The 122,348-nt window shown below is 41.5% G+C and overlaps 2 protein-coding genes across 4 annotated transcripts; both read left to right on the top strand.

Annotated features, from left to right (window-relative positions):
• The first annotated feature begins 13,929 nt into the window (after positions 1-13,929).
• On the top strand, positions 13,930-92,880 carry LOC101738553 (fibrillin-1). Of its 3 annotated transcripts, XM_062674589.1 has the most exons (54): positions 13,930-14,139; positions 45,111-45,271; positions 49,898-49,980; positions 53,230-53,346; positions 54,025-54,129; positions 55,778-55,885; positions 56,983-57,161; positions 57,706-57,867; positions 59,175-59,262; positions 60,009-60,164; positions 60,623-60,872; positions 61,290-61,427; positions 61,956-62,072; positions 62,930-62,953; positions 63,080-63,146; positions 63,452-63,662; positions 64,447-64,551; positions 65,031-65,290; positions 65,518-65,707; positions 66,333-66,440; positions 66,512-66,681; positions 67,097-67,229; positions 69,091-69,252; positions 69,784-70,118; positions 70,376-70,526; positions 71,287-71,439; positions 72,324-72,504; positions 72,882-73,074; positions 73,217-73,390; positions 73,467-73,633; positions 73,713-73,852; positions 74,143-74,259; positions 74,789-74,935; positions 75,382-75,498; positions 75,820-75,923; positions 76,117-76,378; positions 76,675-76,999; positions 77,257-77,490; positions 78,128-78,297; positions 78,587-78,788; positions 79,087-79,206; positions 79,712-79,869; positions 81,309-81,409; positions 81,794-82,033; positions 82,896-83,115; positions 84,258-84,431; positions 84,914-85,049; positions 85,583-85,843; positions 86,533-86,825; positions 87,529-87,738; positions 88,445-88,599; positions 89,602-89,838; positions 90,617-90,707; positions 91,466-92,880. In XM_062674589.1, the coding sequence occupies exons 1-54, from the start codon at positions 14,137-14,139 to the stop codon at positions 91,816-91,818; spliced, it is 9,018 nt and encodes a 3,005-aa protein (XP_062530573.1). In that variant the 5' UTR covers positions 13,930-14,136; the 3' UTR covers positions 91,819-92,880. The 3 variants fall into 3 exon arrangements, with proteins under 3 accessions (XP_062530573.1, XP_037874370.1, XP_037874369.1); XM_038018442.2 differs by having other exon boundaries at positions 62,930-63,146; positions 65,518-65,632; XM_038018441.2 differs by having other exon boundaries at positions 62,930-63,146.
• A 1,441-nt stretch (positions 92,881-94,321) lies between these two features.
• On the top strand, positions 94,322-95,526 carry LOC732956 (mitochondrial inorganic phosphate carrier). Its single transcript, NM_001046954.1, is given in 1 exon segment — positions 94,322-95,526. A coding segment is annotated over 1 exon segment (951 nt). The 5' UTR covers positions 94,322-94,480; the 3' UTR covers positions 95,432-95,526.
• Positions 95,527-122,348: the final 26,822 nt, after the last annotated feature.

Genomic DNA, 122,348 nt, shown 5'->3' with positions numbered 1-122,348 from the left:
TAGTAGATTTTGCCTTAATTCCGTTTATATTAAATATAAAACTTGTCGACACTCGTCTGGACATCCAAATATGCCGCAGTGTCGTATGCTTATAAGGTTCTCTCATTAAAAACACGCAAAGTAAAAGCCTGTAAACATTAGTTCCTCATATCTAAATGATTACGATCGTCTCAAAGAATTCTTATTTTGTGAGCAAATGAGATTAATTCCGGCACTCGGTGATAAGATTGCGAAATTCTAAATATGTTACTATGTAAACTGGATGCTTGGTAATGCGCATTTCTTCTTTATGGAGCAACGTTAGTAGGTCGGTAGTATAAATACCTCTTCGAAATATCGGTTCATGGATTTGAGGGCGCGTACCCGGTACACATCGTTCACTCGTATGCAATACGTTTAACGTAACCATTACAAATTCATTAACATGTCAATAACAATGTCAATATAATTTTAATAGGCTGGCAATCATACGCTGCGCGCAGCAATGCGTTTATTTGGGTCAGTCAATAAAAAGTAATTTTACTGAATGCTGAGTTTGTACTTGTATATTTAACGCCAATTTAACTTTTTTTTTATTTTTTTTTTATTGCTTAGATGTGTGGACGAGTTCACAGCCCACCTGGTGTTAAGTGGTTACTGGAGCCCATAGACATCTACAACGTAAATGCGCCACACACCTTGAGATATAGTTCTAAGGTCTCAGTACAGTCACAACGGCCGCCCCACCCCTCAAACCGAAACGCACTACCGCTTCACGGCAGAAACAGGCGGGGCGGTGGTCCTACCCGTGCGGACTCACAAGAGGTCCTACCACCAGTAATTACGCAAATTATAATTTTGCGGGTTTGATTTTTATTGCACGGTGTTATTCCTTCACCGTGGAAGTCAATCGTGAACATTTGTTGAGTACGTATTTCATTAGAAAAATTGGTACCCGCCAGCGAGATTCGAACACCGGTGCATCGCTCGATACGAATGCACCGGACGTCTTATCCTTTAGGCCACGACGACTTCTAAAACTTAACTGGCTCAATAGCTGGTTTTACTAATGATTTGAGTCTCTTATTTATTGCATAGACGGAAATATCACCGAGCCGGCGGCCGGTCTAACGTTAAGTAGTATAGACTTCACAATGTAAATGCCGCCACATTATTTTTTCCTACCTATGCTGATATCCTTGAGAGGCTATTTCAGCTTCGCCCTAACGTGTAGGTGAACTCACAGGGCTCAAACCGGAGGTGTTGCTAACAGTGGCCCTAGCAAGAGCCGTGCTTCGCAGAATCTACCACCGAATCGAAAACGCGACCCACTGAGAAGATCCGGCGAGAAACTCAGTGGGCTGTGTCTATGGGTTAATTCGCTCCTCGTCGGGCCCTTCATCGCAAGCGCCGGGTTCGACGAGGACGGTGACCGGTGCTTGTGGTACTTAAAAGCACCGTTAATGGATCGGGAGGATCCGTAATGACGTGTTTTGGGCGACGTCGACTATTTACCATTCGGTCTACAGGATCGGGTACGTAATTCCCAGCGGCCACGACAAGAGGGTTTTCATGTCGGGCAGGCGCTACATACTTTGAAACATGACTTCAGTTTTTCAATGTAGAGTAGGGGTGTTAAACCGATGGTTTACTAAACTAACTTTCATACTAGGTACGTATACGCATGATCACTTCACAGCAAAAATACGCAGGCTAACAGAACCTAGTACCAGTAATTACTCATATTGTACATATTTATTGCGGCCCGATTGTTATTATAATAAGTTATTCTTTTATGATTGTAAAAATTGGCACGAGCATGCGGGGGATTCGAACATCGACCGTTTTATCCTTTAGGCCACGACGACTTCGCGTTCTGGTCCGTGACGACGTAGGTACATTGTGTTAGTCGTGAAATAAATCCGTTTCAAACCGAAACGTGTGTAAACAAATTCATTTGCACAGCGTCGTGCTTAATTATTAATAATAACTATTAACTTTTACGCATTTACATATGCTTCGGTTGACGGCCTCGATTTTATTCATTGCGTAGATGTTTGAACGTTCTCAAGACTCACCTAGTGTTCAGTGGTTACCGAAGCTCATAGAACTCACAACGCGAATGCTAACGAAGTCTCAATTATAATGTACAGTGCTATCCCTCCCTCCAATTGTTATGCATGACATTCGCAGCAGAAATAGGCAGGATTGTGGTGCTTGCGCATACGAGCCCACAATAGAGCCATCACCAATGTATACGCATGCTTCGGAGTACCTACGAAGTCTTACCCCACTGAGTTTCTCGCCGTATCTTCTCAGTGGGTCGCGCTTTCGATCCGGTGGTAGAATTCTGGTAGTAGAAGAAAGTAGTTAGTTGGTAGAAGAAGGTAGAATTCTGATGGTTGAATTCCGCGAAGCACAGCTCTCGCTAGGGCTAGTGTTAGAAAATTCTCTCAGATTGAGCCTCACCTACCCTTCGGGGCGTAGCTGGAATCGCCTCTTAAGCTACCAGCGAATTGGTAGGAAAAAAGGAAGTCTTAATTACAATCATTGACAGCGAAGTAGCAGCCACATTGAGTTCCTCATCGCTTTACACCAATAAGTAATTACATCATTCCCCTGATTCAGTGTTTTATAGCTTTTGTTTGTTTTTGTTTTAGAAGCGATCGACGTGTGGTAGACGCAGATGTATGAGGCATATGGTCGGCGTTGATTGTGGGATAACACAGAATTAGTAGGGGCAATAACTGGAATACATTGAACTATTTCCGTATTATTGTCGATTTAACAAAGTAAATGAGACTTAAATCTTACGTGTCAAGATGCCCAACGGTATCACTTTTGTAGCCTTTAACATCAGTGTACTTACTTAACGTCCTCGATGCGTAAAAGTGAACTCAAATTTGTATGGAGTTGGAACGTTTGCGTACGTTTGCCGCTAGGGGCGCTGTACCAATTGCATACAAATTTGAGTGAACTTTTTCGCGATCGAGAACTTTAAAAAACTCGCACTAAGCACACAGGACGTCAGACTAGCGAGTAAAAAACAAATTTAACTGTTCACTAATCGCCATTATACATAGATGTGAACACGAGTACTCTATTTAATACTTTTGATCAGAATCTCAATAGATATTTTTTCTTGTTTTGCAGGCGACGTATAACTGTAAAATTTGTGATCATTATTATTGTTTAGATGCCGAGAAATTAATACTACCACGTTCAATATGTTAACCATAGTTCATTATTACAGTTGTCTTAATAAGTCCTAATATTAATGTATTATTTTCCTAATCAATTAGGTACGTATATGCAGCTGGTGTCCAAAATAAGCAAGATAATCTTAGTTTGAGGTCGGTTAATGTGGAATGATTGTTTACTAACTATAAATGTCGATCGAGATTACATACTAATTATTAATGTCGATCGGCTTTAGAATCATTTTCAATATTGAGGTAATTGTTGATCCTGAAATTCCAAGATAAACTTCTTTTCAATTTTAACAAATCAGTAAAAGATCCAAAGCGTTTCTATTAATTAATCATCTGTGTAGTACTTCTTGCTGTGTGTATCACATGCGTTTCATTCGACTTCAATAAACGATCTGATTTTAACGCTACATGTGATTATAAAAACAACATCCATTATTGGTTAAGTTTTGTAAAAAGTTGCTTAGATACTTAATAAAAGTGTTTGAGGTGGCTAAGAGACCGCATGGACATTTACCACCTACCTCCATATTTCTGTTGAGACCTTTTTGTGGCTGTCCAAAGAGTGTGTATTGATTATCATTTTTAAATATTTTGTAATTAGACAAATCTGTCCACTTAGGGTAAAAAAACACACGGAAAATGGAAGAGTTTTGTTTAATTTCTGTGATGGGTGGACGAGTTCACAGCCCACCTGGTGTTAAATGGTTACTGGAGCCCATAGACATCTACAGCGTAAATGCGCCACCCACCTTGAGATATAAGTTTTAAAATCTCAGTATAGTTACAACGGCTGCCCAACCCTTCAAACCGAAACGCATTACAGCTTCACGGCAGAAATAGGCAGAGTGGTGGTACTTACCCGCGCGGATTCATAAGAGGTCCTACCACCAGTTTTATTTTAATGTGCGACTTTATATCTTCGTGTTTTTTGATAACCTTCTTTTTTTGCTACCTAAGCTGATAGCCTTTAGAGGCTATATCAGCGTAGCCTCCAAACGCATACGAGTTAACGACTCAGCTGATGGTGAGTGGTCCCTTACATTCATAGACATTAGGAATGAAAGGGGAATTGACAAATTGCTGGCTGTCGCTCATATTCTTTTCAAATCTCGTCTAAAATCAATATTGGTTAACCATACAAGTTACTCCTACGTTAAAGTTGTTATGTTGTTAGACTAAAGAAGAATGGAATCGTTTTCATATAGTTCCGGTTTTGGAATGAGCTCCCCTCCACGGTGTTCCCCGAGCGCTATGACATGTCCTTCTTCAAACGAGGCTTGTGGAGAGTATTCAAAGGTAGGCAGCGGCTTGGCTCTGCCTCTGCCATTGCTGACGTCCATGAGCCACGGTAACCACTTACCATCAGGTGGGCCGTACGCTCGTCTGCATACGAGGTAATAAAAAAAAATATTATAAATTTTTTAAACTATGGTAATCGTATCCTATGAATGTCTACAATAACTCAAGCTAAATATCACATCGAAAATGTCCATCAGTGACTTTTTTGTGTATCCGAGAACTTACGTAATATGTACGTACCTAAATTGGATTGTAATAAAAAATATTTACTCTCCTCGGTACGGCAGAACTCATACAGATCCCGACGCTTTTCAGTTTCGTCAAGGTTTCTTGTAATATACCTATATATCCTTGATAGTTTCCGAAAATATTCCAAATGAATAGAAGTCTAATGTATTATTTTACGTTTGAGCGTATGTTCGTAAGTAAACAATGAAAATCTGAATGAAGTTTCAGTGGATGCGTTCAGTTGGTCACTGACATGAAATAGTAATGAGTGCGTTCACCTTCGTGCTGTGTTTTGTCGTAACCGTTTACGATCTAACAACGGATTCAGATTGAATTTTATGAATATTGAATTATATTCTGTTCTGGAAATCGGTAGAATTGTAAAATTCTGCTTTTTGATTGCCAAATCAATCAATACTTTTTTTTATTGCTTATATGGGTGGACGAGCTCACAGCCCACCTGGTGTTAAGTGATTACTGGAGCCCATAGACATTTACAACGTAAACGCGCCACCCACCTTGAGATATAAGTTGTAAGGTCTCAGTATAGTTACAACGGCTGCCCCACCCTTCAAGCCGAAACGCATTACTGTTTCACGGCAGAAATAGGCGCTGTGGTGGTACCTACCTACCCGTGCGGACTCACGTGAGGTCCTACCACCGGTAATCCTTACTCGGTTTCTTCATTGCTGAAGGTAGTATGGTATACCACACCAAAAAATTTGCTGTCTGGTCCTTGGTGATATGACATCGAAACGTAAATACTGTCCCTTACAACTGCCCACATGAGATATGAGGTCGAATCTCAATTAACTGGAGCTTAGTTGTCTTGGAAACCAAAATGAATACGTGGTATTATTTGCGCATTTAAAATTACAAAAAATAATAAGGTTTATTGCCTTTCATACCTAAACCATTCGAATGTTTACGGGTAAATAAAAAATAAAGAAATAGCAAACATATTCAAATATAACGTACCATCCGGCTTTGGAATGAGCTCCCCTCCACGGTGTCTTCGGAGCGCTATGATATGTCCTTCTTCAAACGAGGCTTGCGGAGAGTACTTAATAGTTGGCAGCGGCTTGGCTATGCCCCTGGCATTGCTGACGTCGATGAGCGACTTACCATCAGGTGAGCCGTATGCTCGTCTGCCTACAAAGGCAATAAAAAAAAGCAAAAGGTACATCCTCTCTCAGCTCTCATTGTTCAGCTGATGCTGCCTGAGGTGGTCGCATCGTGCAACGCTGTCTTCAATCAACCCCCGTTCCTCTTTTAGTGTGGTTCCCGATTTCTATTTCTGAAGAAGTCACGGTTTTGGTTTCTAGGGTGTGGTAGCTGTTGTCTAATAAATACAATTTAGACTTTGACCTCACGTATCAGGGACGGATCGTTTCTTAGCACCAGGCAGACTTGGAGTTCTAGTCATCAACTCACACATCTGCAACAAAAAATATGACTGAAGTTTTAGCTATTTGAGTTAGTCAAACCGCCTAGATTTCGTCTTTAGTGTGTTATAATTAGGTTCAAACAAATCGAAAGTAATTACTGCACTCCATTTTTCAAAGTTTCTTAGCCAAGAATAACGACAGGATACTCGTACCAGATACTGCATCAGCCTTGACATGTAGCACCGATGCATCATTCCGTGTTTGTTGTTCCACTTAGGTAAACTTGGGTGACCCAAAATCGTGTTTACGAAAAATCCTACGTAATGACGTGCCAATTTTTATTGCCTCTATTTTGCACATGCACATGAACAATGTACTAGCGACGAAAAGTTTTTGTTTTTATACAACTTAGCAGTAATGAGTTTCGGTTTGAAAGGTAGGGCAGCCGTTGTAACTATACTGAGACCTTAGAACTTCTATCTCAAGGTGTGTGGCGCATTTACGTTGTAGATGTCTATGGGTTCCAGTAACCACTTAACACCAGGTGGGCTGTGAGCTGGTCCACATATCAAGGCAATTAAAAAAAGTGTGTGTGTCCGCTCCGACGCACGACTGGAGTTTACTGGATATAAAAAATTAAACGAAACAATACGAGAAATAGTTCTATATTACGACAACACGATACACTACAGATTATTAACAAATTAACGAGACACAAAACAAACGACTAACAAATATATGAAAATACAATAATGAGAGAAACGCGCGATCAGTACGAGGCTTTGTGGCGGACTGCCGGCGCAGCAGCCCGGCGCGCATTTCGTGTGACATGCGCAATCAGGCGCATAACGCATTTCGTGTGACATGCTAGTACGATTTTGGTCCCCATAATTTTCATACCCCGGGCCTATATATGTAAATCGATTCTAAAGGAGTAAACTCCAAAAAAAAAAAGTCTGTCACGTGACGTGCTTTCTAAGCAGATATAGATGTGCGTGCATATATGGTGGTAAACATGTGGGCTGTTCCGACTACGTGCTGAAGGCCGTGTAATTGCAGCTTACAAGCGCTTAATTGTCAATTTGATTTTGATTAATAATGATTTTGAAAAGACCGTGACTAAAGCTAGTAGTTTGTAAAAAAATGCGAGGCAGGTATTTGTAGTTTAGAGGATTTTTATGAAATTCTGTAGAGTAAAGTTGGTACTAGTTGAGGAATGAAGCTTACGGCTCACGAGGATAACTGGAACGGATAATTGGATTGAGGAACTGAAGCACGTAGAAGTTGCAATATGATTAATTTCTTTTTTCTTCTTCTTTTTTTATTGTCCTTGCAGGCAGACTGCAGAGAGGTCTGTGGTCAAATTCAGAATAGATTGATTTTGTTGGTCTTCAATATTATTTATCTATAGTGTGTCTTGGCGAAATTGGTTATTAAAGAGGTCTATGATAGTCTTTGACAATAGACCCTTAATAATGTTCAAATTTACAATTTCAATTAATTATAGTCGAATTTCGACTATGTACCGGGCGACACTAGTATGCATAAATGTGCAATGAAAACGTCTTATAGACGAGCAGATTGTTACCTAACCTCTACTGTATTTGGGCAGACATTACCGAAAAAGAACTCAGCCCCCGCCATCCTTAGCGGGCGATGTCGCACTGGTGTGACTGGACACAAAAACGACCGTTTGATAGTTTATTCAAATTGGTTCTGTAGGTTTAATGGGCCTTTGTAATTTATATGAGAACTTTCAATTTTTGTTTTAAAACGGGTGGTCGGCTTTCTGTTGATCTGTTGTTCAGCGGTTACCGGATACCATAGACAAAATATGAATCCATAGACATTAAAATATGAATTCCGCCGTCGCTTACCTCAGAATTTAGGTGCAATTTTTTATCAACTTTTAAATTAATTTGCCGAACGTAAAAACTAAACTGTAATAAAAATGACTTATGATGTGGTCTACAAACAGTGTTAATGACATGCTTTCTATATGTATTGAACTAATTTAGTGAATTACAAAAAGAAACTCTAGCAGAATATAATCAATTAAGGATATAACCAGACCATTGAAGATATAGCCCGTCAGACAGGCAACCGGGTGTAGATTCAGGCCAACGGATTCGGAATTTGCAGCATGATAAAAGAATATGCTGCGCCGAACCTACATTATGTGGGATAAGGGTAAGAAAGAGAAGAAGAAATATGCGAATTTATTTATTCTACTATACTTTTTAAATGCGTGAACAGATTTGGGTGAATGACATATCGCTAAAATCCTGATTCTGATCGTCCTGAGCGACACTGAATCTTTTGATTGGATCTTCATATTATATTTTTTTAATCACGTTTTTTTAAGTTCCTGTTTGAGGTTTCTACTTAAAAATCCTTCTGTGAAGGAAAAGGAGGCCTTACTTAATTTTAGTTAGGCGTTTAAAAGTTCTTTTTAAATAGAAACGATACGAAACCCATTAATCTTGTCTCGAAGTAATAATAGTGTTACACAGAGCTCATAAACATGAATTATGTGTCAAATAAAATGTATTTGTAAGAATGATGTAAGCAAAATACTTGCTTTGTACTTGCACGCCGATGTATGGAAACGAGGTTTGTAAGGTCGGTAATTTAAATTAAATTTAATTTTAAATTAATTTTATTTATTTGTTTTCTGGATTGAAGCCTTAAAGTAGCTATAGTACCGAGACACCTGAGCTACTGGATCCACGGCTCGATTGATCATGCCGAAGTCTCAGCAGCCTTGAAGTCGTCGTGGCCTAAAAAATAAGACGTCCGGTGCATTCGTGTTGAGGGATGCACCGGTGTTTGAATCCCGCAGGCGGGTACCAATTTTTCTAATGAAATACGTACTCAACAAATGTTCACAATTGACTTCTACGGTGAAGGAATAACATCGTGTAATAAAAACAAACCCGTAAAAATTATAATTTGCATAATTACTGGTGGTAGGACCGCTTGTGAGTCCGCACGGGTATGTACCACCACCCCGCCTATTTCTGTCGTGAAGCAGCAATGCGTTTCGGCTTTAACTGGGGCAGTCGTTGTAACTATAATAACTATTCTGAGGTCTTAGAACTTACATCTCAAGCTGGGTGGCGCAATATACGTAAGTATCTATGGGTTGTAAGACCGTCCGAAAACCGACGTCTGACCGATCGAAAAGGTTTAAAAAACCCGAATGTTTTACGAAAAACAATATCTGTACTGTTATATATTTCTATTAAAATTAGCTGCCCATTTTCTGAGATTTCGCGCTTAATCTGATACAATGATAATCCAATTCCAATAGTTTAATTAAGTTGCATAAAAGCGTACTGCGTATGGGCATAGCGTGAACCAAACCATATTTGAGACACAGGAAAATATTTAATATGTATATTTTGAATAATGTTCTTGTCCACTGAGATAAATTATTGTTTTATTCGTAGCTTATTTTGTATGCGGACTTGCCCACTAAGGGAAGTTGCAGTTGGAAGACAAACACGAATGGACTGTGGTTAATCAATGTGATTCAGCTGTTCTGAAAATCTTAAGTCCGTTATGTGACTTGTCCTCAGCTCTTGCTCACAGCAGAGAGAACGTCAGTAGTGTCGTTGGGTTTTTGCTAACCGATGCGCTTCAAGAGTCAGACAACAATTTCGACTTTGATGTCATATCTCCAGTTGGACTGCGATCATGAACCACTGGGCTGTGAGCTTTTCTACATGTTCACAGTAAAGTATAAAAGCATAAGGTATATAGTAACTAGGTATTATAATTCTCGGTTAGTTGTACCCGATTAGTTCGGTTCAATGCGCACCGACATAGAATCATCAATTAGTAAAACGACCTAATTTATTTAAAGCAACGTATTTATATGTCTTCCTTTGAATAAGAACCGACACAGTAATGGAATCATTGGAACTTGTCCCCGATTATTTATTTAAAGGTAATGGCGACAACAGCTGGTTGTTGTTTTAAAATATCATGTCATTAACATTGATTTTGTTTTTGAATACTTTTAGAATCTCACAGACCATAGATTTGATATAGATGGTTTTTAGTATGGTGGTCATTTTGTTTTATTCATTTTTCATTGCAATTTAATAAACAAGAAAAAACGGATCTAAAGCCGACAAGCAAATTATATCTGCAATTCTTTCACACCGCCGACAATAATATGGACAGAGGCAACGTCTAGAAAAGGTGAGATTCAAAACTTTTAGTATTTCTCTTATTGGTAGAGTGGCAAGTACCACAGTAGATTTCTGCCATAAAGCAATGGCTGAGAGATGTGACATGACGATAAATTTCGAAGTCTCTTAGTTTTGTAATACCACTGTACTGCCCTTAAGATCGGAAGCCAAATGCTTTGGCAGAGACATCTATTTACGTGGACGATCAAGATACCATACATTCATTTCTTTTGTACTAAAAAACTTTGAATTTTTTAAGTTTAGTTTTAGTTTGCCTACATAGGCATACTGTGTCCTACCTGATGTAAAATAGTAATCGCCGTCATGAATTTCAGCAAGGTCAGGTATACAAATACGCCCTGCGTCTCGTAAGCACTCACTATGCTTCGTTTAAAACAAGTCGGCACGTTGCTGTGGTCAAACAACTCTCAGATTTTCCTGCCTAGGTTAAGACTCTGGATCTGTAAGAGAGACAGCAAGTTGTTTTCCAAAATGACATTTTACTATTTAGTACATTAAACATGATGTTTCCTAACCCTGTTATCTAGAAATTTACAAATAAATTTCTTTCTCGTCTTTGTTCTAATATTTCTTATCGGCTTAGAGAAGGCTCTTAGAAAATATGAAAGATGCCGAATTTGCTTCTAAGAAATTGTTGACTTGATAAATGGTTATTTTATTTCTGGTAATTGTAAATACTTCGTAGCGGGCATGCGTGGCTTTCGGTGATAACGTGTTGCTGTTGGAAGACATGTTGTGAGTCTACAAGGGGTGTGTGTATCTGTATTCCATGTTGTTATAACCACGAGGCTAACAAGCATTTCGGGCACTTATAATTATCGTTATTGCGTCGAGTAGGTACGTGACAGTTGCAACAGTCTTCTGTACATCCGAGCAATATCGAGGAACTGCTAATTAATAGACTTTGTAGCAGGCACTTGGAAAACAGGAAGTGATAAATAGTGTAATAGTTATGTGTTAGGTTACGGTTTATTTACTGAAATAAATAATAATAAAAACAGCCGTTTTTTCATTGAAACATGGATTTTATTACTAGATACGATTCGAAGGTGATATATAAGTTCTCACTTTATTCTGAGCGTTTAGCGAATCCCACAGACATCGTCTAACCGTACTCGTCTAGACCATTTTACTAATGCAGTGTGGAAATTAAATATAAACTTACGGAGCCATCAATATTTTAAAAGTCGACTAGTAGTGGGATTTTAATATTATTTGACAATCATTCTACCGCTAATTCTACCGCTAATTCTACCGCTAATTCTACCTATTCTAATTATCTTTTGAATGGATTCTGAATACTGTTTCAGTTTTTCCAGAGAAAGTTTTTTGTCATGTTTTTCTACATTCAAAATTACCTCTTTTTACGAGAAGAAAAACTTTGTCACCCCATGTATCTTAATAAGGATTTAGCCTTATGTAGCATCTTATTTTCTTTTGTCTATTTATATTATTAACTTTTATGAAGCATAACATTTCGTCTTTAAAAGAGAATTTGAAGAGTAAGTTCATTAACAACGATGCGAATATGCGATTTGAAATCGATTAGAAATTACAGGCGACGATGCGTTGCTTGCTTGTCTGTCAAAGTGCAGCAAAGCCTGTAGCTGGAATAGCAAATAGGTAAAGGAAAAAAGACATTTGAAGTCGCCGTGGCCTAAAAGGATAAGACGTCCGGTGCATTCGTGTTGAGCGATGCGCCGGTGATCGAATCTCAGGCGGGTACAAATTTTTATAACGAAATACGTACTCAACAAATGTTCACGATTGACTTCCACGGTGAAGGAATAACATCGTGTAATAAAAATCAAACCCGCAAAATTATAGTTTGCGTAATTACTAGTGGTAGGTACTCTTGAGCGTCCGCGCGGGTAGGTACCACCATCCTGCCTATTTCTGCCGTGAAGCTGTAATGCGTTTCGGTTTGAAGGGTGGGGTAGCCGTTGTAACTATACTTGAACCTTTGAACTTATATCTCAAGATGGGTGGCGCATTTACGTAGTAGATGTCTATGGGCTCCAGTAACCACTTAACACCAGGTGGGCTGTGAGCTCGCCCACCCATCTAAACAAATAAAAAAAAGGACATTCCGATAATAACTAACTACACTTAAATGTTGTAGCAATGCCTTGATTAGGTCTCCTTTTGATTACCCGACAGTGTTTTGTTGTAAGATAGAGCTATGTAACTACGTACTAATAGGATTTTGCAAATCTGGTGCTATGCGTGGCGGCTTAATACTCAAAATACTTCAATACGTATAATCCCTTATATGACCTTTATAAGATTACACTTAGAGCGGATTTTATTAAGGGTAAAGGTTAAATGTTTTGACTTTGGATTTTTCAAGATTTTTTATTGCTTTTGTAGACGAGACGTTTTGCAGACGAGCATTCAGCCCACCTGATGGTAAGTGATTACCGTCGTTCATGGAGCAATGCCAGGGGCACAGCCGTGTCGCTGCCTACCATTAGTCGCTGTCTATACTACTATAGGTTGTTGTAGTCCTAGGGTACCCCGCTGGTACATAGGGCCCTCACAAGTTGTCTCCACTTCACCCTGTCTTGTACTTGATCCTTAACACGTTAAACGCCACATGAAAAATCGAGTATTATCATTCTGGCCACGGTGCTCACCGGTGAGTCTTATCTTACTGAACCTTTCGGGCCATTAGGGCCACCCGTGAGGGTTTCAACGTAAATGCTTCCTACAAGCCACAGATGGCAGGTATCAAACAAAACGCGTATGAAAGTAAGCCGCGTGGTCCTTTAGCCGAACGCCTTGGTTTTCAAATCCAAAATAAACTTGTAATTTTAATCAAGATTAATAAACCTTATAAAAACTGGACGGTAAAATTCGCTAATTTTAATCTTCCGTGCAAATTATCGCATTTTATAAATTTTATAATGAAAAACTCAAGTTGATAAAAATTACTGATTCTCTGATTTCGTTTGGTCCGAATGGTATAGAACGCTAAGTCGACCGGTGGGCCGTATGGCGTTCAACGTGCTAATTTAGCTCCAAGTCATGTACTATAGGTAGACAGTCTTGAAGTCGTCGTGGCCTAAAGGATAAGGCGTCCGGTATATTCGTATCGAGCGATGCACCGGTCTTCGAATCCCGCAGGCGGTTACCAATTTTTCTAATGAAATACGTACTAAATGTCCACGTTTGACTACCACGGTGAAGGAATAACATCGTGTAATAAAAATCAAACCCGCAAAATTATAATTTGCGTAACTACTGGTGGTAGGTACTCTTGTGAGTCCGCACGGGTAGGTATCACCACTCTGCCTATTTCTGCCGCGAACCAGTAATGCGTTTCTGTTTGGAGGGTGGGGTAGCCGTTGTAACTATACTGAGACCTTAAAACTTATGTCTCAAGGTGGGTGGTGGCATTTACACTGTAGATGTCTACAGGCTCCAGTAATCACTTAACACAAGGTGGGCTGTGAGCTCGTTCACCCATCTAAGCAATAAAAAAAAAGACAATTGCTACTGACAGATCAAAACGTCAATTACATAACATAATACGTGTAAACGTTGTACATAAACAAACAAAGGTTTTTAGGTAAATAAATGTAACGGAAGCAGCATAGTTCTAAGCGGTCGGGCATACGTGCGCGTGCGTCGGTCCGTGTTGAGCCGCGCGGCTGATAAAGCTCGCAATTTTAGTTGTCAGTTGAGAGCGTGCCGTCGAGAGCATCGCTCGCTTTACCGACCTTACCGTCGCCGTACCGAGCGCGGCTATCGTCCATCCGGTCACCCACGGGACCATCAGACACGATACCCGGCAGCGAATCCTGTGGCATGGTAATTTGTGATCAATAATTCAAAAAAAAAAAAGACGGATTTTTTTTTTCGTTTTTTTTTTTTATCTTGGGTCAGAACGGACACTGCAGCTTTGCCGTCATTTCTCTCTTGAATCATCTAGTTCGGTATCGTATTGCGTAATTTATTATATTATATTTTTTTGTATTTTTTAGGTATCGTTTGGTATTTTGTTAAAATTTTCATCTGCTTAATAATTTTTTTGTGTTTCCATATTGTACGTGGTACATAGTCATTATTTAAAAAGTTGCCCAAATTCTAACACTGAAGTGCTCTGAAGAAGTTAATGTGATTACCTAGGTTTCTACGGTACCACTACCGTACACTGGAATATGGTTAACAAGTAATGCTTGCGTTTATTAACTACTAATATAGAATACTGTATTTTTTTTTACTTTGTAATCAACTCCCTTCTACGGTATTTCATGAGCGCTACGACACGTCTAGCTTGAAGAGATCAAGCTAAGATTACCGTAGATGTTGACGCGGTCATGGCATTGCCAACGCCCAGAGACAATGGTAATTACATTCCACCAGAAAGGCTATATTTCTGGTATGCAAGCAAACTGATGAGAGGAAAAAAATACAGGTCAAAAATTTTGAATCACAAAAACTGGACCTTGTAAAGTTTTTGCTAAAAATTAGTCCTTTTTCTAATTTTCCATCCAATTCTGTGATAGATTTAATATCTGTGATGGCACACCCGGTACATCCTGAGTTAAATAGGGCCAGGGTTAGCATTGGTCAGCGATGAATCCCTTATCAGTGTAGGAATTGACCCGAAGGCTAGCCGATTTGCGCAATCTCGTGTCGCACGTCCGTTGCTAAATTCATTTGTGTGGGAAACATATGATATTCCATTTAATTGTGATTTTTACGATTTATAAAACGGACATATACGTGTTGTTACAGGGGTGCGTCAATATTTATACGATGGACGTAATTAGATGGTATCTGTTTATCGTCTCCTTAAATTAGAAAATAGTTATAGCTTAGGAATCACTTCCGAGTCAACTATTCCTTCAAAATATTGCTGAAGTTTACTCTGTTGCTTCATTAAGTATAAGAAGGTTGATTGTTTTATAATCACGAACTTACGACTTTATTTGCGAAGCAATTAACGGTCGTCGAACAACACTGTAGGCCATCAATAAATCTTAAATTATTGCATTCTCGTAAGTCTGCGTCGTTACCTTCGACATTGGCCCCACGTCCGCTATTGTGTTCGTAGCTTTACTATAGCTTTTATGAATAACAGCCTGTCGTTGGCTGTCGCAGCGAGCTCTATTATTGTCACCTGGCAATAAAACGTTCGATGCATTGTCTAATTGCGGTGCCCATGGTGGGTTTTTAATGCCGCAATACTTTATAACCCCTTACTGAATATGTCTTGCGGTTTTATGTTTATTTTGTCGGTTCAATAAGATTTTGGGGGTGATTCATAACTGAATTAATTTATAATGATTTAAAAAAAATAAACATTACCAAATTTAAATATAAGGGATTTGAATGTGTGGTCGTCCAATGACCGAAATTAATCAATAATTAGATTAAAACACTTCAATTAGGTTCATTTTTTTCTTATAAAAGTGGTAAAAATCGGTTCCAAGTACCGCTTGACAAATAGAGGAGAAAAGGTACTAGATTATCTTGTTTTTAAATTCGCATTATAGCTATATTGACTAAGAGACCAGAAGCAGACCGTTTCATTCTTCTTTGTGTTATTATTCAAGATCAGTTTTTCAACATCTCGTGTAACTTCTGCCAACTCGGGTCAAACCGAACATATATATATAATATAGACGGTTGTTTGTATAGATATTTAATATAGACTTGCACGAACTCAATTGGGTAATTTAACTCTTCTGTGATTTATCCAAATACAATCTTATTGAATTTTGTGATTACACAAATATTCATCAAAGCGTCCAAAAACCGGGGTGAGGTTTTTAAAAGACCTAGAAGTTTCATGTCATCATTCGATATATTATAAATAGGTAATTCGTAATCAACTGCCATTCGTTATAGTTGCATTTTGATGAAAATTCTTTAACAATACTGTCACGTATATGAACAAAAGCATTTTCGTTGAGGATTGTCGACACAGCTGCGTCTCGGTCTGCCTGAATCGTTCTCTGACACAGTTTGAACATGTGTCTTTCCGCGTGTAGGTCATCCGAGTGTTTTTTTTCTTGTTTTTGCAGGACGTTTCAATGACGCCGCTGGTTTTCGCGAGGTTTGAAAGTCGATTTTATATTTCTGTATTTATCTTATCATGAACACGAAGGTTTATATTTATGAATTCCGATATTGATTGGCTATTAACTTACGTAGTAAAACGCTATCTTGCGCGTCTGACACTAAAAGGTCGTGGTTAGAAAACTCCTGTTTTCATTATTTCTGCAAATCAAGTCTATCTTAAGGCGAAGGTGAACGTGATAGTCAAACTGCTGGGAATATATTTTTAGTTTTTATTTGTAGATAGGTGACACTAACAGCGTGATGTTAAGTGGTGATAGGAGCTCGTAGGAACGTGACCTCCACCACCCAAGAGACAAGGGGTGCTGGATTGCTTCGAAATAGACACAAATAATCATTAGACAGAATATCGTGCTTAATATTCGTAATATTTGTATTTTTATTACACGATATTATTTCTCCTCATTTGAGTCGTCTATTATCAAAGGTGGCAATCTGTGCATTTGGACAAAAAAATGTTATTGATATGTCAATACAGATTGATTTGAATATAATCGTCTCCTTCAAAGAATACGGTTCAAAACCTGCATTAAATAAAGGTTAATACTTAACCTGTTATTTATCTAAGATATCGTTCAGAAGAGTTTTTTGACTGCCAATGGAATACAAAGTCAATAATTCGTTTTTCTGATTTACCAATAATTGTCCAAAAGTCACATTGCCGGCTTTGATAATAGTCGACTCATCATTCCGATAGAGGCACCCGTCACGTGCGGACGTGCTCATCGTCCACTCGATCGCCCGGTCTTTGTTCGCCCGGCTTTTGTTCGCGCGGCCTGTGTTTGTGGTGCATCTGCCGACTAAGTGCTCTTTCTGGAAGTTTTTATTTGTTTTGTTTCCTTTTGTTGTTTCTGTGTTCGTGGTACATCTGCCGACAAAGTGGTTTCCTGCAAGTATTTATTTGTTTTGTTTCTTTTCGTAATTTCTGTTTTGTTGTGCTTTTTCTTTGTCCTGTAGTAATCGCGCCGCATTGCCACCTGTGTTCAATAGAACCGCTCAGGTCCGAGAAGTTGGGGCCTCGCCGCAAGGCGAGTGTTTTCAAGACCCGGGGCCGCCCCACCTGGGTACTCAGCGATCATGGACGCTGTATTCGCGGAATTCCTCCGACTTCGCCACCCACAGCTCGCCTCGGAGTTTTTGGCCTTCAAGGCCAATCACACTGCGAGCCCTCTCGAGGACTCCGCCGCGCTCGCTGCTCCTGCGTCGCCTGTACCTGCGTGCAGAGCTTCTGCATTGAGCACCGCAGCCTCTGTCGTGCTTGCCGCTCCCGTGTCGCCTATACTGGCGAGAAAAGCTGCTGCGTCGTCCGCCGTGACCATCGTTTCAGCTGAGCGATCATCCGCGGCCTCCGTCGCGCCATCTAAAACACCTACACTTGCTCGTAGGTCGCCTGCACCCGCCTCCTCGTGCTCCGACTCTGACTCGGACATGGAGGTCGACCTCGCCCCCGCCTCATCGACGGATGGATTCACCCTGGTACAGAAGGGTAAGAAGCGTGCCGCGGAGTCTCGAGCTCCCGCGGCCGCTAAAATTAGCAAAGCCGTGAACGCGTCGCGCCCCCGCCCTCAGACTCCCGTTGCGCCCCCAGCCCGTGCCACTCCGTCGCCGCGTCCGGTGGCACAAAATAAAACCCAGACCCCTCCCCCGGTTATCCTTCAGGAGAAGGCAGCTTGGGATCGAGTTTGCCTGGCCCTTAAGGCCAAAAATATAAATTTCACGAATGCCCGTAACCTCGCGAACGGCATTCAAATTAAGGTTCAAACACCCGACGACCATAGGGCCCTCTCTTCTTACCTCCGTAAGGAGCGTATAAGTTTCCATACGTATACGCTCCAGGAGGAGCGCGAACTCCGCGTTGTAATACGCGGAATCCCTAAAGAGTTAGATGTAGAGCTCGTAAAAGCCGACCTGTTAGAACAAGGCCTACCAGTGAATTCTGTGCACCGTATGCACACCGGTCGCGGTAGGGAGCCATATAATATGGTTCTAGTCGCTCTCCAGCCTACCCCCGAGGGTAAGAAAATCTTTAACACACAGACCGTCTGTAGGCTCTCTGGTATCGCTGTCGAAGCCCCCCATAAAAAAGGCACTCCTAGCCAGTGCCATAACTGTCAATTGTACGGGCACTCTTCCCGTAACTGTCACGCGCGCCCCCGATGTGTTAAGTGTTTGGGCGATCACGCCACGGCCCTCTGCGCTCGCGACCAAAAAACCGCGACGGAACCGCCTAGCTGCGTCCTGTGTCGAACACAGGGTCACCCCGCGAATTACCGTGGTTGCCCCCGAGCCCCTAAAATAAATCGCCGCGTCGCCCGCCAAAACCGCCTCCGAGCTTCCGGCCCAGACATCAAAGCCTCGGCACCCTCTGCGTCGCAGGCTAAGCCAGCGTTCGTTCCGGCGGCGGTGCCCAGTGTCTCGGCCTGGGCAAAACCGCTGCCGTACACGAACACGGCTACAACTCCCTCCTCCGCGATTCGTCCCGCCCCCGCGACTCGTCCCTCTCCCGCGACTTGCCCTCCGACCGCGTCCGACAATCTCGCTTTAGCGATCGACTTCTTTCAGTCGATCAACTTTGAGCGCGTTAACGCTTTGGGCGACGCCATTCGCGCTGCCTCCACTGCACAACACTTTATCGCCGTTGTGCAGGAATACGCCGACGTATACGCGTCATTAAATACGTACGTCCTCCCCTCACTCCGCCGGTAATCAATGGCGTATATAAGTAGAATAAAGCCCCTATCCGTAACGATAGGATTTTTTAACGCTTACGGTCTCGCAAATCAACGTGATCAGGTTTCTGACTTTTTGCGTGACCACCAAATTGATATCTTTTTAGTGCAGGAGACCCTACTTAAGCCCGCGCGCCGTGACCCTAAAATCGCGAACTATAACATGGTCAGGAACGACAGGCTCTCTGCCCGTGGTGGTGGTACCGTCATTTACTATAGAAGAGCCCTGCATTGCGTCCCGCTCGATCCTCCCGCGCTCGCTAATATCGAAGCATCAGTGTGCCGAATCTCACTGACGGGACACGCGCCGATCGTTATCGCGTCCGTTTATCTTCCACCGGATAAGATCGTTCTAAGCAGTGATATCGAGGCGCTGCTCGGTATGGGGAGCTCTGTCATTCTGGCGGGCGACCTAAATTGTAAACACATCAGGTGGAACTCACACACCACAACCCCGAATGGCAGGCGGCTTGACGCGTTAGTCGATGATCTCGCCTTCGATATCGTCGCTCCGCTAACCCCGACTCACTACCCGCTAAATATCGCGCATCGCCCGGATATACTCGACATAGCGTTATTAAAAAACGTAACTCTACGCTTACACTCGATCGAAGTAGTCTCAGAGTTAGATTCAGACCACCGTCCCGTCGTTATGAAGCTCGGTCGCGCTCCCGATTCCGTTCCCGTCACGAGGACTGTGGTGGATTGGCACACGCTGGGCATCAGCCTGGCTGAATCTGATCCACCATCGCTCCCGTTTAACCCGGACTCTATCCCGTCTCCTCAGGATACCGCTGAAGCCATAGACATCTTAACGTCACACATCACCTCGACATTAGATAGGTCATCGAAACAAGTTGTAGCGGAGGACTTCCTTCACCGCTTCAAATTGTCCGACGATATTAGGGAACTCCTTAGAGCTAAGAACGCCTCGTTACGCGCCTACGACAGGTATCCTACCGCGGAAAATCGTATTCGAATGCGTGCCCTACAACGCGACGTAAAGTCTCGCATCGCCGAAGTCCGAGATGCCAGATGGTCTGATTTCTTAGAAGGACTCGCGCCCTCCCAAAGGTCTTACTACCGCTTAGCTCGTACTCTCAAATCGGATACGGTAGTAACTATGCCCCCCCTCGTAGGCCCTTCAGGCCGACTCGCGGCGTTCGATGATAACGAAAAAGCAGAGCTGCTGGCCGATACATTGCAAACCCAGTGCACGCCCAGCACTCAATCCGTGGACCCTGTTCATGTAGAATTAGTAGACAGTGAGGTAGAACGCAGAGCCTCCTTGCCACCCTCTGATGCGTTACCACCCGTCACCCCGATGGAAGTTAAAGACTTGATCAAAGACCTACGTCCTCGCAAGGCTCCCGGTTCCGACGGTATATCCAACCGCGTTATTAAACTTCTACCCGTCCAACTCATCGTGATGTTGGCATCTATTTTCAATGCCGCTATGGCGAACTGTATCTTTCCCGCGGTGTGGAAAGAAGCGGACGTTATCGGCATACATAAACCCGGTAAACCAAAAAATCATCCGACGAGCTACCGCCCGATTAGCCTCCTCATGTCTCTAGGCAAACTGTATGAGCGTCTGCTCTACAAACGCCTCAGAGACTTCGTCTCATCCAAGGGCATTCTTATCGATGAACAATTCGGATTCCGTACAAATCACTCATGCGTTCAACAGGTGCACCGCCTCACGGAGCACATTCTTGTGGGGCTTAATCGACCAAAACCGTTATACACGGGAGCTCTCTTCTTCGACGTCGCAAAAGCGTTCGACAAAGTCTGGCACAATGGTTTGATTTTCAAACTATTCAACATGGGCGTGCCGGATAGTCTCGTGCTCATCATACGGGACTTCTTGTCGAACCGCTCTTTTCGATATCGAGTCGAGGGAACCCGCTCCTCCCCACGACTTCTCACAGCTGGAGTCCCGCAAGGCTCTGTCCTCTCACCCCTCCTATTTAGCTTATTCGTCAACGATATTCCCCGGTCGCCGCCGACCCATTTAGCTTTATTCGCCGACGACACGACTGTTTACTATTCTAGTAGAAATAAGTCCCTAATCGCGAAGAAGCTTCAGAGCGCAGCCCTAGCCCTAGGACAGTGGTTCCGAAAATGGCGCATAGACATCAACCCAGCGAAAAGTACTGCGGTGCTATTTCAGAGGGGAAGCTCCACACGGATTTCCTCCCGGATTAGGAGGAGGAATCTCACACCCCCGATTACTCTCTTTAGACAACCCATACCCTGGACCAGGAAGGTCAAGTACCTGGGCGTTACCCTGGATGCATCGATGACATTCCGCCCGCATATAAAATCAGTCCGTGACCGTGCCGCGTTTATTCTCGGTAGACTCTACCCCATGATCTGTAAGCGGAGTAAAATGTCCCTTCGGAACAAGGTGACACTTTACAAAACTTGCATAAGACCCGTCATGACTTACGCGAGTGTGGTGTTCGCTCACGCGGCCCGCACACACATAGACACCCTCCAATCCCTACAATCCCGCTTTTGCAGGTTAGCTGTCGGGGCTCCGTGGTTCGTGAGGAACGTTGACCTACACGACGACCTGGGCCTCGAATCAATTCGGAAATACATGAAGTCAGCGTCGGAACGATACTTCGATAAGGCTATGCGTCATGATAATCGCCTTATCGTTGCCGCCGCTGACTACTCCCCGAATCCTGATCATGCAGGAGCCAGTCACCGTCGACGCCCTAGACACGTCCTTACGGATCCATCAGATCCAATAACCTTTGCATTAGATGCCTTCAGCTCTAATACTAGGGGCAGGCTTAGGGACCCCGGTAACCGTACTCGTCGAACTCGACAAAGAGGTCGACGTGCAACCTAACCCATGCATCAGCCCGCTGAGTTTCTCGCCGGATCTTCTCAGCGGGTCGCGATTCCAATCCGGTAGTAGATTCATTCGCGAAACAATTGCTCTTGAGTTGTTAGGTCTCCTTCGGAGGCGCTCGGGCAGTTGTTAGCAAATCCCACCCCTCTTGGCTGAGCCTTTGCTCGCCCACCTGTCCTGGTGAAACTGGAAAGGCCTTCGGGCCACCAGTAAACTTTCAATCATAAAAGTCGACTCATTTGTAAACGATTCTTTTGCTTTTAAAAACGTTACAACATTTTCAGGCTCAAATTTTCTTTTAAAATAGGAAAATAATTTCTAAGATTGCCTTCATTAATCTAAATGCAGCAACTAAATAAATAGGTGCTAAACGTCTTAGATGTTTACCGAAACATATCGCGAAAGCTCTTCGGCCTGTTTCCCTTTGCAATATTTACGTGTTCCCGACACACAATTTTGATAGAATCTTATACAATATACAAAAATACGCGTCTGTTTTTCTTTTACGAATGAATGTTTGTTTTCAATATAACAAATGGAGGCGATGAAACTAGATTCCAGTTAGCAGGTTGGGTATTTATCATTTGGTTCGTAAAGTGTGAGGCTTGGCAGACGACTTGATTCATTTGTAAGTTTTTTTTTTCTATTCACTGAGCATTTCGACTAGTTATGGACGTGATAGATAGGCATGACGTTCGAGATGGTAACTTATTTATTTGTAATAAGGTTTGAGGCAAGTAATGGGGAATTTACCGGTAGATTTCATTATAATATTCGTACATACTCTAATGTTGTAATTCAATTATTATTGTGGTAGGTGTAGGTAATGTTTTAAGCCCTCAAGAGGGAGACTGCAGAACTGTAAAGCCGAGTCTTGAAATATGTCTCATATATGAGACAGATCAAGTCATTAATATTGGGCGGTCTACAAATTTCTGCAAACATCGTCCACTATTGAAATATAGTTCAACTTCGTTGGTATTTTGGAGGTAAACGGCAAAGGGATCTTACACCGAGCGGGTGTAGTTACTCGGTAGACCGACGGTCCAAATTTTATTGTTTGGAATTTGTATATATTGCAAGCTTTTCTTGAAAATGTCAAATGTTGTAAGCGAGATTCAGGCATCTGTCAAGTATATTTTGTTCTATGATGGCTACCGCCACATCACTCCTCTCCGAGACTGGAGCTCGTTGTCTTTAAGTTACCGTTATCCGTGCTGAGATTAGCTTGGAAGTGTTAGTGCTGCTCGAAATCTGCGATGAGTAGATGAGTCGATCTTCTCAGTGGGTCGCGTTTCCGATCCGGTGGTAGATTCTGCCAAGCACTGCTCTTGCTAGGGCCCGTGTTTGAGCCCCGTGAGCTCATCTACATGTTAGGGCGAAGCTGAAATAGCCGCTCAAGGCTATCAGCATAGGTAGGAAAAAAAAAGCAACTTTGATCTTGTGTCGCTGCAGTTTAGAGTTATTTTACTACTATAGTATTTTACGATATTGACCTTATTATTACCTATTATCTACCTTATTATTTTACTATATTATTTTCTACCATCGACGGCATTACGAAAATACAATTCATTTTTCTTTTTAAATTCACAGCAGCTAATATTACAATTGGTGCTTCGACGTCAGGTTTTGAGACAGATCATTTTCATTCCTATTTATCGTTCATTCACGTTGTGATATTTATAAATTCCGTACCGATTATAGGCGATTACATATGTCCAATTTCATTCGCTTCATTTGGGTGTGCTTTCATCAAATTTAGATAAACGTACTCAAACGCAAGCACTGTAATACGTTTCTTGTATCTAGGCGCCTTCTTCAGATCTTGTTGTGCTCACTCACGGTACATTTATCGGTACTGAGTGGTTCTTTGATGGCGATGAAACGAACGCCGCGCTTCCCACTTCCTAGTTCTTGAATGGAGCCCTTTATAACTGGTAGACTTGTGTGATTATGTTGTGATGTAATACAGATATGAGTGTCCCCAATCTGCCATAATTGCATTCGAGTATCGTAGAACGTCTATTGTTTGATGTTAACATTATTTTAACATGGGGGCGGTGTTTCTATGCTCATCAGTTTAAAACCCATAAACTAATTATCGTATTCTGACAGGTGATGTGTCATTGAAGGTACTGCTAGCTACTGCGGAATCGAGCTTTTCCTCCTCATTCATCATGCCCTTACCTCGATAATCCATAACTTTTCAATAGATTACAACTTCAAGGGCGTACTTTATTACGTATGTGACATGAAAATCGTGATTTCTCAAATCAAACATCGGATTGGTTTTGAAGTGAGTTGGAAACGTAAAGAATCCTTACAAATGTGGTTCGGCACGTAATCAAAACTACCTATTTGTGTCAACACGTTTCTCTCTGTACTGCTCATGTGGTTGTTTGGTATGTAAAATCCATTATTTTTTTAGATACAATTTTTCATATTTTGTGTTGTTGCAATATAATTTTCCAAATATTTCAAATAAGGCAAGTTTTAACCAAGTCAGAAGGTTCTGTGGTTAATTCTAAAAAATAAAGATTTTAGAAATTATAACGTTGATAAATTTTAGGCGCGTCTATTTATGGTTTAAATTTGGGAGACATTAAAAAAAAATTAAATCATTTTTAATATGTATACGACGTTAAAAACATTGCCACATTTCCTAGTCATTGCTCGTATAAGTATTTGAGACACCATATCGGCATATTTTATATCTGCATAGGATTTGTGAATATTTTTTGTTACATTCATTTAGAGAAATGGCCTTGACCTAAATTAAGATTGTGCGCGTTTGATGATAACAAGGGGTCAGTACCGTGAATCGCAATAAATATAAATTTACTTTGATAATATTTATCCGATTTATTCGCATCTAGACCTCACACAGCGCTTTGCAAAGAAATAAAATTGATTTCATATAAATATATTCACTTTACATATTATTTAATTACTAAAAAAATAATCAAATGTAACAGGCAAGCCTGCGCTACTTTTTCCGTGATTATTTATCTATTCAAAAGCCTGTTAGAAGAATTCTCAGTTTCAAGTAACTTTGCGAAGGTTGCAAACATGACAATGCTTCTACGCCTTTGCGGTAGGTAGCGGCTTGGCTCTGTCCCTAGCATTGCCGAAGTCCATGGGTGACGGTAACCACGACTGGGCCGTATGCTCGTCTGCCTAAAGGGCAATAAAAAAAGGTACAATTAGGTTCTGACTAAGTTCATCGATTTATAAAATTTAATTTAGCCATCACTCTCATGGGGGCTTAATAGGCAATAGGTAAACTAAAGTAAGATTGTGGTTATATAATAATAATTTGTAAATATTATAGAGACGTATGAGGATTTGCTTATTCGTTGTCTCAAAACACCGAAACTTCGTATTTTAATTAAGAGCCATTTGGATGCGTTTTATAGTACGTGAGGTCTCAACAAGTCCCATTAATCAACTTAGTAAAGCTGAGTTTATTCACATTTCTCTTAATTCTTTATAGTTTAACTAAGAATTAGATTAACTAAGAAAACAAGTGGGCCGTATGCTCGTCTGCATACAAGGGCAATAACAAAAAAAAACGCCAAATTGAATAATATTAAATTGACTAAAATAAACACGAAACGAAACGGTACAATTACTTGAACTAGAGGTCCCGCAGTAGTCGAAATACGACTATAATTAATTGGAATTGTAAGTTTGTACACTACACATTATGATTGTATTTTATACTTTTATAATCACAAATTTCGCCAAGACTAAACAATAAAAAATATTAACAAAGACAAACAATATTTAATCTCAATTTGACAACAGACGACAAGAACAAAAGTTTGACAATAAATAGATTGCGTGCGTGTGTGCGTCAAATACATGGTATGTAGGGTGTGTAATGTTTTCGTTAATTGATTTAATGTAGCTTTTATGCATTATTTAAAAAATATATTAGCATTGTGCACTCCTTCTCTATATTCTCTATAAGTGTGGAAAATTTCATACTCCTCCGTCCGCGCAATTTTCGTAAAAAGGAACACAAAGTTTTTGCTTCACGTATTAATATATAGATCACGTGATGTGCTACTATAACGGCCGTCTGGTGTAGTGGTAAGTGACATGGTTACTACACAAGGGGGTCGCGGATTCGAATCCCGCCAAGAGAAGATATTTGTATGATAAATATAAATGTCTATTCCAGGGTTATGGATGTATATTAAATATATGTACGTGTATAATAAAAATCTTACATTTATATCCGTTATCTGGTACCTGTAACACAAGTTCTTTACGAACTTATCACGGGACCAGTTAACGTGGCGTGATTGTTAGTAAAATATTTATTTATTTATTTATTATTAATTATTCTGAAAACTTTACAATTTTTGACAAGTACATAACTTAGGAATCCCAAGTGCGTTATTTCACTTGGGTGCACATTTCAGGCGTGCTCTATTCGGCATTGTCTTAAATTAATTAGCGCACGTGCCCCAATAAGCAAGCGAACTGTTTGACAGTCGCATCGAGGTCGCCCCGGCACAGACTCTTCAGATCAATCACTATGATGGATCGCTTGACAGATTTTCTTTGAATTTTCGCAATTAAACTAGGTAATTAGGTTCTTATCGAATATCCTGTGTAGAAGCTGTGCATTCTGTAGTTAAAATCTGGTGAATTTAATTCTTGGTAACATCGAACTATGGTTATTTGATTAATATAATTTACAGTTCTTTTTTTTGGTCACAATTATTTTCGATGTTGTATATGACTTGAATTGTGATAGTGAGTTTTTTTAAATCCATTTTTGTGTTCTGACCGCCGCGGATGGATATTTTTTAGTGATTTTTCAGCAATATGAGAGTAGCGAATGTCGTGGCATCTTTGCAGTTTCAGGTAAGTGTTTTGGCGTTCGGCGATTAGTATTTGTAGAAAGTCTTAAAGGGGGCATCAACATGAAATTCTTTTGTAAATTATTTTGACACTTAGAGCACTCTAATTCCTAGTTAAACTATAAAGAATTAAGAGAAATATGAATAAACTCAGCTTTACTAAGTTGATTAATGGCACTTGTCGAGACCTCACGTACATATATATAAAAACGCATCCAAATGGCTCTTAATTAAAATACGAACGTTTCGGTTTTTTGAGACAACGAATAAGCAAATCCTCATACGTCTATATAATATTTACAAATTATTATATAACCACAATTTTACTTTAGTTTACCTATTGCCTCTTATGCCCCATGAGAGTGATGGCTAAATAAAAGATCTGGTAGATCGTAAAAAAAGTTATTTAAAAATATAATTGAAAGTGAATATAGTGATAAAAAACCGTACAAGTGACAAATAAACTAGTGAATGTGACTATATAATGAAGGCAGGGTCCTAAGTTAACGAATAATCCATAAAATACCTAAGAAAAAACTGAAGTGTTAACAAACAACAACCTACGAACTTTTCAAGTCTTTTCTCGCGAAACCAGGAACTAATAATTGTACCAAGGTCTATGAAAGTGCCGGAGTGCAAGTGAATGAAAATCGCGAAAGCTATCCCTTTTTTGGAAAACATAACTTCTCTCCTGAATGAGTCTGCAATTTTACCTATCTGTCATATCAAAATAATCTGGGAAACAGCGCCATCTATTAGAAAAAAAGCACACTACGTATGAAAAAAACTATCCAGCTCCACTAGAGGGCGCAACTAGTACCAAAACAAAACAGCATGGAAGAAATCATGAAAGCCTTACAAAATATTCAAAAAGAACTGAACGCTCAAAAAATAGAAATTCAGAAAAGTGGTGAAAAGGTGACAGAGCAAGTAACACTCAACATAATTAACAAATTAGAAGAGAAATTTTCCATATTGGAAGAAAAACATCAAACTTTGAAAGAAAATGTTGAACAACAAGAAAAAAGGATTCAATTTATGGAAAAACAAGCAAGACAAAGAAACATAATTTTCTTCGGTATCGAAGAGAGTGAGACATCCTATCATAACTTGGAGAACAATATATTGCTATTAATAAGTGAAAGACTGTTATTAAAATTGGATTGTAGAGATATTCAAGAAATAAAGAGAGTGGGGAAAAAGGGTGATAAGCCGCGACCAATAATTGTAACCTTTTCTACCCTTGGTTCAAAGGTCAGCATTCTCAAGCATAAAAGATTATTAAAAGACACCCAATACTACTTAAACGAAGACTACCCTAAATACATACTAGAAAAAAGGAAAGAACTACAGGAGAAAGCAAATAGAGAGCGCGAGAAAGGAAATAAAGTCACGATAAAATACGATAAGCTTGTTATATTAAAATCAAATAACAAAAGAATACTGATGACTTCACCAGAGTCAGATCCCAATTCTCAAGCACTAGTTGGTAATAGTACAACAAGACCCATTAAGAAAAAAATAAAACAATCAAACCCATATATACCTAGATCAAATAGTGTCTCAGAAGGAGTTCTTAAACCAAGCATTCTAAGCTATTTAGTAAACAATAACGTTAATACACCACATAACCAAACCAACGATAAAACCATTAACTTACATTCATAACAATCAACTTCCCCCTCCCTCAACGATGCAACATTCAATCAATTCCAACCAAGCAACGAAAACCATCTTCCAATCCGGCTGGTCACCGTGGAAGATCAAGACCAAAACCCTCTAAAGAAGACATCTCAAACTCCTTCAATAATAAGAAATGGAACACTAACACAAGAAATACTTAACTCAACTAAAAAGAAGAAAGATCACCTCTACATATTAACTTACAACGTCAGAACTTTATCTACTTACGAACGCTTAATCGAACTTAGCGAAGCTCTCACTAAAATCAAATACGACATAATTGGAATGTGTGAAATAAGGAGGACGGGCACCAGGATAGAAGAATATAATAATTTCATACTATGCCACACAGGACACACACCTGGTAAACGTGGAGTCGGTTTCATAATAAATAAAACCCGTAAGAACTGGATTAAAAGTTTCATGGGAATAAACGATAGAGTAGCATTATTAAACTTAAACATACAAGGATTGTCCATGTCAATTATACAGATATACGCTCCAACTGAAACGGCATGTGAAGAAGAGATTAACAACTTCTACACAAATGTCAATAGAGCCGTAGACCAAGCCTACAAGAACTATATAATAATGGGTGACTTTAACGCGAAAATAGGTCAACCAAGAAAAGATGAACATCTAATAATGAAACCAAACGGATATGGTGAAAGAAACCAGAGAGGTTAGAGGCTAATTGATTTCGCCCTCGAACACAAACTTGCCATCTTAAATACTTTCTTTCATAAAAAACCAAACCAAAGATGGACCTGGCGATCACCGAACGATAAATACAAAAATGAAATAGATTACGTATTGTCAAATCAACCAAACATCTTCCAAAACATAGAAGTTTTAAATCTGAACTACCCGTCAGACCACAGGGCAATCAGAGCAACAATGTCTATCACAAAGCAGACGAAAAAACGCACAGCCTATAAAAGCAATCGATATTCATCACTAAAAACTGAACAAGAAATATTATCTTTTAAACAAAACATTTCATCACAATTACAGGATTTATATAAAGCCCAAGAAAAAACATCAGTACAGGCTTTATATAACACACTAACCAAGGCCATAACCCAGAGCTTACAGGACGCCCGAATTTCCAACGAAATATCAAAAGGTAACCATAAAGTTTTAAAGGAGTATACACTGGAACTTATCAAGAGAAGACAAGAGTTACAACATACTAAGATAAAAACTCGAGACACAAAAAAATGAACTATCAGCTCTATACAAACTAATAAGTAAACACATTAAACAGGACTACAAATGCTACAGATTGAAGACTATTGAAAAACATCTGGAAAAAGCAGGAAGCTCAAAAAAGGCCCTTAAAGAACTAAGAATAAATAAATCTTGGATAGACAGCTTAAACTGTAAGGACAAAACCGTAAATAATCGAAAAGAAATCATAGATGTAGCAACACATTTCTATAAAACACTATATAAAGCACAAGGAAACGAGTGTACCAGCCATAGCTATGCAAATGATATTAACTCTACAAACAAAAGCGGAGACATAGCACCAATAACTGAAAAAGAAGTAACACAAGAAATAAAAAAGCTAAAGCTAGAGAAGAGCCCAGGACCAGATGGCATTACAAATGAAGCTATAAAGGTTGCTTGGCCGCTACTGACTCTCCCATTATTACACTTATTTAACCTTATATTAAAAACTGCTGAAATACCATTGCAGTGGGCAGAATCGGAAATAATTTTAATTTACAAAAAAGGTGACTCAAAAGATATCACAAATTACAGGCCTATAAGCTTACTCTCATGTATCTACAAACTGTTTTCCTCCATAATTAACAAAAGAATAAGTGTCACAATAGAAGCAAACCAACCAATAGAACAAGCAGGTTTTCGCAAGAGTTTTTCAACAATCGACCACATACATACTCTAGAACAAATAATGGAAAAATATCAAGAGAAGCAAATAACGTTATACATTGCATATATTGATTATAAAAAAGCTTTTGATACCGTGTCACATTCAAGTATCTGGACCGCCCTGCAAGCTCAAAAAGTTGAACAAAAGTATATAGATATAATAAGTAACATTTACAAAAGTAGTACAGCAAAAATAAAACTAGAATCCACTGGTCCTACGTTCTCCATCGGAAGAGGCGTGAAACAAGGCGACCCGCTATCTCCAAAGTTATTTATATCTCTCCTAGAGTCAATAATAAAAAGACTCAACTGGGAAAAGACAGGATTGAACATCAATGGCAAGTATTTATCTCACCTATGCTTCGCAGATGACTTAGTTTTGCTGTCAGAATCTAGCACACAATTACAAAACATGATCGATTCACTAAACACAGCTAGTAAGCAGGTAGGACTGGAAATGAATCTTTCTAAAACAATGGTTATGACAAATAGTTTACAGAGAAGAATATCAGTGGACAACGAAACTCTGAAATATACAGAGAATTACATCTACCTTGGAAAACAAATTGGCTTGAACAGAAAACAAAATGACCTAGAAATAGAACGAAGAGTACAAAATACTTGGAACAAGTATTGGTCCTTAAAAGAGATATTCAAAAGTAACATGCCAACAAATATCAAAACAAAACTCATGATGCAATGCCTCCTACCTTGTCTAACCTATGCATGTCAAACTTGGAAATTTACATGTAAATTAAAAAGCAAAATTACTAGCTGCCAACGCGGAATAGAACGAAGTATGCTCAATATAAAAAAGATGCAAAAAATTCGTCACACAAAAATTAGAGAAGCCACCAAAGCGACGGATGCTCTAATCTACGCTAAGAAACTAAAATGGAAGTGGGCTGGGCACGTGGCGAGGCTAAAGGATGAGAGATGGACCAACAGGGTAACAACGTGGAAGGGTCCAATAGGCAAACGCCGGAAAGGCAGACCCCACATGAGATGGTCAGACGAGCTGATAAAAATAGCTGGTACCCGCTGGCCACAAATAGCCCAAGATAAAGATACATGGTATTCTTTAGAGGAGGCCTTCACCTTCATTTGAGGAGGGTTCATGTAAACAAACTTTTATATTTTAGACACTATAAACTTTTTTTAAAAAGCACTATCTATATTTATATTTTTTTAAACGAGGGGATTGAGGGAAGAGGGATGAGAGGAGGAAGGAGAAAAGGGCAAACAAGTGTAAACAGCATCACTATTATTTTTTCTTCTTTCCTTTTTTTTCTTTTTTCTTTTCTTCTTTATAATTTCTTCTTCATACTTGAAACGTGTATGTAACCTATTATTTGCATGAAATAAAAGGCTTATTATTATTATTATTATTATTACAGTTCTTTTTTTTGGTCACAATTATTTTCGATGTTGTATATGACTTGAATTGTGATAGTGAGTTTTTTTAAATCCATTTTTGTGTTCTGACCGCCGCGGATGGATATTTTTTAGTGATTTTTCAGCAATATGAGAGTAGCGAATGTCGTGGCATCTTTGCAGTTTCAGGTAAGTGTTTTGGCGTTCGGCGATTAGTATTTGTAGAAAGTCTTAAAGGGGGCATCAACATGAAATTCTTTTGTAAATTATTTTGACACTTAGAGCACTCTAATTCTTAGTTAAACTATAAAGAATTAAGAGAAATATGAATAAACTCAGCTTTACTAAGTTGATTAATGGCACTTGTCGAGACCTCACGTACATATATATAAAAACGCATCCAAATGGCTCTTAATTAAAATACGAACGTTTCGGTTTTTTGAGACAACGAATAAGCAAATCCTCATACGTCTATATAATATTTACAAATTATTATATAACCACAATTTTACTTTAGTTTACCTATTGCCTCTTATGCCCCATGAGAGTGATGGCTAAATAAAATTTTACAAATCGATCAACTTAGTCAGAACCTAATTGTAACTTTTTTTATTGCCCTTTAGGCAGATGAGCATACGGCCCAGTGGTGGTTACCGTCGCCCATGGACTTCAGCAATGCCAGGGGCAGAGCCAAGCCGCTGCCTACCACAATATAAGCTCTTGGCTCTTGTAGAGTGATAGTTCTCGCCTATAACCAAATCTAAATGCAGTGTCGAGATCACAGAGCGCCGTAATCGACATCATGTATCGATCATCTGTCAATGTCAGCGTTTTGGCGCCTTGCTGTCTACATTGATGAGGTCGTTGCTCTCAGCACCATGCATTCTCGTAGTGTATGTACTTATTTTATGAGTTATTTCGATGATTTTATAGTTTATGGTGTATATTGGTTAGGTATTTTCATTTACTGAACTCATTTTTTTTTTCTGTCAATGGCCAAACGTGCTTTTTTTTCCTATGCTAATAGACTTTAGAGGCTATTTCAGCTTCTCCTTGACATGTAGGTGAGCTCACGGGGCTCAAACCGGGAGTGTTGCTAAAACTGGCCCTAGCAAGAGCGGTGCTTCGCGGAATCTACCATCGGAAACGCGACTCACTGAGAAGATCCGGCGAGAAACTCAGTGGGCTGTATCTGTGGGTTAATTAGCTCGTCGAGTCCTTCGTCGCAAGCGACGGGTTCGACGAGGACGGTGACCGGTACTTGTGGTACCTAAAAGCACCATTAATGAATCGGGAGGATCCGTAATGACGTGCTTAGGGCGACGTCGACTGTTTAACATTCGGTCTACAGGATCGGGTATGAAAACGTGCTCACGGTTTATATGATATTTAGTGATCTCCATCGCCCAACTTGAGACCTGAGGTTGGAGTTTCTAATATATTTATTATATTAGAAACGCGTCTTATATGTTAGTATCAGCGCCAAGATGTGTCTCTATTTCGATACCGAAAATAAGATGAGGATGTTATCAACTTGGAAATTGATAGTTCGAAGAGCTTGTCTCAAAATGCGACTGTCAGTTATCATAATGTAGATAGAGACAGAGAAAAGGCATTTTTGTTAATTCCAACGGCGACTATTTAGTAATAGAAAAAATATACCATACGTTTGAAGAATGAAAATTCTTGATCGTCCAATACGATGTCTACACTCAATCAAATCAAATCAAATCAAAAAAAAATTATTCAACATAAATGAAAGTACACACGTGTTGAACGTCAAAATGAACTACCGCCAAATCACAAGAACTAGCCTCCGTCCTGAGAAGAACTGGCAAGAAACTCAGCGGGCATGGCTTTTTTTTTATATTAGATTTTTTAAAATATTCATTCGTAAATAATTCGTTCATAAATCGCTCTGTGACCTGTCTTGACGTTCTCACGATGAATAATTACGTTTTATAATCTTTTCTTGTTCAGCTTGCACAGGTTCAATGTTTAACAGAATAACTCGAAGAACAAAACTCTCAACAACCAGAATATATTTCGGAATATCTAAAAAGTAGACGCGCATTCTTTCTTATACCGGTGGTCTATTCTTTAATCAATATCATTCGAGATAATATCCATTACCGCACTCAGTATAGACAGGTTGTTATTAATCACGAGAACTAGTGATCAGGGAACGCGAAGTAATTAACATGTTCTTAAATCACATCGAACTACCCTGCGGGTGGATAGCAGAGGAATAAATAAGGTTCTGGAATGTTTGTAAATAATGTATTTTTTTATTTTTATTTGGAACACTCTTATTCCAGAGCATCGTTAGTTCAAACATTATTGTTTACAATTAAACGAAGATATCTGTATGTTGAATGTATTTTTGTCTTAGCACATACTTATGAGTATGAGTGATTATTGCCATTGTCCGCACACGCGAAATTAGCCTGAAAAATGTAGTCTCAAGAGTTTAATTTCTTATCTTACATGCAATTCACGAAAACAAAATAGTATTTATTTAATCTCGAACTCGCAGCCTCTTCAATGCGATGAGGCCTCACTTTATTTTAATATGTAAAAAAAAAATACGTTCGTTTTTATTAAAACAATAAAGTTTAGCTTTGTGTTTGTCAGTTACATATTATCTTAGAGATGCGCCTGCGCATCAGTTCTTGTTAATAAACTCCCAATTGGGGGCATGCGTTTGATATGGCCCAGTCTTGTTTGATAAGCGGAAGCGAATATTTGTAAAATTAATATTAATTAGAATAAATAAAATGTTGTCTTTACACACTCCTTGAAACCGACATTGACATCCCAGCTCGTGTCTCAAAGCTTCAATTAAGGCATACATGCTGTTGTCTTCGGTCGGTCGGTCGGTTGTGTTAGGACTTCGGTCAACGCTAAACACCAGTGAGCTTAATAACCATTTATACTATCAGTATGGTGAAGCAGTAATGCGTCGTGAAGCAGTAATGCGTTTCGGTTTGAAGGGTGGGGCAGCCGTTGTAACTATACTGAGACCTTAGAACTTATATCTCAAGGTGGGTGGCGCATTTACGTTGTAGATGTCTATGGGCTCCAGTAACCACTTAACACCAGCGGCTGTGAGCTCGTCCACCCAACTAAGCAATAAAAAAAAACTTAAAGCTCATTAAAACTGTTTCTAAGCTTACAGTTAATTTGTTTTTTTTTTTAACATATTTTAACCATCATTTTATTATCGTATCAAATCAAATTTAACAAAACGTATTTCTTACAAAAAACTTACCAGTTGGTATGGACGCCAATAGTGACTAGAACCTGCGAAATCGTCTTGCTGAAACAAAAAAAAAAACAAACAAAATATATCTTTAAAATCACATCTTATTTCGTTTTATCTCGTGTAATAAGGACCGGCTCGCGGTTGTAATACATAGTTGTGTAATAGCCGCCCACGCCTCTGTTCCGTGCCCCGACTACACCGCTCCGATATTGATGTAAACGCGTGCCGACGTCCCGTCCCAGCTCCACGCATCATTGTTAATCGTCGAATCATTCCACCGTTGACACGCACTGACATGACATTTGACATTGACCGTATACGGAACTGAGATTGGAGTAGGGCGTGTTAGCGGCACAGCTTACTGGTGGTAGGACCTCTTGTGAGTCCGCGCGGGTGGGTACCACCACCCTGCCTATTTCTGCCGTGAGAAGGGTGGGGCAGCCGTTGTAACTATACTTGAGACCTTAGAACTTATATCTCAAGGTGGGTTACGTTGTAGATGTCTATGGGCTCCAGTAACCACTTAACACCAGGTAGGCTGTGAGCTCGTCCACCCTTCTAAGTAATAAAATAAAAAACAGCTTTATAACGTTGCTAGCTGCTAATAGATGCGACGCCGATCATAATCCTTGAGGACAAGTATCAAAATTAAATCACGTCTTTATCAACTCACTAGCCGTACTCGCCCGCTTCGCTGGGCATTTAAAATTAACATTATTATTTACTAGCTGATCCGGCAGACTTAATCGATAAATAAAAGACAAAAGGAATCCGTCCGATGGGGGACACATCAAAGGACAAACAAAATTGTTATTTTAATTTAATTCCGAGTATTTTCATATGTATCATCTACCTTTTAAGCCTTCTCTGGACTACCACAAATAATTCAAGACCAAAATTAGGCAAATCGGTTCAGCCGTTCTCGAGTTTTAGCGAGACTAACGAACAGCAATTCATTTTTATATATATAGAAGAAGAAGTTAGGTTGTCATTATTATTAGAGAGTCCAACACTCATATAAATATAGCCTATCCATTAAGTACATGTATTTTCTACATGGATACCAAGTTTCAAGTCAATCGGATGCATGGTTCAGTAGTTATAACGGAACATCCGTAAAAACCACTGTAGATTTATATATTATTATAGTTAATTAACTTCGTATCGTAAAATGAAACTTAAAAATCATGCCACATTCATCTTGGTGAAGGCATTCTATCTAAACACGCGTTTCAGTTTGAAGGAAGGATAAGACTTCTTCAAACAAGGCTTGCGGAGAGAACTCAATAGTATGCGACTTGACTGTGCCCCTGGCATTGCTGAAGTCGATGAGCGACGGTAACTACTTACTATCAGGTGGGCCGTATGCTAGTCTGCCTACGAAGGTAATAAAAAAGCACGTGTTGCGAAGTGCACACGGCTAAGCAAGATTGTTACGGTTTGAATTATAAGACACTTGATACCATCGAGCGATTATGCGAAAGAATGCGAGTATTTTGGAACGAAGTTACTTATGAGACGATGCGGAGGGGTACCCTAACCGGGAAAAAACGTCCGTAACGTAAGATTTTTATTAGTAATGCACACAGTGTACGACTTATCTTTGTAATAACGTACAAAAAAGGACATATTTTTCATCATTCATTGACCACGATCTCAGAGCGTTCGTTTGCGCAATACACTAACTCTTATGCAAACAACCGTGAATGAAGTGTACCACAATAAGTTCGCACGTTACCGAATGACCGTGGGTTGTTGCGAAACCTCCATTTTTATTTTCTTTATACCTCGAATACAACTTAAAATTAATATTTTTGTAATAAGGGACTTCTTCCTATCCAGTGTCCCACGACACCACACATTTTTTTTTATTGCTTAGATGGGTGGACGAGCTCACAGCCCACCTGGTGTTAAGTGGTTACTGGAGCCCATAGACATCTACAACGTAAATGCGCCACCCACCTTGAGATATAAGTTCTAAGGTCTGAGTATAGTTACAAGAGCATTTATATTCAACGTTTTAATACATAATAGTCAATCAAAAGTTTGATAACAAGGAAACTAGGAGTGTACAAGTGTGAAGGATGACACAGGATCCATTCCATTCACCCATCGCTCGATGAGTCAGAGTGAGTGGACGCGCCGCCCACGCTCCGTACTCACTGCACGTCATAACTGGACGATATCTACTGGACGCTGAATTTGATTGCGAACACGTGACTTTACTGTTAGCAAAAACGAAGAATCAAAGACGCAATATATTTTAAATCGGTTGAACAAAACAATTTACTAAGCAAATCAACCCTAAATGAAATAAAAATATTTAGAATCGTAATTATATATAATACTAGTTTTTGCCCGCGACTCTGTCCGCGTGGAATAGTTACTTTGGCATAACCCTCAATTTTACCTCCACTTTATTTAAGTAGAAAGTGAAGCTATTTTTGAATTATAGAATGTTAAGGAGCTATTTAAACCCCTATTTTGAAACATTCTTTATTAATGCTCCACTTGTATTGGTTTTACCGTGATGTTATAGCCTATAGCTTTCCTCAATAAATGGGCTATCTAACACTGAAATAGTTTTTCAAATCGGACCAGTAGTTCCTGAGATTAGCGCGTTCAAACAAACAAACAAACTCTTCAGCTTTATAATATTAGCATAGATTATATACAGTATTGCATTAGACCTTATTCCAAATTTTGAACTTCTGTATCAGCTAAGGTCATGGTAGCCTGCCAGCAACTGTATTTACTTTACTAATCACATAAGCGGACATTAATGATGGATCCGATGAAACTGGTTGAGGTCAACGCAAGCTAATCAAAAACTCTATGAATCAGAATCAAAAGTAAAGAAAATTCACGAATAATAAAATAAATAGTTTGAAATACTACGGCATCAGTACCGAATGAAGTAGTACGTATTTTGCACGTTGTCATAGATCGTGACATTTGAACTTTAAGATAAAGATTTATAAAAAAATTTTCGATTTAAAATATTTCTAATTCTAATCTAAATAAGACACAATATTGTTGTCGGGTTTAAAAATATCACGTCGCAATCAAAGCGTAACGAAAGGAATTTCTTACTTGTGAATAGTCGTTGATGATCCTGACCACTTGAATCTCGGTACTGGCAAGGAGTTAAATAAACATGGAATATTCCTTTTTGAAGTAGAGGTATTTGAGAAACGGTTTATTCGTCTACAAAGACCTAAAGACGGAGTCATCGGTTCGATAATAACAACGTTGTGCTTCATGGATATTAGCAGTGGTATAGGATCAGCCAATCCATTGATAAAAATGACTTCAACGCTGAAGGAATAAGGTCGTATTAACATTAAATACATGGACCCTCTATACGATTAATCTTAAAAGAGGTTAATATGATATAAAAATGACATAAATAGAATTTCGAATATTGAAACATAAAAACATTAGAAAGAACATGAGACACATAAAAAGCATTTTTGAAATATTAAAAATATAAAAAGATATAAAAATAGTGGTGAAGCAATAGCTTTAAATGTTGTTTCTCTTCATAAGAGCAACTCAATTTGTGCTATAGTTTTACTAAGCTAAGCTGTATTTTGATATAAATAAAATAATACATTATATACATATCATTTATAAATTTGCGAGTAGGTACTGGTAGGTATAATTGATACTGTAATTTCTCTACCCTCCAGTCTAATTTGACCGGTTGTAAAATATTAAGCTATATCAAACAACATGTCTATGTTGTAGCAATTCCATCCATTGCGATAAGGGGCAGGGGATCATTTGGAACCTCTGGGTCTGCGGAGGGACTTCGGTTCCCTCTGTATTTTGTACCGCATGTTCCATGGGGAGTGCTCTGAGGAATTGTTCGAGATGATACCAACGTCTCGCTTTTACCATCGCACCGCAAACCACCGGAGTAGAGTTCATCCATACTACCTGGAGCCAGTGCGGTCATCCACAGTGCGTTTCCAGAGGTCTTTTTTGCCACGTACCATCCGTCTATGGAATGAGCTTCCCTCCACGGTGTTTCCCGAGCGCTATGACATGTCCTACTTCAAACGAGGCTTGTGGAAAGTATTAAGCGGTAGGCCGTGGCTTGGCTCTGGGCCTGGCATTGCTGAAGTCCATGGGCAACGGTAACCACTTACCATCAGGTGGGCCGTAAGATCTTCTGCCTACAAAGGCAATAAAAAAAGGAGTAATATAAGATTATAATAATAATTAGTTCCGCTTGTGGACAAATAAGGATGTTTACATAATTTGCCTGCCCTTAAGGTTGCATACAGAGATTTTATTTACAATCCTCGAATTATTAAATTCACTCTACCGTAATTAGCAAAAAAAAGGTATGTACGTAAGTGATTGATTGTTTACGTATTAATTTTTACTGATGGTAGAACGTCTTGTGAGTCCACACGGGTAGGCACCACCACCCTGCCTATTTCTGCCGTGAAGCAGTAATGCGTTTCGGTTGGAAGGGTGGGACAGCCGTTGTACTGTAAAAACTGAGACCTTAGAACTCATATATCTTAAGGGAGGGGAGGGCATCTACGTTGTAGATGTCTATGGGCTCCGGTGACTACTTAACACCAGGTGAGCCATGAGATCATTTTTTATTGGTTTGATTGGTTGGTTTGGATTATTCCTTTGATTGGTGGACGAGCTCACAGCACACCTGGTGATAAGTGATATATACAACGTAAATGCGCCACCCACCTTGAGATATAAGTTCCAAGGTCTCAAGTATAGTTACAACGGCTGCCCCACCTTTCAAACCGAAACGCATTAGTGCTTCATGGCAGAAATAGGCAGGGTGGTGGTACCTATCCGCGCGGACTCACAAGAGGTCCTACCGCCAGTTAAAAGTAAGCTCGTCCACCCGTCTAAGCAATAAAAACGATAATAATAATAATATAATTATGATTAAATGAAACAGGAATATTTTCTTGTTATAGTAGGACTAAATATAGAAGTGTGGTGGCATAGAGCGCTGGCCCGGGTCGTCGTACCTCGTTATCATTTCGGCACAGATTCCTTGACCCCCGCCCCTCGGGCCCGCCCTCTCATGTCTTCCACCCTCCTCTCTCGAGCGTCCCATTATCAGTACCTTATTAATCAAATTAATGACGCTTGTAAAGAAGCTGATAAAAACAAAACTGTTTTTTTTTAGCGTTCGTAGAGTCAGATTATATTTGCTAGAGTCGATTTCATATGTAGGTCGGATTGGCATTTGCTTAATGATGGGATGGTTTCATTTAATTACTTATTGGTGGTAGGACCTCTTGTGAGTCCGCGTGGGTAAGCACCACCGCCCTGCCAATTTCTGCCGTGAAGCAGTAATGCGTTTCGATTTGAAGGGTGGGGCAGCCGTTGTAACTACCTATATACTGAGATCTTATAACTTATATCTCAAGGTGTGTGGTGCATTTACGTTGTAGATGTCCATGGGCTCCAGTAACCATTTAGCACCAGGTGGGCTGTGAGCTCGTCACCCATCTCGTCTTATGGTTAGAGACGTTTGGGTGTATGCAACGACATATTTAATGTCCCCAAATCTCCAAGGCAATTTTTTCTCCTATATGTAGGATCGAAATGTATCCTAAATGTATGTAACAAAAACGTGTAAAATTAACAGTACCTATGTATTTCAAAGGTTTTAAGAAAACAAATCATTCAGAAGACACATACTAGTGATCCAGAAAATATAATACGGAGGAGTGGGGATTTCAAAATTTCTAACCAAAGAATGTCCTCCTTTCGTTTTCCAACAATGATATCAAATGTCAAAGATTAAAAAACCAGTAATTTACGTAAGAAATGTCGTGTTAATGATTTATGATAAAAATAAGTGACTTCATATATGGGCCAGTCAGGGGTTGCGAGTGTTCGCTGGTATCGCGAATGCGCTGCTAATTACTCGTACGCTATCAAATGTGCTATACATATAAAGTAAGCTTGTAAGGGTATATGTTCAAGACAATCTACTTTTATTGTCTTTGGCTGTATAGTAGGCTGACGCATGTGATCGGATCCCACAGCTTTCATAGTAGAAAACAGGATTTTTTCGCCGCAGTAATAAAATACTTAAACAGTCCACACGAACCACCGCCACGCCTGATCTATGGTACGCATGCCGGGAACAATAATAATATGCACTTTTATTTATAGCAAGAAATTATATCAGTTCAACGATTATCAATTTTCCTAATCGAATTTGAGTATCATATTTACTGTATTGTTATATTAGTGTTGTGTGTTTGCGTATTGTTCTCTAAAATCATAGAAACAGCGTTCTTTTATAGCTTATAAACAGTTCTGATAAACATAGGTGTCATTAAATGAGTCTCAAGCAAAATAGCGCATTTTCTTAGGGTTTAATTTTTATAAAATTCAAAATTCAAAATCATTTATTTCAACTTAGATGTCAGTAGGCACTTGTTGAATGTCAAAATATAAATAACAATGTTAACTCTACCACCGGTTCCAAAAAAAGCCACAGTCCTGAGAAGAACCGGCGAAACAAACACAGCGGGCTTTTTTTTTGTTTTTTCTCAAATACATACTTTTTTTTTAATATGTGTAAAATATATTTTATGTTCATTTGAACAAGGCCAAGCCATGTTATTTACTATGTCAGCCTTAAATAACAAATAAAATAATTATACGTCTTTGCATAATCACAAGGTCTTCGTGATAAAGTTATTATTATCAATGCACAAAAGAAACAGCTTCATATCTTTAGTATTTTATTTTTGTTTTTTAATTAAAATAAATATATTTTGTGTCATTTAAATTTTGGTTGAGCATTTACTGGAATTGTCGGTTTACAGTTAGAGTACATTTTTTATTCATTACATTTACAATAACTTAATATCCCATTTTTTGTTGGCTAACGAGTTTACGTGGTTACATAGACATGGTAGAACATACACGGTGTTCACACCTGTAAATTTGAATATTATTATTTTTGAAGTGAAACTTCTTTATCGGCGTTGGAAAAAAATTTACCGTCACATTTTTCGGTTACGCGTCACATTTTTCCGTTACGCGCCATCTTTTTGAAGTGAAACTTCCTTATCGGCGTTGGAAAAAAATTTACCGTCACATTTTTCGGTTACGCGTCACATTTTTCCGTTACGCGCCATCTTTTTTGTATTCATGTCTATGATAATAAAATCCTTTTGTTTAAACTTTATCTAATTTAACTTTTTTGTATTCATGTCTATGATAATAAAATCCTTTTGTTTAAACTTTATCTAATTTAACTTTATTTAACCAATTTCTAGAAAGTTGCATGTAGATCATTTTTCGAAAAATAAGGCCATAAAGAAGTTTCACTTCTTACGTGTGTACACTAGTACACGCACACATTTTTTTGTATTCATGTCTATGATAATAAAATCCTTTTGTTTAAACTTTATCTAATTTAACTTTTTTGTATTCATGTCTATGATAATAAAATCCTTTTGTTTAAACTTTATCTAATTTAACTTTATTTAACCAATTTCTAGAAAGTTGCATGTAGATCATTTTTCGAAAAATAAGGCCATAAACAAGTTTCACTTCTTACGTGTGTACACTAGTACACGCACACATTTTTTTTTTGTTAGTGTAGGTAGACGAGCGTATGGCTCATCTGATCGTGAATGGTTAGCGTCGCTAATGGACAAGAGTCGCTTAGCAATGTAGAGCCAAGCCGCTTCCTACAAGATTATGGTTTTTTAGTCAAAATATGATGATTATTATAAAAATAGGCCTCGTAATCTCCTGCTCCTTGCGTCGTATTCCTCATTGCTGAGGGTCGTGACCACCCTTTTGTATCACCTTCGCACGCACGATCTTTCTCCATCCATTCTTGTCTCTGGCGGTGTGGAGGGCGTTGTGAAACGTGGAATCAAGAGCGGTGCGGATCTGGTCGAACCAACGTATTGGGCTGCGCCCCCGAGGTCTTTTCCCATTTTTATATAAATACTAGCTGACCCGGCAGACTTCGTAGTGCCTCAATCGATAAATAAAAGACCTAAACTTTTATATAGAATAAACTTAAAACAAACAAAAGGAATCCGTCCGACGGGGGACACGTCAAAGGGAAAACAAAATTGTTATTTTTATTTAATTCCGAGAATTTTCATATTTTTATACCTTTTAAACCTTCTCTGGACTTCCACAAATAATTCAAGACCAAAATTAGCCAAATCGGTCAAGCCGTTTTCATGTTATGTCGTGACAACGGAAAACGGGTTTCATTTTTATATATATAAGATATGGGTAAATTTTATATTATTATAATGATATATTATATGTGCACGTTGTTGTATGTTATGTTATATATGTATACCGTGTGTGTGTTTGTATATGTATATAATATCATTATTAATTTTCTTATTTCCGCAAAGAGGAATGCACCTAGCACAGGACTGACTCTACATTACCCTTGGTTGACTGGTGGAGAATACCTCAGGCATTAATTCCGCCATTGTGCTAATGTTAAATAAATAAATTATCATTTACTGATATATAAGGTTGAATCTTTTCTTTTTTAATAATTTTAACAAATATTGTACTTAATTATACGTCCAAGTAGAATATTGGCACTGACCCTCTGCTGTAGAATGGTTGTTCAATAAAAATCTATACTAATATATAAATCTACAGTGGTTTTTTGCTTGCTCCGGGCATTTCAATATTGCAATAATTGCTACGTTATATTTTAATACTCATTGTAAAAATGAATATTTAAAAAAAAAGACATGCCCGCTGAATTTCCTGCTAGTTCTTCTCAGGACGGAGGCTAGTTTTTGTGAATTGGTGGTAGTTCTTTTGACGTTCAACAAGTGTGTACTTTCATTTATGTCGAATAATTTTTTTTTTTATTTAATTTGATTTGATTTTACGGTTGTTCCGTTATAACTACTGAACAGTGCATCCATTTGACTTGAAACTTGGTATCCATGTCGAAAATATATGTACTTAATCGATAGGTTAATATTTATATGAGTGTTGGACTCCCTACACCAGTTGCGGGGGCGTTAATGATGAGAATCTTTGTGGGGGTGAGAAATAATAATGTTAATTTTAAAGCGGACGGGTACAGCTTTTTTTTTATTGCTTAGATGGGTGGACGAGCTTACAGCTCACCTGGTGTTAAGTGGTTACTGGAGCCCATAGACAAGCATAGTTACAATGGCTGCCCCACCTTTCAAACGAAACGCATTACTGTTTCACGGCAGAAATAGGCAGGGTGGTGGTACCTACCCGTGCGGACTCACAAGAGGTCCTGACTCACAAGAGGTCCTACCACCAGTAATTACGCAAATTATAATTTTGCGGGTTTGATTTTTATTACACGATGTTATTTATTCCTTCACGTGGAAGTCAATCGTGAACAATTGTTAAGTACGTATTTCATTAGAAAAATTGGTGCCGGATTGAGGGATTCGAACACCGGTGCATCGCTCAACACGAATGCACCGGACGTCTAATCTTTTAGGCCACGACGACTTCGACAGCTAGTCATTCAATAAAATTTGACATGATAATAATAATAATAATTATAATATAACACTTTATTTAACACCATATGTACAAAGTAAGCATATAAAAGAAATAATAGTCGGTGACATAAATTGGCAGCCTTATCGCTGAAAGCGATCTCTTCCAGGCAACCTTGCAACCTTATATGAAAAACACATGTGCAAAATAAATACAATATAAGATAGACTTCATACGATTTTTTTTTTTTTTTTTTTATTGCCTTTGTAGGCAGACGAGCATACGGCCCACCTGATGGTGAGTGGTTACCGTCGCCCATGGACTTCAGCAATGCCAAGGGCAGAGCCAAGCCACTGCCTACCGCAAATTAAATACAAATAAATACTAAAAATATGCAAGTAAATACAAAATAAGTAGCAACTTGTACAGTTATATTCTAGGAGCCATATTATTGTGCAAGGTAGTGCGATTTTAATCTGAGCTGATAATGTTCGTTGTTGCAGGGTGATGGTGCCAAGATGAGTTATTGGCGGTTGTTAGTGGCGGCGGCGCTGCTGGCCAGCGTGGCGGGAGACCCTCGCACGCCGCGCGGCACCACGCGGCCGCGCCACTGGCAGCGAGGACAACGCATGCTCGACGATCGAGCGCCCAGCCAGTTTGTCGGGTAAGCTTTTACTCTCCCTAGTTTATATCCTTAGTTTAGTTTAGCTTAGGATCAGATATACACGACGATACCTTTTGTCTAGTAGCTGATCCGGCAGACTTCGTAGTGCCTCAATCGATAAATAAAAGACCTAAACTTTTGTATAAAATAAACTTAAAAGAAACGTCCGACGGGGGACACATCAAAGGAAAAACAAAATTGTTATTTTTATTTAATTGCGAGCATTTTCATATTCTCTACCTTATCTACCTTTATCTTCTGACTTAAGACTTCTGAGGTCTCAGTATAGTTATAACGGCTGCCCCACCTTTTAAACCGAAACGCATTACTGCTTCACGGTAGAAATAGGCGGAGTGGTGGTACCTACCCGTGTGGACTGACATGAGGTCCTACCACCAGTAATTACGCAAATTAAAATTTTGCGGTTTGATTTTTATTACACGATGTTATTCTTTCACCGTAGGAGTCAATCGTCAACATTTATTGTTAATTACGTATTGCATTAGAAAAGTATGTACCCGCCGGCGGGATTCGAACACCGGTGCATCGCTACATACCAATGTACCGAACGTCTTATGCTTTAGGCCACGACGACTCTCCTCACATTATAGTGTAGCATAGCATCATACCCTTCGAAATAGTCATTCAGCGACTACTGGCTCCACCAATTGCTATCGAAGTCTTAGCTATCGGTGATTCTCAGTCTTTCAATTAAAATTATGATCAAAATTAATATTATGATGACATCGTGTCCGCTCAATATATTCCATAGAATCCTATTAGAATTACCGACCTCACACCTGTTTGATGTATCTCAAAATCCCTCACAAATGCCGTCAAATCAATAATCAGCTCCCATAACTCAGTTACAATACGTTATGAATGTAGAATCGGTGTAATCTGTGGGATCGCTCTTCGTAAATGCGTGATTTGAATATAAACCTGTCACAAAATGTAGTTACCTGTATTTTGCTCAACATAATGACTAGCCCTATGGTTGTTGTGATATTCCTTCAATCTACAACAACTACAATAATGATTTAAAACCTCTAATAATTAGGTACACATCGCAAAACAGACCTTATAAATATAGACGGATATATTATAGAAAAGTACTTGTGGTAGGACCATAGGTAGCCGTTGTAACTATACTGAGACCTTAGAACTCATATCTCAGGGTCGGTGGTGGCATTTACGTTGTAGATGTCTTTGGGCTCCAGTAACCACTTAACACCAGGTGGGCTGTGAGCTCGTCCAACCCTCTAAGCAAAAAAAAAAATGTGTGCGTGTACTAGTGTACACACGTAAGAAGTGAAACTTGTTTATGGCCTTATTTTTCGAAAAATGATCTACATGCAACTTTCTAGAAATTGGTTAAATAAAGTTAAATTAGATAAAGTTTAAACAAAAGGATTTTATTATCATAGACATGAATACAAAAAAGTTAAATTAGATAAAGTTTAAACAAAAGGATTTTATTATCATAGACATGAATACAAAAAAGATGGCGCGTAACGGAAAAATGTGACGCGTAACCGAAAAATGTGACGGTAAATTTTTTTCCAACGCCGATAAGGAAGTTTCACTTCAAAAAATAAAAATAAAAAAAGCAGTCTGACATTTTAAAATATGGTTCAACCAGATTTCAAAGATCGTTAGGTATAATAGATAAATGAAATCAAAGATTACACTACCGGAGCGTTCAGGTGAGTCCTTGAAAGCTAACTTTCTCGTGAGAATTAGTCCAGATCGTAACCCGACACTTGGGCTTGTGTAGGCGGTTCCACGTTGATGGATTTCACGGTGACAATTTCGGGACTCACCGTAACCCTGAGGTCAGTGGGACAGGCAGTGACTGAGCAATGTACTCCAAGGTCGACGAGGATAAAGGCTGATTTATACTAGAAGAGCTACTCGTATGACGCAGTTTATACTATAAAATTATGTTGCTCAAAAGCATTGGCACCAGGCTCGCCTTCAACGACTGAGGAGCACATATTTTAAATGTAAATAACCGAACAATTAATGAAATTCCCAGGATGTTTTTTAATTGCCATCGAAAGCAGAGAAGCATATGGTAGGAATATAGTCTAGATAGGCCTGATGATGATGGGTTAGCGTCGCTCATGGACAACAATGATGCTAGTGGTACAACCAAATTGCTAAAATCTGCTGCGGCCTATTAACAAACTCTGCATGGTGAAATACAATGATAACACCGGTGGTTAATACCATCGATGGAAATTAATTCAAAATCCGGAAGGCTTCTGGCGAAAATGGTGCTTTGGTTCTAGTAATCAAGAAAATGTTCAACTGTGTAATCCAAAATACACGATGGCTACATGGTAGAATTGACTGGTTGGCAGTACTTACTCGTACGGACTTAACCCGAGAACGGAATAGCCCGAGGCTAGAATAGTCTTTCCGCTGATTCTCTGGCCACATATTTGAAAACCCAGTGTACGTCAACCTTAAGAGGCCTTTATTGGTGTAGCTAATCTGAGAATTGGTTTTCCCACGAGAGCTCAAGGAGCGGAAGCTACTTCTTAATTGAGTCACACCGGTAATGCTCATTGTACTGATGTTGGTGTTGTTTGCTCGGAGAAGAAAAGGGTGGTTTTTTGTTAGTGGATTATCATCATTTACCAGTAAATTCAGTGTAAAACATAAATGCTTCTGTTTCTTGAGGTCTACAATGTATAAACACACTACCTGGAAACCAGAAGTCGAAGTATCAGTTTTAGGGCTTAGTCAAACCCGGTCCGCTTTTGGCCGATCTTTGATTTGAGTTTGGTTCGATCGCTACCAAGCTTCACAAGATCACCCGCTGGGTCAATATGAAGTCGAAATCGATGTATAGGCAGCATGCACATGTATGCACATCAATCTTTATATAAACAACTAATGTTTTATTATTTATACCGTAAACATCTATACAAAAGTCGGCATCGGTAGCCAATTTTTTCTTTTCGGCTGTCACGCATATATTCGTGACTTTATATACTATTCAGACTTCAATCTTATGTCTCAAGGTGAATGGCATAAAGCTTGTGTTATCATAGAATGATGTTTTGTAGAAAACTGCAATATAGTGTTTTGCTATTACCCTGCCGACCGAATTAACTTAAATAAGGTGCTCTTCATAGATTTATCAAATTGTCAGACATGTGTACCAGAATCTATACAAAGCTCCCCATGAATGATGGTGGTCGCGACCTTCGTCATTATGTTTGTTGAATGGTCTCGTGGATGACACATGGACGAGATTGAACACGTGGGCGGTCTTTGATCAATGATCACGTTGACATATGTCAAAATAAAATGAAGTTACTTTTGTAGGTAATGTTAATAATGTTTTGTCTTTTTAATTCGCCTGTTTTTCTTGCGTTGCTTATACCAAATAGGGGCGTGCGGGGAGATAGAAAGGAAATTATTTTCAGAAATACACAACCTACTATTACTTGGTCTAAGTACCACATATTTTACCATAACATTATTAGGTGTTGACATTTGTATTACTTTCGCCACAGAAAGAACTAACTATCGAGGTTTTTAGTTGCTATTAACTGTAGATGTTTTGTGTTTGCATTTCATCTACACGATAACTTAGCGACAAAATTAGAGACTTAAATTAGACAGGTGTCTGCTCACAATACATCCTAAGTCCCAGTATTTGGCTAATTATGTCTTTATAACTTATTTACCAATTTATTGAAGTGAAACTTCCTTATCGGCGTTGGAAAAAAATTTACCGTCACATTTTTCGGTTACGCGTCACTTTTTTCCGTTACGCGCCATCTGTTTTGTATTCATGTCTATGATAATAAAATCCTTTTGTTTAAACTTTATCTAATTTAACTTTTTTGTATTCATGTCTATGATAATAAAATCCTTTTGTTTAAACTTTATCTAATTTAACTTTATTTAACCAATTTCTAGAAAGTTGCATGTAGATCATTTTTCGAAAAATAAGGCCATAAACAAGTTTCACTTCTTACGTGTGTACACTAGTACACGCACACATTTTTGTTAATATTATCAATTGACGATGTACTGCGACTGAAATTTGACTTTTTAAACAATGCAAATTGTTTTACTGTCCTGGTTTACTAAATCCCTTGAAATAATAAAATATTCCACATTCAGTGTTACTAAGTCAGAATATTCTAATGTGTTATGGGTATCAAGAAATTGAGTCTTATTTGACCGGAATTCGAACCTAGAGAACGTGGCTAGAGATATAATAAAATCCGATCCCCCAACGTCACGTCCAGATAGGCCGTGAGCTCTTTTGGCTGTCCATCTTGATGATAATGAAATAGTCCTTTTTTTATTGCTTAGATGGGTGGAAGAGCTTACAACCCACCTCGTGTTACGTGGTTACTGGAGCCCATAGACATCTACAACGTAAATGCGCCACCCACCTTGAGATATAAGTTCTAAGGTCTCAAGTATAGTTACAACGGCTGCCCTGCCCTTCAAACCGAGACGCATTACTGCTTCACGGCAGAAATAGGCAGGGTGGTGGTACCTACCCGCGCGGACTCACAAGCGGTCCTACCAGTTTTACCCCACAGTCTGTGTGCCTTTGTATTTATTTTACTTATAACATTGTTATTGTTTCAGTTCACACGTATGCCGGAGCCGTAACAGCACGCATTGCTGTCCCGGGTGGACATCCAGACCTAATTCATTGCTGTGTATCGTCCGTGAGTACCCTATTATCTCATCGACTGGTCGTCCAGTTTTTAATGTTAGGCAAGAAAGCCAAACAAATCAACACATCTGTTCGGTCGTTTCGATCCAAGACCAATAAACAAACAGACAGTTACGTCACGTCGTAACCTTGTTGTGCCCTGGGTACTTTTCTCTATTCCTCGAGCTACGGGAGCAAAAGCATTAAAAGTTATAAAAAGCCGTTCGCTTATGTTGCTCAGCTAATTTTGTTTTCTTCCAAAATTGTGGTAATTAAAAAAAAATGTGTGCGTGTACTAGTGTACACACGTAAGAAGTGAAACTTCTTTATGGCCTTATTTTTCGAAAAATGATCTACATGCAACTTTCTAGAAATTGGTTAAATAAAGTTAAATTAGATAAAGTTTAAACAAAAGGATTTTATTATCATAGACATGAATACAAAAAAGTTAAATTAGATAAAGTTTAAACAAAAGGATTTTATTATCATAGACATGAATACAAAACAGATGGCGCGTAACGGAAAAAAGTGACGCGTAACCGAAAAATGTGACGGTAAATTTTTTTCCAACGCCGATAAGGAAGTTTCACTTCAAAAAAATGTGTGCGTGTACTAGTGTACACACGTAAGAAGTGAAACTTGTTTATGGCCTTATTTTTCGAAAAATGATCTACATGCAACTTTCTAGAAATTGGTTAAATAAAGTTAAATTAGATAAAGTTTAAACAAAAGGATTTTATTATCATAGACATGAATACAAAAAAAATGTGTGCGTGTACTAGTGTACACACGTAAGAAGTGAAACTTGTTTATGGCCTTATTTTTCGAAAAATGATCTACATGCAACTTTCTAGAAATTGGTTAAATAAAGTTAAATTAGATAAAGTTTAAACAAAAGGATTTTATTATCATAGACATGAATACAAAAAAGTTAAATTAGATAAAGTTTAAACAAAAGGATTTTATTATCATAGACATGAATACAAAACAGATGGCGCGTAACGGAAAAATGTGACGCGTAACCGAAAAATGTGACGGTAAATTTTTTTCCAACGCCGATAAAGAAGTTTCACTTCAAAAAGTTAAATTAGATAAAGTTTAAACAAAAGGATTTTATTATCATAGACATGAATACAAAACAGATGGCGCGTAACGGAAAAAAGTGACGCGTAACCGAAAAATGTGACGGTAAATTTTTTTCCAACGCCGATAAGGAAGTTTCACTTCAAAAAAAACCAAAAATAGCTTTACGTAACGCGTAATTATGATTTTGTGTAGAGAAACTAAAAACACAATGCTACATGGATAATTTAGAACCGGCGATATTCTATTTGAGAGGCATAAAAAATAAAGCTAGGTACTTAATAGCGCGGTATCAATTTATTGCCTAGTGTATTGGTATTAGAATTTACATGAACATTTGACTTTACGAGCCCACATATGAGACTACGTAACGAAAGCTTTAGCGCTATTACTCCTTGAACGTGTGACGTGCGGGGTGGACGGCGCGTGTGAGAGGCCGCCGCTCAGCCCTCGTAGGGACTATCGAGTGCCGGGTGCGGGGGCGTCCGGCACTCTACTGTTGGTCCGGTGGTGAAGCGGTGCAAGGTGGCTCCTGTGCGCCGCTCACGGTGTGTCTCCCGACACGAGGTTCTACGTGATTTTCCCGGGGATGAGATCCCGTCTTAACATTAGTACGGGTACCGCCTAAGGCGAGACTTTCGGCGCGCACCGCGGTACCGTAAGTTTCGTGTAGTCGGTGTGGTGGAGCTCGATGGGGTTTAGTCGGTAGTCGTTCTGCGGGGCAAGTGCTTCGCGCGCCTTTTTCAAGGCGTAGTCTCCTGTGAGAAATTGGGGGAGGTGAAGGACCTCGGCCCTTCTCTTCTCCCCCTCTTTCTCTCCGGAGGCGCCGGAGTCCGACATAACCCGGTCCGTTACCCCCCTAGACCGGGTATCCGTAAATGGATTCCACAGAGTTAAAAAAAAAGTACCCGTCTAGTACCGATCATCTTTCTTTTCGCTCCGATGACCGCTTCGAAATCGGGCTATGAGCTATCTATCATCAGCTGTCCTGTTCCTGCCGTGAAGCAGCCGTTATATTATAAAACTGAGACTCAGACCTCATGTCTCAAAGTGGATGTCGGTATTCACATTCTGATGTCTGTGAGTGCTCAATAACGAATAAAACCAAAATTGTTATATGTGTGTCAATGGGGCTGACAATATTATAACACTCTTGGCTACTTATTGCGGCTCGATATAGAAATCCGGACGGGAAAGTAATGTTCTTAATATTTAGAGTTAACAAATGATTAAGACACACAACTCATTTTGCAGATAAATTACGATCAACTCAATAAGGACAGGAGGCAGCGCAGGCCCCTTTCCCACTGATGTTTCATTTCCCCACCTTGATTCTGTATAGGCTTATAACATCTTGTGGCAAATCTAGGGGAAGGCTAATATCTAGCAACGGCTCTGGACTGACCATGATGCCAGTTGGTTAATGTATCCGAGTCCTTTGGTGATCTTTCTGATAGAGTATTGTCACTATAGGTTCATCTGAATATAGTAAAAATTTAAGAAAACTTAAGAATATCCTTGAATCAATCATTTGGTTAAAGTACATCATGCGCGATCTTAAAACCTATAAATTTTATGACAACGTGTAAAATTCGATACGATTTTATCGGCATTTAAATGTAATAGCTGTTTTATGGCTTGTTCTATAATGGTGCGAAGTCTTCATCATTAAATAAGGCCGGCTGTTTTAGTGTATTATTATTTTACACGCTGTATATTGAGTTTTGCCATGTTTTGGAGACTCCACAGTTTTCGTAGTCTATAACTACCAGTGTATTGATAGTGAAAAAAAAAAAGTTTCAAAAAACGAACAAAATACAATAAAATCATTTTTTCTTACACTATTTTTAATTCAAAATTATTAATATTTTCTATTTTTAGTTGGATTTTCTACAAAAACGTATTTTGTTAGTTTTTTAAACTATAATTTTTTTTTAATTTTTTTAGTTTAATCTCTTTTTTTTTATCTTTTTTTTTTATAATAATTTCATTGTCATCGGTCCTTAATAGGTATACCAAGTTTCGAGTTAATCCGATGTTTTGAAGGGGGTCAAAATCATGTTCAAAGATTCCGTTACATACTAACATACGTCTGAAGCTAATAAAAGCGTATTAAAAACATTGTTCCATGATTAGTATAAAATGACATTGTTTGAGATATTTTTACTGTGTCCAACAGCACTATGCCGACCAGACTGCGGCTCGCCAGGTGCTTGTATAGCTCCGAACATCTGTCGATGTCCAGGAGGAGTCGAGGCGCCTTCCTGTGGGAATGGCGGTTTATACCCTTATCCAGGTAAATTCAGTTCAGTTTTAATAAATATACATCTCGTTTTTTGGTATCTAATGCATTTGTAATAATTATTCCTTTAATGATATTTCTTTTTATTTAGATCACTACATAAACTGATTCGACCTAATAATTAAAATCTAAATATTTTAGAATGTGTTAAATATATCATGTGGAAAATTAAAAATTAGCTTTGATGGTTCCATTTGTTTTTTATATTTAGGCAAATGATGTGGAAGCCATTGCTGGTGTGAAATTAAATATTTTTTAAGCATTCATCTCATACTGCATTCCCGTAGCAAGGAATCGTCGTTCAGTCGAAAATTTAAATAAGTAAAATTAATAATTTTCAAGAATTTACTCCGTAAAATTGTTAAGACATCAATGGAATTTTTCGAAGAATCCGAATACATAGTTATTTCGAGCGATTTTATTCAGTTTCCTTAGTTTTGAAGTTTCACAAAACGAAACACTCGATTGTGGATATTAAATAACTTACAATCCCGTTAAAAAGTCCGTTGAAGCGTTCGTATACTTCTTCTTCTTCATCGCTTCCTCACTACTGAGGGTCGTGACCACCTTGGTCCGGTTTTTGCACCAGCTTCCTCCAATGTTGCCTGCATCCGGCCTGCTTAATTTGTTCGTATACAAATGAATATAAATATGTAAATGATGCTTGTTTAGTGAGGACACAAGGCGGTTGTCGACGTATCTGTATGAACGGGGGCACGTGTACGAACGGCACATGCGCCTGTGCTCCCGGCTGGAGCGGGGAGTTCTGCACAGAACGTGAGTAATTTTTAATTTTTGGAACGAAGTTCCATATGGGACGATGCGGAGGGGTACCCTACCCGGGAAAAAACATCCGTAACGTAAGATTTTTATTAGTAATGCACACAGTGTACGATTTAACTTTGTAATAACGTACAAAAAATAACATATTTTTTTATCATTCATTGACCACGATCTCAGAGCGTTCGTTTGCGCAATACACTAACCCTTATGCAAACAACCGCGAATGAAGTGTACCACAATAAGTTCGCACGTTACCGAATGACCGTGGGTTGTTGCGAAACCTCCAGTTTTATTTTCTTTATACCTTGAATAGAACTTAAAATTAATATTTTTATAATAAGGAACTTCGTTCCTATCCGCATTTTTTTATTATTATTGATATTTTAGATGGGTGGACGAGCTCACTGCCCACCTGGTGTTGAGTGGTTACCGGAGCCCATAGACATCTACAACGTAAATGCCGCCACCCACCTTGAGACATGAGTTCTAAGGTCTCACTTGTAACAGTACAACAGCTGCCCCGCCCTTTAAAGCGAAACGCATTACTGTTTCACGGCAGAAATAGACAGGGTGGTGATACCTACACATGCGGACTCACAAGACGTCCTACCACGAGTACATGTGTAGTCCATGGATTAATAATAATAATATATAATTCATACAAATAATATATAATTCCATGTCTATGTAATTCTATAATTCTATGTAAAATAATCCTAATTATAATTCTGATAATATATAATTCTATGCTATATAATGCCACTCTAATTTATGATTGAGTTTACTTCACGGAGTGCGGTTATTTTCGAACCGGTAGTAGAGCTACCTTTACATAATTGTGTTAAATGGTGAACAATTTGTTAACGCATGAGTAAGTAGTACCTACCTCCATCCTGCCTACTTCTGCACAAAACAGTTATTCGTTCCGGTATGAAATATCGGTTAGCTTATATGCAATATAACTGAGACTTCGAATCGTGTCTCAAGGTCGGTGGCTGAATTTTCGTTGTGATGTCCATGGACTCCAGCAACCGCTTAACTCTAGGTGGGCTGTGAGCTCGTCCACCCATCTAAGCAATAAAAAAAATTAAAATGTAATACGCAGTTATTACTAGTTATTACTAGTTTTAAGATACTCCTGTAAAAAAAACTCTCCACGAGACAGGCAGTGCCTAGTGTGGAGAGTTTTTAGCAAACTGTTATGTGTAAATGTATCATGGTTAATAAATAAATTATTATTAAATTATTATTATTATTTTATAGCCAAAACGTAATAAAGTTTTTAATGTCATAGAGTTGTCCAAAGCGATCGTTCAACTTTTTATTTTATAGACTCAGACTTTATCAAGAAGCTTTAGCAGCTATAAATAGTTGCCGAAACACCAAAGCCATTTTATACTCATTTCAAATTCTAATTTATTTATAATTAATATATTTTATTATTATAATCTAAAATTCTTTCAAATTCAAAAAAAAAAGGTTCTACGGTCTAAAGTATAGTTACAACGGTTGCCCCACCCTTCAAACCGAAACGCATTACTGCTTCACGGCAGAATACCATATTGCCCTCGGTAATCTGTACCGCTGTTATTCTATCGAAAGTTTTTATGATACCATTATTAATAATTATGATTGTTGACAGCGATATGTAAGGAGCCATGTTTGCACGGCGGCCGCTGTATTGCGCCGGACAGATGCGTGTGTTTCCACGGTCTCTCCGGTCCGAGATGCGAGATCGATAGGAGAACAGGTATGATGCTGAGTCTTTAATACTTAATTTTTTTTTAGGTTCAGCCTTATGCAAATCTTATTCGACCTAAGTATAATATCATGCCTATTATTTAACAGAGCATTGAAATCAGCGATAGTCTGCTCAACTAGTGGCTTTAAGACCAAAAAAATCGTGAATGGTATCAGTGGAATTCACTTTGTTATTTTTCACGCCGAGAAAATCATTCTTCTATCATCGAGGGCATAATTTCATTGGCCGTGTCTCGTCGTTGGGTCTTCGTGTCCCCTTGCGGAGGCACAGATCGGGCCTCGAGGCAATCCCCTCTGCCCGGGCTTGGACTCCCTGCCTGACGAGGCAGGGGTGATGAGGTTGCTGGTACGATTCTTGAGTGGGTCGAGTTTTGTTGTGTGGGTCGAATCGAGAATTTGGCTTTGTAGTTTGTCTTACTCTTCTCTTCTCTTCGTTCTTCCTTTTTCCTTTCTTTCTTCTTCTCTCTTCTTTCTTCTCGTGGGGGCGTTCGTTGATGCAGTGGTGTGGTGATCTCTCCTCTCCTCCCTTTTATATAGCCGTGTCTCAGCTTCCATTAATATATTTATAGTGCCCCATGCTAAATGGTTTTCCAAAATTTGCAACATCCCAACCCCAACTGTGCCCTTCTGATACTTGAAGGACGGCGAGCGCTGGTCCTTGAAATACCTCCTTGGAAGTAAGATGGAGTACCACACATAGCGTTCATAAATACTTCTGCTATATGCCGATCCTCCTGCTTCCGCTCACACACTCGGATATTCGTCTTATGGAAGGCGGGGTATAGAGCGACCCGTGTATGGTTGGAGTAGAATACGCCTACTTAATCACAAGGCGGCGACTGCTGGAGGTAGAGCATACCGCCCTACTTCTGGCTCGTTTTTTATGCCATTAGGGCATTTCAGTATAGTGGTAATAAATTCAACACTACTTACTTACCGAAAACACCTTTTCATTTCGGGGCATATGCCGAAATAAACGGGCAGAATGTTCTCCGCTGTGCGACCTACGCATTGCTGAAGGTTGAGATAAAGCGTTCATGTATCCAAGGTAATGGCTCGTGGCTCTGATCAGAGTTGTTGTCCCAGGTCCGTGCTACACGGAGACGCGTGGCGCGCTGTGCACGGGCGCGCTGGAGGGCGTGGTATGTACGCGGCAGCTCTGCTGTGCCACGGTCGGCCGCGCCTGGGGACACCCCTGCGAGAGGTGCTCCGACCTCGACTGTCCAGTGGGACACCTGCGGAACCTCGCTACCAAGGAGTGCCAGGTGTGTAGTAACCTGAGCTGTACACCGTTTTTCTATTTATTGCTTAGATGGGTGGACGATCTCACGGTGCACCTGGTGTTAAGTAGCTAACGGAGCCCATGGACATCTACAAAGTAAATGCCGCCACCCACCTCGAGACATGAGTTGTAAGGTCTTAGTTTTTTTAAAGTAGAACAGCTGCCCCACCCTTCGAACCGAAACGAATTACTGCTTCACGGCAGAAATAGGCAGGGTGGTGGTAATTACGCAAATTAACCACCAGTAATTACGGGCTTGGTTTTTATTACACGATGTTATTCCTTCATCGTGAAAGACAATCGGAAACATTTGTTATGTACCTACGTATTTCATTGGAATAGTTGGTACCCGCTAGCGGAATTCGAACACCGGTGCATGAATGCACCGAACGTTATCCTTTAGGCCACGACGACTTCAAATTCCATCAACAATGGTCTGTGCGTCCGTACTTGCTGTTCCCTACAATTATAATATAATACAGCATTTAAGAAGATGAAACATTAAATTGTAAATAATTATCTTTCAGGACATAGACGAGTGCGCAGCTGTACCGGGCTTGTGTTCAGGGGGCCGTTGCATCAACTCCATAGGGTCATTCTCATGCGAATGTCCGCCAGGACAGCGCCGGCATCCCCTCTCCAACAACTGCGAAGACATCGACGAATGCGAGGATCCCGATATTTGTCCTGTAAGTTCACTATATATGTTACGAGCTGGGGTTCGGGATAAATAAAATTCTACCGGAGTAAAAATTAAAAACTGTATTAGCATTTAGAACACTTGAAAAACTTTACAACACTTTAAAATTCTCAATTCGCTTCTTCCGCTTCGCTTCAGGTGATCCGTTCGCTGTTTCGCTTCGATTAGTTCCGATTACTAACTGACTCGTGCCACCTCTGCAACGCTTTTATAGTCGATACGACATCCCTAGAATTATCGAGAATATTCCACACAAGTCGAGTATTGTGTATTTCGGCTATCTGACAATAGATGGCGTTGTACTTCTCGATGTTTCTCGTTACGACGTCTCGACGTTACGAGTTCCTTTGATATTCGTTTCGGCTATACGGCGATAGATGGTGTGACTCTTACCGGCGTAACAATATTATACTCAAATCATGTAAAAGTAGTACCTCGTATGAGTTGATAGATTGTGAAGGTGGACCAAAAAATTTAGTAGTGAAATTGTAAAATGTAGGTATAGTAATGATATATTACTAGAAGACTGTAAAGGAAAGAAAGAATGTAGGTTGTAAGTGTAAAAAAGTGATAGAAAAGTATATGCAGCGTCGACTCTACCGATAGGATACAGTCGAGACAAACAAAGATCATGGTAGAAACATGGTATTTAGTAATTGTACTTATTTGTCAACATTTTATATGTAAACCTAAGCAGTATTATAACGATATATGGTATGCCTCAATGGGCATGTTAAGTCAGGAATCGAACAGGAAAACACGGAATCAAAGTTCGGAATTTAATTATCAGCAGCTGTGTGGTGGCATAGAACAACGTTGGACCACTTGTTGCGGGTGTCGTAAGAAACAACAAAGGAATTCACTAGAGACTGGGTAGCAGCGTTTTCTGAGTATTAGTTTAGCTTACTGCGGTCGCCAAGCAGATACGTACGGTGGGGCATATTCTAAGGAAAGGTACCAGCAACATGAATGTTCTGCTGCGTTCCGGTTTGAAGGGTGGAATTCCTGTTATACAATACAACTGTTTTTTTTATTGCCCTTTTAGGCAGACGAGCATACGGCCCACCTGAGTGGCCCACGCTGAGTGGTTACCGTCCCCCATGGACTTCAGCAATGCCAGGGGCAGAGCCAATCAGCTGCCTACCTGTGATTTCGAAGTCATGTCTCTGATCATGGTGTCTGTAGGTCTTAGTGTAATCACTTACCATCATGTTGTTTGTGACGTCCTTTACTCATCTACGAAAAAATAAAAAGAATAAAGACATAATAATATGATATGTTTTTCGTTTATTTCAGAATGGCAAATGTGTGAACACGGAAGGAGATTACTACTGTCTTTGCAACCCCCACTTCATTCCTAGTCCTGACAAGAAATTCTGTATTGGTATGATTTTTATACATTGATTTCTTGTTCTGCAAAAAAACGTCCTTATTGCTTCAGCACTAAGATCCGTATAATAGGAGATACAATAACAACAGCTTGACACAATGGTCGCTACTTTAGAATGCTTAGGAGTAATTTTTTATTTTTGAAACTCGCCAGTAGTATTGACTTGCGATTTCACTGTCATATACAGTAAAGGGTTAATAAGCCACTATTATTACACGCTTACCAACATCCGGTTTTTTCCTATTTGCTAGTAGCATAAGTGACTATTCCAGCTACGCCCAGACGGGTAGGCGAGCTCACGGGCTCAACCTGAGAGAATTGGCTAACATTAGTCCTAGCAAGAGCAGTGCTTCGCAGAATCTATCACCGCATCGGAATCGCGACCCACTGAGAAGATCCGGCGAGAAACTCAGAGGACTGTGTGTCTACGTCGCTGGGCTCGACGAGCGAACTAGCCCATGGGGGTTAGCAAGCGACGGGTTCAACGAGGACGGTGACCGGTGATTGTGGTACCTAAAAGCACCGTTAATGGATCGGGAGGATCCGTAATGACGTGTATAGGGCGACGTCGACTGTTTACCATTCGGTCTACAGGATCGGGTATGAAAACGTGGTATTCGTCGTAATCGACGAGTTCGGTGATCGGTCCATCCGAATACACACTATATAGGCAAAGTAAAACTTTTATAACACCAGTCCAGAAAGTTCGAGATGAAAGGGGTATAATGGGAATGTTCCAGACGGGCGAGTGGGCAGCTGCTACGCGTACCTGAGCGAGACGGGTGAGTGCGCGGACCGGCTGCCGGTGGCGCTGTCCAACCGCGACTGCTGCTGCGGGTACAACATGGGCCGCGCCTGGGGCGACCTCTGCACGCCGTGCCCGCCGCGCGGCGCCAGTACGTGTCCATACTCCCTCTCACTGTGTCAATACTCACTCATTAGATGCTTATTGATTACCACGCAATTTCAACACATTATTTTGCCTTATTAATTTTTTTTATATTTTTTTTTGATATTGCTTTTATTGCTTAGATGGGTGGACCTGGCGTTAAGTGGTTACTGGAACCCATAGACATCTACAACGCAAATGCGCCACCCACCTTGAGATATAAGTTCTAAGGTCTCTACAAACTACAAACTGGGTCGGTACAAAACACCAAATTGCTGTGAAGTAAAGCAAAGGCTCTAAATAAATCGTGTTCGAAAGCAAAAGGTTTTATCTAGGCAAATGTTTACGGCACCCAGAATGATGTCGGGTATTCTAGCTGTGATACGCCGTGTGCGTGCGTGAGCACTCGTGCTGCCTTATCAAGCTTCATATTTTAAAATGTAATTTATTAATTTTATTTGACAGCTGAATGGACGCATCTGTGTGGTGGTGGTGCTATCCCTCCGAACTGGAGGAGGAACGTGACAGGAGGAGGTGGAGGTGGTGGCATTGGTGGGGGAGGACAGGGTGGGGAAGGGGGAGGCTCATCTGGAGGCGGAGAAGATGGTGACGGCGGAGGAGGAACATTCGCGCCTCCATCCATAGCGAAGATCAACGAGTGCATGCTAAGAAACGGTATCTGCGGATTGGGAAATTGTATTGATAAGGATGTCGGGTGAGATTATTTAACATTAATTACGTACCATTCGACAATACTGCGCGAGAGCATAGTGAAGTTGATTTTTTTTATAGCTTAGATGGGTGGACACTCTCACGGTCCACCTGGTTTTAAGTGGTTACCAGAGCTCATAGACATATACAACGTAAATACCGTCACCCACCTTGAGACACGAGTTCTAAGGTCTCACTTCTAACAGTACAACGATTACCCCATCCTTCAAACCGAAACGCATTATGCTGAAATAGGCACTTACAAGACGTCCTACCATCAGTAGGTACCTTTGGCAAGGCAACATCGATATCAACTACTTTAATTTTAAAAATCTGTTCCGTTTCACTTACGCGGCTCCTTACGTGCCCCGCGGCACTAGCGGCACTATCGATGACGTCACAACGAGAGGTACCGTTGCAGGTACACCTGCGAGTGCTGGGCCGGCGCGGAGGTGGCAGAGATCGACGGGAACCGCGTCTGCATCGACATCGACGAGTGCGCCCTCGAGTACTGCAAGGGGGGGACGTGCATCAACCGACCGGGGGACTTCGAGTGCAGGTAACCCGCCGGGGGATACGGGCCGTGCGCAAATAACTATTTATAATAATACTAGCGACCCGCCCTCGCTTCCCCCCCCATTTTTCGCGCCCATAATAGATTTAACGATTTCTGGGAAGCCTGAGGGAAAAAATTAGAACATTATGGAAAGTAAATTGAAAGAGTTTTAAGCTGTTGCATAGCTTTTATCGCGGGCTTTGAGCACGGCGACCGAATCAAGAAATTCCGTAACAAAAATAAAACCTTACACCCCCCACTCCACCTACCATATAGCTCGCGTTCAACACATTCACACGTTGCGCTTGTGTATTGTTTGTGAATAAGCGCGCGGCGTGATGTCGCACTGCATGCGCATCATGAAAAGTGTGCCCATTTCTCGCTCGCGTGAAAGGGACAGTTAATGTTTATAAATATAGCGTGGTCTTATTTTATTATTGTTTTAATATTAAATTATTATTGTCTAATTATAATTGCATAAGTTGATAAAAAATGCTACGCAATAGCTTTACAACACGTTTTTTTTTCCAGGTGTCCTCCGGGCTTCGACCCCGTTGAAAACGGTTTGAGATGCAGCGACAAGAACGAATGTGAGATGACCAACGGAGGAATGTGCACCAACGGAATCTGCAAGAATATAGATGGAGGGTAGGTACTTCTGTTTCACTCCGAATTTATTCACTCAAAGATCTTATTTCGATGTTGAAAAATAATTGTTGGGGGTTTAGTGTTAAAAGCGAAGACATGATTGAATTGTATATTTATTTACGTTACGTATTAAATCACCATATATGTAGATCCCTAAAACACATAACTAAATGTGCCCAAAGTATCGCTTGCAGTGTATTTGGTTCAGTGGTAACATAGCCAATAATAAATCGAACACGGCTTGTGTTGCCATCTTCTTCATTGTTAGGCTCACGATGGTATAGCACCAGGAAGACAAAATTAGAACTTCGCACGTCCTTGAAAGCATAATACGACTTTAATCTGGTTGGTACCGTTACTGCTGGTAACAAACCGTGTTCAACCAACAGACACAAGCAATGAGGGTTGTCTAAGGTATTGGTATTAATGTCACCAGCAACAACCAATCAAACTCCAACAAGGCGTCGCACATGTGGAAATGTACTTAGTCACTATCGTCATTCCGTCATAATTGTCGTACCTAAAACATCGTACCCTTAGCCAGACGCGTTATCCGTTGCGCCACAGGGCCTTCCTTTGCAGGCTGAGCCTTTGCGCTGGCTGAGCCTTTGCTCGCCCATCTGTCCCGGTGAAACTGGAAAGGTCTCCGGGCCACCATCTTTCAATAATAAAAAAAAAACATCACACCCAATATTCAGTCTTGTGAGACCTATCGGAAGACCTATCAGAGATCTATACGAATTATCATAATGACATCATTTTCGTTTGTTCATATCGGAGTGAACTCCAGGCGACCATTTGATCCATGATCGTTTCGGTAGCTTGTAACCTAGTCGCTAACGCTGCGTCGGGTACAGGTTCGAGTGCATCTGCAAGCCCGGGTACGAGTCGGGCTCGGAGGGCGCGCTGTGCCGCGACGTGGACGAGTGCCGCGACAACCCGCGCGTGTGCCGCCGCGGCCGCTGTCGCAACACCGCCGGCTCCTACACGTGCCTGTGCGAGCCCGGCTTCGCCCCCACAGCGGCCGGCTACTGCGCCGACGTGGACGAGTGCGCCGCCGACTCCATGTGCAAGGTCTGACCGCTTCTTTTAACTTATTTATGTTGGGTGGATTCCCGATTCCCGATTGCAGCACGAAACAAACAAAGTGTCCACTTCAAATGTTTGGTGAATTTTCAGTTGGATTCGAACAAAGCTTTTTATAGTTTTGGTTCACGCATTTTATCACAACAATAATATATTGAGATGTTACATACTAATATAAATGTCTCAGTTGTAGAGAATATTCGCATTTCTGTTTTGAATGGAGTTAAAGTACATTTATGACCCCTTTAATAATTAGCTTCAAACGTTTGGTGAGCCGGTGCTTGTGTCTTTAGGGCGGGCGCTGCGTGAACAGCGAGGGCTCGTTCCAATGCGTGTGCGAAGCGGGGTACCGGCCCACCGCCACCCGCGGCGCCTGCGTGGACGTGGACGAGTGCGAGGAGCAGCGCGTCTGCCGCAACGGCCGCTGCCACAACACGCCCGGCTCCTTCCGCTGCGAGTGCCTGCCCGGCTTCACGCTCAGCAACGACGGCAGGACGTGTCTAGGTCGGTGCCCCAACATCATCATCAGCCTGCGGCAGTCCACTGCTGAACATAGGCCTCCCCCAAACCTCGCCACTGAACCCGATCTTCGGTTCTACGCATCCAGTCATTTCCAGCTGCCTCACGCAGGTCGTCGCTCCATCTAGCAGGAGGGCGTCCTACATTACGTTTGCCGATTCGCGGTCTCCACTCCAGAGCACGTCTACCCCAACGGTTATCGGTTCTGCGACATATGTGACCAGCCGATAGAATATACTAATCTCACGTAATATACTAATTTACTGGTGGTAGGTAACCACCCTGTCTATTTCTGCCGTGAAGCAGTAATGCGTTTTGGTTTGAAGGGTGCGGCAGTCGTTGTAACTATACTGAGACCTTAGAACTCATATCTCAAGGTTGGTGGCGGTATTTACGTTGTAGATGTCTATGGGCTCCAGTAACCACTCAACACCAGGTGGGCTGTGAGCTCGCCCACCCATCTATGCAATAAAAAAAACTTAAACCAGTGGAAGACTCTTCGTTGTATGTCTCGTCCGAAGTTACTATCGCTTGTCGCGAATAGTGTTTGTCAGAATTCTTGCCTAAAATGACAGACACCTATGAAGAACACATGAAGAACGATAGTGTAATGTAATAAATATTACATCTCACATTTCCTGACAACGAGACGTTCAAACTTATAAAACGCATTACTTCTGGTCACTGTTTAAGGCCAGTAAGCTGAAGTCAGAATTGTAGATCCGTTTTTAGGAATAGCTTAATTGACTCGAATGTTTTTGTGCAACAGATGAGGTTCAAGACTTATGTTACGAGAAATACGAAGAGGGCCACTGCACGGGGCCGGGACAGAACGCGGTCACCAGGTCGCAGTGCTGCTGCAGCGCCACTAAAGGTAGCAACCAGGATCGACCAGTCCGCGGGCTGGTGACGCTTTCTTATTGCCCTTGCCTTGCCTAAACAAAAAAAAATCGACCAGTCGGTGGAGTCGTGACGTTGTCTTCGGGGGTTCTACAAATAGCATTCTAATGCATATAAAGTAATATTGAAGCACCAGTACTGTGCAAGAAAAGACAAATGGTGACCTTAGTGTACTGATTAATAGTGTAGATAGTTGTTGTTTTGTTCGTTTGCTCCTTCATATATGATATTAATCACCGAATGGAATATTTAATTAGTTTTGCATCGAGAACTTATAGAGTTTTATGTTGATAGTGTCTGGGGTTCGAAATGAATAATAGTTGAGAATACGGTTATAAAAATTGACTTTGTTAACGTATATAAAAAGTATCTACATACTCAATAAACTATCGAGATTGTTAAATGGTCTTGAGAAATGGTCGTAGTTTTTTAACTTAACTGTCCGATTGGCAGGTCTAAAGCTAGGCTGGGGCGTGTCGTGCCAGGCGTGCCCGGCGCAGGGCAGCGAGCTGTACGCGGTGCTGTGCCCCGAGGGACCCAGCAAGGACAACGGCGGCGCCGACATCAACGAGTGCACCGCGGTGCCCGGCGCCTGCCCGCACGGCTCCTGCGAGAACCTGGAGCCCGGCTACCGATGCATCTGCGACCCCGGCTACCATCCAGACGCGGACGGACTGTGCCGGGACATCGACGAGTGCGATATGCACCAATCCGTGAGTAACTCTTCTCTGTTGACGGGGCTCTCGACCCCATAGTGACCGAGCCCAGTTCCACCTTATATTTGTGAATACAACCGCTGTGTTAGTTTGGTTTCATTCATTAAAATCATGTGAGAATGAACCGACAAGACGAGGCCCGGGCGTGCCTCCCCGGCGCCCCCTGGGTGTGTCCCCGGCGCGTCCCCCGGGCGTGTCCGCTGCATGTCTCCGTGTGTCCGCAGTACTGCGCGGGCGGCCAGTGCCGCAACACGGCGGGCAGCTTCACGTGCGTGTGTCCCGAGGGCACGCGCCACGAGCCCGAGCTGCAGCTGTGTCGGGACATCGACGAGTGCGAGGGTGAGACTGAGACACATTACATCGAGTCCGACTATGAGCGCGGCGACATACCCCCCACCTTCCCGACGAGGACAGGTTACACACTTTATAGTTATTACTCTCCACTGCCCCATCGCCCCCACCGCCTGCGGCTTGCTAGCTTCACGACCGTCATGGGTACCTAACTATAATACGGTAACGACTTTGCTGCTAAGTATAATGAACAATTCATGATCACGTTGTCAATTTGAGATTCAAAACGTATGTTATTATGGTAAATACATTTTAATACACGCGATCCCCTGTCACTGCACCGCTTTCGTTCAAACCGAACCAGGGACCCGGGTACACTGACATCACCATCATTACAAGATTCATTTGAATGCACGTTGCGGGTTGTTTAGATTGGTGAGATTCAGAACAGCTATAACCTAATATTAATAGTAGACTTTGGTCAATATTAAGATCACGCTTCTTTAAATATAAACCATAACATTACGAATATTATGTAATAACGTAAAATAACAAAATTGTATTAACATAAGAATAATTAATTAGAAGTGAAACTGTAGTTTTTAATTTTTCAAATGAAACAAAACAAAACAAATAAAATGGCTTTTAAACGCTAAGTATTGTATATAAATTATGAATAAATAGCAAAATTAATTTAGTGCGTAGCCGGTAATCGATCTCTGTGTAAAGTTTCCGTTCCGTGGTGCAGAGCTGGCGAGCCCGTGCGACAACGGACGCTGCATCAACACGCACGGCGGCTTCGAGTGCGAGTGCGAGCTGGGCTACGTGCTGGACGCCACCGCGCAGCGTTGTCTGGGTGAGTGGCTCGCCGGGGGGGCGCCTCGCGCGTGGCCTCCCTGTACTCACGCACCCACCGTGTGTGTGCAGACAACCGGCGCGGCTCGTGCTGGCGCCGCGTGGTGGACGGACAGTGCGAGGCCGCCGCGCCAGAGCTACTCCTGCGCCAGGAGTGCTGCTGCAGCGTGGGGCTGGCCTGGGGCTCGCCCTGTGCGCCGTGCGATCCCGACCACTGCCCCTGCCCCAAGGGATTCGCCAAGGTACCTTTCATTATTTCAACGTTAGCGTGGTATGGACATGTGATGCGTAGAGAGAAGATGCATGTGAATAGGAGATGTATGGAATTGGTAGTACAAGGTAGAGGGGGAAGAGGTCGACCGAATAAAACATAGAAGGTGGCTGTGAATAACTATGAGAGAGAGAGAGGAGGCAGTGTTGAGATGACGGCTGATAGAAGAGAATGGAAGAGAAAAATTAGCTGTGCCGACCCCACCTAGTAGGATAAGGTGGAAAAGAAAGAAGACTATTTAAACGACCGATTTAAAAATTCGTTTTTTAATGTCTGGTCGACCATTTCAATGAATTGGACTTTTGCGGTCTCATTAAGAACCAATGGAGGTATGGAGACTAGACCGTAATGCGCAGGGTATAAGAGCGAGTGTCGGTTGTCCGCAGCTGGACGGCGCCACGTGCCGCGACGTGGACGAGTGCGCGCTGAGTGCGGAGCTGTGCGCGGGCGGCACGTGCGTCAACACGGACGGCTCCTACCGCTGCGACTGCCCGCCCGGACTCACGCTGGACTCCACCGGTACTGCACCACTTTACTAATGACATGGCATCCCATAATCTATACTACTATATAAATCTACAGTGGTTTTTACGGTTGTTCCGTTGTAACTATTGAACCATGCATCCAATTGAGTTGAAACTAATGGATAGGCTAATATTTATATGAGTATTGGACTCCCTAATAATAATGACAATAAATAATAATGTTTATTTTAAATGCCCAGCGAAGCGGGCGAGTACGGCTATTAACGGATAAAATTAAATTGAGAATGGTTTTTTTTTTTTTTTTTTTTTTATTGCTTAGATGGATGGACGAGCTCACAGCCCACCTGATGTTAAGTGGTTACTGGAACCCATAGACACCTACAACGTAAATGCGCCACCCACCTCGAGATATAAGTTCTAAGGTCTCAGTATAGTTATAACGGCTACCCCACCCTTCGAACCGAAACGCATTACTGCTTCACGGCGGAAATAGGCGGGGTGGTGGTACCTACCCGTGTGGACTCCCAAGAGGTCCTACCACCAGTAATTACGCAAATTATAATTTTGCGGGTTTCATTTTTATTACACGATGTTATTCCTTCACCGTGGAAGTCAATCGTTAACATTTGTTGAGTACGTATACGGTACAAAAAAGTTTAATTTTTTAAATTCTACGTTATCAATAAATAATAATTTCTACATTTGCCTGTATTTGGGTGATTATTGTTGTCGAGTTTTGATTAATTTAGAGTTTGTAAACTATGCAAAATTGGGTTTTGAACAGATAAATTTGTTGCTGTAATGGTTTTTAGGAAGGTTTCATAAATGCTGATTGGTCTTCTAGAGTCCTAGAGTCTAGAGTCCTAGAAAACCATTTAGCATCAGATCATGCAGAAAGTGGGTAACCGAATCTTTTTTAGGCATGGTGTAGTTGTGATGACAATATAGTTTCTGAAATATCAATTTTTTTTTGTTAATGTGAACTTTTTGGTGATAAGAATAAAATATCACGAAGTCTGAAACAAGGGCGGATCCAGCTTTGGCGCCAGGAGGGGGTCACATAGTCAAATTTAGATGCGTTCGTTCCCAAACGTTTGCCATTATACAAAGTTATTATATTAAATTAATTAAATATTGAAGGTATGTAGTTACATAAAATCTGTATGGTTACAAAATATATAAATAAAATCATTATATTCAATTAGTGGTCCACCTAAGTCCTGGACCCAGCTCAGGGGGTGGTCATGACCCCCATGACCCTCCCCCTGGATCCGGCATTGGTCTGAAAGCTCTAAAATAATACCAATGCATATCACATACTTCAGAGTTCTTGCTCTTTTGTTACATACATGAACTATTTTTTTATGTTTATAGTATTGATCTTAATTTCTAAGTACAGCTAATATTCATTGCATTAATAATTCGAGCAATAAACATTGGCTTTGTTCCTTCATAATAACACAAGCTTTTGCCCGCGACTTCATCCCCGTGGAATAGTTACTTTGGCATAACGCTAAATTTTATCCCCCGCTTCATTTATGTAGGAAGTGAAAATATTTTTGAATTATAGAATGATAAGGAATTAAAGACTATTTAAGCCCCTATTTTGAAACATTATTTATTGGCGCTCCACTTGTATTGGTCTTACCGTGATGTTAAATAGCCTATCCTCAATAAATGGGCTATCTAACACTGAAAGAATTTTTCAAATCGGACCATTAGTTCCTGAGATTTGCGCGTTCAAACAAACAGAACTCTTCCGCTTTATAATATTATTATAGATAACGGATACGCACGTTTGTGGCCGCGTGTTCAGTGTTTTGGTAAGCTTAGTTAGTCTTGCTCGTTATATTCGCTCGAGTGGTAAGTGCGTGTTGCAAGTGGTGAGGTTGCAGGTAACCGCTGCGTGGACCGGCGGCGCGAGTCCTGCTACACGGAGATGACGGGCGGGCGCTGCTCGGGCCCTCTACCCACCGACGTGCTGCGGGCCGTGTGCTGCTGTTCAGCCCTGGGCAAGGCCTGGGGGAACCAGCGCTGCGAGCCCTGCCCTAAGAAAGGTACCTGTCCCATGTTAAGTTTATTTATTTATTTATTGCTTAGATAGGTGGACGAGCGCACAGCCCACCTGGTGTTAAGTGGTTACTGGAGCTCATCGACATCTACAACGTAAATGCGCCACCCACCTTGAGATATAAGTTCTAAGATCTCAGTATAGTTACAACGGCTGTCCCGCCCTTCAAACCGGAACGCATAACTGCTTCACGGCAGAAATAGGTAGGGTGGTTGTACCTACCCGCGCGGACTCCCAAGAGGTCTCCCAGTAAAGTTGTTAAGTACTTACTATAGCTGCTTACCTTGAGACTTCAGATTGCAAACCGTCCCTTTAAAACGAGGCAGAACTAGGCAACCTTTGTCTGGCGCGTCTGCTGGAAGAAATTTGATATTTAGCATTTTTGTAATTAATTTTCTTATTACCATATCATATTGTTATAGGTTTTTGTGAATACATTTCGTACGCAAAGGAAATGTTTGGTTTTCAAGCGATTTAAGATATTGCATTAGAAAATAATGTTATCATTCGCTTTTAGGAACGGATGCCTATCAAAACCTGTGCATAGCAGTGGGCACTCTGCTACCGCCGAACCAGTGGGACAGACCGATCGACGGCAACATGACCGACATCTGGTCACAGGTCGGAGGAGACGAGAACGGGGACGGGTATGGGAAACAGTGGGGTGAGAATGGTAGCGACGGAGGTTGGGATACCTGGGGGAACGGAACCGTTGGAGGAAACGGACCGGGACTGATCCCCGGACAGATGGAAGTTAACGAGTGTGCAGCTTTCCCTGGACTCTGCGGCCATGGACGCTGTAGAAACCTGCTTGGCGGGTTCACTTGTGATTGTTTCCCTGGATACGAAAAGGTACGACCAATAAATGCTTGATCGTCTATAATATCTAAGACTGTTGAACTCCGACATGCTTTGTTCGGTTCCTCCATCTTGGAAATCCTTAATATCTATCGCAAATGGGCATGGACAGAAAATTGATATTCATATTAATATATTTAATAAGTGATAGCCCTTATTGCCAGTGATTCTGACACATCTCCTATTTGAGGCACCCTTGTCGTTGGGAGGGAATTTTTTATATACGTCTTTATATATCCATTGTTTCTCAGGATTCAAAGAACCACACGTGCGTGGACGTGAACGAGTGTGAGATCGTGGACGGCGTGTGTGGTGACGGCGACTGTCACAACACTGAAGGCAGCTTCACCTGCCACTGCCGTCCTGGGTACAAGGCGGACGACTTCTCCAAGATATGTGTCGGTCAGTAGCCAACGGAATGTTGATGCGATTGAAATTGGCATACGGGCACCTTTTTGGGACCCACAAGAAACCATTGGATATAGTAGGATTGGTCACCATGCTAGTCTGCAGGGTGGTGCGCGGGGCACATTCAGGCTCCTACAGACTGAGCCCTCTCTAGCAAAACACAGTGTACAACAGCTTACGTCTTTTTGAATCTCCTGTGTCCGCCCAATGCGGATAATTTCATTCAAGAAGTAAATAATTTCTCTGATTGTGTCTCTAATGTGCATCGGATGATGAGGCACCAGCCTAGTGGTGGTAGTAAGCTAAATGTAGGATTTGATTTTTGGTATACATGAGTCGACAATATGAGTCCCGGCTTACAGAAATATTTACGACAATAGTTGTACTTAGTGGAAGATACCTGTTGTACCGTTGAGAGACGTTCACTAAACAGTCATTACACGTCAACTCTTTACTTCAAGATAAGATACAAATTTCAAGTTTTAAATTTACTACAATCATGGCCACCCTTGTTTTTCAAGATTACGTACCGCGCAGCGTAACATAACAAGAGGCACGATTCCGATCCTGTAGTAGATTCATTCGCGAAGCAGATGCTCTTGAGTTGTTAGGTCTCCTTCGGACGTTCGGGCAGCTGTTAGCAAATCCCACCCCTCCTGGCTGAGCCTTTTGCTCGCCCATCTGTTCTGCTGAAACTAAAAACAAGAGAGACAAACATAGTGACGATTACAGCACGAGCATGTTACATGTGCAGACATAGACGAGTGCGCGGACAACGACGCGTTGTGTCGCGGCGGCCGCTGCGTCAACACGGCGGGCTCGTTCCGCTGCGAGTGCGGCCACGGCATGGAGCTGGCGCCCGACAGACTCTCCTGCAAGGACATCGACGAGTGCTCCATCACCTCAGGTACCCGCCACTTGCCGCGCGGCCTGAGCCTCTTACGTGATCTCTTCATCTGGTTAACTTAGTCAACGTGAATGCAGAATTTACAGGCATTACTTTATTGGTCTAAGTTAATGGTCGGCAACCCGTGGCTTGCGATCCTCATACGGCTCTTTGCCTCTTCGACTATGGTTCTTCCGCGAAATGTTTACTCCAGGCACGAAATATTATATATTATCTTGCCTTGTAAGAGACGAGTAAACATTTTTTACTTTGAATATAGAGGTATATGTTAAAAAAATGGCTCTTTGAATAAAATTAAATTGTGTATCTTCTATAATTGGCTCTTTTGGTTGACATGGTTGCCGACCACTGGTCTTTTTTTTATTGCTTACATGGGTAGACGAGCTCACAGCCCACCTGGTGTTAAGTGAGGCCTACAGATATCTATGACGTAAATGCGCCACCCACCTTGAGATATAAGTTCTAAGGCCTCAGTATGGTTACAACGGCTGCCCAACCTTTCAAAACAAAACGCATTACTGCTTCATGGCAGAAATAGGCAGGGTGGTGGTACCTACCCGCGCTGACGCACAAAAGGTCCTACCACCAGTAATTACGCAAATTATAATTTTGCGGGTTTAATTTTTATTACACGATGTTATTCCTTCACCGTGGAAGTCAATCGTGAACATTTGTTAAGTACGTATTTCATTAGAAAAATTTGTACCCGCCTGCGGGATTCGTACACCGATGCATCGCTAGATACAAATGCACCGGACGTCTTATCCTTTAGGCCACGACCACTTCAAAAGTTGGACTGATCTAAGTAAGACGACTGGTCTAAATAATAGTTGTAGTTGTAAAAAAGTCAAGAATTCGTGACATGGCCAAGTGTTCGGTCGCAGGTATCTGCAGCAACGGCGCGTGCGAGAACCAGATGGGCACGTACCAGTGCGTGTGCGACGAGGGCTACGCGCAGTCCACCGTGAAGTCGCACTGCGACGACATCGACGAGTGCGCCGAGGACGCCGCGCGCTGCCAGCACTCCTGCGTCAACACGCCCGGCTCCTACCACTGCACCTGCCGGTTCGCAACTACCTCACTCTTTAGCCCTACAGCTTTTCTGCTCTGGTTTTGGTGGTCACAGTCACGTCAACGTTTGCATAAATTGTCTATACCGTATCGAGTATTGTTTTAAAAGCCGTTAATAAAATTGAGCTACAATTTGAAAATGAGTACGTGTTCTGCTGGGAACATCACTCCAAGAGTCACTGGTTGAGCTGCGAATGACTATCAACATTTATCGTCAAATAACATTACGGTGTTTCACGGATGTGTCCTTTTTATATTATCGCCTTAGTGGTGGTGGTTACCGTCGCTTATGGTCGTCAGGGATTGAGTCCCTGCAGCTCACATCCGTGTTGGCGTCACCCCAGACACTGATCTGACGACGCGCGTTGCAGCGAGGGCTGGCACCTGCGCGCGGACGGGCGCTCGTGCCGCGACATCGACGAGTGCGCGGGCGGCGCGCGGCCCTGCGGCGGCGGACAGTGCCGCAACACGGTCGGCTCCTACACCTGCACCTGCACGGACGGGCTGGTGCCGTCGGCCGCCGGCGCCAAGCCCACCTGCCAGGACATCGACGAGTGCGCAGACGTGAGTCGCTCCACGCCCTCTGTACCTGTTAATCACCCTGTTTATCTATGAAAGATTCATTGTTACATTAACTCTAAATTAGCTGATATCTACGATAATTATGATGAGTGTAGATGAGTTACAGAAGAGTGTGGATCCTCAGATACCGGAGCTGTGCGGTGCCGGGTCGTGCCACAACACGATCGGCTCGTTCGTGTGCCAGTGTCCGGATGGGTACAGCGTGAAGCCGGAGCAGGGACCCGCCTGCACCGACGACGACGAGTGCGAGCTGGGCACCTGCGACTGCCACCCCGCCGCCGACTGCATCAACCTACCGGTCAGTGATCTCCACAGTGCCCCCTCGCGCCAGGGCTGTGACCGAAATGTAAAGCAACTCGTGGTGTTGTCGTCAGGGCTCGTTCCAGTGCCGGTGTCGGGACGGGTGGCGCGGGGACGGCGCCACGTGCGAGGACGTCGACGAGTGCCTCACCAACAACGGCGGCTGCCACCCGCGGGCCACCTGCGCCAACACGGACGGCTCCTTCCGCTGCCTCTGCGACACCGGCTACAAGGGAGACGGGTACGGGCTCCGAACGGTCTGCTGTGTGTATGTGCTCGCGTGCACATGCAGTCAGTGGTAACGCATACGCGTGGTGCAGGTACTCGTGCGTGGACATCGATGAGTGCGCCAACGACCCCACGCTGTGCGAGAACGGGCACTGCAGCAACACGCCGGGCGGCTACGAGTGCGACTGCGACGTGGGCTTCACGCGCGCCGCCGACGGACGCTCGTGTCTGGGTAAGTGACGCACTCTGCTCCCGCGCGGCGCTGCCTATGTGCCTCGAAATCTTTCAATAGTTGATCTCAAAGTTATAGTTCAAAATCGAGGTCTTAAGTCCACATTAAATTGTTACAATCGTATAGACACGATTCGTGCAAAAAATAAAACCGATTTTAAGCTGATTTCTAACCTCACACAATATCCCCCCAATTGTTAGAGATGGACACTGTAGATGGATCTAGCGCGCGTTTTAAGTGAGTGGTGATGACAAATATTTCATATGGACCTTTATCTTGTTTCTGTGTAGACATGGACGAGTGCGCCACGTTCGACAACGTTTGCGTATTCGGGCGTTGCGTGAACACGTACGGCATGTTCAAATGTATCTGCGACAAGGGGTACCAATCGGACAGCGTCGACGATCGTAAGTGAATGAATGAATGAATGATTTAGTTTATTTCAGACAACAGCAAGTCCATATGTGCACATAGTATCATTGAAACATACATAAAATTAACAAAACCAATCAAATAAAAAAGATACATTTATTAAAAATAATTATCTGCTGAATACATTTCAAATATTCCATTCAACTGATACTTACTTCGAACCCTACATTGTTATTATTATTTAGTCCGCAAGTGAACCATGGTACAATGGTTCAAGTACCGACAGTCATAACGGTCTGTTAATGCCTTCAGGATGCTATAAGTGTCTTTCCCGGACGTTACTTGTATGTCTTACGTAATTAGCACTGAAATGACAAAAATCAACTTCTCTTTTCTTCAAGTAAATAATTTAAAAGAACCATCAAGGAAATCATGCCCAAAGCTGCAAAAGTTACAGGAATATCTGACGTTACGTTGTCCTCGGCCTCGGCTGTCAGGGCCGGCGTCCGACAGCCCCGAGCGGGGGCCGGGGGGTCCGGTAGTAACGCGTGTGTGGTCCCGCAGTGATGCCCGGCTTCAACTGCACGGACGTGGACGAGTGCAAGTCGCCGCAGTCGTGCCAGTACGGGCAGTGCATCAACACGCAGGGCTCCTACACGTGCCGCTGTCCGCCCAACTACGAGCTGGTCTCCGACGGCACGGCCTGCTACGGTGCGTACCGCCTTATGTTCTCTACTTGTGTATATTGGACTTACACTATGTATTAGACTTACAGCACATTGATTTCAATCTGTTGAATAATTGTTGGCATTATACTTTTAACTAAACTAACCAGCTATTCTGAATAATTCGAGTCGATCATAAGCCTGCACGGGTGGATACCACCATCCTACTTATTTTGGTCGCAGACCAGTCACGCGTCTGGCTTAAAAAGTGGGACAGATGTTAAACAATATAGTTCATTGGGACTTCGACGTCTCCGATAGACTCTCGTAATCACTTAGCGCTGAATGAGCCGTCAGCTCGCTCATACTTTTTTGCCAATTATACAAAATCAGTTTAATATCAGTTTTAACAAGAAGTAGGAGTAGTAGTGTAATGCTTGCGTTGCGGCTATATGACCTCACTTAGCTGAAATGTTTTCATATCAATTTCAGATTCCCGTAAGGCCCGTTGCTACGGTAAAGTGGATCTGCGCTCCGGGACGGAGACATGCCGGGACAGCGATGAGCTCTCCGAGGACGGAACCATGGCCGCCTGTTGCTGTTCCGTCGGTGAGACATCCTTACTATCTGTTACACACCATGAGCTCCTTACTTTGCGGCTGTCCATGATCGTTCACCATCGTCTGGACCGAATGCTAACGAAAGTTAATGTGGTAACTTGAAATGCAGCACCCTCTAGTGGGCTAGCACAGTCTAAGGCACGATTCCTTATTAATTAACCCGAGTCAATGAACGTACGAAGTGACACTTATATCGATAGAAATTTACTTACATATGTCTCTGAGCACATTGCGGTTGGTTATTCATTGTGTAGGCGGGTTATTTTGGTTAATAATGTATAAGATAACAATAGATAGTTGTGTTGTGTAGGAGCGGCGTGGGGCAACTACTGCGACCCGTGTCCGGAGCCGGGCTCTGAGGCCTACCGCCAGCTGTGTCCTGGGGGACCGGGGTACCAGCCGGTACTAGAACCGGTATGTCACGCTATTATTATTGGTCTGATTTTTATCCAAAGTTTGTTTTTATTCCCGAAAATATTTATTGTTAATTAAATTGTTCATAATTAAAAAAAAGGGAACTAACACCTATTGATATGATTGAAATGAAGTGTACGGTTGAGAACGTCGCCGTCCCGCGGAGACACTGACCAACTGTTGTGGCCGACAGCCGTCGTACGTGGTGACGCTGGCCGACATCGACGAGTGCGCCGCGCACGAGGGCCTGTGCGCGCACGGCACGTGCACCAACACGTTCGGCTCGTTCGTGTGCACGTGCGGCGCGGGCTGGAGTCTGGCGCCCGACGAGCTGAGCTGCGAGGACGACGACGAGTGCGAGCGCCCCGACGTGTGCGGGCCCGGGGTCTGCCGCAACCTGCCCGGCTCCTACGTGTGTCTGTGCCCAGAGGGATACGTCGCCATGCCCAACGGAAGTCAGTACCTTCTACAGAACCTATCAACTAACATGAGGCTGAAGATTCAGTTCTTCCTTTGACCTAAGATAGTTAAATGGACAAGTGATGAGCTCTATTCCGTACTTATCGGCTCATCTACCGTGAGACAGTGTACCGAAGTTCGATAGCGTATAAATAAAAATGCTAAATGCTTAATATGTTTAAGATCTTGACTGCTATAAAAACAAAGATTTTTCTTAAATATAATTGAAGCAAAAAAATTACGGCTCTTAACTAGATTTATTTAAAATGAATGTGTACTTCCGTCCACACAGAGGAATGCGTGGACGTGAGACAACGACAATGCTACATGGAGTGGAACGAGGAGGACCAGAGCTGTGCGGGGGCGGTGGGAGTCCCGCAGACCAAGTACTTGTGCTGCTGCTCTGTGGGGCACGCCTGGGGAGCGCCGTGCGAGGCGTGTCCCCCGCGGGGGTCCCCGGCACACACGGCCCTGTGCGGCGAGAAGCCAGGGGAGTACATCAACCCTGTCACCAATGAGACGAAGCCCATCGACGAGTGCGACATCATGCCGCAGCTCTGCAAGCCTGGTACCTGCCACGACACGCCCACTGGGTTCCAGTGCGGATGTGATCATGGGTGAGTTTGTTTCAATGACATACTTGGCTACAGATAGAAAGCTGTAAACATTATGTATAATAAGATATAAACTTTCGAAAATAATAATATTTTACTAACTTACTTACTAACAACAAAATTGATTGCAAAACAATTGTAATCTACCGCCGCCCTAGCGTCCCACTAACATTCCCTTGAAATTACAATACTTGATATTTTAAAACATCAATAGACTGAATGTGGTCGAGTAAGTAAGTGGGTGTGTGTTCACATGCCAGGTACGAGCACGACAACACATCGCACCTGTGCCGGGACGTGGACGAGTGCTCGTGGGGCCGGCCGCCCTGCCGCGGCATGGCGCAGTGCGTGAACCTGCCGGGCGCCTTCGAGTGCCGCTGCCCGCCCGGGTACCGCCTCACGCCCTCTCTGGACGAGTGCGAGGACGTGGACGAGTGTGGCGACCAGCGCATTTGCGACCACGGGGACTGCAGGAACACTATCGGCTCTTACAGGTACCCCGTCGTATAGAATATTAGTGATAAGCATATATTAAAATACGTCATAGATTGTACGCCGAGAGGACTGCGGTACCGACAGACTTCGACCGATATTCACAACTATTGTTGTCTCTTTTCTATCGTTCCCTCACTGCATGTGACGTTCCTCCACAGTGTTCGGTCATGGGTGGCCTGGACGGCATGGCATGGTACAGACTACCATCAAGTGCTTCCCTCACTAGATCTGATCATCTAGCTATTGCTGTGCCCACGGCGCGCTTGCCTTCAAAGCGACCCGCAATTATGAGCTTCATATTGTACATAATTGTACATCAGAAATGAGTTGTTTAAACAGACAGTGAGGTCTGTCGTAGATATTAGGCTCGAGTAACATCTTGACAAACAAGAAGACTTAGGGACCCCTGGAATAAATTGTCAGTATCATATTCCACGAAGGTTTTCACTCGAGGCGAAGTTCTTGCAAATAAGTAAAAAAAATTTATTATAAGAATTGCTATTATTGATTGCAGGAAATATAAAGGTTTCTTTTTTTTTTATATTCCACAGACACGCTAGCTTGACGACCTTGACCATCGACAAGCTACGACGAATTGTCATTAGTCAGTCTGTCATGTACATTTGACCGTTTCAGATGCGAATGTAAGCCCGGGTACACTCTCCGGGAGAACGTGTGTCGCGACGTGGACGAGTGCTCGCGGCCGCGGCCCGTCTGCAGGAACGGCACGTGCGAGAACCTGCCGGGCGCGTACCTGTGCCACTGCGACGACGGCTTTAAGGCGGGACCCAACAACGACTGTGTCGGTAAGCACCCCCCTCTAGTGCTGTCGGACCGCTGGACTAATTATCTGTTTTTTTTAGGGATTTTATGACCTGGTAACTAAGACCTTTAAGTCATATCTTATTTTAATTTATATTCTTGATTTTATGAAAAATGATAATATGGAGTGAAATGAAGATGATTAATTTAAGACATTAATCAACTGGGATGACATTAAATGAAACTACTTATCCGTGGAACGAAGCTGCCAACGATCTGTAAATATTGGTCCCTTGTTCTCTTTGAAAATTGTGTATTTGTCGTGTGACACAGATGTGAACGAGTGTCGTGAAGGCGGCATGGTCTGCCGCAACGGTCGCTGCCGGAACACGGTGGGCTCGTTCCGCTGCGAGTGTGCGCCCGGGTACACGCTCACGGCCGACGGACGCAACTGCCGCGATGTAGACGAGTGCGACGAACTGCCGCACCCCTGCGGGAGGGACGGGAATCCCTCTTGCACTAACACTAATGGAGGGTAAGAATACAGTTGTTTAATTGTTGTTGAAATATTATTTCAATATAAAACAATCAAGGACGGATCTAGATTTGGCGCCAGGAGGGGTCACATAGTCGTGGTCAAGTCAAGAACTTATAATTTAATTTTGATAACAAGAGATACAAGTAAAAATCATGATGTTCAATTAGTGGTCCACCTAAGCCCTGGAACTAGCTCAGGGGGGGTCATGACCCCCATGACCCTCCCCCCTGGATCCGCCATTGAAAACAATACAATTTCAAACAGAATATAAGATAAGTAAATGTTGTTTTTTCAGATACGAATGTTCATGTGGCGCGGGCTGGAAGTTAGTAGGGCGGCGATGTGTGGACCGCGACGAATGTAAGGAGCTGCCCTACGTGTGCGCCGGAGGAGAGTGCCGAAACTTTAATGGAGGGTGAGTACATCTTCAGCGGGCCTTAGTTAGATCCTTATTGGGATACATCCGTATTCTGACTCGGTAATCCACCCAACGGAGTATTTGGGCTTTTGTCTCCTTCACTACATTTAGTTTAGCGAAAAGCCGTTTGGTATAAATCTCCGTATTTTCTGTCTTTTTTGACTTGAACACATTTTACGTCTAAGAAAAATGATAGGTAGATGCACACTGTTGATCTGAGAAACGATTTCAGGGATAAATTGTGCTCATCAGCTCAGGGATGAAGGCGAGCGATGCGTCATTTGAAAGGCGATGTTGAGATCAAACAAATCTTTTTTTTTTTTATTGATTAGATAGGTGGACGAGCTCACTGCCCACCTGGTGTTAAGTGGTTACTGGAGCCCATATACATCTATAACGTAAATCAAGTCGAGTCAAGTCTCACAAGAGGTCCTAACACCAGTAAAACAAGAGGTCCTACCACCAGTACCATTTTGTGTCAAGATATTTGGATGCTTCGCAGATACGTTTGCGAGTGTCCGGCGGGCTGGCGGTTCGACAAGACGGCGGCCGTGTGCGTGGACGAGCGCAAGGAGCTCTGCTACGACGAGTGGGAGGCCGGCCGCTGCCACCGCGCGCGCCCCCTGCAGCTCGCGAGGCCGGAGTGCTGCTGCTCTGAGGGTGAGTACCTCCTACACGTGCTAGCTTTTTTTGAAGTTATACTTCTTTAGGCGCGTTATGAAAAATTGATGAGATTGAAATTTTACGATGCGCGCGCACCGTGACACAAAATTAACAGAAATGAAGATGCCCACTAAATCGCCCATTACAATACGACCGACGTAACTTGGAGAGTCTGAATATAGCCGCAGGTGAGCTTTCCGAACCGTACCGAGAATTACCGAATTTATACGATGTCAAGAAAAGGGATGTCCAATATGCGTGTTTGAGGATGTTGTTTTGATCGATTTTTTTCAAATTGATTAAAATTTAAAGAAAAAAAAAGAATAAAAATGTAATAAAAATAAAGTATAACTTCTTACGCGCGTACATAAGTACACGCACCTTTTTTTTTTTAAACCTAAGCTGATAGCCTTGAGAAGCTATATCAGCGTAACCTTAACTAGTAGATGAGCTCACGGGGCTCAAACCTGACCACGTTGCTAACACTGACCCTAGCAAGACCCGTGCTTCGCAGAATCTACCACCGGATCGAAAACGCGACCCACTGAGAAGATCCGGCGAGAAACTCAGTGGGCTGTGTCTGAGGGTCGCGCTAGCAGTATACTTACAACGGCTGCCCCACCCTTCACACCGAAAACCATTATTGTTTCACGAAATAGGCAGGGCGACGGTGCCTACCTACCTACTATACTTTTAATTTTAATTGCTTAGTTTGGTGAACGAGCTCACAACCCACCTGGTGTTAAGTGGTTACTGGAGCCCATAGACATCTTCAACGTAAATGCGCCACCCACCATAAGTTTTAAGGTCTCAAGTATAGTTACAACGGCTACCCCACCCTTCAAGCCGAAACGCGTTACTGCTTCACGGCAGAAATAGGCAGGGTGGTGGTATCTACCCGCGCGGACTCACAATAGGTCCTACCACCAGTATACTTGATTGACTCTTGATTTGTGACGATAATTGACCGAATAGATTCGATTCGCACGTCCGCCAAACAGTGACGAGATTGCTTGTTTTTTATTGACCTAAAGGTCTTAGTTACCAGGTCATAAAATCTCTTAAAAAAGCTCGTTTTTTGTAGATACAATTTTAAACGTACCCACATTTAAATACGCCGAGAAGCTGTAATGCGTTTCGGTTTGAAGGGTGGGGCAGCCGTTGTAACTATACTGAGATCTTAGAACCTATATCTCAAGGTAGGTGGCGCATTTACGTTGTAGATGTCTATGGGCTCCAGTAACCACTTAACACCAAGTGGGCTGTGAGCTCGTCCACCCATCTAAGCAATAAAAAAATAAAAAAACATGTCGAAGGGTAAAAGGCCAAAGGTGGAGTGCTAGCGTGCCGAGTGGACAGCCGCTGCCACCCCTAAGCTACGCAACAATACGTATATACAAGTAATTTTAAGTGAAGCCTGATGTGTTTCATTACAGGTGCCGCTTGGGGCCGTTACTGTGAGCGTTGTCCGGCGCCGGACTCCGCTGAGTTCATGAGGATCTGTCAAGGTGGAATGGGAAGACCCAATCTTACACAGGTAACCTCGTTGCTTTGATTGTTACAGAGCTTATGTTCGGAGCCATTTACTATTGGAATGCTGTTGAAATCACAATTTTTGTCGGGCACGACGGTGACTCCCTTGTTTAATTCTCTCCTACTGGTGGTAGGACGTCTTGTGAGTCCGCACGGGAAGGTACCACCATCCTTCCTATTTCTGCCGTGAAGCAGTAATGCGTTTTGATTTGAAGGGCGGGGCAGCCGTTGAGCTATACTTGAGACCTTAGAACTTATATCTCAAGGTGGATGGCGCATTTACGTTGTAGATGTCTATGGGCTCCAGTAATCACTTAACACCAGGTGGGCTGTGAGCTCGTCCACCCATCTAAGCAATAAATAAATAAACATTTTCTTCGTGGTCCAGGATCTAGACGAGTGTCGCGTCCGCCCCGACGTGTGCGTGGGCGGGCGGTGCGTCAATACGGACGGGTCGTTCCGCTGCGAGTGCCCGGACGGCTACGTGCTCGCCCCGGACGGGCTGTCCTGCGTGGACGCGGACGAGTGCGCCCTGGACCCCAGGATCTGCGGCAACGGGACCTGCTCCAACACGCGCGGAGGCTACGAGTGTCAGTGCAGCCCTGGCTTTACGCAGGGGCCGGATCAGGTGTGTCTCAATGGTCCTGTTATGCGGGGTCTCCCGATTAGGTTTTTAAAAAAAAAGGATTTATGAAAAGGAGATTTCACTTTTATTAGTTCAATTACATAAACAATTAGATTATGGAAATTGACAGAAAGGAGATATTGTTTAAGACCGCTCCCGACTAAATACGACTGATTGACTCTCGGTTGGTAACTATTACCAAGAGATTTTTCACAATGCTTACTCAGCACCAGTGGTGATTGAAAGAGATGTATCATTACTTTAACTAACATGGGGAGTCTGTAACAGTCCGATATCCTATTATTTTTCTCTGCTAGCGTCGGAAGACAAATAACAGTTTGAATGTAACTGTCAGTCATAACATTGCAGGTAGTTTACTGTGAGCACTCGTACATAAACTTCTTGTTAAGTGAATTGTTAAAAAAATCAGAACAACACGGAAACAAGTTTGAAAGTATGTATGTGTTCAGGAATATCGTAAATTGGCTCTCACATGAATGTGAAGCTCGGCTTACACACGATGTCAGTTTGTCTTATTAACTACTAGCTGTACCCGTCCGCTTCGCTGGGCATTTAAAATTAACATTTATATTTCTCACCCACACAAAGATTCTCATCATTAACGCCCCCGCACTGTTGTAAGGAGTCCAACACTCATATAAATATTAGCCTATCCATTAATTACATGTATTTTCTATATGGATACCAAGTTTCAAGTCAATCGGATGCATGGTTCAGTAGTTGTAACGGAACATCCGTAAAAACCACTGCAGATTTATATATTAGTATAGAAAATAGGCACGCGAGTTCGGGGCTCCCCCCGCCGTGGTCGGTACTACCCCCCGTCTGGTCTGTGTGTGTGCAGACGTGCGTGGACGTGGACGAGTGCGCGGAGGGGCGCGCGTCGTGCACGTTCCGGTGCCACAACACGGCCGGCTCGTTCCGCTGCACGTGCCCGTACGGGTACGCCGTGGCGGCGGACGGCGTGCACTGCCGCGACATCGACGAGTGCGTGCAGGAGCCGCGCGTGTGTCCGCACGCCTGCGAGAACGTCGTAGGCTCCTACATCTGCAAGTGTCCGGAAGGTACGCAAACTTACGCGATCCCCACTGACGCCTGCTCAGTGGATCTTGTCGTATAGTACTCGCCAAACTTTATGGCCGCTCCGAACCTAGCAGCATTACGCTGCGCAGAACACAAAATCAGGTTTCAGCGGGACGTACGCGGGGCGTGGAGACATGGCAACACGCGCGCGCTCGCTTCCACCCGCAAGCGTCCTCGCCTCCCGCGCTTTAGGGTGAGTTCGTACACCAATCACATACCTGCTGAGCTCTGACAGTATCGTCGCGTTCAGTATAGTTTCATATTGTTACTTCTTTGTTATTTGTTTCTCGTTGCTATCATTATTAATTACAAAAAAAAAACTTGGTTATGAAATGTCTACCCGACTGTACCATGCGCAAGCTCGTACCGACGCGGCGACGGCTACATTCCGAGCGGTCATAAAGATTGGCGATTACTATATGGTAAATGAGTTCCTTAGAGACATAATACAATGTTTAAGTTGTGTAATTAGGCAAGCTACACTTTTTTGAATTTGTATATATCCACTGATATCGATTGTTGTAGTGAAACATTCTGGCATTTAGTGTTAAGTTCTCGGATCCTTAAATAAATATTTAGTTATTTATTTTCACTTTTTATATTTTATACTTTACGATGCACAGTTTTTTATTTATTTTTTATAACTTAGGTGGGTGGACGATCTCACGGCCCTCCTGGTGTTAAGTGAGATATAAGTTCTAATGTCTCAATATAATTAGTTACAACGGCTGCTCCATCCTCCAAACCGAAACGCATTACTGCTTCACGGCAGAAATAGGCAGGGTGGTAGTACCTACTCTAGTTATGCAAATTATAATTTTGCGGGTTTGATTTTTAATACACGATGTTATACCTTCACCGTGGAAGTCAATCGTGAACATTTGTTAAGTACGTATTTCAATATAAAAATTGGTACCCGCCTGCGGGATTGGAACACCGGTGCATCGCTACATACGAATGCGCCGGACGTCTTATCCTTTAGACGACGACTACTTTATACGTAGTATACTCTTTATTATAAATTAAAATAGATGAAACCATTTTTTTACGAGCCTTCAGAACACAATCGAAAAGTTTGTATTAGAAAACTACCCTGCAACTAATAGTTGTTGTTTGTGTACAGGATATCGTCGTACCTCGGCCCCGCAGGACTCTGAGAATGCCTGCGAGGATATCAACGAGTGCGAAGAACAAGAAGACCTATGTTCGGGAGGAGTCTGCATCAATACAGACGGGAGCTTCCTCTGTGACTGCGACGCCGGGTTCGAACCCAGCGAAGATGGAACCGACTGTATTGGTGAGTTTGAAAATTAAAATAATACATTGTAGCGACGTCACAGCGGGCCCCAGGAATTTAGAATCAAGACTCATCAAGGTTATCCCAACCTTGGTAAATATTACTTAAGTTTTTATTGTTCAAGTTTATTTATCTTAATGCATATTGTAAATGATTTATGATAACTGATGTGAGGACCAGTGCAACCAATATTAGTTACATTTTGCGAACCCTTTTTTCTTTCTTCTTCAATTCGTGTCCACCCAATGCTGAGTGTAGGTCTCTTCAAATGCACTCCATTCTCTTTGGTCTTTTGCCGTCGGTTTTCGCCGGTCTTTCGCATCCAGTCCCTACCAGCTATTTTGACCAAGTCGGTCTCATTTTTTGTGTACTCACGTTACGACTTCCAGTACGAGGTCTTGTTTCTACAAATTATTAATTAATTGAAATAACGGTGACTACTGTCTACTGATAATATAGAACATGTCGTTGTGTGTGTGTAGACCGTCGCACGGGCACGTGCTACCGCTCGCTGGTGTCGGGGCGCTGCGAGCCGGAACCCTGGCCGCGCGCCGCCCCCGCCACGTCCGCCGCGCCCGCCGCCTCCCCCGGCCCCCCCGCGCCCGGACACGTCACCAAGTAAGTCTCTCCCCCACTCCTGGATGTTTGTGCGACATGCCGAGACTTCGCCAGATTCATATTTTATGCGAGATTAAAACACACACGTATATTTATAAGTCTACTGACTTGCTGCTACTGGTGGTAGGACCTCTTGTGAGTCTGAAAAAAATTAATTAACCCCGGTAACCGTACTCGTCGAACTCGACAAATAGATCGACGTGCAACCTAAATCATGCATCAGCCCGCTGAGTTTCTCGCCGGATCTTCTCAGCGGGTCGCGATTCCGATCCGGTAGTAGATTCATTCGCGAAGCAGATGCTCTCGAGTTGTTGGCCCTCGGGCAGATGTTAGCAAATCCTACCCCTCCTGGCTGAGCCTTTGCTCGCCCGCCTGTCCTGGTGAAACTGGAAAGACCTCCGCGTCACCAGTAATGTTTCAATCATAATAATTATTTGTCTTAATATAATATATGTATAGATATTTTTGTATTGGATACTATTTTCTGATATTACAGAGTTTGTTAAAGCTAAAATTTGCGGTGCTCATTTTAGGGCTCAGTGCTGCTGTACCTTGGGAGCGGCGTGGGGATCAGAATGCGAACTGTGTCCTGCACCCGGCTCCCCGGCGAGACTCGATCTGTGTACCGCGGTGAACTTGACCCCCGGGGGACAAGGAGGCCACGGAGGAGGCGGGGGCTCCGGAGGGTCGCATGGGGGCTCGGGCGGGTCGTTAGATGTGTTCGCTGATGTTGACGAGTGTGCCGCAATCCCAGGGCTGTGTGCACCCGGACGGTGTGTCAACACTATTGGAAGGTAAACACAAATGCTACTTTCTGTTTCTTAATAAAATGTCTGCTCTCTATTCATTAGATCATCGTAATCTCTGAAAATAGTAGATCTAGATTTAACAAATCAGTATGGGAGCTAGTGAGGCAGTTAGGTTAGGTAAAAGATGGGACGGTTGTATCAGTTCTTGTTAATGGTTTTTCAGATCTATTTATATTGTAAATAAGATGAAATAATTATTTCATTTCTCAACACTTGTTGTGTGTGGTAGTGAGGAAGGTCACCCTAAGACGATTGTAAACATGCTTCTATTGGGTACTTGGAGGACATATGCTATGGACATTCTGTAACTGACCTTATGATGAATATTTGTTGAAAATTTATAGATGTCTCTCATACCGCTCTTAAAGTGTGGTCAGTTTTTTATTCTTTTTTTATTGCTTAGATAGTTGGACGAGTTCACAGCCAACCTAGTGTGAGGTGGTTACTAGAGCCCATATACATCTACCACGTAAAATGCACCACCCACCTTGAGATATAAGTTCTAAGGTCTCAAGTATAGTTACAGCGGCTGCCCCACCCTTCAAACCGAAACGAATTACTGCTTCACGGCAGAAATAGGGAGGGTGGTAGTACCTACCCGTACGGACTCACAAGAGTTTCTACCACCAGTAAAATAGGCGGGGATGGGTAAAATTGACGTTGTTGCGTGTTAGTTTCCGTTGCGTGTGCGGGCCCGGGTACCGTCCGGCGGGCGAGGTGTGCGCGGACGTGGACGAGTGCGCGGTCCGGCCGCCGCCGTGCGACCAGCTGTGCCACAACACGGACGGCTCGTACGACTGTCTCTGTCGCACCGGCTACGAGCTGGACGAGGACGGCGCCAACTGCCGCGACGTGGACGAGTGCGAGCGAGACACACATACCTGCCAGCAGATCTGCTCCAACACCGAGGGCTCCTATGAGTGCTCGTGCGAGGACGGGTATGAGAAGAGGGGTGATGCTTGTGTCGGTTAGTATTTTGTACTTTTATGATTTCCGTGGCCGAAATGTCGAATATAATTTGAATTTAAATAAAATGGTTCAATTATCCGATTTCTACATAATTGGAAATTCATTAATACAATACTTCATAGCTTTTTGAAGTAAAGCTTCTTTAGAATCGTTGTGATTTCAAACTCGATGAAACGAAAAAATAAGTCCATAGAGACACAAACACATAAATGTATAGGATTCAGCCGGCGAGAGAATGAGATAGAACACATTAGGTGTTCTCGGTCTCCTCTTTGTGCGACTCTTCGTAGCATCCCCACTATCGTCTACTAAATATTGTCCATATGTATGCTCCTGTGTAGTGGGATAGTAAGTATATCTATATCTTATTTATAAGTTTTGCTCCTACCATGTGTGACTTGCACACATACACACTTTCTTTCAAAATAGTATAGACCCTAAAGTCCTTTCTACTTCCGTGACAGAGCAGACCCTCAGTCTTATACCTAAATTAGTGCTGGTGCTATTGCAAAATATTTGGACTATGACCTCACGACTCAAGGTGATAATATGACAAGTAACATTATCTTCTGTCCGTAAATTCTATACTGAAATGGACTGAAATGAGGTAATGGGACCAATAGAACTTATAGATTTGGGCCTGATCCGTGCCTAGCCTGTGCGTACGTGCTGCGCAATAATACGTAATGTATCCCGGGCAGATATAAACGAGTGTCACGAGGAGGGCGTGTGTCCGTCCCCGGGGCGGTGCGTGAACCTGCTGGGCTCGTTCCGCTGCGTGTGTCCGCGCGGCTACCGGCTGGACGCGGAGGGCGCGCGGTGCGTGGACCGCGACGAGTGCGCGCAGACGGGCCGCTGCCAGGCGCCCTGCCGGAACTACGCCGGCGGCTACCGCTGCGACTGTCCCGTCGGTATGTCCGCCGGATCCTTTACATCACAAACATTCTCTCAACAATATTACTCATTATAAGGCATACATCTATCTTCTATCTATCTATATATATAAAAATGAATTGCTGTTCGTTAGTTTCGCTAAAACTCGAGAACGGCTGGACCAATTAGGCTAATTTTGGTCTTAAATTATATGTGAAAGTCCAGAGAAGGTTTAAAAGGTAGATAAATATGAAAATGCTCGGAATTAAATAAGAATAACAATTTTGTTTTCCCTTTGATGTGTCCCCCGTCGGACGGATTATTTATCGATTGAGGCACTACGAAGTCTGCCGGGTCAACTAGTTATTAATAAAAACGCGTCTTTGAGTGCCCGTGGTTAATAATCCGCTTACATTTTATAATCAAAACTACGTATATTTTTGTGACATCATTAGCGATATTTTTTCAACCTATTCCTTTGAACTTCAAGTCGTTTAATTAATTTGAAAATACACACACTTGCCAAGGTACCCGGACTTGATTATACAGTATTTTTATTTCTTCAGCCTAGTATCCATCCAGCACGGATCGCTCGAGGATAAAAATTACTATTTAATTTTTTAGTATGTGATGTTATTGTAACGTGTTTTTCTAGCTAGTAAATTAAATGATTCTGAAGTCAAAATAAAGTTGAATGTATTTGTTACAATGCAGATGTATGTATTTTTATATTTCCCTCCGTAGGCACGGTGCGGTCGCCGAGCGGGGCCTGCGTGCCGGCGGACCCGTGTTCGAACGCGGAGTGTGGCGCGTCCCCTTGCTTCCCGGTGGGAGGGGTCTACCGCTGCGGCTGTCCCCCGGGGTACGGCTGGGATGCCTCTCATGCTGTCTGCCTACAGGTAATACTTCAGCATTCTGTCCTAGATTTCATTGGTTTTGATTTGAATAATTAAATAAAATAATAATTTTTGTTGGTCATTAAAATAATAAGTATAATACTATTCTTACTGGTGGTAGGAAGGACCTCTTGTGAGTCCACACGGGTAAGTACCACCACCTTGCCTATTTCTGCCGTGAAGCAGTAATGCGTTTCGCTTCGAATGGTGGAGAAGCTATTGTAACTATACTGAGACCATAGAACTCATATATCAAGCTGGGTGGCGGTATTTGCGTTGTAGATGTCTATGGGCTCCGGTAACTACTTAACACCAGGTGGGCTGTGAGCTCGTCCACCCATCTATGCAGTAAAAGAAATACCATTAATCAAATAAGAAAAACCATTAATTTCTTACGGCTTCATTACCACATGCTCACAAAAACAGTAAAATATTCGGAACTCAGGACAGAAAAAAAGCACGAGACTAAACCGTAAGGCCTCATTCGCACGGGAGTTTTTTTTAGCGCGCGTTAAAAAAGCGTTCAAATAGTACAGATGTATTTCCTAGTACATGTTCATAAGTCAGCGCTTTTAAACCGCGACGCTTTTTTATTGCGTAGTATTGCATTTTGAGCGCTAAGCGTCACATCGAGATCATTATAAAAACGCCAACGCCGAGTTCTAACGCAACACTTTTAAAACTCCCGTGCGAATGAGGGCTAAAAGCTATTTAAGTGTGATTGGATTTATTACTGGTGGTAGGACCTCTTGTGAGTCCGCGCGGGTAGGTAGCGCCACCCTGCTTATTTCTGTCGTGAAGCAGTAATGCTTTTCGGTTTGAAGGGTAAGGCAGCCGTTGTAACTATACTGAGACCTTAGAACTTATCTCAAGGTGGGTGGCGCATTTACTTTGTAGATGTCTATGGGCTCCAGTAACCACTTAACACCAGGTGGGCTGTGAGATCGTCCACCCACCTTAGCAATAAAAAAAATAATTAAGTGTGATATTGTGTTGGTCGCGCAGCTGGGCGGCGGCTGCGCCACAGCGAACTGTCTGTTCGGGTGCCGGTCGCTCGGGTCCTCGTTCGAGTGCGGCTGTCCGGGCGGGTACGCGCTGGTGGCCGGCCACTGTCTGGCGGGCGCGGACGGCTCGCTGTCCCCGGACGACATCGGGGACGCGCCCGTGTTCCCGCTGCACGACCAGTACAAGCTGGGCGGCCAGCAGGACCTCATCTCCACCGAAGGCTGCTTCAGTTGTAAGGTGCGCGCTCTGACGTCACGGATCCGCCTTACTGGTCGGCGGCGGACCAGGGCACTGTGACTGCTGAATGACTTGGTTATGTTAGAAGCAAATACGAATTAAATTCGGCTGTTAGAGAGTATCCAAGTACTAAGCCAGCTTCATGGACGATTACGCCACTTTGAGAAGGCGGCACGACATGAGAACCCTCTTGTCGTGGCCGCCGGAAATTACATACCCGATCCTGTAGACTGAATGGTAAACAGTCGATGTCGCCCTAAACACGTCTTTACGGATCCTCCCTATCCATTAATGGTGCTTTTAGGTACCACAAGCACCGGTCACCGTGCTCGTCAAACCCGTCGCTTGCGACGAAGGGCTCGATGAATAAACCATAGACACAGCCCACTGAGTTTCTCAGTTGGTCGAGTTTCCGATCCGGTGGTAGATTCTGCGAAGCATTGTTCTTGCTAGGGTCACGTCAAGGTGAAGCTGCTATAGTCTCTCAAGGCTATCAGCATAGGTAGAAAAAAAATGGACGATCACTGCAAATGTCCGAAAAAACTTCCCCCCGATGCTCTGTCCCTTTCGTAAAGCGAGTGTCTGTATTGTCTGTAAGGTGCAAGTAAACAATGACGTCATTGTTCAAAGTAGTACGTTTCCGATTTCCTTAAAAATTTAATTATGTTATATCTGACGGAGTTTAATTTTTTATGATCGATTTTGTTTATGTGAATTGCTATGAGAGGTCCGACATTACTTGCGAGGTACAAATTATGACAAAAATTTGCTGTAATAGGTGAACGGCCGACACCGGAGAACACCGGACGAAGCCGTCATCTACGCGAACGGAACGACGCTCATGAGGAAACGGAAACGGCGCAGTCGAAGTGAGTCAATAGTATACACGTGGTCGCTCACAATGGGTCAGGTCAGAAAGCTCAAGGTCAGCCAAGTAATGGAGACACGAAGCTTACCGGCAACATTGAATCAGGAATGAGGAGATTTTGGGCACAAGGTGAAACAACGACCCCCAAGGTCGGGGGAATTCGCTGGGTGCAGGCAGCGCGGACTTCGAGGAGGCCTATGTCCAGCAGTGGACATCTGTGGGTTGAAAGATAGATAGATTTATAATTATAATTGATAGGTTATATGATGAAGGTGACTTTGATTATGCTTCGAATCGTTTGGAATATCTATATACGTGAAGCAAAGACTTTGTACCCCTTTTTACGAAAATTGCGCGGACGGAGGAAAATGAAATTTCCCACACTTATAGAGAATATAGAGAAGGAGTGCAGAATACTAAAAAGTCTATGGTCAAATTAAGAATAGGTTAATATTGTTTATTTTTAACATTACTTGTATTTCTTTAAAGTACCTGTTTTGTACGGCCACAATATTTCTTAAATATAAATTATAAATTAAAAAAAATATAAATTTACTCAATTGGTCATGAGCTATTATTTTCAAATATAAGTGTTGAGGGATTTTACAATTTTATATACCTACATGAAATACAATTCACTGAGTTCTTGCTGGATTTTCGCGGTGGATCGCGATTTCGATCTGGTGGAACATTTGGCGAAACACTGCCGCTGCAAGCTGAGCTTTCTCATTATTGTAACGCGTTATTGTTGTGGTGCAGGTCGCAGGTCAGTCTTGGAACCGGAAGCGGAGCTGGTGGTGGTCCGGTCGCGGCCGGAGCGCACGTGGGCCCGCGCCCCCCTGCTGCGCCTCACCCCCGCCGCGCCCCGCCCCCGCCCCCACTACCGCATCGCGTACGGCGACCCGGACCGCCTGTTCACGCTGTCCAAGCGGGACGGCGCCTGGGCGCTGCGGCTCCGCAAGCAGCTGCCCCGGGACGCCGAGCTGCGCGCGCAGCTGGAGATCGAGGCCCGCTTCGTGTCCCCTCGCCGCATGAGGCGTGACGTCACGTCCTCGCAGCCGCCGGTCAGACTGTACGTGTCCGTTGACATTTCACCAGACCACAAGCACTGATCGTTGTTGACGTCAGCGAACGGCGGACCTCCGGCTACTGTTCGCGCCGACCTTAACTGTTGTGATGATTGGAACCGGTGACTCCTGCTGGTACATCCAGGACACTGCCACGGTCACCGTATTGTGAACGATACACTGCCTCGTCGAATATTGAAAAAAAATTTATGGAAAGAGAATAGGGGTATTATATTATTAAATTTTATAATGAAATTTTAAAGTTGGCATAGCTGTGTCGAGAATCCATTTTTATACTTTTGTATATTGTCAAAATTAAAAAAAAAAACTTCACCATTCATTATTCATCATGTTCAAATATGTTTGCAAACTAAATTGATTAATACACAATCTGAATGACACGACATTTTATACCTACAAACAAAAATATTTTTACATATTTGAATTTGAAACGTTTCAAAAAAATCTTTGACTTGTTTTAACAAATATTCTCAAAAGCATTATAAATTAGAACACGTCTGTAATGGTTGTTGAATTTAAAAAAAAATCTCACTGTCCGAGCCGTCTGGCAAATGGATGTTAAATTTACGACTCCTGGAAAAATAAAATTACGTGAGATTATAATCTGGAAGCCAGCAGCCCGTAGCCACCTGTGTGTAGTAGCTACATCACCGGCAGTATTAATGTGGCGAATCCCTGAAATCTAGTTTTAAACGATCATGTCGACGTCCACAGATCGACGAAATGATATCGATAACTTGAATATCGTCAACGACACATCACTAATTTTACATCGAAACCAGTGATTTCTCATTTATTATAGATTATTTACCATTTTTAAGTTTAATATTTATTTAATTATTTTTTCTTAAAATATTTTTCAATAACGCGTGTTTTTAGATTGACCTAAACAATAATGTTTCCGGATTTTTGTTTTAATTAACGTAAGTACAAAGGTCGATGCAATAGTAATGTTTTTGTAAATATTGTGTATACAATTTATATGATTATAATTTTTAATAAAAAAATAGGTTATAATACAATTAGTTTATACTTTTAACTTTAGGCGTTAAGTGTATGCGGAAATAATAAAATTTATAATTCCAAGTTGTATTTGATGTTACCTTAACCATGAATGTTATTCTGACTTCAGAATATCCCTCTAGTTCAGGGGTTCCCAAACTTATTTTGTCTACTGCCCACTTTGGGAATAAATTATTTTTTAGCGCCCCCATTTTTTCACCTTACTATTTACTATTTCTTCTTCTTCTTTATTCTTTATTGTACACACAGTTAATATTACAATAATTGCGTAAGATATAAAAAAAAAAATGGCGAGCTTAACTCAACAATTGAGTTTTCTACCAGCTAACCGTTCTTAACCTTCTTAAAAACAACTATAGCGAGAGCTTAGTCGGTGTCTAAGAGTCATTCTAGATGAAATTACAAATCGCCTCCCAAGCCTCTACAAAACGCCCCATTTTTTTCTGGGTCTCTTACCGCCCCCTTTAGGCCTGCAGCGCCCACAAGGGGGCGTTATCGCCCACATTGGAAAAGGCTGCTCTAGTTCTAATAAATGTAAAATTTTGTTACGATACATATGTAAACGAGCTTCCGACCCACCGGTTATTAAGTGATTACCGCAGTCCTTAGATATTATAGCGTACACATCATCACCTTGAATCATCATGTTGAAATCCTATTTGTTTTTATATATTGTTTAATATACTTTAATATCTGATGATTGTGCGAGGTGGAGATACCTACTGCGGGGACTAATGATAAGGTCTAACAGTAGTTACGCTAATTTACGAGTTGGGCTTATTACCGGGCATTAATACTGATGTGCACCCGTACGGTGCTATCGTGGCGGTGGTCGAATCTCGCAGGCAGGTACCAATTTCACCTTTTCCTCTCTGGAGGCGCCAGAATCCAATATAACCCGGTCGGTTACCTCCCTCGACCGGGTATCCGTGAATGGATATCCGAATATCCGCGTTAAAAACAAAGGTACCAATTTCTCTATTGAAATACACACTTAACAAATTTTTACGAATGACTTCCACAATGAAGGCATAAAACATCTTGTAATAAAAATCAAACCCAAAAAAATATTTTTTGTGTATTTACTATAGAATTAGTTATTTTGTATATTGAATATTTTGTGTTTACTATAGACCTCAAGTCTCAAGGTGGGTGGCAATATTCACGTTGATGTACATGGAATCCAGTAACCACTTAACACCAGGTAGGCTGTCGACTCGATTGCCCGCCTATGCAATAAAAAAAATTGTTTAATAGGCCTCTTATTTGTTTGCAGATTTGCATGGTCTTATAAATAAACTTTTAAAATCCTATTAACATTAATGAACATCAAAGATCACAATCTATTATCGAAGTGGCCTTTTTACATAAAGCGCATAAAAATCTAAAATGGTTCACGAACATAAACAATATAAATACTTTTATATAAGTAAATTCAGTTGTGAAAAAAAAAGTGCAGAATTACTGAGAGATTATTACGAAAAAGAGCTACCCACCTGACGCGCGTAACTCAAACCTCTAACAATATTATTTTGTCACATTAAAAGCAAATCCTCTGTCATGTCAACATGTCACGTAAAAAATTCAATAAACGCATTTAATATTTGTTAAATAGCGTTGAAACTATTTTTGGGGCCGGCGTTCTTCTGGTACTGTGCGCAAAATGTCGAAGAAGCCCAAAGAAGAGTTCTCTTGTGAGATGTACAGCAACAAATACTTCATGCTGTGCGCTTACGGAGGCGCCTGTGCTTGCGGGATCACGCATACCTTCGTTACACCTCTGGACTTGGTCAAGTGCCGCCTGCAAGTTGACCCGGCCAAATACAAATCCATATTTAAAGGATTCGGGATATCTATCAAAGAAGGCGGCGCTGCTAACCTCGTAAAAGGCTGGGCACCTACGCTCATAGGCTATTCTATGCAAGGTTCGTCAAAATTTGCTGGCTACGAATACTTCAAGTACAAATTCTCCAAAATGGTTGATGAAGAATCGGCGTACTTATACAGAACTTACCTGTATTTAGCTGCTGCAGCATCGGCCGAATGCATAGCTGATATCTTCCTTTCTCCTTTCGAAGCCACTAAAGTCCGGATACAAACAACGCCGGGGTACACGTCAAAGATGCGGAAGGCCATGCCACATATGCTGGCCACAGAAGGCTTTGGAGTCTTTTACCGTGGCTTAGTGCCGTTATGGGGGCGACAAATTCCCTACACTATGATGAAATTCGCGTCTTTCGAGAAAACACTTGAGTACTTGTATGAGAATGTTGTGCCCAAGCCTCGTGACCAGTGCACCAAGATTGAGCAGCTCCTCGTTACGTTCACAGCTGGGTACATAGCTGGGGTGCTGTGCGCTATAGTGTCGCATCCAGCTGACACGATCGTTTCCAAGCTCAATAAGGACCCCGGGGCTTCGATCGGGGGTATCATAGCCGAAGTGGGGCCGATGGGCATCTGGCGAGGTCTAGTGGCTCGCATCATTATGATTGGCACCCTCACAGGACTGCAATGGTTTATTTATGACGGTTTCAAAGTGAAAATGGGTATGCCTCGGCCGCCTCCCGCAGAGATGCCAGAATCCCTTAGAAAGAAACTGGCGGCAAAGAAGTAATGATCGTGATAACCTTTTTCCTTTATTGTATCTAAGTTATATTTGATATTTGAAATGCAATGTGCCTTCTGCTCATTTATTAAATATTTCATCTGATTTTAGCTTTGAATTCAAACGTAGCCACTCGCACTCCATAACACAAGTAGTGTTATAATCTGTTTTCACGAGTCGTAGACTTAATTAAAAGAACCATAAGGTTTAATCTCGGGTGTTTACTATCATTATATCATTTCCGGAGTATTAAATACTTTGCGGCTTTCAACGAAACTAATCTTCCGTGCGAAGTGACAACAAAAACCACGAGTTTAAGCCGTTAAATCAATTAGGTATGATTAACACAAGTGGTATATTACAAGAAACATGAAATATGCCTGGGCTTAAGGTCAGTGCTACTATTGTTTTTTTTTCTTGCGAGAACTCACAGTGGTAAGTTGTGCTAGAAACCCATAGACGTTACAACGTAAATGTATCATCTGACCTCGAGTCCAGTTCTAACACCCAGTGACGGGACTGCCGTGCTACTTTGTGATAAAATGATTTTTTTTTTAATTGCTTAGGTGGGTGGACGAGTTCACAGCCCACCTGGTGTTAAGTGGTTACTGGAGCCCATAGACATCCACAACGTAAATACGCCATCCACATTGAGATATAAGCTCTAAGGTCTCAATTATAGTTACAACGGCTGCCCCTCCCTTCAAACCGAAACGCATTACTGCTTCACGACAAATAGGCAGGGTGGTGGTACCCAGCCGCGCGGACTCACAAAAGGTCCTACCAGTAAAACATTGAAATAAAAAGTTGACAGTTTGCTCATACCACCCAATGCTATTCTTTTTGCTTTCTACCTAATCGTTGGTAGTCTAAGGGGTTATTCCAACTTCACGAGGACCGGTATGTGAGCACACGGATTCAACCTGAGAGGATTGTTAACGCTGTCCTAACAAGAGCAGTGCATCGCTGAATCTACCACCGGATCTGATGTAATTCCATCAAAGTTCAAGAAGTCACTACGTGAGACTAACCTCAAATATGACTTCCAAATTTATTAATCGTTTCGCAGTTCATACTTCAATTTAATTACTGTTATATTACGTAGCAACTTCGGCGATGTCTCATCGAGGTTATTTGAAGAAAATCAGTGGGAATAAATCGTTTTCCGGAATAAATGTGGAGTTTTGTTGTGAAAAACTGCTCAGCGTTTCGTATTGAACCGATATAGGAAAGTAAGAAATGTGACAGGTTGTAATGCTTAGCGTAAAGGAGCGCGGGTGCGGCCGGCAATAACAATAATATGCGGATTTATCCGGACAACGTGCCCTACTTACCGGATATATCCGGAACGAGCCGGCTTACTAGCCCTATACTGTGGTCACCATGGTTCTTCAATTAAAAGTAAACTTCCCAATTATATTTTAAAACGTTAATAAATGGCCTAGATTTTTTCTAGAATGTTTGTTATATTTATTTAAGTTTCTCTTTGTTTACAATTTAGAATGAATTTACTAGTACTTTTAATTGACGGGCTTTCTGCGTGTTTGCAAGCTGTCAACAACACTGAACAATCGGGAATTCCATGGCATTATGTGAATGTATTCTTATAATTCGTACATGATGAGTTGTCATACTGGGAGCAAATGTTTTCAGTGTGTAAAGTTTCATTGCTACCCCATCTTTCCGACCTTCAATAAGTGGATGTCGAACTCGACTGACTAGAATGTGTACCGTTTAACCTAATCTTATCTCTGTGTTGGCGGGGCATCTTATTTGGTTTTATTATATTATTATGGTTTTTTTTTAAAACTTATTGTAAGTTATTGACTATAAATTTGGAACGGCTATTGAGTTGTTGGAGGGTACGGTTTTGTTTTCACGAATGAACCTGTATTTATATTTAAATTTTATTCCCTTTTATTTACTGCCTTTGAATTCCGTTTTGAGATCAGTGACTATTGGCTTCGTAATAAAATGTCATGTTATCAATATTATTTTGAGTTAAGGCCTCAGAAGGGTTTTAGAAGCAACGTTATTCAAGTCTGAAAGGGTTAATTACTTCAGGGATCTGGAGAATGTCCAGGTCATCCTGGCGGGCGTCAGCCCTATTTAAAAGATAGAATAATAACACGTTTTAATACTTTATTTTAGTATTACATTTTCTCATTCAATAGCGGGATTAAGAATGTGCACTAAAATATAAATGTCCTTTTTAAATTCGACTTCATATTCGCAATCATATATTTTTTAATTTAAGGGAGTCGCCCTAAAATGTTTTTTTTTTGCATATATTGATTCATTTACGTGTGTAGGTAATGCGCTATTAAAGTGACTCTTTAGAATTCCAATACAATACAATAAAGACACGACAATTAGAAAAAGTGACGTTTGGAGCATTGAGTTGAAAATTCGGAGGCCGGGCCTATTGGGTCTGAGATGTGTTTAAGTAAAGGGTTTGTTCCCCTACCTATTCGCTGGGCTAAGAGACTAAGAGGCTATTCCAACTACGCCCGGACGGGGTAGGGGTATGAACTGGCCAAAGACTTTTATGGCGGGAATGGAGTTACTGCGCCTAATTGGTGATGAGATACTACCAATAGTGTCGGGAGTGCGAACCCTTTTGAAGAGCACGGCTGTGCTTTTCGTGGGGTTGATGTCAATGCGCCACTTCTGGTACCATTGTCCTAAATTCTCATCTCAGCCTGTCCACTGTCTACTGCTGAACATATAGTTTTGCATTTTCAATCTTAGCTCCAGATGTAAAGAGTTTCGTTTTGCCTGATAAATGGGAAATTTGTTTAATCTCGGCCAGAGGGTTTTCGTATTCCGAGCCTCTCCAACTGATGTCCAGTGCGGCCGGTCCGTTGCCACCTGCATCCAACGTGACCCAGCAATTTTCCTTGATGATCCTTATCCTAAATTGGCGGCCGGAATCTGGAGCTTACGATGCATGAACGACATCTTCCTACCCGAGCAGTAGATAGCCGTATCATCCGTGAAAAGGGCTAAGTGGGATGCTGACGACCGCCATTATCGTTAATAAACAGGCTAAAAAGAAGCGGGAAGAGAGCGGATTTTTGCGGGACTCCGGCCAAGATCTGACGTGATACCCGTGCTAATAACCAAAACATTCAAATATCATTTTGTACTGTGTTAACTGATCTTCTTTATTTATTATGTTAAATAGCTATCGACGGGCATCAGTATAGTATTGTTAGTTATTGTATAAATGTATATTTGTATAGAAAAAAACACCTAATACGTAAATCGAATCTTAAGCTTGAGGTGTAGGTACTAGTTTTACATTAGAATGTTACCCCCGGCTCCGCCCTTGTGGTCAAGGAAAAGCGTCAGTGTAATTTGCCGCGGCAAGTAGATATTTTTTCGGGATAAAAGGCAGCCCATGTCACACTCCTGATCTAATCGAATCCTAAAAAGACTGCACCGCGACATCTGGATTTGATTTTTAGGATTCAGCGTCTTTGTTCCAGACATTTGTAATTCTGTATCCAAATCTTAAACAGCATCAGTTGTGAACAACGACACAAGTTAAAGCAGTTACGAACATATTATCGTGAAATCAGTTTCAACGTATTTAATGGTTTAATATTATCAAGATCTCGTGGTTGGAACGCAAAGCAACACACGTTCAATCTTCGTTGCTCAATGACTTGCACCGACACGTCGAGCGGTCTTAAACCTTATTCCGTGGTCCATAAAGCGATAGCCGGTAGTAAATAATATTGAAAGTTATTCCTACCACGACACTCGTTTAGTTAGTAAGTTGTGTGAAGTTCGGAACGCGTAGAGGAGTTACCAAATCGAATTTTTGTGGCGACTTCATCTCCGATACATGTTTGCTATTGGATTTATAAGTTGTTCGTCGCTTGAGGCTTATTTACTTTGATTTATTATACCAAAGTAGAGTGAGTAGGAGTGTCGGGTAATAATTTTACTTATGCGTACTATTTGATCACACTTTCAGAAATGTCTTCTTCGATGAAAAAATCTAATTGTGTCAGTTTTTATTGAAATCAGACCTTGAAATCTATAAAGCTGGGCATAGTAGGCCCAACAAAAAACAAAAGGTGAGTGCTTAGTACCATTCTATCGACCGCGAACTAGTGATGCCTTTTGGGTTTGATTATTGGGACATCAGCTAAACATTACAATAGCGGTTTTCTTTGAATGGCGGGATAACTGTTGGATTGGAGGCTTTTCCATCTTCACCAAGATCAGTATCACCAGCCTCTAAGAACATCCGGCTCAGTATGAGGCTTAGCATCACATCGAGCTCCTTAACTAGTACAGTAACCTGGGAACAATTTTTTTTATTGCCCTTGTAGGCACACGCACATGCGGCCGATAAACCTCGTTTGAAAAAGGACATGTCATACTGCACCATATGTTCCACGTGGAGTGCTCTAAGGTACTATTCGAGATGATCCCACCATCTACTTTTTACCATCACGCCTCCCGCCATCGGAGCAGAGTTCATCCATATTATCTGGAACCGCTGCGTTCATCGACAGTGCGTTTCCAAAGATATTTTCTGCCACGTACTATTCGGCTTTGTAATGAGCTCCCCTCCATGGTGCTTCCTGCGCTATGACATGTCCTTCTTCAAACGATGCTTGCGGAGAGTACTTAATCGTAGACTGCGACTTCTCTGGGCCGCCTGGTGTTTAGTGGTTACTGGAGATCATAGACATCTAAAACGTAAATACGCCACCCACCTTGAGATATAAGTTCTTAGGTCTCAGTATAGTTACAAACGCATTACTGCTTCACGGCAGAAATAGACAGGGCGGTGGTACCTACCCGTGCGGACCCACAAGAGGTCTTATCACCAGTAAAAAGATGCTCAAAATGTTCTTATCCCAAGTAGCGTAGTGTCTCAAGGCAAAAAAATTATAGGGAGGCAATCTTTGACCAGCAAATGACGCCTGTGAACGGAAAAAATAAGTGAAAGACATTTACTTTGCACGATTTCCGAATACGTTATTTTATTTCGTTCGATAACCAGCTACAAAAGTTCTCAACTTGAACCGGGACACGAACTTTGCTAATGCAGCTACTTCTGAATCAAATACTAAACGAATCAATAAACTATTTATAAAGGATAATTGAAAAAGTTAGCGTTGAAAATGTCGTTGGGACCGCGCGAGTTTGTCGTCGTCTCGGCATCGCTGCGACGCCGCTGCGGTCGGCTGCGACATCGGAATTGAATTAAGACAGCAAGACAATGTCGAGTTTGTGAACTATATCACAGTGATATAACATTTTTAAAATACTAAAATGAGCTATGCTGGTTTTTGGGGTTGTATTTTGTTGAACGACTTTGAAACATAGATTTTTTGTTTTTTAAGATTGAAGGATTACTGGTGGCCCTGAGTCCTTTCCAGTTTCAGCAAGACAGGTGGGCAAGCAAAGGTTCAGCCAGGAGGGGTGGAATTTGCCAACAGCTGCCCGAGCGCCTCCGAAGATGACCTAACAACTCAAGAGCAGTTGCTTCGCGAACTAATCTACTACCGGATCGAAATCGTGACCCGCTGAGAAGATCCGGCGAGAAACTCAGCGGGCTGATGCATGAGTTAGGTTGCAGGTCGAACTATTTGTCGAGTTCGACGAGTACGGTTACTGGGGTCCGTAAGCCTGCTCCTAGGGTTAGAGCTGAAGGCGCCTAATGCAAATGTTCTTGGATCTGATGGATACGTAAGGACGTGTCTAGACCGTCGACGGTGACGGTCGGACATGACAGTTTTGAGATGCCCGAGGATCTGTAGTGGAACCGACCACGGACTCACGCCGGTTAACCAGTCCTCACACTTCCTACCTGCAATATATTTTTGTGTGTGGTTTTTTACCGCAGTTTCCCTTATAAGAATAGGAGCATTGTGTCAAACTGCTATTCTTGTTGAGAATTTGTATGCTTACATTTTTGTGCGATTCCTAAAATAACGATCAATATTCGGTTGATAAAGCCCTTGTGATGATGCGAGATGTCCTTAGTGACCTTCAACGTATCACGCCCGCACAGTCACATATGATAGATCGGAATCGCGATCCACTGAGAAGATCCGGTGAGAAACTCAGTGGGCTAAATTGGTATACTTTCACCTAACAAACAGATAATTAATTTTTTATTTTTTTTATTGCCTTTGTAGGCAGACGAGCATATGACCCACCTGATGGTAAGTGGTCACCGTCGCTCATGGATGTCAGCAATGCCAGGGGCAGAGCCAAGCCGCTGCCTACCATAAAGTACTCTCCGCAAGCCTCGTTTGAAGAAGGACATGTCATAGCGCTCGGAAAACACCACAAGATAAGCTTATAGACTGAATATTTCGGAAAGTAATCGCCACTGAACTGCTTAAGTATTAATAAATTTATATTGTAATTATTATCTGCCATGAAATAGTAAATACAATAGTTGGCAAAATGAAAACGTTTGTGAACGTTCTAGTTTTCATTGAACCCTTGTACATTTTAGATCCATTTAGAAAACTGTATTAAGGAATAAGTTTCCAGTGAGACTTTCTTAAAATGAATGGTTTTGTAAGATAACTATTTGGGAAATTGTAAAGAAAACTTATGTAGATAGTCCCACGATCTGGAATTTTAAACCCAGAAATCACTTTTATTATACGATGTATTTTATTACGCTAGAGGATGTGTGCGAACACAATTTCAAAGGGAGACGGACCTACTTGGCCTTTGAGGGCTTACAATATACCACTAGTTCATCCCTATTTTTTACGCCACGGCTTTTTATGTTTTTTTTATTGCTTAGATGGGTGGACGAGTTCAAAGCCTACTTGGTGTTAAATGGTTACTGGAGCCCATAGACCTCTACAACGTAAATGCGCCACACATCTTGAGATATAAATCCTAAGGTCTCAGTATAGTTACAACGGCTGCCCCACCCTTCAAACCGAAACGCATTACTGCTTCACGGCAGAAATAGGCAGTGTGGTGGTACCTACCCGTGCAGACTCGCAAGAGGTCCTACCACCAGTAAGTTATGTTGAAAACAACCAAAATCTCATATCAATCTCTCATCTCATTTCACACCTACAGTACACATTTACGGTAAAGCGACCGTTAAACTGCGAAAATTTGAACAATTTCAACCGCTTCAAGATTTGCCAATCAAATTAATTCAAAATTTCACTTAAGAGTCAATCTTGATCGTGATCAAAATAAGGTGTGAAATTGAATGTATTATTGTGGACTTCAATATACTTCGTAAGGTAGCGTCAAAGTTTTCGGCGTATTCGAGATGAAGCATAAAATGCCGGCGGTGCCGCGGTGTGGGGATGGCGACGTGTCTGCCGAACCGAGCGATATTGGCTCCAAAGGAATGCATCGAGCGGTCCGTGAGCGCACTAGTTCCACTGTGCCGATGTTTACTTGGAAGTGTTACAATCAGGACCGGATTTAAACTTAATGCCGCTCCTGGCCACCGGAAAAAAAACCGCCCCAATACTGGAATTTTACTTAAACTAATAGTTTATATCTATACTAATATATAAATCTACAGTGGTTTTTACGGATGTTCCGTTATAACTACTGAACCATGCATCCGATTGACTTGAAACTTGGTATCCGTGTAGAAAATACATGTACTTAATGGAAAGGCTAATATTTATATGACTTGGACTCCCTAATAATAATGACAATAAATAATAATGTTAATTTAAAATGCCCGGCAAAGCAGGCGAGTACGGCTAGTATTTCCTATTTCAAAATTAAAAAAACTAATTGATTGCAGAAACGTTATCATATGTTATATATTCCAAACCCATAAATATTTGTTTTTTTTCTAACAATTATAAATTTTGGACTAAGGGTGACTCATACATAATTATATTACATAAAAAAAACTAATTAAATTTCTTTAATTCCAGAAAATAGAAAAGTCGATTATTATTTTAAATGTCCAAGGAAATAAATTGATTAAATCATTTTGATTATAATTTTTTACCAAAAGTACCTACCCAAATTGTAATTCACAAATAATGAGTGAATTGAATTTGTTGAATTATCAATTAAACAGAAAATTATTAATTAATAGAATTAATTAATTATACTGAGTAATCTTAATAAGATTTAAAAAAAAAGACTTAAAATTTTGTAGCCCTGGGCACTTGCCCCGACTGCTCCTATTGTAAATTCACCACTGGTTACAATGGCATAAGTTAGAGAATAGCTGATGATTTTCATGAAATTATATTTTTCGTTTTGCTTGTGGACTGGATTAGAGTTTTGGTGTTATCAATAAAAAATGGAAAGAGCTAGTTTTTCCAAGGTTTACAAAAATTTCAATCTTGAAACATCAGTAATAAAGGTCATTTTTCTACTACTGGACGAGCACTAATTGTAACTACATTTAATTTGAAGGGAAAATATGTATATATTTTTTTTTTTTTTTTTTTTTTTTATTTTTTTTTTTTTTTTTTTTATTTTTTTTTATTGCCCTTGTAGGCAGACGAGCATACGGCCCACCTGATGGTGAGTGGTTACCGTCGCCCATGGACTTCAGCAATGCCAGGGGCAGAGCCAAGCCGTATATAAAAATACGTAGTGAGAGCACGTGTAGCACGACGTATATTTGAGGATTTGATATTATTTCGAATTTCTTCTTAAGCAAATGAGCTTACAGGCTCAACTGAAGAAAAATGATCACAGATGCTCATTGACATCGGCAATGCCAGGAGCACAGCCGAGCCGCTATCTAAGATATAAAACTCTTCTTAGCCTTCGAAAATTGTCAAGCACAAGTCAAGTTAATCTATACATATAAATAAAATTGGAGTGTCTCTTTGTAATATTGAAATAGCTGCTTTTTACTACATGCATATGAATATAATTATATACGGTACATACACCAAAATAACATTTTTTATAATTTTTGTCTGTCTGTTTGTTCCGGCTAATCTCTCGAACGGCTAGACCGATTTTGACGAGACTTTCACTGATAGGTAGCTGATGATATAAGGAGTAACTCAGGCTATCTTCGCCTCGCGGCGTCACCCGCGGTACGACAATAACCGCGGGTAACATCGCGGGACTCAACTATCAATAATAAAGTTTAATGTTTCCGAAGCGAAGCGAGGGGGGGTCGCTATATCAAATATTATAATTACCTAGGAATCATCACACCGTGTTTAGTCTTTTGATTATTCTGAAAAGCTACAAAAACAAGAATTTCATTTTATCTAAAAATATCCTCAACTTAGTTTTAAAGACAGACAAAGGTTTCTATTTATTACTAAAGAATAAAAAGGCAAGAACGAGACATTTAATATAACGGCCCAAAACAAATATGATCAAGTGTTATTGAGTCAGGGCTTCGTTTATGCTTGGCCGAGACCACTAAAAACAATCTAATTTCACACACCAACTGTTCTCGCCAAAAACTCCAATCTTTACGGTAATTCGTTAAAATTCTCCGCCCTGCCTCGCCGGGCTACCTCTGCGTGTAAGAGACATACAGAAGGAATGCAGATTGAGAGAAAGATAAACTTTTATTCCCCACCAGAGCGGGCAGAAGAAACCTGACATATTATGTAGTACTATTGATAATAATGCTTTTGGCGTCTGTGAGATTGTTGTTCAATTTTATGCTTTGCAGTTATCTTTACAACCCGCCACTGTCTCAGTCAAAGAAACATATTACAAGGGTGAATGGGTCAAGGAGCTGACGGATTGCTTTGTAGTAGTGCATTACTGTGGATAATTATCAAGTTCTGAACTTAATGCGATGTCATTATGTATATAATTGTTTTCGTGTTTGTTGATAGAACTTTCTTGAGAACTATTGTTGCTATGGTTGAAAAAAAAAGGAATGAAAATAATAGAATCTAAATTCAATACAAAATTAAATAATACGTCAGGAAATGAATCTCGGTCTTGTCGTAGAGTTTATGTATACTGATATTATAAAGCTGAAGAGTTTGTTTGTTTGAACGCGCTAATCTCAGGAACTACTGGTCCGATTTGAAAAATTCTTTCAGTGTTAGATAGCCCATTTATTGAGGAAGGCTATAGGCTATATAACATCACAGTAAGGTCAATACAAGTGGAGCATCAATAAAGCATGTTTCAAAATAGGGGTTTAAATAGCTCCTTAACATTCTATAATTCAAAAATATTTTCACTTTCTACGTAAATGAAGTGGGGGTAAAATTTAGCGTTATGCCAAAGTCACTATTCAACGTGGACGGAGTCGCAGGCAAAAGCTAGTAATTAATACTCCTGATATCAACGGGGCAATAACTCAGGCCAGTATTTACTGATTATTTTAATTGATAATTGAAATGAATAGGAAGAATTGGCTATATGGCGGGTCACCATAGCACCACCCCATCTCCTCTCATGGGTGTTGTATAAATGTGACCAAGTAATTCACCGCAAAATGGGCAGCAGTGGTCATTAAGTATTATCTCAGCGTCATGCGGTCGCCAACCGGTATTTATTGGGGCTCGGGAGTATTGTAAGCCCGCGCGGGTAGGTATCACCATCCTGCCTATTGCTACTGCGAGGCTGTCCTGCGTTTAGGTTTGGAAGGTAGGATATCCGTTCTATAATAAAAATGAAACTTCAATTTTATATCTTAAGTTGCACACGTAGACAGACTATCTAAACGATACCTAAATATGAAAAAATATGAAAAAAAACATATGTTCCAAATCGAGAATCGTGAACTGGATATTTTTGTAAATTGAATAAGGTATGTTTCTCCGAAATATTCAGGGCGCGTTTCAGTAAGATAAAAAGAAAAATAAGAAGAAAAATTTTATTCGAGTCTTCTGTTGTAGATTTGCCATTTCGGAGTAAAAAGCATAAAACACAGTATAATTCCTGGTCATTATTCACAGTTACCCGTGGATCCCGACCGTGGGTAATGACTTTATTCGAGATGGAATTTCCTGAGGCATCGGCCAAAAGATGCAAAGCTTTAGAACAACACACAAACGAATTGTTTTGTGCAATTTTGCTAGAACTGATGCTGTTTATCTTCTAAATGTTTACGTCATTTTTGATTTCACATCCTCAAAACTATTTTAATCTATACTTAATATTATAAATAGGAAATTTTGTTTGTTTGTTTGTATTGAATAGGCTCCGAAACTACTGAACCGATTTGAAAAATGCTTTCGCTGCTTGGAAGCTACACTATTCCCGAGTGACATAGGCTATCTTTTTTTGAAAAAAATTTGGGATCCTTACTAAAACTCCAATAGTGTAACCCATGGTGTAAAATTACCTAAAATATTCTTTATATTGCGAGCCCTACGAAAACTATTGATGATAGAATAAAATAATGTACTACGACTTTGTAGAATACATTATTATTTACAGAAAGTGTCGCGATAGCATATGTCTAACTGTTATAGTTATGCCGCAATAAGTGTTCTTTTATTTAAAAAAATAAAACAACGTCAAATATTGTTGACATTTTTGTTAAAGACCCGAACGGAGCCGGAGCGGGCCGCTTGTATATTTAATATAAGTATTCGTATGTTCGGCTATTTAAAGTGAAAAATGCTGATTCCATTGCTGAATGATTTGCATGTACGTCTGCGAAGTTAAGCCCTTGATAAAAACGTCTTAAGAATTAATTATTCTTAATTGATTAATACAATTTTTAAAGAAGTTGTAAATTTAATTACCAATTAGTAATTATTCTTACCGGACGAACAACAACCTATAGAACAAGCTGGTTTCAGCGCGGGGTTTTCAACTACTGATCACATGCATGTCATCAAACAGCTAATAGAAAAATGTCAAGAATACGGTAAAGCCTTGTACATCGCATTTGTGGACTATAGTAAAGCATTTGATTCTATAGAACACGATTCGCTTTGGAGAGCTCTAATCCAGCAGGGAGTGCCAATAAAATACATACGTATAGTTAAAAATATATATGCAAATAGCACAGCGCAAATAAAACTGGAATCAACCGGTGAAGAGTTCCCAATAGCTAGAGGTGTGAGGCAAGGAGATCCTCTATCGCCAAAGCTTTTTTCGGCAGTCTTGGAAAGCATATTCAGAGATCTTGAGTGGGACAATTTTGGCATTAATATCAACGGTAGACAACTTAACCACTTAAGATTCGCTGATGACTTAGTCCTAATAACTGACAACGCGAAGACCCTTCAACAGATGCTACAACAGCTAGCTGAGGCAAGCAGAGTAGTTGGCCTTACTATAAATCGATCAAAAACAAAAGTAATGACAAACAGAGAAGAAATACTCATAAAAGTAGACAATGAAGATATTGAATATGTTAAAAACTATACATACTTAGGACAATTACTGTCTTTTAGAGACCGGACAGACATAGAAATAGAAAGCAGAGTGGCCTGTGCTTGGAAACGATACTGGTCCCTTAAAGAGATATTTAAAAGCAAACACTGTCCTATGACAGCCAAGAAAAAAGTGTTTAATTCTTGCATCTTGCCATGCCTCACGTATGGGTGCCAAACATGGGCATTGACTCAAAAAAACCTTTTAAAACTAAGATCGTGTCAAAGGAGTATGGAAAGGAGTATGTTAGGCGTGACGCTAAAAGACCGCAAAAGAGCAGCAGACATTAGATGTACAACAAAGGTGGAAGATGTACTAAAGAAGATAAGACAGTTAAAATGGCGATGGACAGGACATATGACAAGGGAAAGCAGAATGAAATGGACTAAAATTATAACAGAATGGCAGCCACGTGATGGTAAAAGAAAAAGAGGTAGGCAAGCTAGAAGATGGACAGATGATATAAAGATGATTGGAGGGACAATTTGGTCCAGAAAAGCTAGCAATAGAGAAGAATGGAAGCAGCTGGAAGAGGCCTATGTGTCACAGGACACGCTGATCACTGAACCGGGAAACCCGATGTATTAGATTAGATTTAAGTTAAAACAATTTGCTATTATGTGTAAATATCGTTGTTTAGTATCAGCAATAAAGGCAAAAAAAAAAAAAAAATTATTCTTACCACTCTTTTTAGTCTACCCGTGATCATGGCGCAACGTAAAAAGAAGTAGAGTAAGAACTTAACTAGTAAGAACGTAAAAAAGGGAAAAAAACTCATGAAATTAAAACCTTCTTTATAATCTACAATAGATAGCCGCGAATACTTAAAACAATACCAAAAATCTTGTTGAAGAATCGATGTTAATAATTCGTTAGAATTTCAGCATAGCAGCTTGAAATGTGTGCTCTAAGGACCAACACTCTACCAAGAGTAATTTGCATATTTTTAAATTTTGGTGGCTTTGATTGTACTGCACGATAGTATTGAAAAAATCGTTTAAGATATTCAATTACAGATACGTTGTACTTGGAATAATTTATTAATCTAGTAGCTTAAGTTTGATAGATTTATTTCGCTTTCAATCCTCCTTATTTTAATTTCCGATGCTATACATGTCATAGCTTCATGCATTCCCATTTTACCATATTTTATTCTTATTTAGAGAATATATAGCCGAAAATCACAAGAAACAGCTATGTAGTACTGTTTTAGAATAAGATGGATGCTTTGTAAATTAAAATGAAAAAACTCAGCGCGCAATTCCATTTCATATTCAGCTACAATAGAGTTTAAACGGTTTAATGGATTGATTCATTCGTTCATTCAGCGAGTGAATGGAATAAAACAATGAATGGACGGCAGGGCCCCCGTTGGCCGCCTCTTAAAGGACGAACAGGGAAAATATAATAAGCGCTTGCCATTGTACTCCTTTCAAATTCGACGACATTTTATTTGAGTTTAAAGACCAGAAAAAGAAACGGCAAACGAAAGACTTTTTAAAGATATGAATGTCTAATCTTGTTAGATTGTTTGAAAGTTGTCGTGGCCTAAAAGATAAGAAGTCTGGTGCATTCGAGTTGAGCGACGCACCGGTGTTCGAATCCCAGGCGGGTACCAATTTTTTTTTGATGAAATTCGTACTCAACAAATGTTCACGATTGGCTTCCACGGTGAAGGAATAACATCGTGTAATAAAAATAAAACCCGCAAATTTTAGTTTGCGTGATTACTGGTGGTAGGCCTCTTGTGACGCCACGCGGGTAGGTACCACCACCTTGCCTATTTCTGCCGTGAAGCAGTAATGCGTTTCGGTTTGAAGGGTGGGGCGGCCGTTGTAACTATACTTGAGACCTTAGAACTTATATCTCAAGATGGGTGGCGCATTTACGTCGTAGATGTCTATGGGCTCCAGTAACCACTTAACACCAGGTGGGCTGAGAGCTCGTCCACCCATATAAGCAATAAAAAAAAGATTCTTTCATTACCACTTAGGATTACAATAGTTTGATAAGATAATATAGTACTGGTGGTGATATCTAAAAAAATTAACATTAAATTTCAAATTAAAAGTAATTGAGCATATTGTCAAAGCTCTTCACACATTCCATTTGCAGTAACCAAAGTTACAAACTTCAACCCGCATAAGCTATTTGGTGCTAGCTCGGTAGCAGGTATGTAGGGCGAGCCGACCACTAAGCTATCGGAACTAGACGGAACGCTTGCAATCAGTTAAAAGCATGTGGATTGTGAACGGCGACCCGGCTTAAGGCTGCCTTTAGACTCGAAGCAGTTTGAACACTTCGAAGCATCCACAAACCACTAAGCGGCATGTAGTTATGCAGATAAGACATGGGTTGACCAACATTGGCGATGGTAAAACAGACTTGTCTTAATGGAAACAAATTTTAACCACAAAACGCAATGAATTATTACAAAAGGCAATGAAATTATAAAGTTTAAAAATTAGCGGCGCAATGTCCATTGGTGTAATTTCACGCAATGCCTGTTTTTATTGTCTTTGTACGTAAACGACCATTCGGCCCATCTGATGGTGATGGGTTATCGTCGCTCATGGACACTGCCCATGCCAGTAAGAAAGCCAAGTTGCTGCTTGGCGCTAAGAACTCTCCGCCTGACTTGGCATGACGCTCGGGAAACGATCAGGAAGGGGTTCATTTCAAAGCCGGGTAGTGCGGGGTAAAAAGATCTCTCGAAGCTCACCGTAGATGATTGCAGAGGTTCCAAATTATTAGTATGGACAAACTCTGACTTGACGGCAGGTAGGCAGGTTTTTACCCACGCGAACTCACAAGATGTCCTACCACCAGCAAAGGAAATAAAGAAATCAACTCGAACAATTCTTGTTCTTTACAGAATTCTATGAGGGTCGAATAATAAAAATCAAAGTCGCATATTTTCAATTATGGTATGTCGTGGGTCTGCACAGATCGATACGCCGAGCAATTTTGTATTCTGTGTTGAAGAGATGTTCTCTATGTTCAAAGAGGGCGTGTCACTGGCCTCGTGGTATTCCGGGAACTCCTTTAGGAGGGACATAAAAAAAACCGTGGAAAATAGCGGAAAAAATCGTGCAAACACAACAAATTGAATAATTTATTGAAAGCGTTTATCATTTCAGGGAGAGCATGTAGGAAGCCTTACATAAGGTCATACATTAAGGACCGCTTAGGAGGACTGGCAACAAACTGCATTTTCACCAGATTGCGAGTTTGTGTACCCTGCCTCGCAACTCCATAGGATTCACGAGAATTATACGTCCTTTGCGCCATTCAGAGAATTTACGTTTATAGAGCATGCTTGTTCAAATATATTATATTGCATAACGTAATGTTGAGGGTAGTTTGCGAATACTGTAATCTAAAGTTGATTTGGCGAAAATATTACAAGAAACTCTTTTCTCATTGATGCTTAAATTGGAGTAGTGTGTGAATTTTGGTATTGCCATTGAAACCAGGCGAGCCTATTGTCTATTTGACCGTTAGATGTTACCATTATCTGGAACAACAGCGATATCGACAGTGAAGGTCGACGGATACTTCGATGATGACTGAGTTTAGTTCGACTCTTTTTGAGTTTTGTGTAGGTACGGGTAATGGGCTATTGGGGAGCAAGTGTCGGATCGATTCAACAATGGGTTCTGGTTCGCAAATACTGTTCGAAAGCTTTATTATCCTAGTTTATAGAAAGTCAGAGATCTGAAAGTATACAACATGTAACATATTTAACGCACACCCTCAAACACCCCAATTAGACTTTAATAGTATAAACGCTATGCATACACCAAATATTATTTATATGTGCGTTAACATTGATTATTTGTGAAATTAGTTATTCCAATTTCGTGGAAATAAAATGGTCACCGATTCACACTCCGCTGCGCACGCACACACAGACACCTACTCGCCGCGCCGCTTGTTCAATGCACTTTAATGACCGTTTTCGTATTTGTTGTTTTATTTTAGATAATACTGCAATGTCACTTTTCACTTTATCAAAGGCGGTTATTATCTTATTCTTTAGTTCTTCGGCATTTATTGTCTGTGTGTTATAAACTAGCGATTTAATTCGCCCCCACAAAAAAAAGTCGAGAGGCGTCAAATCAGCTGATCTAGGAGGTCACTGACCGAAAAGACATAGCGAAATACGGAAGATATTTTATTTGCACTATCACTTGACCTCTTATCGATAAGGTGGACGCGGCGTGACTGACTTGTCAAAAATATTTTGTTGACTTCGTTGTTTAGATTTTTCTTTGATCACCGCCGACGCAACCGCGTCGCATCGGGATTAGCCTGCCGTTTATTGTAAGAATATTAAGCCGACGAAAGAAAGTGATAGTAATTATTTTTGTATTACGGTTTTCTTTTATGTATTGTAGTGTTGCTGTGTGCCGGCGGTCGCTGTTGGTATTGTGTGCGTAGGTATTTTATTTTGTAATAGACTATTAGCCTTGAAATAAGTATCAGATTTATTTAATTAAATAAATTTTTTTTTTACTAATTAGATATTTCATTTTAAAAAGTCTTAATACCCTGACTTACGTTCCATTTTCGTTTCTATGAACTGTTTAGCTAGCTGTGTAGGGTGACTGTAATTTACTTAGTTTTAACTAAATTTTAGAAAAAAAATTTGGTACATAAAAAACAATCAAAATCGATCCAGATTCCGATTCTGAACAAATTACTTTCAGGGTGTGCGTTAATTATGTTACATGTTGTATATTTCCAAAAGACCGAGTCTGATAGTATATTTGGTGAGACAACAATAGCTAGGTATGATGAATTTAAGTACGCTAATGTTGGTCATTATGTGATTGGTTAGAGTTAATTGCACAAACCTTGATCCTAGGTTTCTTTAAAATTTAATGCAATAAAAACAAATCCAAACAATAATAAATTTTTAGTATTAAAAACAAAAATTAAACATTATAAATTACTACACATCAACGAATAAGGACAATCCGAAAATCTTTAAAATTTAACTGACCTAGTTGAAACTTAGTACTAGGCCTGAATCTTTTCACCTCTGATTTTTATAGTACAAGTCTTTGACCATAGGTGAAGCCATTTCATCCTGTTCTAGGTTTCAAAAATTGAATTCAGAGTAAATAACAACATAAAAAAGTTTAATCTCACATTGATTTCTTATTTCTATTCCATTCGATGTGTTCCTGATGATGTGGGCACTACCAGGCCCATCTTGAACGCTTGGTGTTCAGCTTCACTCACGTTATTCAAGGTCACTGAGAGCTCCCTTGCAAGACACAAGACAGACCAAAGATAACCATTTTGTTCATAAATAATTTCCGTCGAGTCCTGCTGATTTTCTGTCTTTTCTCTTCCAAGGTTAGTTCCAAAACCAAAACAATGTTGTTGGCCCGCAGTTGATCAAATGTTTTAGATGAAATCAATAGCCGACGTGTAGATAAGGCGGTCTCCATAATACGACCGGACCCTTGTCACACTGTTCGATATTACGGACGATATTGCCGTGGCATTGTATTGTGAACGTTCAGTATTGAGATGTTTGAGGAAAACTAATTCTGTAAACGTTTTATTATGATTTTGACTTAGTTAAGCACTCGATATATTTTTTTAGTATTTAATATGCGTAAGCGCGTACAATATACACCACAAAAGATTATATAATTAAGGGGAACGTTTGATTTTACGTAAAATTAAAGTGATTTTCCTTAATTTATAATCATTTCCATCTAAATCAAAATTTGTTAGGAAATTTGCATTTGTCTTTCAGAATTTATCATTTTATGCAATATTTGAAAGGAAATTTAAATTCAATTGAATTGTGGACCCTCTTTTTTATAGTCTATGCTGTTATTAATTCGAGGATGCGGGTGGGCGTTACGGAACTCGCCTCCTTTAAATGAATTCCTTCTACTCTTAATTTTTTTCCCCTGCCTATTCGCTGTTAGCCTATGAGGCTATTTCAGCTACGAACTGACCGGTAGGTGAACTCACAGGCTCAACCTGAGAGGATTTGCTAGCACTAACCCTAGCAAGAGCAGTGCTACCACTGGATCTGAATCGCAACTCACTGAGAAGATCAGCGAGAAACTCCGTGGGCAGTACTCCACATCCTCTATACGTTATCGTAGATTCCGGTGCATCTTCTAGGCTCTCAAGGATGGATGTCACCATCCCGCGAAGCTATGATTATTACTATTTCTATGACTAAGCTATGATTATTTCTATGAAGAATTTTATGTAACAACTAGATAGCCATAAAACATAATATATGTACATCTCACATATATTTTTTTCTTTGAAATGAGGAATATATCTACATGAATGATTCTAAGGATATTTATTTTATTTAAACAAAAATTGCCACCAGGTTAGTTTGCAATTTCACGTTCAGAATTAATTACCTTACTGTTCACTCACATGACAGTGCCCAGGGCAAAGTTTGAGCTGGTATTTTATTTCCTATAACACCTTACGCGGTTTCCCCGGGCTCTAAAGGGTTTTAATGTCCGGGATCAAGTGGGTGCCTACGTATTCTGTCGAAATTAATGTTCGCATTTCTTATACAAGTATTTCTGTGGAGTTGGCAACTACTTTGTTGCCCACCGCGATTAAATATTTTAGCTAACTTTAGATTTTAAAACGTTCGAAGATTTTAAATACTTACTTAAAATCTTGAACAATTCTAATAGTAGGTTTATTTTAACTATGTTTAAGTAGCAGGCATTTTTTTTTCTTATTGGTTAGATCAGTGATTATCAAACTTATTTCTTTTACCGCCCCCTTTGAAAATCAATTATTTTTCAGCGCCCCCCATTTTTTATACACCCCTAAAACTTTAAAACCACAATTTCATTACATAATTTAATTAATAAATGTTGTATCAATTTTAGTAAATGTAGTACCACGTGGTACATATATATTTGTAGATGCTATTATTGTTTCTTCATATTATTATATGTCCGTACATTGCTACAGAGCCTGTATTTACAAATTTGCAAAGTAAAAATGAATTCTTCTCATCAAAATGTTTGTTTAAATTCAGAATTACCAAAATAAATTGCTAGTTCACTCTATTACTATGCTAATTTATTAGAACGAAATTATTTTTGTTGATTATCTTTCTCATTAATATAAGATTCTCATCATAAGATAATTAAAAATTTATATTTCGACTAGTAAATAATACTACTAACAATAATAACTTATTAAACTACGAATAAGCTAAACCTGGAAGTCGTAGAGGATTTCATTTATCTGGGCTCCGTCATAGCTAGTAATGGATCCTCCGAAAAGGACCTCAGAAGGCGAATCAGTATGGCAAAGAGAGCTATGTCCCAAATGGACCGTGTTTGGGTGGCATTTTTCTCTACGGCGCAGAGACTTGGACCCTCAAGAAAGCCGACCGCCAACGCATCGACGCGTTTGAGGTGTGGTGCTGGAGGAAAATGCTCGGGATTTGTTGGACAGAACACAGAACCAACGAATCCATTCTTACCGAGCTCAAGATTCCAATGCACCTCCGCACTACATGCGCGCGGAGGAGTTTCGAGATCTTTGACATATCGCCAAAAAGAGAGGTGAAAATCTGGAAAAGCTGCTGGTAACAGGCAAGGTATGCGGGAGAAGGCACAGAGGCAGAAATCCAATGCGCTGGTCGGACTAAATACGCTCCACTCTCAATACCTCAGTCCACGTTGCTATCCACACAGCCGAGGACAGGAAGGAATGGCGCAAGATGATGCAGGAGAAAGTTATTAGAGGAGGCCACGACCCTCAGCACTGAGGATTATCGACGCAAGAAGGAAGGAAACTACGAAAAATAAATTAATATAATTTCGTATTATAGATAAATATGGGTAATTTTTCATAGAATTTTAGATTATAATTTAGAACTGGTTCAAATAAAAACCGCCGCCTAAGTCAGCGTTTTTATTAGTTGTAATAATTAATATCTATACTAATATTATAAAGAGGAAAGATTTGTTTGTTTGTATTCAATGGGCTCCGAAACTACTAAACCGATTTGAAAAATTCTTTCACTATTTGGAAGCTTCACTATTCCCGAGTGACATAGGCTATATCCTTTTTTGAAAAAAATTAGGTATCCTTACTAAACCTCCAATAACCCAAAGTGTAAAAAAAATGTACCTAAAATATTATTTACGTCGCGTGCCCTACGAAAACTATTGATGACAGAATAAAATAATGTACTACGACTTTGTAAAAAACATTAGTATTTACAAAAAGTGTCGCGACAGCATATGTCTAACTATTATAGTTATGCCGCAATAAGTGTTCTTTTATTTAAAAAATGTTCCTGGTAAGACACGGAGTGCCCCCCTACCTTCGCCAACTGGTGGCTTCCTACTTGGAGGACAGATCGGTCACGTGTACTGAGCACGGTGGGATCGTGCACAGGTTCCCGGTCGTGCGCGGTGTTCCACAGGGGTTAGTGCTCGGCCCCCTTTTGTGGAATATCGGGTATGACTGGGTACTGAGAGGTTTTTTTTTTTTATTGCCCTTGTAGGAGGACGAGCATACGGCCCACCTGATGGTGAGTGGTTATCGTCGCCCATGGACTTCAGCAATGCCAGGGGCAGAGCCAAGCCGCTGCCTACCGCTTAATACTCTCCACAAGCCTCGTTTGAAGAAGGACATGTCATAGCGCTCGGGAAACACCGTGGAAGGGAGCTCATTCGATAGCCGGATGGTACGTGGCAAAAAAGATCTCTGGAAACGCACTGTGGATGACCGCAGTGGCTCCAGGTAGTATGGATGAACTCTACTCCGGTGGCGGGCGGTGCGATGGTAAAAACGAGACGTTGGTATCGAGGTGCCCTCCTCCCGGGCCTAAGCGTAATCTGTTACGCAGACGACACGCTGGTCATGTCCCGGGGGGAGTTTTGCTAAGTTTGCTCGTCTTGCCACCGCTGGGGTGCGCATGTCATCGGCAAAATCAGGAGATTAAGCCTCGACGTGACACTCAGTAAAACCGAGGCCATGTGGTTCCACAGTCCGCGGAGAGTGCCACCTGTCGATGCCCATATCGTTGTTGGAGGCGTCCGTATCGGGTCGGGGTGCAGTTGAAGTACCTCGGCCTCATTCTGGACAGTCGTTGGACCTTCCGTGTTTACTTTCAGAACCTGGTCCCTTGTTTGTTGGGGGTGGCCGGCGTGTTAAGCCGGCTTCTTCCCAACATCGGGGGGCCTGACCAGGTGACGCGCCGTCTCTATACGGGGGTGGTGCGGTCAATGGCCTTATACGGGGCACCTGTGTGGGGCCAGTCCCTGGCCGTGGGGGTAGCGAAGTTGCTGCAACGGCCGCAACGCACCATCGCGGTCAGGGTCATCCGTGGTTATCGCACCATCTCTTTTGAGGCGGCGTGTGTACTGGCTGGGACGCCGCCTTGGGTCCTGGAGGCGGAGGCGCTCGCCGCTGACTATCAGTGGCGGGCTAACCTTCGTGCCCGGGGCGTGGCGCGTCCCAGCCCCGGTGTGGTCAGAGCGCGGAGGGCCCAATCTCGGCGGTCCGTGCTGGAGTCATGGTCCAGGCGGCTGGTCGATCCTTCGGCTGGTCGTAGGACCGTCGAGGCGATTCGCCCGGTCCTTGTGAATTGGGTGAATCGTGACAGAGGACGCCTCACTTTCCAGCTCAAGCAGGTAATCACTGCGCATGGTTGCACCGGATCGGAGCCGAGCTGACGCTAGGTTGCGACTTGGACACGGCAGAGCATACGCTCGTCGCCTGCCCCGCATGGGAGGGGCGGCGGCGTGTCCTCGTCGCAAAAATAGGAAACGACTTGTCGTTGCCGAGTGTTCTGGCATCGATGCTCGGTGACGACGAGTCGTGAAAGGCGATGCTCGACTTCTGCGAGTGCACCATCTCGCTAAAAGAGGCGGCGGAGCGCGTGAGAGATGCACAGACCCGCCGCCATCGAGCGGGGTCCAGGGAGGCGAATCTCGCCCAAGCCCTGGCCCTCTAAGTGTTTCAGATCTCCCTCACATGTCGGCCTGGGGACCGGCGAAGGGGGCCTAAGAAGACGACGTGCAAGCTGATCTGCACACGTTTTACGCATAAGCATCCGGGTGATGGAAGGCCGGCTATCCTCAACCCACGCTGGTTCTGACCCAGCGGGGTATTCCGTAGGATAGACCATTCTAACCGTCGCCATCTAGGCAGGCTTCGGACAGCCTGCCGACCGAGAGGGCTGGTGGTCGTGGCGCCGACGACCACCAGTCCGGCGTCCCGAGGGGGAGGGTAATGGGAGAGATGTGCTCCGCACTAAACGCTTCACTTACCCCCTTTGCCTTTTCATGAGCTCTGTCTCATGCGAGGTTTGGATGCTGGTTGTTGAGCGACAAGAGATTTTAGTCGGTTCGACTCCGATATGCCCCGCCCTCCATCCCCAGTGAAGGGCGGAAGTCCGGCGATTTCGTCTTGACAAAAAAAAAAAACGTGTGGCACTCGGGAACTGCGGCGGTAAAGCTATTGTATAGCATTTTTTATCGACTTATGACATTATAATTAGACAATGATAATTTAATATTAAAACAATAATAAAACAAGACCACGCTATATTAAACCTTAATAAAGGCAAAACCTTAACTGTCCCCTTCATATTCATAAGCTAAGCCGCGCGCGAGAGAGATGGGCAGACTTTTCATGATGCGCATGCAGTGTGACGTCACGCCACGCGCTTATTCACAAACACTACACAAGCGCAACATGTGAATGTGTTGAACGCGAGCTACATGGTAGGCGGAGTGAGGGATGTTAGGTTTTTTTCGTTACGGAATTTCATGATTCGGTCGCCGCGCTCAAGGCCCGCGATAAAAACTATGCAATAGCTTAAAAATGTATGAACTTGTAATAAAATCTCCTTGGCTATACTATTTGTATTTGGCTGGTTTTGGTATCATTAAAAGTTTAAGTTCGAAAGAAGATAATTCCAAATTAAAATTAGGAAGATGTGTGATTTTATTTATTTTTCGTACTGTCAAGATGAGTGAATCTAATGAAGATATTCGATACATTTTAAAATTTTACTACAAAAAAGGTAAAAAAGCAACGCCAGCCGTGAAAAAATATTGCGATGTTTATGGACCTAGTGCAGTGTATGTGAGAGTGTCACAAATTTGGTTTAAGCGTTTTCAATCCGAAAATTTTGATGTCAAAAATGCACGTCGCTCTGGTCGCCCTATTACGAATAAAATCGATGCCATTTTTGCAAAAGTGGGCAAGATCGGCATATCAGTAGTTACGACGTAACTGAAGAACTGGGAATTGACCACAAAATAGTTATGGCGCATTTGAAAAAAACTGGGCACACAAAAAAGCTCACTGAAAGAAACCTAACGAACCGTGTACTCATTTGTGATTCTTTATTACGACGTAATGAAACCGAACCATTTTTGAAGAAGCTGATAACTGGTGATGAAAAGTGGATCACGTACGACAAGAACGTACGAGAAAGGTTGTGGTCAAAGGCCGGTCAGGCTTCACAGACTCTGGCAAAACCCAGGTTAACTCGCAACAAGGTGATGCTGTGTGTGTGGTGGGATTGGAAGGGCATTATACATTATGAGCTATTACCACCAGGCAGGACCATCGATTCTGAACTCTACTGCGAACAACTAATGAGATTAAAGCAAGAAGTTGAGAGAAAGCGGCCGGAGTTAATCAACAGAAGGGGTGTGGTTTTTCATCACGATAACGCTAGACCTCACACATCTTTAGCCACTCAGCAAAAATTAAGAGAGCTTGGCTGGGAGGTGTTAATGCATCCGCCGTATAGTTCTGACCTTGCACCTTCAGATTTCTACCTGTTTCGGTCTCTTCAGAATTCTTTAGGCAGTGTCAGGTTAACATCACGAGAGGACTGCCAAAACCAATTGTCGCGGTATTTTGATCAGAAGCCCCAAAATTTCTATAGCAATGGGATCATGTCCCTACCTACAAGATGGCAAAAAGTTATCGAACAAAATGGTACCGACATACTTTATTTAAATGCGAATAAACTATATTAAAAAATGTTGTGAATGTTCTTAAAAAGTGCGAAATTTTTTTTTCCCCAACCTATTATTATATAGAAATAAAATAGTAAACAATGTTTACAATAAGTAAGCTGCTTAGGCTTACTATACTATTTGACATTGGACGGTAATAGGTAAATTAAGTAAATGAAATTACAAATTTTACAGCGCCCCCCTAACCCACATCAACGCCCCCCATTTTTTCCTGGGCCCCTTAACGCCCCCCTCTAGGTTTCAAACGCCCCCCAGGGGGCGTTATCGCCCACTTTGAGAAAGACTGGGTTAGATGGATGAACGAGTTCACGGCCTACCTGGTGTAAGTGGTTACTGAAGCACATATACATCTAAAATGTAAATGCCGCCACCCACCTCGAGACATGAGTTCTAAGGTCTCAGTTCTCACAGTGCAACGACGGCCCCACTCTGCAAACCGAAATGCTTTACTGCTTCACGGTTAAAATAGGCAGGGTGGTGGTACGTACCCGTCCGGACTCAAAAGACGTCCTACCACCAGTAATTACGCAAATCAGAATTTTGCGGGTTTGATTTTTATTACACACGATGTTATTCCTTCACCGTGGAAGTCCATCGTGAGCTTAGAGTATACATAAGCAAGTATGTATACCTACTCTAAGATCGTGAACATTTACTAAGTACGTATTTCTTTAGAAAAATTGGTAACTACCCGCTTGCGGGATTCGAACACCGGCACAGTCGCATCGTTTGATCCGACTGCACCGGGCGTTTTATCCTTTAGACTACGACGCCTTAGTGACTTTGGAAATAACTCACCCTTTCGGTGCATTCTGAGCGTTATGACAGAATATCTTTCTTCAAACAAGGTTTTAGAGCAGTCTTACGCAGTGGGTAAGGCCTCAGCGTCAGCCCCGACTTGATTATATCAATGAATACCGGTCTTTTGAGACAATAATAAATATCATGTTACTTCTGTTTGTTTACATTATCAAATTGCTATAATTATGATAACGCACCTGAATATAATTCTTGATCGATATAAACCAGTTGATAAATATTATATTAACTACACCTTTTTTGCGTCTGCCTTGTCAATAAAAAAATCATTCCTTATCGGATCTCACGATATTCGATTTATTTTCCGCGGTTCTGAATAAGTCATGGCTTCATCTCGTTGATTGCCTTCGGGATTCTTATGTTCAATCTAACACCTTTCTAGTACTCTGAACAAAAAAAAACAGTTTTATATATTACTGGTGGTAGGACCTCTTGTGAGTCCGCGCGGGTAGGTACCACCACCCTGCTTATTTCTGCCGTGAAGCAGTAATGCGTTTCGGTTTGAAGGGTGGGGCAGCCCTTGTAACTATACTTGAGACCTTAGAACTGTCATCTCAAGGTGGATGGCGCATTTACGTCGTAAATGTCTATGGGCTCCAGTAATCACTTAACGCCAGGTGAGTTGTGAGCTCGTCCACCCACATAAGCAATAAATATAATTCAGCAAAAACTTTACATCAACTGTAAAACTTTCAGAAAATCGAATGTACCTAAGCGAATTATGAAAATCAAAAATTCAAATCTCACGATCAAATCGAATATCGAATAAATCAGAAAGTTGTGAAGGTGCTGTTAATGAACGGGCTCCAGCAATTGTTACTTCAATCGAATCGCCAATCTTTGATTTGTAGACCAGAAACTTTTAATTTAATCCTTTCGAAGTTTGTCGGAATTTGATTTTCAAGGCTTTGGTTGTGAAGTTGAAGACTGACTTTCTTGATTGATTGATTAATTTATGACCGCGTTGTTTATGTTATGTAAGGGTAATTATTTAGTCTTTGTTAGCGCAATTATAGCAAAAATTAAGCAACAGGTGCTCTTTTAAAAGTGAAACCTGAAGTTGACTTCAATGTAATAAGTATTTAATCAGTTATAATTTTGTCATCTACTCATTTTGAAATAATACATGTAATAATTAATACATTTTTGTTAATACTCTCCCATAAAACACGCCGGAAGCTTCACTAGAAAAATTGGATCGGAATTCAAAGACGCCGACATTGTATTTAAGCTATTGTATTTCTCAATATTTCCGTCACCTGTTTTTTTTTGTCAGGAGGAAACCACCGTACTTCTGCCTTCCACTGGAGATGAAGGGGGGCCATGTCGGAGTTGAACCGACTAAAACCTCCTGTCGCTCAACAACCAGCATCCAAACCTCACATGAGACAGAACTCATGAAAAGGCAAAGGGGGGAATGAGAAGCGTTTATTGCGGAGCACATCTCTCTCATTACCCTCCCCCTCGGGACGCCGGACCGGCGGTCGTCGGCGCCACGACCACCAGACCTCTAGGTCGGCAGGCTATCCGAAGCCCGCCTAGATGGCGTCGGTTAGAATGGTCTATCCTACGGAATCCGTCACCTGTAGCACTAACAAATTCCATATGTATCACCATTGTAATATTTGTAATGGTAGACATCCATTTGTAGGTACTCCTAAAGTCCAATTATGTAAGGTACACATTACTTACAAACCGACTGTAGTGGTAGATACATACTTGCCTTCCTTCGAACCTGTGATTCTTGGATGAGATGT

This window comes from Bombyx mori, chromosome 21 (genome assembly GCF_030269925.1).
Source record: "Bombyx mori chromosome 21, ASM3026992v2".
Lineage (NCBI taxonomy): Eukaryota > Metazoa > Arthropoda > Insecta > Lepidoptera > Bombycidae > Bombyx > Bombyx mori.
The sequence above is the reverse complement of the archived record's forward strand: the minus strand, read 5'-3'. Positions and strand labels throughout refer to the sequence as shown.

What these genes read in the sequence shown, in the direction of transcription:
- LOC101738553 (XM_038018441.2), top strand. An exon ending in AGATGGAACCGACTGTATTG is followed by an intron (nt 84,432 to 84,913) that starts GTGAGTTTGAAA and finishes GTGTGTGTGTAG; the next exon opens with ACCGTCGCACGGGCACGTGC. An exon ending in ACGGAAACGGCGCAGTCGAA is followed by an intron (nt 90,708 to 91,465) that starts GTGAGTCAATAG and finishes GTTGTGGTGCAG; the next exon opens with GTCGCAGGTCAGTCTTGGAA.